Below are 144,179 nucleotides of genomic sequence, written 5' to 3' on the forward strand. Positions count from 1 at the left end.
ATGATCAATAAACAATCATTGAACTCCATAACCCCTTGAAGATGAGGATATGCTTGTTAGCCAGCCCGTGTTGTGGGATACATCTAAGGTGTACTGCTCTTGGGGCCCTTGGCACAGTGAGCAGCACGGACTCATAGCTCTTCCCAGAATAGAACTCCTCAGAAGTGTTCATTTTCATTTGAACAGTTGCCGCAAGCTGTGAGGCAGACGAGCCTTCCCCCTGCTGTGCATGTTTATGTATAAATGTAAATCTTTCTTAGCTTTCATCTGTGAAAACTGAAACTTCACCAAATGTCCTCATTTACTGAAAACCCACATGCTGGGGGATTTCAGAGAAGCAGCTTTCCATCCAGCATTATGTACATTCCTCTAGACCTGTGCTAAATTAATCCTGGGTTTTAATAAACAATTGCAGAATTATTTTTACATGAACCATGAAGGCGATCACAATATATTGTAGCTAATGTGTTCTATACACAGTGAAATGCAGGAATACTTTTGGGGACTCGAAGACATTTGAAAGATTAATCATCCCTTTTTAGGGCAGACCTAGCATGGGGCAAGTATATTTGGGTTAGGAAAGGATTTCTGAGCTGTTTTTTCACCTCTGCCTAAGATGTCACCCTTTCAAATCATGTTTTGCATAAGTAATTTTGACAAATTGCACGCAGAGCAATCAAGCCAGCAAATTCTGCAGTAGGACATACTGAAACATCAAACTGGAAGCGATTATGCCTCTCTAAGGTGTTAATCTTTTCACACCACCATTTTTAAATAGATGGTGAGATTTCACCCCAAAACAGCGTGCCCAAACAATAATAAATCTTCTGCTAACACAGAATCAACCCCACTTAGTGTCACTCTGCCTTAAGTTCAATAGCCTACAGTGCTCAAACAAATTCAGACCAACCACAGATAGAATAAACATCAAGTAAAAGCAATAATGGTAACTAAAATTATCCTGACATTTGACAAGAAAAAAAAAAAAAAAAGAGAACCAGGGTCAGGGCCTTTTCCACATCCTACCTCTCAAATGCTAAGTGGTGAGCCATGGTTTCAGTTTGCTTCTCATGGTGCTTCTAAAGAGAAAATGTCCTTTCACACAGCTGACCTACAGCACAGTGAACTCTAAATTTTGAGAAGTACTAGTGACATGCTTTGTAATTACTATTATATATTACTTGGAAGAAGTCAAAATCATGGAGATTGACTATAAAATTGCTCAATATTGATCCAAAGCTGTAGAGTTTACAGTATACAACCTTGTGTTTATGAGGTCTGTGCTACAAGTCCCAAAGAGCCTTCCCTCATCCCATTGTCCTCTGGGGAAGAAGCAAATGGCAAATGATTTTCCCACCTGAAGAAAATTTTCCGGAACTGAAAATAATTCTCCACCCCTAATCAGGATAAGAAATGTTTGTATCAATTAAAAAAAAAAAAAAAAAAGACCAGAATTTAAAAAGAGATTTCAGTTCAGTTTTGGTGATTTGGGCTTTTTTCATCACATAGTTTCAGTAGGAAAGTCACTTTCAAATGAGAAAAATGGAACTGTCTACATGTAAAGCTTGAAACCTCTCATGTCATATCTCCAAAACCAATGGGTGTTCAGATCACATGCCTCTCACTGCGGCACCATCTATCTTCTCTTGTTCTAAATTAGGTGTGCTATGAAGGGGACAGAAATCCTCTTTTCATTCTCCATACAACATCCAGAACAAGTCCTCAATGTACTACTACTAATAAGGGTAAAAATAATACAAACAATAAATAATAACTGGAAGAAACAGGTTGTCTTTTATGTCAGCAAGTCCTAAACAATGTAAAGCCTTATAAAGACAAAACCCGTACCCCAAACGCCAGGGAGAAACGTAGAAGCAGTTGTACATCACGATGAGTCAGCAGTGCCCTGGCAGCCAGGAGGGCCAACCCTGTCCTGGGGGCACCAGGCACAGCATCACCAGCCGGGCAAGGGAGGGGATTGTCCCACTCTGCTCTGCACTGGGGCGGCCTCACCTCGAGTGCTGGGGGCAGATTTGGGTGCCACAATATAAGACAGACATTAAACTATTGGAGAGTGTCCAAAGGAGGGCAACGAAGATGGGGAAGGGCCTTGAGGGGAAGCCATACAAGGAGTGGCTGAGGTCACTTGGTGTGTTCAGCCTGGAGAAGAGGAGGCTGAGGAGAGACCTCATTGCAGTTACAGCTTCCTTGTGAGGGGAAGAGGAGGGGCAGGCACTGATCTCTTGTCTGTGGTGCCCAGTGACAGGACCTGAGGGAATGGCCTGAAGCTGTGTCATGGGAGGTTTAGGTTGGGTATTAGTAAAAGGTTCTTCACCCAGAGGGTGGTTGGGCACTGGAACAGGCTCCCCAGGGAAGTGGTCACAGCACCAGCCTGACAGAGTTCAAGAAGCATATTTGGACAATGTTCTCAGGCACATGGTGTGACTGTTGGGGATGGTGCTGTGCAGGGCCAGGAGCTGGACTCAGTGATCCTTTTGGGTCCCTTCCAACTTAGAATATTTTGTGATTCTGTGATTCTATGAATAAACTGATTCTGATTTGACAATAACTTAATTTTAAAATTATATCAAGCAGCAGTAACAATAGTAAGAGAACACTACAAGAGAGATTTGTTAATGAATAGCAATATGAATTCAAAGCACTATGGTGCCAGTGGAAAATCTTAAATATTATTAGATAATACTATTAAGCAGAAGGTATTCTATCAAGATGTTGATTCATCTTGAATTTCAGAATCACAAAACCAAAGAATTCTCAGGTTTTTAACATAAGAGTGTTCAGTCCATCTGTCAGGTCACATAGCTGGGACCCATCCATGGTCTGCATCAAAACAACGGATCAGAAAAACTCATTCCAGTAGGCTCTGCCCAAGGGATCTGGAGGTGCAAGGACAGTTTACACTTGAAAAATTAATTCATCTCTGTCTTCACAAAGATAAGTATGTCCTATCTTTCCTCTCAGATGACTTTGGACCCAGAATATGAAAGTAGCAAGAGCTAAATATGATGTTTCTAGATGAATAAACACTGGCAACAGTGCATTAAATAAATTTTCTATCTTCAGTCTTAGTTTCTATCCTTGAAACTTTGATGATTTCTCTAAACCAATGATAATCACGTGAAATTCATAATCCCAGGTTACATATGCCTTATGGTCATTATTGGTAACATAATGTTATTAAAATTAGGGTATGATCAAAGTACCATGGATTTACCCCAAATGCTCTTTGTGGATACTAATGCATTCTCCCACAGTCCTAACATCAGTCTGGTCACTTGTATTGCATTTTCCTTTGTATTTCATTTGACCGCAGACAATTCACTCTACTTGAAGTTTGTTCTGTAATTCTCACAAAACTGTTCTGAGTTTCTTATAGATTGATTGACAGATGAACAAGTAGAAGATTCAGAAACAATTATCCTCCATCATAGGATGTACTATAGTAAAAAGGAATTTTTTTAAGGAACTATTATTTAATCTGTTTACAAAAATAGAACTGAAAAGAGTAATATTTCTGAACACTGAACTACAATGGATCATATTTTTAGATCAACTTGCTTTTCAGATATATGCAAAAAATCCTCTCAGTATTCCTCCCTCACATGTTAATTTGAAAATTTACTCCACAACTTCAAGAATGAAGGCGATACCTTCTTAAACCTGCAATAGAGACAATAAAATAACACTTCTGGCATCTTGCTTCTGCAAGCATCTTTTTTAAAGCATTGTAGATATAAAACATCAAGAAAGAGCCAGCACTCTTTTGCTGATGTGGTGGCTGCTGATTTTGATACTCTTCTACCAGGCCTTGTGGCTCACTGGTATGCAGTGCTCAGCTTCACAGCAATTACAGCCTGACGTGAGCAATGCAGAGCTGTATGTACTGCTTTTGCCTCAATGGTGATGTAATGGGAGAGGGCTTTTCCTCTGATCAAGTTCCCCACCCGCCCTCCTAAAAGATAGGCTGAGGTTCTCGCAGAGGACATTTAATGCCATGCAGTCTCTCATCCACCATGTGCGTAGTTTCAAGTTCCTTATTATGAGAATTGTGTGAACCAGCTGAAAGGATTAAAAGAGGAACAAAAAGGATGAGTTGAGAATAAACAGTGTTTAAAGAAATAGCAAGCGGTTTAGATGAAGATGAAAAGCAACATGTAAATTAAGGGTAAAGGGTACAACAAAGAGGAAAGGAATAAATTGCACTCCATCCTTGTCTTACATATGAGACAGAGAGAAATGTTTTTCAATATAAGTTAGATATTAGGGGTGTTCTTTCCATCTCAGACAGATCTAAAGACCCATCTGTAGACAAATGAAGAACAATCCATATCTCCACTTCTTCTAGCAGAAACTTAGAAGCCTACAGGACTTGTAGCTATATACCTGTAGACATGTACAATTAGAGAATTAATCCCATGATGATTATTTGAAAGGCATTTCCCAGGGAAACTATTAAAACAGTACAGACCAGTCAGCACTGGAGAATTTTGCCTACAGAATATATGGTGTCTCCATCAACACACAGAATCTAGAAGTAGGACAAACACCTTCAGCACTAATTTACATGGAGATGATCCTGCTGTGGAGTATAATGACGGGCCAAATAATGTCTCTTCTCATACTATTTTTTATGATTTCTATGATTCTTCTTATAACCATAAAATCATAGAATGGTTTGGGTGGGAAGGGACCTTAAACATCATCTACTTCAGACTCCTCTGCTGTGGGAGGGACGCCTTCCACCAGACCTGGTTCCATCAAACCTGGCCTTGCACACTTTCAGGGATGGGGCATCCACAACTTCTCTGGGCAACCGGTGACAGTGCCTCATCACCATCACAGTAAAGGACAAACAAAGGTAGCCAGGAATGGGGGAAATAGGCTCCAAGAGACTCAAAGAATGGGGCAGAGTGAAAGTAAGTGTCTAAAGTCAATATTGCCCCCCAGCTAAAATACAGACACTGGAAACTATTCTGTTGGTTCAAAAAATTGGTAAAGAAATCAAAGTGAAACAAAGTCTAACAACATGGATGCTCAGTCCCAACTATCATAGCATTTCTATATCAAATATAATGAATAAATAAATACTGAGACAATTCAATACTTGCTTGCTTTCAGGTCTTTGTTCAAAAGAAGAGGGCAGAAAATTATATAAATGGAAGGAATAAAGAAAGTAGAGATTCTCATCTCCAAGGAGATGAGGTATAAAGAACAGCAATCATTAGGAGAGAAGATATTACTGCTCTCTCATTAATGATATGCAAAACCACTAAGAAAATGGTAGCATGTTGTTAGCAGCTTTTGGGTAAATTGCACAGTTCCTGAAAAAAACCAATTTTCACTGCAACCAAAAGCCATTTTGTTCATTTGTGGTAATTGTTATGTTCATTTCTGAGCCATCATGAAACAACACTATAGGAAATAATACTAACCCCCCTCCAGGAAAAAACCAGCACAAGTATTAGTGTTTGGGGGGGGGGGGGGGGGAGGGGTTTGCATCAGTAAGAGCAGGTTTCACCAGAATGAAGGAAACAAAATGGTATCACTTCACCTTAAAAAAACACCAACTTCCCACAGTATTGAGGTATAAAACTTATAATAAAAATACTATCTGATGAAACCAGTGTTCTCCACAGCCCAGAGGGGATCACAGGTATGAAGAATCCCTCAGCACTGGCTTTCTTCCTCTGCCTGTACAGTCTCATGGTTTTCCAGTAAGCTGCTGCTCAAGGTGAATTATGCCCTTCCCAGTCTCCAGAAGCCAACACGTATGCATGCATCCTGCTAATTGAAAGCCTGTTTAATATTCCTGTCAGTCAGACTTTTTCAAGCATCAAATTCATACTTTCCTGTGTTCTGCGGTGAAGAAGATTCCCATGCTAGTTTTCAATCATACCTCTGTATATGTTGACAATGGATACGTCTCCTTGATGATGCTCTGGAAATTTTGATAACAGTGAGCACAACCCCTGCCCTGACCCACTTCAGGGATGCCCCAAGTGGTATCTCCCAGATGCAGAAAGTAGTTTTGCATCCACTTGATTCACTCTCTGGCAGGCACAGCAAGGGAATTTCTTCACTCTTTCCTCCACCCCCAGCATTATTGACCCTTTTTGTGGCCCTAAAGTCCTTAGGAATTTGCTTGGCTTTATCAGGATGCAGGAGACAATGATAATGGAGTCAGGCATCTGTCCATACTTGACTGTGTCCAAGGATGTGAGGGGCAATCTTTTTTTTCTTTTTTTCCTTTTTTTTTTAGTTAACTTAAAAAAAAAAAAAAATACATATCAAAGGCAGATTCCTGCCTCCTGCTTATTCGTCTGATCACTTCCCAGGCTGTGTCTCCTGCAGTGCTGTAGGGTTGCAGAAGCACAGACCCACACAAGTCAAAGGGTGTCAGAGCCTTCTCAGTCAGCAGGCAAATTAATAACAAAGTAAGAATACTCACACTGGGGCACATGCCTCAGTCCACCCCAGCATCTCCCTCTGAGAGTGGCCAGCTGAAGACGCCTTTTGCCAAACAAAAGAATTAAACAAACAGGTAAAGGCTCCAGCAAGGCTGAAAGTTGGGGCTGCCTTAGGGACATGCTGAAATAGAGATCTCTACACTTCAGCTTTTAACAGCTCCAGATGGATTTTTATTCTATGGGCATATCCACTTGCTTTCTGATAGCTTTGATAGTTAAAGGGAATTTCTCCTTTTGTGTCTCTGAAAACCGACATCTGACAATTTTATCTGACCAGATAACTCCCTAGCTCCAGTATAAAGACAGATACTCAATTCATGGGGTTTGTGCCATCCATGATTTACCGATCCCTCTCATACCCTCTCTGGGCTGTGTCCTTTTTGGGCTAAAGATTTTGTCTATTCAGCCACACCTCATGAAAAAGATGTCCCATATCCCTGATTATCCATATTATTTTTTTCTAGTTCTACTATATCTCATCTGAGATATGAAGGCAAGAGCTGCTTGTGGCGTTAAAAAACTGGAGCACCATAAACAGGGGCATAATGATACTTTATGTTTCCTATTCTTTTCTTAATATGTGTTTCTTTCAGCCACACTTTTCATTACATTTCAGGACATTTTCATTACAATTCCAATATCCTTGGCCTTACATGAAGTCAATGGTTCTTGATTGTTAGATTTTAGTTTTTATGACTCTGAGAAATCCAGTATTACAGAGAAATTTTGTCACTTTGTTCCCCACCTCCTCCTCTCCATCGCCTATGAATATGTGGATCAGCACAGGTACATGGGGCAATACTTGTTCTGTGTAGAAAAGCACAGTACTAATCTGTAACAAGAAATCATTACAGAAAGAAAATCCTCATTCTCTGACAGGATAAAATGACTGTACAGTTTGCCAAAGTTATCCTTAAGAGGAAAAAGAGTGGGTTTAAACTTCTGATGGGCATTCTCTTTAAAACCTCAGCAAAAGAAATATTCAGCATTGGCAATTATTGCAGTACCTTTTTTTATTCTAGGGTGCCCAAAATGTGCATGGGTCAGCTCTGACAGACATGCTGATTAAAGGCTATAAACACAAACATTTGTAGAAAGAAGTAACACCGACTTACAACAGCAAACATGATTGGAAAAAAACACAGCAAACCTATCAAGAATGTTGTCTGTTGATCATATCTGCCAAGTAAACAAATGCCAATTTTTCTTGGTATAACCTATTTATTTTAAACTGAAATGTAGACGTGAATGGGGTTTTTTTTAAATATACAAGACTTTTTGAAACCAAATCATGCCTAAAAAATAAGTAACATAGTACAGTTTACATTAAAAACTTTTGGGTTTATGGGTTCCTGTCAGTGAAGATCAGAGAATTTGCGATTATGTGCATTAGATTGGTCTGGAATACAGTAACATTTTATGAATTATTTTGTCTAGTATATGACTAGAGAATCTCAGATTTATGTTAACATTTTTATACAGTTTATGTAGAACATGTCTGAATAGACTGACAACAGTCATCTAAACAATCTTTACTGCATGTTTAATTCACATGTAATTATAATAGTTATCTCAGCTGTAAAATGCAATAAAACTCATCAGTTTGTGTCTGTAGTGGGCTACCAAAAAATGAGAAAAACTTTGGTCTTTAACTACACAGGAAGAAAAAAATGGGACAAAACCCTCTTTGTGCTTTAGAGAACAGAGAGATGACCAGGGATCTGACTTAAAAAGAAAACAGAATGTACAATGGGACTGGATAAAGAAATGATGATCAATGAGAAGCCTCAGATTATATGTAATCACAGAAAAATAGGTCTGTAACAGACCTTGATTAGTCACTTGGTCCATCCTCCAATTCTAATGCCAGATCAATAGTACTTAATATTTGTCCAGTACATACTTAAAGACATCCAGTAACAGAGACACCATTACACCCTGTGATACAAAGCTGTGCCTCACTAATGTTACCATTAGAAAAGCTTTTTCTCCTTGATGCAATTTAAGTCCATTACATCTTACCCTACCTACCAAGAATAGATGATTCCCCTTCTCTTTGCAATGGCCTTTTAAGTATATGAAGAGTCTTAGCATGTCTGTCTTCTGCCTTCTTTTCTCTAGCCTGAACAACAACTCCAGCTCCCTCAGTCTTCCCAGTCCTCTGTCCATCCTTGTTGCCACCTGCACTGACTCCTGTGGTTCACATAGTTCTTGATGCACAAAATAGTGCATAAAATTAGCCCTTCCACTCATGTCCTACCAATACCACACAGAGCCTACAGATTGTATCTTCCACATCTATATCTTCCTGGAATGTTTACTGGTTTTGCCAGGAAAACATATCGCTGACTCACACTCAGCTTGTGACTTACTGTAGACTCGATTCCTTTCTGGAAGATTACTTCTTCACCCATTGTTCATTTCCTGAATTTGTGCAATTTTTTATACTGGCCTAAGCTCATTGCTTTTGTCCCCCCAACATGTGTCTTATGTTTTCTAGACCAGTTTTCTATATGTCAGGATCCTAATCCCCTCTTCCAGCATGCTTGCAATTCCTCAAATAACCAAACAGAACTGTATTTAGATTCCTACAGGATCCTACCTGGTAAACCCATTTTGACAGCAGCTATTGATACCTACTCGATAGGCATGGTTATCTACCTAGTTAAGACCCAGCTCCACAGCAGCTGCACACAGACTATGTCCCCCTAGCTTTTTATCAGAATGCCAAAGTGCAATACCAAACAATGAAACACTACATTTTTGCATGACTCAGTTGCTGTGGCAACATAAATTAAAAAAATGTACATTGTTGTAGCAGCTTTGTCATCTAAGTACATAGGCTTTTCCACGCAAATAATGGCAGAAACAGCACAAGATTCTCAGATGGAAAAGTATCTGGACAAAATGTGATGGCTGAAAAGGTAAAATAATGCCAGGTGAAGGCTAAACAAAGAGCTGACAAACCATCTAGATATTTCAAGGATGTCAGTTTGGAATCAGGGACCATAACTGTGGTTAAGTGGAAGGAAAGGATAAATGTCTACCTGTCAAAGATACTCAAACAACCAAAACAGAAAGCCAGCAAGAAATGCACTTAATGTTCAGGATCTTCAAGTAAAGCAGCGGTTATTTAAGAAGACGAAAGAAACAGGCACTAATATTGATTACATTATGCTGAAATCAGTTATCTGCTCTGGCATATCTGATAATCTCAAGCACAAGGTGGATCAAGAGATTTTGGGGGGTTACCTCAGAAGCAGGTTGTTGAGGACAGAAGCATAAACCTCAGAGGTTTCCCAGGCTGAGAAGGTGAGGAGTAGGTTCAATTGCAGGGGCTGGCCAGTGCATTGGAAAACTGAAGGAATAAAAGAGCCATTCCCTGTCTGAGGCAGAAAATATTCAAGTAATGGAAAACAGCTGAAATGCACAACATAATTGAAAAGGTAAAGGAATTGTGAAAATATGAATGTGCACTTCTTACACTAAAAAGAGAGATAACTGATGTAGAGCTGTTAACAGAAGTTTGACTTGACAGAGATTGATAAAGAAGACAGAAGGGAAATCAGAGTTAACACATATAGGAGATCAGTTTTACAGAAAAAGTATTGTTTATAAACTTTTGGTATTCTATATTATGTTGTAGTTATGCCAATACAGATTCTGGAAACAAAGGAGGTTCTGGTTTCCAAAGAGGGCAGCTGGTCCAGTTTTCCCTGATTAATCCTGTGAGTGTGTTCTCATTTATCAAAAACTTTTTCTTTCATTAGCTGACCAGGAAAGTGTTGTGAAACATGTGAAAGTCCCAAAGAAGCCATGGAAATCCTGAGTTTCAACAAAACCTGAAGAACAGTGATGTAGGAATGACTGGGGACATACAATGGGGAAGGAAGAAAGAGATGTGGGAAGTTCTGAAGGCATGGCACATAAATCCCCAGCCTCTGACTGTCCTACCCTGAGAAAGTCTTTTAACACTTAAAATCCCTCCTTCAAAGGTACTATTACTATATTGTGGGTGTGTGGTCACAGAACAGAAAAATCCTGGTTTCTGACTCCCAAGTCAGAATCCTATTCCCATTTTAATTGAGAAGCAAGTTGTTTCCTAAGGCAATAAGGAGGACGTGAGGCTTTACCAACGAGCAGTGCAGTGACATCAAGCAGCTCACTTCATTTTGAGTAGCCCTCCCATTTGAGCAGACGTAACTCATGCCTATGAGTGGTATGTTTTAATCACTCATAGCGTACTGTAGGTTTACAGAATCACAAGATCAACAGGAGATGAGATCAAAAAGATCCATTTGACAAACTCAGGAGGAGCCATAGTATACTAAGAAAAAAAAGTTAATGTGAAACTCCTGTGATTTTAAGTAGTTTCAAAATCAATTCCATATTGCTCTGTTCTCTCTTATTCTGATAATTGAGAATAATTTTCTCCAGCACTGCAGTGCTTTTAACTGACTCATATGCTCCTCAATCACCGGAAAAGGCTTCCATAATAAGCAGCAAAGTAGCACTGCAAGTGTCTAATTCTTTCATCTTGCTTTCACCAATTTCCCCTATTAAATTAATATTCATAGTCACATTTGGACACCACTCTGGCTCTGAAACAGCATCAGCATATGGGACTGAGGGAACGAGCATTTTAATTTTTTAAGTAGAGGCCTCAAATTCCTTCTGTACAGCTAAGTAGCTAACCAGGGAAGAGAGGTGGCCTTTTACATCATGAACTGAACCCTCCAAACTCGTACCTAGAATGGGGATGAGAGCCACTGAAAAATTCATCAGACTTTGTAATGAATGAGTCAAACGAACAAAATCATGCCATCACTCTACAGGCTATGTCAGGTCTAAGAGGGAGGGTTTATGGAAACTTACATAGGAAAGCAATGTAGCCCTGTGCCACCACAATCTTTTGACCAGGCAAATCTATCATGTTTTATTAAAAAGATAACCCCTGCAAAGTGGCCCTTTAGGCTCATATTTCTGAGCAGAATTTGTGTAAATTGGATGCAAAAATTTTAAAATTTAGCCCATTTTCTGCTGGGTACTAGAAGAGGTTTTTATAAATTGCAATAGTAGAATAGGAGAGGGTAACAGTTATATACCTAGATACATATATATACACATTTGCAGTCTGTGAGTAGCAATAGCTGTATGTCTTATCTTTATATACGATATGCTCCATCAGCTACAAGCCGTAATCACAACACCAGACTTTCATTCATATCTTCTAAGCAGCTCCTGGCGCTCAGACGCCTCGGCAGAAGCACAGAAGGCTGGGTGGGATGGTGAGAGGTAGATTACTTCAACTGCATAAAAGTAACTGCGGGGTGGGAGGAAACACCTCGTAATTAGAACACGGGACGGAAATTAAGGTCTCTACCAATTCTGTCACAGAGGGAGTTCGTGATCCTTGGCGAAAAGCTTTCCGACCGCCCTCTCTCCACCTGCACAGCCGGGGCGGTGGGCACAAGGACACTTGCACAGCGAGCGCCCGCGAGCACCCGGAGCTGTTCTCCGATGGCGGCAGGACCTTTGCCGGGCCGGAGGAGCAGCTGCCCAGGCCGCGCCGCCCAGGCCCTCCCCGCTGGCCCCAGCCGGTAACGTAGCGGCGTTCTGGGAGGGGGGCACCGCGGCAACCTTCGGGAATTCACGGCGGGAGCCCACGGCGCGGGGGGCGATCCGTGTCCCTCGGCTGCCCACCACTCACGGCCGCTGCCGAGGCTGGGCCGGGCGGTTCCCCCGCCGGGTTTCGTGGCGCCCCGGCACCAGGTGCCCCCCATCCGCCCGCCCCGGCCGTGCCCGGCGGGAGGCGGCGAGGGGCGGCCCGGCGGCGGCCGGCGGGGCCCCGCGGAGCGCCTCCCGCAGCACGGAGGGGATGCGGGCGGCGGCGCCGCGACGGGCGAGGTGAAGGCGAGCTCGCGGCCGCCGGCGGGCTGCAGGTGGGTGGCTGCCTGCGAGGCCGCGGGGACTCGGCGGCCCCGGGCGGGCCCTGGCGATGGCGGCGGGGGAGAGCCGGGCCGCGGCCGCCGCGCTCCGCGCTCCCGCCCCGGCGCCGCCCATTGCCGGGGCTGGGCCGGCGTCGCGGCCCCGTGTTGACACACGCGCCGGCCCTGCCCCCGGCGCCTCCCCGAGGTCGCCGGGTGGAGGTCGCCCGGGCGGCGGAGGCGGCGGCGCTTCCCGGGGGGGGGAGGAGACAGCCCCGGCCCTCTGCTCCGAGGGGCTGGCAGGATCGCCCCGCGCCTCGGCAGGCCCTGTCCCTCCGGAAAGTTTTCCCCGACCTGTTCGCTGCCCACCCTGGCGGGAGCCGCGGGCCGAGACGGCCGTGCTCCCTTGCCCAGCGCCGGTCTGGCCCGCCCGCTGCGCCGCGCCCCGCCCGCGGCCGTGCCGGAGCTGCGGCTGTCCCGAGGGACACGCGTACCTGGCACATCGGGAGCCTGACAAGGAATTTAAAACTTGTTTCAGGTACTTTACCTACCCTGCCGTTCCCCTGTTTCTGACTTTCGGGGTTGTTTTTGTGGGTGTTTTGTTTTTAATAATTGTGTGAGAAACTGTAGCTTTATTCCCTCCGCTTTGTGTGAGAGAACCGGCTGCATAATTTGGCTTGCTCTATTTAACCGAACTGTAATAAGTGCTGGTTTCACCATTCTCAGATCTGGCTGTGGCTTCTAAATTGTAATTTCTCGTAAAAATTAATTTTCAATCACCTGTGTGTTTTGGACCTAATTCTGCAGGGATGTCTGAGTAGCGCCGGGCATGTACGGTTGTATTTGTGGAGCGGTGACGTTATTTTATAATGCCCCCGGGGGAGGAAACTCCGCCGGGCTGTGCTTGTGCAGCACATTGTGCAGCCGGACCTGGCCCTGTCTGACACTCCCGTGCCTGGCTCTGGTTTGGTGCCTCTGACAGGGCCAAACAGCCCTTAAGCGATGGTGTTGCTGAAAAAGTTGGGTTAAGTAAATCCATCCCACTGAACAGCAGACCACAATTTTTGAACAACAGATGTATTGAAATGTCTTGTTTACTGTGTCTTGTCCTCTTGATCTGTTCTTGCAAAGCGGAGACATAACTCATAATTGTGGCTCTAAGGGTTATGCAATTAACAACATACTTAAGATAGCAGTAGCACAGTCTTTTGATCTGGAAGGAAAATAAACCATTCGAGTATGTCTGGGTTTTCAAACTGGCAGGGTTCTTTCTCTTCCACTGTCTCCTTACCACATAACATTTGCCCATATAGCAAGCCAGTGAGCTGACAGTAAGACTTCTTCAAGGATTGTATTAGATATATCTTAGTGAACTGAATTTTCTAACTGGCAATGCTCCAGGGTGATACTACACTTCAACAGAGTGTAATCTGTCATGAATGAATCTGAACTCAAGAATGTAGGCATTTTAAAGAGAATGTGTTATGTCAGTATAAAACACGTTTACAGCTATTTCAGGAAACTAGGGGGAAAGTTTTGCGTTTTCTCTCTCCCTGCTCCCCTTTGTTTCTTTATTAATTAGCCTTTATTAATTACTCTTAAGAATTCAAAAAATTCCTTTTTGTTTTTTCCTAATGGAGGTAGTTGAACCAATTGGAAGTATTTCATCTCTCTACAAATCTTACCATGGTTATTACACCTTTATTAGTACACCAGACTTCTGGGCAGCAGTCACCCAGTGGAGCTACAATTACCACTACCATTCGCAGTCCTTTTAAAAAGGCAGTTATTATTTATGAGGTCCTGATAGATGGAATTCTTCTAACAGTATTTTTACACATCAGCAAATCAAAACATGCTTTAAAAAATATTGTCTTAAAATGTAAATGCAGAGAAGTGGAGTTTATTGAAGGCATGCAATTTAAAAACAAACCCCATACTCTCAACCTGACAGAGCATGAAGGGATTATCCAGACTTGACTCATCTGTGCAGATTGTGCATTTCATGCTGACTGCTGTGCTGAACAACGCTGCTGCAGTGATTTCACTGCCTGCTTCTCTGGGTTGTACCAACCTTTAAAAACATTACTGGTGTTCCAGAGCTGTTGGTATTTTTGAAGAAAACTGGACTTGCAGTTGGTGGGACTTGTAAAGATTGGAGATTCAGTTAGATATTTGATGAAACCTATTTACTATGTATTTACTGTTCAGTTTTACATAGGTAAGTCAAAAACCTTATGTGATTTTATTTTGTGATATCTTATACATCCTATGTGCAATTGAAAATATTCTTTAAGCAAGCTGGAGAAAAAGCAGTTCAAAGTCAGCGTGAAGTAAAATGAGGAACTTGTTTGACTCAGGTCAGTTTTGTTGTACTCAGAAATGGCTACAGCTAAGCAACTCCATTTGGTAGAAAAGAGATGTGTGACTTAGTTTGACTTCTTTCATTACAGGAGTCAAAAAATCTTGTTTGGTATTTTCTGCATCATCTCTCTAACTTCTGCCTTGAAACAGTTATTAAAAAAAAAAAACTGCCCTTGAGAACTAAAGAGTCAGTTTCATTTTTTTTCCCTTGATGCCCTCTGTTTTTTAATTAAAACAGATCTTAGCAAATCAATGGATTTTGCTAGTCTCAGCCTCCAATGATCAATCTCTTCATAATTTGTTTTTTAAATAATTCTTAAAAGCTGAAATGCTTCAGAGAGAGTAACAGTAGTGAAAAAGGGGGAGAGTGCTTTATAATAACTAGGAGGAAGGGTAGAAAATGTGTGATGTAGAACTCCCGCTTTTCCTCTTCTGTATTATTCTGCTGCTTTTGCTGTTCTGTGAAGCAGTGTACCACATGTAGCTAGGTAGTCGTAGATAAGAGTATTTCTAAGTTATTCAAGAGATATTTCATCGTTCAGTCATTTCCATAGTGTTTGTTGCCATGGGAGCTAGCCAGCGGCCTGATTAGTGATAGACGTGATTACACTTTGTTTTTTGACTTGGGGTAGTGAAAACTCTGTCTGAGCTACTGTAAGAAACAGATGATGTACAAAGACTACAGCGAGTTGTTTCTATGAAGAGACTGAAGCGTTTCTGTCCTCGGACTGAAGTTGTTGTATAGTGATGCTTTATATCTCTTATCATGTATAGTTATGTTTAAAATGCCTCATGTCTCCAAGCTTGCTCAATATTTACAGTAAATGTACTACTTCTACCATATGTTTGAATCAAGAAACCTATTAACTGAACAAGCCCGTATTTTTATGCTTGAGAGAATTGGCTCTTCATTTTAATTGGTAAATTATATGTTAAAAGTACAATATAAAAAAAGCAGAGGTGAAATGGTGTAATGAGAATCAGAGTAATTTTTCTTACTTCCTGGCCTCAAACTGTAGTTATTTTCAGTTAGAAAATAGATAGAAAATCAATTGTAATCTGCTCATAATTGCCTTCCTGGTAGAGTTATGAGGCATTCACTCCCTTTTCCATCCCCCACCCCACTCCTTTTTCTTCATCCCTTTTTTTTTTTTTTTTAATTTTTTTTCTCACTGTCTGTATTTTTTCCTCTTTGTGTTGTGGAATAGGCAGATCTCCAGAGCTAAAGGAGATTTTTCATTGAAAAGCCCTTCATCTTTAAATGTTTTTGTGTAACAGCTTGGGGCTCTGTCAAAAAGCATGTTCCTTACCAAGTTATTTAGTGGTGAGTAGAAATTGACGGAGGTTTTCATAACCTTGGGGCTTTCTGCTTAGATGAACCAGGCATTTCTCTTTTACCTATCAGGATTGATTACTTCAGGTTAGATCACATTTCTTATGTAAAAAGCTTAGCTTGCACTACCAAAAATCCAAATTGTGTTTTGCTTAGCGCAAAGTGCTGGGCTTGACATTTGGCACTGACTTTCGCACTCTGCTAGAACGTTGTACTAACCAGTTAAAGAATTATTTTAGCTCTTTGGAAAACTCAAGCTCCATTCATTCTTGAGTCATAGCTGCAGAATGAGAATGTTTTGAAAGCATACCTCAGTTTTAAGACTTGCACCTCTGCTCTCCTGACTCGAAAGGTCCAGATGAGACGTTTTCAAAGTTTGCCCTGGGGACTAACGTAGCTCACCCTCTGCAACTGTGAGATTCATCATTCTTCCAGGCTTATGTCACAGCGTGCACCAGACTACCTCTCCTGATGACTTGGCCATTTTAAGGTTGTATTTGCTTGATTTATGATACCAGTGTAACACTTTAAAATTTGACATACGTCATCCTCCTCCCTGGAAGGGTGGATGTCTATTTATATATTTATATGTAAGTGTGTGTGTATGGGTAGATGGATACAGAATAGAATACTAGACCATCCCAGGTTCTGCTGTCCTTTAAATGTTGAAACCACCTATGCGTTCATAAATGTAGCTCCCAGTACCTCTGTTTTAGACCAAAGTTATTTGATTCTAAATTCTTTCAGGATAAAGATGTTCTTCGCATAAAATTTCTGCATTACAAAGTATTTAAAATGTATTCTGTCTTAAAATTACAGTTTTCTTCAGGTGACAATGAGGAAACTAAAGCTTTATTCAGCAGGAGGGATTTTACTTTATGAGAAGTTGGTATTTTGAGAAAAGAGTGGGTAGAAAGGAGGGAGGGGCAAGACATTCAGTGATTGGGAGTGCAGAAAATTTAATGGATGTTATTAATCCTCCCAATGGAAGAAATAGAGTAATTTCTTCTGGTATGAAAGGAATGTCTTGGGAGGTGGTTGAAAGTTGCAGAGGAGTGCCAGAGATTGAAGAGTCAGTGAAGCTGGAGGTGTTCAGTTAATGTGACACAGGTTATTGCAAATACCTGAAAAGCATTTTGCTTGCTGTGAGTAGGTAAAGCTCAGAGTCTAGGGAGCATTTTAAAGAGTAGAATCCTTGAGCCATTTACTACTTGACAGAAATTCACATGATAATTCCTAAATGACTATTTGTGTGAGCCACACTCTCTTATGAACTGTTAAAAGTAATGTGCTAAGTTGTGAAATCAGTGAATCAGGCCCATGAAGCTTTGAAGTTTTGTGATGAACTGAAAATTTCAGTGTTGCTGTGACTTAGACCTTTTATCTTAGGTTTAATGAAATTTGGTGGTTTGGCAGAGATTGTCTGGAAAAGGGACAGATTGCATTTCCTTTAACAAAAGCTGCTTTCCTAGTCTACTTTTGTTCTTTAAACTGTTAGCGTAAGTAGCTGGTATCTCATTATTCATCTCTCTGCTCTCAGAGTTACCATTATAGTTGGTGCCTTGACTCTCAACAGGTCTCTTCAGTCCTTTGTCATCTGTAAAGCTAATATTTGAATTGCTGAGTTATCTGATCTTTCCAGATTTGAGGCATGGCCTCATTCTTGATGAGAGACAGTTCTCTTATAAGAAGTGCCATAAACACTCTCATGGAGATCTCAACTTTATCTTAGTGGAGAGCCTTAGAGCCTCATAGCTTGCAGCAACATCCCCTAAGGCTATTCCACCTTAAAACATTCAGCTAATTTGGAAACCTCAGATGATTTTTCCTTCAGCAATAATTCTAATACATACTATTTGTAATGCCAGATACACCTCTGGAAATGGTTTGTTCTGGCTAGGGAAGGACTGTGATGTACAAGTGCCCAGGGCTGTGTACCTGGGTTCACAAGTCTCTGTAGCAGCTGCTTCTGGGATTCTTGCTGGGCTGCCAACTAGGCTTTTGCTGTTCTTGCTGAGCTGTGAGTTGGATTAGAGTTTCTGGAACTGTCACTATTGGGATTACAGTCTGAGTTTCTTGAAGTTGTTGCTGAGCTACAGCTCATGCTTTCTGGTGCAAGATGGAAATCAGAGTTTTTTGCTTCAGCTGCTGTTTCCCCAGCCACTTGTTCACTTGTCTTTTCATAGCTTTTTACTGTAGCTGTTGTGTGGAAGAAAATAGCATCTGGTATCATGCATACATTGATGGGACTTTCATCTGATTCCAGCAAAAAGACTGTGTGGCTAAATGTGTTTAGATAGTGCCCAATTCCTGGAGCTTGATCTTACTGCCAGGACTCATTCAAAGTCACGACTTTAGTGTGAGCTCTTTGCTCTCTTCTCTGAATTGACCATTGCTTATAAGTGAAATTTGGTAAACCACCCGTGCCTGATAATTTAGGAGAAACTAAACTACAGATCTCACAGAGATTTAGTTTGTGTTTGCATTGTGAAATGATGCAGCCAGTTTTTTTCAGGACCGAGAATAATTGTTCTTTGGTAGGTTTTAATGGTGTTGGTACCGTGCATGGTCTGTTCCTAAGGTTTTGTTCAGTATTTGCTGATAGTCTGCAGTCTGATTTGTTCATAAAACTGGCAGCTCCAAAATTTTATAAGGCTGTGGTAGCACTCTATAATGGGACACCTTGATGAATTTTGGACATTAGTGTGTTACAAATCACTTTGCTTTTGATATATACATATGTTGCAAGAAAGACCTCAGGTATTTCATTAGTGTGAAATAAGCATCATCATCTGAAAGTTGATCTTTGTCGCTGCTTCTGTGAGCAGTTTGAATTGTTCATCTGCAGCTTGAATGCACTCTTCATTATGCCTGTGAGAGAGCTCTGACGAGAAAATGTTTGTAGCGGACAGACTGAAAACAGATGCCTCCAGTGGGTATTGTAAATAGGGTTTAGTTCATCTGCTGACATGGGATCCTATTGTGGAAAGTAAAGCGTCAGCCCTTGATAAATGTAAGATGATGTTGCAGAAATAGATAATAAGGCTAAATATTATTTATGAATTGGCCATATTATCAAGAGCATTGCCCTAGGGTCAAGTGGAGTGATCATTTACCTCTTTTTGGCCCTTATGAGATTGTATTTGGAGCACTGAGTCCAGTTTTGGTCTCTAAAGGACAGGACAAGACACTAGCTTACAGGGACAAGGTTAGTGGATGGCTACCAGGCTGATTAGGGGGCTGAAGTACATCATGTAACAAGGAGAGACACTGGGAGAGCTGAGTTTGTTCAGCCTTATTTAAGAGAAGACTAACAAGGATCTTATTGCTGTCTTCAGCTCTGTAATTTGAGGGTTTGGAGAAGACAAAGTATTCTATTTGGAGGCACGTAACAAAAGGACAAGAGACAGCAGTTGGCAAGGTATAGTGGAGAAATTCTGGCTGAAGATGAAGAAAAATGTCACCATGAGAATATTTACACACTGGGGTAGGTGTTTGGGGAAGTTGTGGAGTCTCCAGCCTTGGAAATGCTCAAAAGTTGACTTGGAAAAGACGCAGAGCAACCTACTCTAGCTGACCCTGTATTAAATGGGGGTTGTTGGACTAGTTGATCTCCAGAGATTCCTTCCAAACTGAAGTATTTAATACTAAATGTTAATAGCATCGCCAGTTCTGAATGAAGTATTCCCATTTGCATGTGTCGTTATCAGATCTATCTTCATGACAAGGACTCTGAAGAACAGGGGGCCCGAAAGGCTAGCCTTAATAAAGAAATATGTGCATGGACTCACAGGTCTAAAATCTAGCTGGCTTTTCAACTAAATGTAAGAAAATTTGGTCAGCAATATTAATTACTACTTTAAAAGTTGCAAACTTTGGAACTCAGAATGACTCTGAGACTGCAAATAGCCGGGAAAATTATGTGAAATCACTAACACAGTTTGTCTCTTTCTGATGTATTAGGTTATTAAACATGAGCAAGCTGTTTTATTAGCATGTAAAATACTAGAATTTCAAAGCCTGTATGTAGCTTGTTGTGGAGACTTTCTGATGGCCTTTCCTGAATTCAGGAATACAGTAAATCTGAAGAAAAGCTATACTTAGGTAGTAAGACTTCTGTGCAGCTATTTTCTTTCATTCCAAAAATCCAAGTTCATTTGGAACTTTGATTTGCAGCTACAGTAACCCACTTTGTGTAAGATCTGGCTGTTGTCAGGTCTATTAAAAGCTTCCCCAGAAGGTAAAAAACAGTTATGTACTAAGTGTGTCTTGACAAACCACATGATCATCTCTGCCTTCCCTGATTCTTACCTTACTAAATCCAGGTAAAAAATTGAACCGTAACATGTTCTCTGACTCTTTCATCCCAATAGAGAGTAAATGGCAAGGCTGAAAGTCGTGCAGAAAATCCACTGCTGGCAGCTCTCTCGCAGAAGGCTCCAGGCCAAAAGGACAACTGCAGCCGTGTGGTACAGGCATAGGAATTGTCTCTCAGATAAGCATAACGCTGTGAAGCCATTTAGGGCGACACAGAGTCCAACCAACACCTTGAACTCTGTCCAGGAACCCTGGAGATTATGGAGCTCTTTTGCCAGCAGCATGGCCTGAAACACAACCTGGCCATGTCTCTAGACAGTTTGAGAGGCCTATTTTCCTCTGACGAAACTTTCAAACTCTTAACAATAGTCTGTGGCACAGATAAAAGATATTAGGTTGACTAGCTAAGTGTATTTAAATGAAGAGCATACTTTTTTTTCACATAACCATGTTAGTTCTGTTAGAGGATTTTCTTCTGACAGAACAAATTTGAATAAAAGTACTTTGCTAAGCATGATGGTATACACTTTGTACAGTTGTAGGCATTGTCTGGCCTCCCAGTATTGTCACTGGGAAAGTTAATTAGACAGTTCAAATTTTCATGCTCAGAAAGCATGTAGGCAACGTGACTCTTTCTGGAAGTGAGAGGAGATCAAATTTAACATGTATGTATTGGTGGAAACTTTTTTTTTCCTGGAATGCTTTGTATTTCAGTGTCTGCTTCAATTCATAAATAATAAAATTTAAAAATAAATTAAACAGTTACAATCTTAAAGTAAGCACTGTTTCCCCATTTGTTGCAGAAATGGACAGTGCATTTCACAGTTGATGAGACAGTGTTGATGAGAGTGGTTGCCTGACAGCCACCTTAGCACATAGAAAGGGGTTTCAGTGCTTTCTGGCTTGCAAACCCCTGAATACTTTCTGGTAGAGCTTTGTGTCTATTCCCAAAAAAGCCCCCAAGAATTTCTAGACATGTGACTTACTGCTGTTGGAAACAAGACTTCTGTGATCATCCTTCTGTGTGCATGCCCTGGTGTGCTTGTGCAGATGTGGTTATAGTGGCTTGCATGTCTGTGCTGGGGTTTAACCACATTTGAGTTGGAGCATCCACTTAAAGATGGGGCAGTCCTTGAGCCTGCTGTATGTTGCCATGCTGGAGGCAGCCAGCAGCGGCCTGGTTGTGTTAGGAGGGGTGGTGCGGCAGGTCAAGGAAGGTGATCCTTTCCCTCTGCTTGGCACTGGTGAGGTAAATCTGGGCTCCCCAGTACAAGAGAGACATGGAGTTACTGGAGTGAGTCTAATAAAGGGCCAGAAAGATGATGAAGGAACTGGAGCATCTCCTCTAGGAGAAAAGGCTGAGAGACCTGGAATTGTTCGGCCTGGAGAAGGGAAGGCTTGTGCGTTTCTTACCAGTGTGTGTAAATATCAGTGTGTGCAAAGCAGACAGAGCCAGCCTCTTTTTAGTGGTGCCCAGGGACAGGACCGGAAGCAATGGGCACAGACTATTCCATCTGAACATCACAAAATGCATTTTTACTGTGAGGATGACCAAGTACTGGCACAGGCTGCCTAGGGAGGTTGTAGTGTGTCCATTCTTGGAGATGTTCAGGTGCTGTCTGGACAGGGTCCAGCAGCTGGCTCTTGGTGGCCCTGCTGGAGCAGGGGAGTTGAAGCTGATGTCCTACAGAGGTCTCTTCCAACTTCAGCGATTCTGTGATACTGTGAAAGGAGCATTGCTTAGGCATCCATGCCTGCAATGGATATCTGTAAGTTATGGTACTGAGGCAATGACTTTCTCATCATCCTCTTAGGTAAATAGTGGAGTTTTGCTACATGATCAAAACTATTGACTTTTAAAATTAAAATCTGCTTCAGAAAATACATTTCACTTCAGGTGCTACATCTCATTGTGGTAGTGAGGGGTGACACCAGTGTTTTTTGGTGTTGCAGAATGCTGCTTTATGCTTTCTGTGTAGTTGGCTGGTGGGGCTCAAGCCTGTTGGGCTCCTAATGTAGGCAAACTGCAGCTGCAGGCGGGTGCCTTGTCATGTTGTGATGAACAGCTCACAGTCACTGCCTTTGTCTACCGACAGACAAGCGAAGACTGGATCTGTTTACCTGTGGTTAGCAAAAAGGTAATCGCTACTTGTGATAAAGCTTGGGGTTTTCCGCTTCTCTTCAAAACCTCAGAGCACATCCTGATACATGTTGCAGTGGTTTGCTCAAGTCTTGCATGCAGCCAATGTACTGATGATCTAATGGGATTATTCCAGAAACTCTAGACATTCTGACCTTCTTTTAAATAATGCCATGCTGGAAAATGCATCTCTGCTTTTTTAAATTTTAAGTATAACTAGAGAGAGATAGTCTTTTTTCTAAGAGTGAAAGAACTCTTCCCTACTTTGTTTTAATGCATTTGAAAGTGCGTATTTTTCTACAGAGCAATTGCACTGCATTTGAAAATACAGTTGAACCTTATTTTAAAATATGGGGGTTTTTAAAGCTTAGTTATTCTCTAGGTCGTCTTTATCATAATATGAGTTCTTTTTCTGAATTCTAGGCACTCTTTATGGGTCATTTAATTCACTCCTTTGTATGGCTGTGGAGTGGTGGTGGGTTTTTGTCTGGTTTTGACTGTGTGTAGATCCAGTCTAGAGCACCACTTACCACTCCTCAAAACTAGGTGAACTTCTTTCAAGCATTCTACTTAAGATAGTTTACATCTCTTCACATAACTTGAAAGGAATATTCTTTTTGTATTGTCCCCTTGTAAGTTTAGAGATAAGCATTTCCTTTGCAGCTCCCAAGTACAACAGTAAATGTAAATTTTTTACATTTTTTTGGCTGAGTTTTGTCTGTAGCCTATAACCTTAATTTCTATTTCATAAATGCAGTGGTACATGGTTGATTTAACTTTTGCAGTGTGTTCTTACAAAGGCATCATTTATTAGAGGAGGCTTAGCATAAAGTTCTACAATAAAAGATAATTAAATACTTTAATGGGACAAATTGTCTTTCTAATTGCTGCAGTAATACCACTGGAGTTACAGAATGACAGAATGACCACTTCATATGCTTGCATAAAATAATTTCTTTTTAAATAAGGCTTTGTTTTCAATGTACTTGAAACAGCAAGATTTGGCTGGAACTAGCAGCTTTTTTTTTTTTTTTTAGTTTTTTTTTTTTTTTTTTAGTTTTTTGGAGTTTTGAGGTTTTTTAGGGTTTTTTTTCTGGCTTATAGCAGTGCTTCCCTAGTATCTTCAGCTTCTGCTGTCTGAATTTCCCAGCTGCTCCAGCTCTCCCCCCTTTGGTCTCTCTGATCCTTCCATGCATGCTTTTCACACCAAACTGGGCAGTGGGGGGGGGTTAAAGGGGATGCTCTCCTTCCCACCCCTCAGCCAAACCAAGAAACACTCTGCTCTGTGTCTCTCTGCAGCATCTCATCCCCTTCCTGTGTGCCATTCTGAAATCTCCTTCCACCATGGAGTCTCCGAGCCTATCACCTCCAGGCAATTCAGGATTTTGTGCTGGCCTGCCATTTATTCTGAAGTGGCACTAGGGACCTGACAAGCACTGTGCAAAATGCCCCATAGCTAGCAGCCACAAAAATAGGTTTTTATAGTTTACTCATCTTGCAAGACCAGAAATTTGAAGGAGCTATTACATTTGCTGTGTTTGGCTTTAATTTACTTCCTCTTTGTATTTTGTGTAATAGGAAGCTGTTGAACTAGTTTTTGGATTTGGAGGTTTTAGCTCAAGAAGTAGAACTTGCTTTGTCCTTTTGTGCTGTGTACCTTCTGGTTATGCTCTTACAGCCTTTCACGAATACGATGACAGAGCCACAGTGTTTCATACTAAAGTGTCTTTGGTGAGCTCATCATTCCCACAAGGAAGCCTCATGTACTGGTTAAACCTTGATATGAATGCTTTTCTGTCATCACAAGCATGATTTAATAGGAGCATCTGACACCTTGTAAACCTTTGACAACCCAACTTCTTTTAGGGAGGAGCTGAGAAGATGCTTCCAGAGGAGGCAGCTGGTTTAAGTAACCAATATTGCGCACAAGATAATTAGAAAATGTCTTCCTAATTCACACAGCTTTAGCTTGCTAGAATACTGTAAATTTGACAATATAATGTAAGTCTTCAGATTGCATCCATTCTCACTTTGCTCGTAGTGCTGCAGCATGGTGTTTGCATGAACATTAATCTGCAACTAAAGTTTATCCCTGGTTCCCTGAAGACATGTACTTGGTATGGGGAGAGTTGGAGTGGTACACAGAACAGGATGGTATTCTTGTTGTTACTGTAGAAGATATAGAGGGGGCAGATATTTGCAAGTGAACTTCTTACAACATTATTTTTAAGAAAGATTTCTAAGCCGGTTCATACACTTTTACTAGTTTTGCTTGTAGAGCCCTAAGTACAGCACTTCTCTGCCACAGAGTTCTCTGTTACAGATGTATATAAAGGGTATCATATGTGTCTCTGCAAAGCAATCATCTCTGGTATTGCAAAAGAAATGCCTGGCTCTAATCAGGGAGATAACAAATGACTAGCCAAGTGATCCTGCTTGCATTTAAGTGCGGTTCTTGGACATAGATGAACTGGACTGGCTTCCAATTTTGCCTACAGAAGTTTTAATATGCTTAACATTATCCAATACCGGCAACTGAGGTAGTCTAAATACCACAGCAGGGACTGATTAGCTTTTTCAGATCACTGCTTTTATTCGCTGTTTGCAAAGAGGCTTAATCCAGTGCTGGGGATCAGGCATCCCACTGTGCTCGTGGGTAGCTTTCTCTCAGTCTTTGTATTCACAGTGGCAGAAATTAGTGTGGAGTCTCCTCCTGCCTCTGACTTAAAAGATCCCAAATTGTGGTGTTAGTAGTTGTTTTTGGGAGTGTTTAATGGACAGTGCAGAGAAACTATAGTTGGGGTTTCTTCTTTGAAGTTTAATATCTGGGCACCTGATAAATGCATCAGTGTAATAGCATGATGGTATGTCATTTCATTTACTGTGTTGAATTGCTTTAATATCCACATAAAGCTTGAGAAGTTTCTAGAAACAGTTCTAACAAACCTATTCTCATTCTTCTGTTAAATCACAGTAGATATTTCCCAGCAGTTTGCCTGTCCTCACAAGCATGAGGACAGCTGCCTCTGTGGTTCTCATTATTGCTTTTAGTCATGTAATGATGCTGAAGTTCAGTAAATACGCTTTTCTAGTAGTCATTCAGATGAACATTTGCAAATGCAGAATCCCTTCCCTCTGTGTGTTGACCTATCTTCATTGAAGTTATCAGCAGTGGCAAATTCTTATTTGAAAGTCCACAGGACACCACCTTTTTTTATCAAGCATCAAACCTTGCTAGGGTTATGTTGCTAAATGTCCGTGTTGTGCACTGGAAATGTTGGGCAGTGAGGGGAGATGTGGACTGGAGTTTGTGTTTCTATGTGGATTATTTCAATTGAAAATAAAAACAATAAAGAGTTGGCTATAACCTAGCTCCAGACTTCTGTTCAAATATTCTGTCATTGAGAAGAGATGGAAAGATCTTGGCATCTAGAACAGATCTATGAAAAAAAAAAAGGAAAGAAGTTCTGTTGCAAAGAAATATAAGTGACTCCAGAACAAAAGTGTGGTTCTTAGTTCCTTTCTATCAAGTACTCTGATGTTTCAACCGCTTAAAAATATCCATTATTCCATATATTAATATTATGTCATTTTAGTTTAAACACTTTCACCCCCTCCTTTGAAATTACCCACAAGTACTCTTCAAGTTGTGTGTAAATGCAAGTTTGTTGCAGTTATTGACTAATGTAGAAAACTGTCAGAAAATTCAGAAAGTAGTTTCTGAATACATTTCAGTGTTTAGTGTGGGCTCCTTTCATACCTCCTTGTGCTTCATACCACTATGATTAATTTTGCTAACAAGAAAAGAGGACTACAATAGCTACTGATAGATTTCTCTTTAATATTTTTCCTGACAAAGAACTTTTTGTTTCCATAATAGAAGGGGTTATATTCCTTCAGACTGATACATTTTAATAGAAACTCAGAATTTTTACTACTTAAAAAATAATTCTTTTCTTTGTTTCATGAATTAGAAACAATGAGGAGAAGCTGAAGTCTGCCCAAGCCAGGTGTTTCTTGTTGGCAGCCTGCTCCCTAATGACTCTGGCTCTCATACAGCAGCTGCCTGCTAGTCTCTTTTGTATGGCCTATTGTTGCTGCACACCCCTCGTTAATACACATGCTGCCCGGGGCAGACCCTGAGAATGACATCAACTTGCTTATCTTAGAAACCTCCGAACCTGATGCAGGGTGGGGAGGTTGCCTTGCATCTGCCCAGCCAACTAATTGTGAGCTCTGCGGGCCGTGATTGGCTCCGCGGCCGCTCAGTAATAGGTTAAGCAAAGACATCGCGGGTCCATCTGTTCGTCCATTCATTGTTCTGCTTGCTTGCCTGAAGTCTGCAGCTGAAATCGTGTTAAGGAGTTGCTTCTGGAACAGCTACGAGAAACCAATGTCTGTGTGTTTTCCAGCCAACGTAAGTATAGGGGCTTCTCTCTGCACAAACGGGATGGTTCACCTTTCTGGTGTTGCAGCGTTATCAGCTTGCGTTTGGACAACGAGCTAGCCTGTGTGTCGGCTGAGATTTGCACACTTTGGGTGTCTCTTGGAAAAAGAGGGAAAGAAAAACAGTTATGTGCTATGACTAAGTGTATTAAAGAGCATTGATCTCACACAGTGCGTTCTACTAAGGAACTTTTGAAAGCATCAGTAATGGTGTATTTCCCAGAATTTGAAAATGGTAGGTAGTAGCCATCGAGAGAACAAATTCTCTCTAGCCCGCTGGCTAGAAGGAGAGGTTTCAACTTTTAAGTTACAGGTATTTACCCTTTTTTTGCAAATAAGCTATTATTGTGACTAGTAGAAAAAGCTTTCAAGGAAAAACAAAATTAGACACCTTTCCATTATACCATACAATGGGTGAAAATTCCCGTGTTTGTAGAAATAGGAAGAGCTCCATTATGGGCTATCTGAAGATACATCATAGTGTAAGATTGAGCATTAGGGTGCTCTCAAATAGGAATGTGTTACAGTCAAAGGTTTTGAGCTTTGAAAACCAGTTATCAGTGTGTCAGATCTAGCCCGTCTGTTTTTATAAAGTTTCTAATCTATTTTGTTTTATGTTTTGAGTTCGGATGTTAGGCTGAAGAACAAACACTGTGTACTCCATGAGCCTGTGTTCCAAGGATCCTGTAAAAAAAAAAAGTCCAAAACAAAGACCTTCATATATCAGTTGAGAGGGAAAGAGAGCATATAAAAGGGTTAAAAAGGGGTTTGCATTTCTACCACATGCCCTATTGTGTGAACATATGCATGAGTCTATTGAAAGTTTTCAGAAGATGGGCAGGCCACCAGTTGCTGGTCTCCTGCAGTTCCAGTAGACATCTGTTGCCCTAGAGCATTAACCAATCTGTTCAATGGGACATCCCTCCTTTGTTGGATAGAATGATGCAGACAACAGCACTCACTGAAATACAATGGTAATTAAATACATAGAAACTACAGCAGTAGGTATTTATTACATATTCATTATTTTATTTGCATTGTTGCAGTATCTTTATCATTTGGGTAACGGATACATTATCTTTTTTTGCTTTTCTGAGCAGCTCTGCACTTCTGTTTGTGACAAGTAATGAGTGTTTCAACGAACTGATTTAAATATTTTCCATTTTGTGTTTAGAAGACTTAAGAAAAAGTCTACCTGTGTGAAAACATGTTGAACTATTTCCTTGTAGAGTGTATCTTCAGAATCTTGTTGATGGTCTTTTGAGAATACACATTTTCTGTTACACTGTGCCACATGACACTACTTTACTATTTTCCTCTGTGAACTAAATTTGCATTAAATTACTTCTTTTATGCTCAACTGTAAGTTGAGCAAAAATATTCTGAATACACAGTAAAAGATTAGGTGATCTACTTGCCCACATCCCTTTGAGAAATATTTCTGTTTTGTGTGGAGGTGAATCGATGGGTTGATTGTTGTTAATGGTTAGTGCGAAATAGTGGCAACTTCTAAAAAATGGGAAAAGATTATACTTCTGCAATGAAGTGCTCATCTGGATTATTACATTTATATTTGATAAATGTACATACAGTATTTTAAGCCTTTAAGAGTGATCACAGTGTGAGATGCTGTAGTTTCAAACAGACTACAGTTTAAAACTTATCATAGGTATGTCTAAATTGGGAGTTACCCATTTTAGTAACTTTTTCATAAATACAAATTCTTTTACTGAGCTGTGGTGAGCATAACCAAAAGGTGAAGACTTTCTTGACTGGAATTTTTTGGATGATTTTTGTTTATCTCTCATTTGAGACAGAATTTGTAATAGATCCTTTTCTTAGCTGTATTGCATTGTATCAGTCAGCATACTTCTGAACCATATGTGTGTAATAAAAGCTCCTTGTAAATAAAGGAGTTCTTAGCTGATGTTACTCCTTAGACAAATGTGACCTTTTCTGGTTTTCATGAGCTTCATTGTCCTGTGTATAGGTACACTAGTGTTTATTTGGAATACAGATTCATTCAAATTGATTGCCTGGCATGTTGCTCTTCACTAACCAAACCAAGACAAAATAATCAGCAGCATTCAACAGTGACATCTGATTTTCATGGTTCTAGTCAATGAATCTCATAAAGGACATAATGATGGGAGCTCCAAAGTGTAATGTTTCTAAGACATGCTACTGACCACAAATACGATGTACAAAGTTCACAGGCACTGTAAAAAGTTGTCTGAAAATAAATGCAGTTTGCATGCAGGGTTTAGGCCAAATGCCAAGAATAGTGTACTGCTTATGCAAAACTATTTCAGAAATATTTAGCTTTGGATTTACAGTACAAATACAATTTTAACAATCCTTTTAAAGCAGTAGTATAATGACTGCATATTATCTGTGGGAGATGTTAAAGCTGCTGCTTTTATTATTCTGTTCTTCAAATAGTTTCTGAAAAACAGTAGAGTTCTTTGCAAAACAAGCAGTTATATATTGGAGCACGATGGAGATTGACAGGAGAATTAAAGCAGATAGATGTGAGGCTGATTATGTATATATTCCTAACAATGGACCAAGCTCAGACTATGGTCATTTTTCATAAGCAGTTGATGTGCAAATCATCTGAAGTACGTTTCATATAATGCCTGGTCTTCAGACACATTCATATGCTAGTGACTTCTTTGAATCCCAGTGGAGGGTGTTATGATTCTAGTTGCTGTAAATCACTTAAACTTCAAGAAAGAAGTGATTGGAGAATGACTTAAGTATTATTTTAACTAACACTAAAAAAAAAAAAAATTCTCTTTCTAATCTGTGCACTGCAGGCTTTTGGTATTTGATGCTGTTAATATGCAACCTCTTCTTCCCCCCCCCCCCCCCCCCCCCCCCGAATAAAACGCCTCCCTTCACTTTTAGTTCAGTACTAAAATGACATTTCACAGTACACGGATTTAGGCAGTGACCCATTATCTCCCTGTATTCTGCAGCAGCAGTACATGAGCCAGCTCAACTTTTCAGTCCAGCTTAAAAGTGTTGCCCATTAACTAGACTTCCTCGAGTCAGAGCAGATTGTGGGGTTGGTGGAACAATGATGTCGGGGCTTCCAGATTGGTTTGGCAGCTGCATTGTTCTCTGAGGGGAAACCAGACGCACTTAAGTCCCGCTCTCTTTCATGGGCTTTTGTTCATACCAAATTATTCTTTGGCTGTGCTAGTATTCATGATGGTATGTTAAAGGAGTGCATCCTAGCAACTAGAGGCTGGTTGCTAAGCAGCCTGGCTTCCAATAGGGGCTGCTTGTTTGCGATTTGTTTTAATGTGTGTGTGTGTGTGTGTGTGTGTGTGTGTGTGTGTGTGTGTGTGTGTGTGTGTGTGAGTTCTGTGAAGGCCGCAGTGTTGGGTTTTTAACTGTATCCTTTTATTGGAATACTGTGATTTGTTACTGGCTCTGTGCTATCGAGTGTATTATCTTAGTTAATAAATCACCGTGTGAAAAGGTCCATTTCCTAAATTCTTGTTGTGTTTAATCTGTGGGTTGCTTGAAATCCTAAAGCTTTGAGTTAAGAGAAGGTAACATTCATTAATACACTGCCTGAGAATTACAGCCCTACTGCCTTGTAACAATATAATATCTAAATAAAACTTTGTTTTCTTCCCTATCAGTATTGCCTGGATTAAGGTGTTGGAGATGAAAGCACCGATGATCGATAAGATTTATTTATTTTAACTAGACATGTTTAGGTAAATTAAGTTTATGTGCCCCATAACCAGGACGCTCCACCACAATGGTGATGTCTTGGCACTCCCTGCCTATAGAATCTACTTTTACTGAACCGTGGATTGGATTGTTTGTTTGATTCTCTCTAATCTTAAGCCTGGATGAATTTCTCTGGTGCACACTCTCAAATCTTTATCCCAAGAAGAGCAAAATACACTGTATTTTAAAGATACTGGGTCAATCTTAAATGCTCACCTGTAAGGGGATGGGAGAGTTAATGTATTTGCTGACAGCAATTTTAACTGTTCATGAAACATACCTGTAATTTCTATTAGTATAGATCAAGAGACTGTTTGACGCAGTGTTTTTTTTCTCAGTATATCCTCCTTGATGAAATTTATGTCTGTAGTGTATCTGTCAAGTTCAAGTGAAGTCCTTTGTCTCTATATCTTGCTTTATATTCTGCCTTACAAGATGGAAGTGTGAAAGAACTCTTTGTTTCATAGTCTTTCCTTAATTTAAATTCTTCTTTTTCATGGTAACCTTGCAGTACAATTGGTCCATATGGTCCATTTTTATTTATGAGAAATAATTTATGTTTTTATTTTCTTTATTGAATCAGTTAGCAAAGATTCCTGTTGAAAAGAACAAAGTAAGGGAAAGAGGTAGCAATCTGCCTATAAATGTAGGTTGTTGAAGTAATATTTGTGATGAAATGGGTAACTAACTTTTGTGTAACTACTGTTACGCAAAATTCCTCTGGGAAATCCAGTATGGCAGGTGTATGAAGTCCAGAAAACTGCAACTTTTTTTCTTCCATTCTTCCTAAGTGGCTCCTATCTATACATGTATAGTTTTGATTTATCAAAAGGCTTGCACAAGTCTAGTGCAGGAGCTGAAATCAGCTTTTAATTTTGTTGCCTTGTTGACTTGATGAATGGTCTGTTGGAATTAGTGCAAAGACTTCCATTGGCTTTATTGGCCATTAGATCAATCCATGTCCCTAAATGCTCTATGTGTTAGTAATACAACACTCTGTTGAGAGCAATTAGTCTTTCTTGACTTAATTATCACTTTATAAGGGAATTCAGAAATAGTTTGAGTGTATTCAGTTGAACTGATGGTGTCTTTCAGGGCCAATAAGTTTTTATTTAGTTGTGTTTTCTGTTACTAATGAGCCAGAGAATCTAGCACTACTCTTAATTTCTTTCTGTTCAACATAGTCTAAGGTATTTAGTTTGAAAACCTTTTCTAGTGTTTGTATTTTATAGTCACTTTTTTTTTCGTTGTTACAACACAATCTTATGCTAGAAGAAATATCTCATTGTTTTTAAATAATGACTCTACTCCTGCTTCTGCATTACAGTAGGTAAACTTGGAGTCTTTGGTTTCATATTCTTTCATAAATCCATTTCTAGAAATGTGTAAGTAAAAACATTTGATACATTCAAAAGACAGATGATTAGGTATTTATCCACTTAGCTATAGATGTTCCTTAGGAAGAGTTTTTCCCACAGAAAGCCCTCCATGTTTAAACAAAGAAAGAAGTCCTATTTCTCTGCTGCAAGAGAATAAATGCAGTTCTGAGGAAGCAGCAAGAAAACAGAAAACAAGTAATGCATGTAACCAGTTGCAACGTTTTTGTTTTCTCTTTAGGAATACGGAACACTTTATATTCAGGAATACAAGAAAAACAGCAAAGTGGAGTCAAGTACATGCAGCAGCTTCATGGGCTTGAAGGATCATCTGGGGCATGACTTAGGCCACCTTTATGTGGGGAGCACTGGCACACAAATAAATGCAATTGTACCTTGGTCGATGGCAGAGAAGCCAACGATGGATAAGGTTAATTCTAGGAAAGAAGACGTAGAAAAGGAGGCGTCTGAAGAAACTTCTGGAAGCTCCAGCTGTGACTCTGAAGAAAGCACAAATTCTGATAATGATTCAGAGAGACTGAATAATTCTGCATCGGAGTCACATTTATTGCCTAAGACTCACCGACAGCTGTGCCGATCTCCTTGCTTAGAGCCTCATATACTAAAAAGAAATGAAATCTTACAAGACTTTAGGATAGAAGAGGCTCAGATAGTACCTAAGGAAGTCAAAAAGCCTCCTGATGTGGTGAAAGAATATCAAACCAAACTGGAGTTTGCACTTAAGTTGGGTTACTCTGAAGAGCAGGTTCAACTTGTACTAAATAAACTTGGTACTGATGCTTTAATAAATGATATTTTGGGAGAACTTGTCAAACTTGGGAATAAAACTGAGACTGATCAGACTGTAAGTAATGCTAACACTAGTGTAATGCGTGAAGCATCTTCCATAGAGTCTCAGAGGTCAGAGTCTCCACTGCAGGAGGATGTGACAGAGGATGGAGACAACCTGAGGCCAATAGTTATTGATGGCAGCAATGTTGCAATGAGGTATGTGACTATGAAGGTTTTGCTTTTCTATTTAAATGGAAACTGAAGGGTCTTGCCCCTTTCAAGCACTATTGTTTGGTGTGCCTAAAAGTGTATGCAGGGTCTCTTGTAAGTGTCTTTGTTAACCACACAGTGTGCCCATCCTGTAACCAGGCTACAGGTCTGAAAGACTTCAGTGGTGTACTACTCACTGGTAGAAAAACCAGAGGTTAATGCCAATCTCTCATTGTAGGCAGATATCAAATCTCTCCTTCTCACTACCAGTGTAGTCCTTAATTTTTGGTAATCACCATTGCTACAGGCAATTGCTGGATAGAGTTACATACAGAAAGTTACCGCAAATGTAAGATTCCTTAAGACTATAAAATGGTGATGTAAAATTAAGCAGCTTAAGGGATACTTCTTGGTTGGCTAATCTGTGAGAACTGATCTGCCCATAACATTGGTCTTGGTTATCAGTTTTGGAGTTAGGTTTTATTGACATTAATTGTTGGGATTATTGTGTGAAAGATGACTTTCACTTATATGCCCACAGATAGCACACTTACCTTCAGCATTCACTGATCCTGACCCAGTCATCTGGTTGCATGACAACAAACTTGCCTGTGAAGGCGAGAGGCTCATGCTTCATCGATGATTAAAGAGAGAAGGAAATGGCAGAGAGACATGCTGAGAGATTAGGGTTTTATGGCAATATAAATCATTAAATGATAAATTGATTAGTAACTGTTTCAGTAAATCATAAGGATTATCTGATTACTAACAGCAAGGTTTAGGAGGCCAGTTTTAGTTTTGTGACAACGTAATATGGTTTTCATTATCTTAGGAATAAAAGTTAGTGCAAGACTTTCCTGGCCTGAAAAAATACCCTGGCAGGGGATTTTTTTTAGCTTGTAATCAAGTCAGCTCCCTTTAAATCAAGCTTTTAAAATTAAAATTTAAATATACCACTTATTTATGCCAGTATGATGGGTTTTGTTTTTCTAAGTAGAGGAGTTAGCCCATAAGGCAAGGATATTACTTTTTTAATATGGTGTATTCCTGTGAGTTCTTTCTGCTGGATGTATCATTCCTTATCTCTTGGGTTAACTTGAGCTGTAGAGAAGGCATGTCCAGTTGAATAAAAAAGATTGTGGCTCTCAACCAAGAAGTTATCCAGAGACTTCTAAAATGGGTTTTTACTGTACTTCACATAAAGCCAAAACAGTTGTGTGTTAGCTAGTTAGCATGGCTCAGACTTGGTGGGTGGACTTAGGTTCAACTTCTCCTACAAACTTAACTGAATGCGTTCCAGAATTAGCTCCAGATCTGTCAGTTTTCCTTAATGTTTATTCAGCTATTAGCGTAAATATTTAGGATCTGCCTTCCTATGTTCAATTTACTTTCTTGACCACCTGCATCAAATGAACCAAATATGAATGTATGTGATGCATGCGGCAGGGCCTTAGAACAGATTAAATCTATTAATAGAATGGTTGTTCTGTATCCCAGAATCAAATTAACAGGTCTTTACTTGTTTTCTACCAAATGTAACCATAGAATCATTCCATTTGGAAGGGGCCTTTGGAGATTCCTACACAGAGCCGTGTCAGTTCAAGGCCACATCAAGTTGGGTTTTAAATGTCTCTAAGGAGATGGAGACTCAACATATTCCCTTGGCCAGTGTTTGAATGCCCTCATTGTAAGAAAATTTCCTTATTTTATGTTTAAGCAACATTTCTTGTATTCTGTTTTGTGCCCATTGCCCCTTGTTCTGTCACTGAACACCAGTGAGAAGTCAGTTTCTGTTGCCTTTATTTCTTCCCATTGGGTATTTAGACACATGGATAAGATCTTCCCAAGCCTTGTCTTCTCTAGGCTACACAGTCCCAGATCTCTCAGCCTTTCCTCCTTGTTTGAAAGCACCAGTCTCTTGATTAATTTTGTTGTGCTTCACTGGCCTTTCTCCAGTATTGTCTATGTCTGTCTTACATGGGGGAGCCCAGAACTGAACCCAGCACTCCAGATGTGTGAGTAGAGAAGGATCCCCTCCCAAAACCTGCTGGCAGCACTTTTCCTAATGCAGCCCAGGAGGCTGTTGGTGTTCTCTGCTGCAAATGCAGATTGGTGCCTCTTGATCAGCTTGGTGTTCACCAGAACCCCAATGTTCCTCACTTCAGAGTTGCTTTCCAGATGGTCAGCCCCCAGCCTGTACTGATGATTAGCGTTAGTCCTCCCCAGCTGCAGGATTGGCATTTCCCTCTGTTGAACTTGCTGAGGTACCTGTTAGCCCCTTGCTCTACCCTGACCAGGATCCCTCAGAATGAGAGTACACCCATGTGGTGTTCTCCTCCCAGTTGAGCATCCGCCACAAACTTGCTGAGGGTGGATGGACTCTGTTCTGTTATCTGGGTCATTATGCAGATGTTAAGCAGTGCATTCCCCCATGTCAGTCCCTGGAGTACACAGATCCTGACTTACCTTCAACTGGACTTTATGCCACTAAGCATAACCCTTTGAGTGCAGCCGTTCAAGTCAGATTTCAGTCCAGCTCTCTATCCTCTTACCTTGCCCCAGCTTCCTTAGTTTGTCAGTGAGGTTGTGATAAGAGAAGGCTGTTACAAGAACAAAGCTGTCAGAAGCTTTGTTAAAGCCACAATAAAGTGTCCACTGCTCTCTTCATTCACTGAACAAGTCATCTCACCATAAAAGGCTATGAGGCTGGTCAAGTATATTTCTCCTTCATAAATCCATGCTGACTGTTCCCAGTCACCTTCATCCAATCTACATACAGAAAGGGTTTGCAGGATGATTTGCTCCATCACCTTTGTAGGGATCAAGGTGAGGCTGACCAGCTTTGTAGGTCCCTGAATTGCTTTCTTGCCCCCCTTAAAAATGGAAGGTATATTTGTGCTTTTCTAGACCTTAGGAATATCCCCCATCACCACAACCTTTCAAAAATTGCCAAGGGAGGCCTTACAATGTCATTAGCCAGCTCCCTCAATACCCATCAGGGCCCAGCAGCCTCACAGTATCCCATTTCAGAGTTCCCAAAAGTCAGCTGAGGGAAAGTCTTGTCTTGTTACCTTTGCCCAACTTCCCGCACATTGCTGTGGGCCAGTCTTGAGCTTGGCACGGGTGATCCTTTAAAAATCTGCCATCTGTCCTGTGCACTCTTCTCTGCATGGGATTCTCCTGGGTAGGCCAAAATCTGCTCTCCTGAATTCTGGTCTTGTAATCATGCTTTTTGCCTTGCTCTTTCTTCACAGGGTATGCCTCTCATGGTCACTGCAGCAAAGGTGGCCCATGACCTTCCCATCTCAAGTCTTGTTCTCCCTTGTTTCAAAGTATGAGGCCCAGCTGGTTCACTTGTTAGGTCCTCAGTCACGCATTTTAAGTAGTTACTGCAAAAGCACTCCAGAAGCTTCCTGAATTGGTGACACCTTGCTGTGTAGGTCAGAACAAAAGCATCTTTGCCAATTGGCTGGTTGGTCCAGTGCACTCACCTTTTTCCAGAAATCAGTCCTTGGTTAGGAAAGCCAGTCCCATGATGTAAAAGATGAGTCTCAGCTGCTGACACCAGTTGTGCAACCAGTTGTTTGCCCACAGGATCTGTCCTTTCCCCTTCAAGGAAATAGGTACTAGTAACTAAGCACTTCAAACACTGGAAAGATTTCAGCTTTTACATGCAGGAGGGACAGGAGTTCACTTGCAGTTAGTCTTCTTCAGACTTCTGTATCTAAATGTCCAGGATCCTCTTATGGGTAACTACAAATTGTCACAGTTTTGTCTTTCCTCCTTGCTATTCCAAGCTGTGGCCGATGTGTTCACTCTGGAGTTGCTAAAGGGAAATGGGCCTGTGCCCTAAGCAAGACTGTAGATAGTCTTTTGAGAGGTGTTCTTGGAAGCTTTCTCATATGCTATCACAGGAATGGTTGGACTGTGATCTGTATTCTTACTCCCATGTAGTTGTAATGAAATACTTGATGATACCATTTACTATAAGAATTATTCTATATAAGAGCTACTAATTTTCCTTGAAAGGATGTATTTGATGGGGGAGGGAAAGTCTTGTGGAGAAGGCTGAGGTGACTGATATCAAAGGATCAAAGACTGTGCTGCCCTGTGTCTCCATTCCATGACTAATTAAGGATGTAGTTTCACAAAACATCCAGTGAGTGACACAGAGTGATTTCCTTTAAGGCTTGCTTCTATCCCACTGCCAGGGATGCTTTCTTATCTGCATCTCATCTAGTGACTGGGTGGCTGCAAAATGAGTTGATTCAGCTTCCTAATTCAGAGTGGGGGTAATCAGAAAGGTTTACTTTTCCATTAGACATGTAAATATAACCTGATGTTTTTGTCATTGGGAGAACAACTCGGTCCAACACAGAGGAGGAAGGATATGTCTGATTATGTGACTGAATGTTCATATTTGTGGTACTGGTTGTATCTAATGAACTGGCGGATTCATGAATTCCTTAAGAGCAGTACAGAAAAAGGCTTGGGTCAGAACAACTTGCTCTGGCAAGCCAGAGCCACCATGTATGCCAGTCTGGTCTGGTGACTACTCCTGTTACAGACAAACTGCTTTAGCAAACTGTAGATTAAGAAAAACCCAACACTCAATTTTTCTGCATTTTGGTAACGCTTGGAAAGCTTTCCATAACCTTTCATATGGCATTGCTTGTCATTAGTGCCTTAAACTGAAAATGAGTGATCAAATGCATCTTACGAATATCAAGTTTAAAAATCCAATATGGTGTAAAGAATATGAATTGGTTGAAGTTTTAAAAACAAAGAGAACGCCCTCTTTCAGCTGAATAGCAGAAAGGAGGCTTTTGCAAGCTATGACTTGAAGAATTGCTATTTAGCTTCTATAGGATACATCAAATGTGCTCTTGTTTTGTTATTCTGCCTTTCTTGATGTTGACTGAATCCTTTTCCAGAAGAGGAAAGATGCCCAGCGTTTAGACCTTAAACACACACCATGTTTTTTGTTAGAATGCTCTTAGAGATGAGAATGATTTTTCTGTGTGTATAAATTCAAAATGAGAGCTGAACAGCAAATTAGATAATCCCCTGGAGCTATCGTGGACCTTCTGATAGACCCTTCGTACAGCAGGGAGTGAGGCTGAACTAAGGGATAGGACCCAGAATTCAGTTGTGCCATACCTGAGCAGTTACCTATGTCAATTTCCAGAGAGCTGTGTAGTTCTAACCCTGCTTCATAAGGTGAGTTGGGTGTTTTGCATGTAGATGATAATACTGTAATGCAAAATATTCATTTAGAACTTTGGTCCATGTGAGTGAGAAAGGCACTTTTCCTCCATGAAAATGCACTCAGGACCTTATTTAGTGTAAGCTGCACAGCATTGATACTAGCCAGGTAACACATTTCAGTCACTCGTAGTTCTGTATCCCTCCCTGTGTGGTAAGATTTTAGCTACCCTAAGTTTTCCTTTTACATAATTGAGGTAAGCAAAAGAAGGTGATCTCCATCCATCTAACAACAGCATATTGTCAGCTCTTTGTCATCACTGTCAGCCCTACATCTGTCTCTTCTCCAGTGAGTTCTTGATCCTGCTCTTTATGCATCCCCAGTTTCCTCAGCTGAGGCTCCCTAGTTTGAGATCAAGGGGGGCAAGGTCCTGTTTCTCCACGAGGCAACAGAGGCAAGGTTTTAAGGTTCTCTTTTGACCCTTTAAGACTTCCCTTTACTGCTAGGGTTGAGAACAAAGGAGTTCCTTCTGAAGAGAGAAGTATATGGCAGCAAATTTGCACAGTCCTTTGCCCTCGCTTGTAATTTCAAGGATAAGGTTGGGATGTTGAAAATGGACTAAAATTGGTTATTGCTGTGATACTTTCCTTTGCTGGAATCAAAGTAAGGGTTTTGCTACCAAGAAGTAAGGAGTAAAGAACAAAGTTGTTAGTTACAAAGACAGTGAGAAAATTATAACCATTTTATTCATTTGCTTCTGTTCCATGTAAGTTTTCCCTGGGTACTCTGGGTGCCTTCAGACTTTTCTTTACTGACTGTGGAAAGAATGTTTCAAATATGTATAAAACTTTATGCTGAAAACATATTGGCAGAAGTCTGCTGTGCCTACAGAGAGTGCCACATGAAGATAACACTGATTTAAAATCATGTTACTATTTTACTTGCTTTATTATTCTTAGACTACAACTTTAAGAAGTTTATGGGCAAAGGAATTGAAGTATTTTGATCATGTGCCACCTTGATTTGCAGATTAAAATCAATTGATCTTGTTTTGGGCAATTAGATTCCTATGAAAACTTTGCCCTTGGGTTTCCCAGGCCATGGAGGTGATGCATTTCAGCTTCCCTTTCTGGAAAACCTTGGGCTGTATATTTAAATGGTCCTTGATTGTACGTCACTGCACAGGGGAAAATACACCATGAGGTAAATAGTGTACTCAGTTTTTGTTTGGGAAGAGGAAGATACTGATTTGTGGAGTTGATTTTTAGATAAATACATTTCCAGTTTAAGACAGGTATTTTACCATTTTCTTCCAGCTTTCATGCCCAGCCATCCCACCCGCTGTGGATGTTGTAGGTGCTTGGTGGCACCAGAAACATACTCCCAGGCCTGACAAGTCATGGGCAGAGCCCCCAGTGCCATTCAGGAGTGGCATTCAGCTGGAGGAAGTGTCACTGAGGTGCCTAACCAGAGTTAAGACATCTCTGTTCAGGCAACTGAGCCTTGGTCCATGTGTTTACGCTGAGGCAGGTCATTTGGCTGTAGTAAAAGGTTCACTCATACCCTGCCTACACAGAAGTTTCTCCACAACTGCAAATTGTGTCAGCCAAAGGATGGCTCAGTTGTCTTATCCATGCCTTATGAAGTTTTTGTGTGGCAATTTATTTTAACAAACTAACAGTTTAGCTGCATTAGCTTCTCCTCAGATTGTGTTGCTGAGTGTAGTAGACATGGTTGTGTCTTGGTCCCTTGATTCAGACATTCGTCTTTCAGTAGCACTATCTGGTTTTTTAGGTTATTTTGAGAATTCACTTTAAAGAATAGATAAAAATATTTTTCCAGCAAGTAACAATCACATGGATAGGAGCTCATCACTGGCAGATTTGAGTGTAGCTTCTTTTTGCCTGTTTTGCCTGTTTCTTTTTGCCTGTTTTGACCTCTGAGTGCCGAGTGTGTGGCTCTTGCTTGGTCAGAGACCTGTGTGAAGTTCTGGCTGGAGACAGCACCTGCTGTACTCGCAGAGTGCTCCAGCATTGGAAGCCCTACAGGCAAAAGGTATTTTGAAATACGTGACAGCTTCCAAGGCTTTTTTTCCTTGAAACACCTCAAAGCATTGAAGTAATTTGGGCTGATGGAAAAAAAAAACATTTGGCAACTGTTCTATCTGCTTTGTGTTGGCACCAAAATATATGCAGGACTGATAGAAGGCTCAGGTTACTGAGAAATGCTTTGGGACAAATGATTTCTATGATCAGGGAATTAGCAGAGCTTAAATAAAAAAGTAATTAAAAAGGGATGGCTAGTTACAAAACCAGGCTGCCAGGGTTATGAATCACTGATACGATACAGAGTGGAAATTCATCTCTCTCTGTGCTATGGACTGAACCCTCTTCTCCTCCCATGATATGATAGAAGAAAATAGTTTGGTAACTTGGTAATAACTCGTACTGGGCAGGTATGTGTTTTGGTTTTGTTCTTGCTTTTAGTCAATATGCTTTTACATGCTAAGTGTGTGTTTGTGTCCAGATTTCAGTTGTATAAAAACCTGTATGCAACAGACATTGTTGTAGACCTCTTGTCATCAATGTGTGTGTTTTCTGTAGCTCTCAGAATATGAGTGTTGGTTTGAATATTGTGTTAGAGCACACTAGAAATCTTGCAGGTATTCTAAGTAGTCAGTCTTTTAAGAGTGTGTACCAGAAGTCTTTCCAAGACAATCACTAGAAAATCTAATTTGGGGTCTAGGAAGGTAACGGAGAAAATGAAAAGTGTTCTCATCAGAAGTTTTACACTTTCTACTAATTTTCCTAGCCTTGAAAATGCTTTATTGATTTTTTTCTTAGGAAACATTATACTACTTTATTTTCTTTCATTTAAAAATAAAACTACACCTATCAACAGACCAAATATAAAAGTGGTGGTAAAAAGAATCATTCACACATGTTATGAAAAAGAAATAGGTACTTCTGAAGGAATATACTTTATCTTGCTATTGAGAGTGGTAGATGAAACATAACAAGCAGAACCAGTGTACTGTACACCAGTATCTCACCCAGGGCTTACAGCTGTCAACTTGACTGCTCTGAGCTTTCTCATATTCCTAATAACTGGAAAGATATTTTTAAAAGTTTCTTGACAAAGAAGTACAAACATTTCTCATCTTTTTTGCAACTAAGAAGAGGGAAAAGAAGTCAGAAGCAGTAACATGATTTCAGTCTTTTTACCATATGATGTATCATAAAGCTGATGAAGCGCAAAGATCACAAAATGAAGACCATCAAATCTGCATAACAACAAAGTGAACAAATTTTAATTGCACATCTCTTTTACAGACTTTCTCACTAATGATTTAAATTCCTTGGAATTTGTAGCCGCTCAGATCCCAGCTTAGGCATGTACCTGAAAAGGAGTGGAAAAAAGTGAAGATTTATACATGTTATAAATTCACTTGCTCCACAGTGCAGAGTAGCTGGTATGCATTGTAATGCATTCCCCACTTCTGTTTCATGCAGTTTATTTAAAATTTCTGTTCTGGATGAAAGAATTTTAATAGTCTGTATTAGGCAAGAGAAAACTAAGGAGCTGAACTGCCTGGTCTTCCCTCTGCCTCTAAAAGTGTGGCCTGAACTACAACCTGATGGAAGGCAATAGGCAAGAATGTCCATTTTTTTTCCTGAAGTTATTTCTCAGACTTGCAGAAGGAAACATAGTGTTGCTAAAACGTAGTCTTAACACACCACTTGTTCACTGTAAGGAGTGAAAAGTGGGTTTATCCACTTGAAACCCTGGAGATTGTATAGAGCAGTCACAGTACAGTGATTCCACTGGAATTTAGTAGCTGGAACAAGCCCTTCCTGACTGTTTTAAAATGGCTTACAATATGTTTATGGTTGTACACAGCCTGCTGATAGCACGAGCAGTAACCTCTTTTCTCAGCGTTTGCAAAGGAGGCCTTATGGCTTCTCCCTGGGTGCTGAAAGTGCACCGGGTGTCCCAATCTTGTGTCATTGAGGGAAGATGGAGTTAGACCGTGGATGAAGTACTGTTGGCCATTTTTGCTCTGCACTGTGTGCATGTGCACTTTAAGTGTGTCACATCTGTGTGTGGTTTGCTTTCCCATTCCTGGTAAGTTTTGAAATACAGAAAGATACTACTCTTTCAGCCAAACAAGCACAAGAGTAGTTGTATAGTATAAAACAATGCCTAGAAAAAAATACTGGTCTGTGTTTTATAATTACGGTGTTATTATGATGTAATTCTATATCGTGTGATATGATCATAGAAAACAGGGAATGCGTTACTGCAGAGGCCTATAACCATAGCTAAAAAGGGTATTTAGGTAGAGATATTGTTCCTGACAGTGTTCCTAGTGTAGCCCTGTAGGCACAGAAGATGGGCTTAAACTATCCTTCGAGTACCCCATGCCAGCTGAAATTTACAAACTTTGATTGTTATGCTTGGCAACAGTTGCAGTATCAGAGTATATGCTTATGTCTGCAGGTACTGCCTCCAGTATCATTAGAAGAGGAAGTAGGACACTTCTTCACTTAAATCCTGTTAATGGTAGTGGGCTCTTCTTTGCCTTTTTCCTTTTCTTTTTTTTTTTTTTTTCCCTTTTGTTTGGGATGTGTGACCTTCAACACAGCCTCTGCTGAGAATGATGTTTTGTAAGAGGTGTTAGCCATGACTCATTCTCCCTTGACACAGGTGGAATTGTACACCACCTCCTTCACAGACTTCTGAAATCGGAACATTTTTGCAAATTTTTTCTCACTTTTACTTTGGCACCTTGTCCATTGCACAATTACTCAAGCTCCCTCAGTGTCAAGAAATAAACCAGCAGTGCTATGTTTTAGAAAGGTGGAAATAGTAGGTACTTAAAATTTCCCTGCTGAGGGGGACAAAAGTTTTTAGATAACTTTCTGGTGTTCTGTTTACCTCAAAACATGCAAGGAGAAGGAATTTTTAAAATTCCTGTGGCTATCTATCATGCTATTGTCCTCTTCACAAATCACGGACAAAGAATAGTCTTTTACCCTTCTGGAAAGCAGATTGTGGCATGCCTGCTATGACAAGCCAAGTGAAAGGTGATGGCTTGTTTCCATGCCCCTGAGTTTCTTCGTCTACACAGAGCTGCAGGTTTGGGACAGACCTCGCAAAAGTTGCTTGTCTCCTCTTGTGCATGGAGAGGCCAGACTGGCCTCAGAGGAGCTGTCTAACTTGTTCTGCAAAGCCTCCGGTGAGGAGATCCCAAAATCCATGGCCAGACTGTCCCACAGACTAGGGAGAAAGCTTTTACTAGCACAGTGCTTAACTGTTCCTTACGCTAGTTAAGGACTTTTCTGTCCTTACCCAGTGGGACTATCATGGGTTGGCTGTGGCTTGCCTCCTCCCAACAGAATGGGGGAGAAAACAGGAGGAACAGAAGCAAGAAAACCCATGGCTCAAAACAATGACAGGGAGATCACTCATCAAGTAATTTTTTATGTCAGGCAGACTCAGCTTGGGGAATTCAATTTCATTTATAGCCAGTTAATATAAATATTTAATTCCAAATTTAATATTGGGAAACAAAAAAGAAAAACATTAAAATATTTAGGGGGAAGACTGTCTCTCCTTTTCTAGGCTTGCTTCATTCCAAACATGTGTCCTCCCCACTACCTCCCCACAGCCTCACTCTTACACCTTGTCACAGCTGCAGGTGGCAGTCAGTCCTCCCAGAGCAGCTGTGAGCCGTGCAGGGGGCTGAGGTCAGAGTGTCACAGTTTTTCTCTGCTGCTCCTTCCTTCTTGCCCTTTTCCTGTTCTCAAGAGTGCAAGTCCCTCTGGGAGTGTACCTGCTCCTCATGAAGCACCTCCTCGTCCTCAAACCTTGGTGTTCCCTCGTTCCCTTCTCCGCTGTGGAGCTGGCTAGAGCTGGGTGTGCCCATCATGGGGCAATCCCAAACTCCTCTCAAGCAGCTCCCTGCTCCCAGAACCTCTCTGTGGACACCCATTGGTTGATTGCTGTCCTCCATTTCAGTTACTTCCTATACGTGGAAGATTGATTTGTTCTTTCACAAGCTGCTTTTTTTCCCCAGATTATCTAAATGTGCTTCCTTCAGCCTTTCCCCATAGGTCTCCTTTCACTTTCTTCTGGATTCCTTCTATTTCATCTATGTCTTTTATAATGTCATGCCTAAAACTGGATGTGGAAGTTGGGCAAAGGCTTGTCTGCCTTTAGAAAATGACATAATTGCGTCTCTTGCCTTACCCCAGACAGTTATTGCACAACAGACACACGTTTTGTTTTGCTTGTGTCTGATCAGTTTCTGCTTAATTGTCTCTTCACAGCTTTTTAAATAACATTAATTTCTCCTTCTGAAGTATGTACTAAGCACATTCTTAGTTTTGCCATGTTGATTTTGGACAGTCTCCCCAGTTTGCCTAATTTGTCCTGCTGAGTGCCTGCCATCCCCTTGGGCTTGGAGCCTTCTCCTCTCTCCCTGTTCACACAGGACCTCGCAGAGCTCTCTGCTGTCCCTTCTGCTGCTTCCATGCACACCTGTGCTCATCTGCTAACATTTCCTAAACACAGTTCACTCTCATGTTGGTATTTCGGGCCTTCTGCTTTCCCTCAAGTCTTTGAGCTGCCTGTTATACCCCATACAGTTGGTTGGGCTATGAGGATTTTTAAAAGCACACTTATATTTTTCTTTACTTGTCAAATCTTTGTACAGGTGATAAATGTGTTTGGCAGATTCAGTAGCCCTCTCCCACGCTGTTTTGGAAATGATGGCTGTGTTTGGGCTAGGCTCAGACAGACTCCCAGCTGCTTTTAGAGACCATGGAGCAAGTGAAGAGCATGGCTTTGACATCTGCATTTTACTGAGCTCCATTTGTGGTCATAGAAAAACAAAGTCATCTAATAAAGAATTTTAATATGTGTTTCAGCCACGGGAACAAAGAAGTATTTTCTTGTCGAGGAATCAAATTGGCAGTAGACTGGTTTTTGGAAAGAGGCCACAAGGATGTTACTGTGTTTGTGCCAGCGTGGAGGAAAGAACAGTCGAGACCAGATGCTCTTATAACAGGTAAGCTCCATCTTTGCTTGTTTGTTCAGTGCTTTGCACAGCATGAGTGCTACTGCTCAAATGAACAGTGCTACTGCTCAGATGAACAAACCTTTAGCAGTGAAAGGCTGTAACAAAAAGTATCTCTGCTGTAGTGACTTCCTTGCGACTTACAGGATGGAAAAAGACAAAGCAATGCCCTCTCCACATCCTCCTGTTCTGTTCTGCTCATCTGCTCAAGTTTCCCTTAACATTGCTACTTACTTCTTGAAGGATGTAATTGCCTTTGTTAAAATATGCTGTCTGTGCAGTATTAGTACCAAAGAGGTTTGAAGTTAGTCATTTGGTGGGTATTATTTCTTGTGGTGAGCAGATTCTGCCAGGATGGCCTGTCACTGCCCATGGTCTGGGTTATGAGAATTATCTGGACAGAAAGGGACTGGTTCCTCTCTTTGTCATTACTATTAGCAAATAGACAACTTTTGAAAATTTTAATTTTGAATGTGTTTATATAGAAAAAAATATGGTGTAGAGGTATTGATTCCTTCATCAAACTAACAGGTTCTGTGTGAAGGCTGGAGAGACATCCTCCAACTGCCCTAAAGTTGAAACAGAAAGGAATTAGGGGTTAAAAAAACCCTAGAACTTGGAGAGGAGGAAGGGGGTTTTCTGAGATGGGACCCAACATGATTGCCATTAAAGAAGGGGAGGCTTTTGAGACTAATAGCTGTAGCTTCTAGAAGAATACAGAAGCATGTTTCGATTGCCATGAGCATTTTCAAATATCTGGAAAGATCCTCTCAGCACTTCATCCCATTTGCTTGGTTGCAACTAGAATATAGCATGTTAACACATGGTAACATTTGGAAAGCCGCAGTTACCCTGTCAGCACTGGCAGTGTGGAGCCTTTCTCTTGAAGCCTTTCTTTCGCCGTACTGGTGTTTGGGGTATGAGAAGAGCATTGGCTAAGTAATAAAAATTTGGCCACTTAGAAATAAATAGTGACATCTGCTTGAAGTGTGCGTAGGGCTAAACACCGCAAAAGGCATTTCAAGAAAGCAGCAAGCTAGAATTGACCTTGCAATGGTCAATTGTCTAGCAATGAGAAATCAGTTTTCCGTCTGTGATCATGTACCCTGAAAATGGGAGGAACATCAGAGCAGGTTGTTGTATCTTCTGTGAAAATACTGCATCTTCTGTTTTCTTCTGAGGATGCAGAAAGCCTGTGTGCTAGCAGGCATGTAAAATACATGGTGCTGGCACTCTGTTGCCAGAGATACGCACCTGAAATACGCGGCCAGCTGGAGTTTGGAAAAAGCCCTAGATGAGTAACATGGGGATGGTTCTAGACTGTCAGCATTCATGAGAGTCTCTTGGACTAAACAGCTGCATCTTTCTTACCAGTACCCACCAGTCATCACGTGGCAGATCTTTTTATTCTTTCTTAGCAGGGAAAAAAAAATCACTTCCCATCACACTCTCACTCATCATTTACCACATTGTGGGGCATTGAATACAAAAAGGTTGTATTTCATTTAAAATCTTGTGCTTTTTCTACTAAGCAGATAAATGCTTGTATCAAATATATTGTTTATATGTAATATTAATGCTGTATTTCTTCCTGTCGGAATCTTTTTTTTCCCCAGATGGAATATGTCCCCTGTCAAGTTTCTTATGCTACAAAACAGTTGAGTTATTTGAGTTATTACTCATTACTAAGAGCCATGATTCATATTCACTATGCAAGCATCTTCTGCTGTTTTAGATGTTGCCTAGTTTTTTTGTGTATTTTTCTTTCACAGCTTATCTGTTCTGAGGAGAGTGATAGGTAGGAGAATCAACAGAAGGGGTAGGTGCCCCAGTACTAGGTACAACCTCCTTAGTAGCCTGAGGTCCATCTTTCAAACCTGCTTGGGATCTCTGGGTTCCGCACAGGAAAAGGGAAAATACTTTTGGGATATGTGAGTGACAGATTGTGTAGAACAAGAAGGAGCTACATAAAATGCTAAATATGATTATTTAGAAGGACTGAAGAGAAATCTGGCTTTGATAAGAACTTACATATAAACGTGTAAACCATTCAAGGAAAGATACAATCTAAACTATTACTGGTGTTAACAAAAAAAACAAACAAAACAAACCACCACCATTTTTGCTGTTGGTTACAAGATGACAGCAGAGGTCTTTCTGGGGAATGCTGCTAATATTTGTGGAGAACCTGAGTGCTTGTACCGAATGTGGGTTTTCTAGTCCTTTGGGTACCCCTTCTCTTGATGGGCAGGGATTCAATGAGACAGTCCCATTAATGTGAGCTACTGGAATTCTTTCAAAAGATGCTTCTTGCTGGCTTCCACAAAGAAATGAAGAAAGTCTGTCCTTACCGAGGAGCTCAGTTATGGGAAAGCCGTGGCTGTTCTTGGGTATAGTGCTCCTATTCAGTGGTGTTTAAAATGACCCCTTCAACCAGAGGAGTTCTGCACAGATGTTTTGATAAAATGGGGTTTTTTTGAACCACAGGAACATGAACAAGATCCCTTGTGTTAGTCTTAGAGAAATGGTGTGGAGCAGGAGGTTTTGATTTGTTTGTAGGGTTTTTTGAAAGTATTGCCAGCTGACTGCTGACTATAAGTTCAGATATCATATATGGGACACCTTCTGCTGGACTATAACCACCTAAGACATTTTTAGTCCTAAGTGCTTGGATTTTCTTCCTCAAGTCTAATGTTTTTAGAGATTAAACAAATTTTTTTCTTTTCTTTGTTGTTTGATTTTTGATTCTTATTCCTTGTAGATCAAGAAATCTTACGTAAATTAGAAAAGGAGAAGATTCTTGTGTTCACACCATCCCGGCGTGTGCAAGGGAGAAGGGTGGTGTGCTACGATGACCGATTCATAGTGAAGTTGGCCTTTGAGTCAGATGGCATCATTGTCTCTAATGATAACTACAGGGATCTAGCTAATGAAAAGCCAGAATGGAAGAAGTTCATAGATGAACGCTTGTTGATGTATTCATTTGTTAATGACAAGTAAGTCATTCTGTCTTTATATGTGCCACTAAAATAATTGAAGAAAGGACAGTTTGACGATTTGTACGAATTTTTTAGTTTGCACCCAAATCATTAGGTACATGTAGGAAAACAAGAGGAATAGTCAATCATAGATTTGGTCTTCTGATTAAAGATACTCAAAACTGTTTTTCTAGCAACATTTTTGTGTCTTTTTATGCTGTTTTTTCCTCTTTGGTGTATGCCAATGTATATTCAGTGTATGCTATGGTATAATATTCCAGCTCTGTTGATATCCTGAGCCAGCATGTTCCAGCTGTTGATATACTGTGCCTGTGGTTAGACTCCTAAGTCCTAGAGTCACAGAAAAACCCATGTTGGAATGAACCTCACAGGGTCTGTGATTCAACTGTCTGATTAGATCCATCTATAGTAACTCTGTACCCCAGCCTACAGATCAACTGCAGTTGCAGCTGGTGGCTTCTTGTAGTAGGAGGGACTCAGTACCCCACCAAGCAGGCTCTTGTACTGAGGTGCCTGAATGCTGATGCAAGAGTCCTAGGCAGTCAGTACAGTTTTGCAAAGCTAATAGGGGTGTTTTAAGAAATGGCTGCTTGTATTGCTGCCCTTACTTTTGATTTTGGGATGGGTTATTTGCAGCCCTGCTTTGCTACAAAGCATCAGCTGAGCTGGACCAAAGGTGTCTGTAGCAGCCTGGAGGTGTCCACACAGTCTGTTCCTGTGACTTACCTGTCAGGCAGTACCTGCAAATTGCAGTACCTGCAATTTGACCTTCCAAAACTGCTCTCGGGGTACCCGGATTTAAAAACGACTGGATGGCAGGTTATGGTGTAGCATAGTCATGAGGTTCTTGGTCATTGCGTGAGGAGTGCAAAAAGGCTTGTTTGTTTCCATAATACTTTTTTCTTTCTTTATAGATTTATGCCTCCTGATGATCCTCTTGGTCGCCATGGTCCAAGTCTGGACAATTTTCTTAGGAAGAAGCCTATTGTGCCAGAACATAAGAAGCAACCGTGTCCGTATGGTAATTTGATTTAACCCATCAATTTTTTTTGTACTGGGACTGGGGACCAAGCTCCTGCTTTATTTTAACATTGCCAGAACTGTTAAAAACTCTTTAACATTGGTTTTAACATTGTTGTTTTAGCCTGAGATGGGTTGAAATGCTGAACTGATGGTGGAAACCGTAAGAGGTTTTTTCATGTGCTACTTAGAAAACATTTCTGTCTACTAGTTGAACTAAAGGAACAATTTAACTAATCATTCATTGGAATAGATCCAAATCAACACCTACATTCTGCAGGTTCCAGAAGCCCTTTTCTAATATCATGGGATATTGAGCTTTTCTTCCAGAAAATTAATTGAGCTATCTGAAGGTTAGCTACTGAGCATTCCTACAGGCATCTTGACTGAGCTGAAACTTGCTGGCCTTATTGCTGTGGGACTTCCCTGTTAAGTTTTGTGCTTGTATATTGCCTTGGCCCGACACAGCAGGTGTGTAGACTCCCTGGCAGTGCCACATTCAGCTCAAATCGTGGCTGGTAGTGTTGGTCTGCATTCCCAGGGCATCAGCTGCAGAACGCTACCACTGCCTCTTTTTTCCCCACAAAACAGGAGAGGAGCTCTTAGAGCACACCCTGTGTTGCACCAAACCTATCTCGTTTGCAAGATCTTTCAAATCAACAGTAAAACTTTAAATGAGGGGCATTTCTGTTATTTGATGGCTAACAGATCTTGTTTGAAGTTTGTTAAATCTGCTTATGTCTGTATTAACAGGGAAGAAATGTACCTATGGACACAAATGCAAATACTACCATCCAGAAAGAGGAAATCAGCCTCAGCGATCTGTAGCTGATGAACTTCGTGCCATGTCTAGAAGCACAGCTGCCAAAACTACAAGTGAAGGAGGACTGGTAAAAAGCAATAGTGTTCCCTGTAGCACTAAAAGTGATGGCACTTCAGAGCTGAAGCGTGCTGCTCCAAAGAGGCAATCCGATCCTAGTATAAGGACCCAAGTCTATCAAGACTTGGAGGAAAAGCTTCCCACCAAAAACAAATTGGAAACCAGGTCTGTACCTTCTTTAGTTAGTATACCAAGTTCCTCTGCTGGAAAACCCCAAAGTACTGCACCTTTAACTAACGGCCTTCCATCCGGAGTTCACTTCCCACCTCAGGATCAAAGACCACAGGGACAGTATCCTACAGTGATGATGGCAACCAAAAATCATGGAACACCAATGCCTTATGACCAGTATCCAAAATGTGAGTCTCCGGTGGATATAGGCTATTACTCCATGCTGAGTGCATATTCAAATCTCAGCGTATCTGGTCCGCGTAGTCCAGAAAGGCGCTTCTCCTTGGACACAGATTATAGGATTAGCTCTGTAGCTTCTGACTGCAGCAGCGAGGGGAGCGTCAGCTGTGGCAGTAGCGATTCCTACGTGGGTTACAGCGATCGCTCGTACATGAGCTCGCCTGACCCACAGCTAGAGGAGAACTTGAAGTGCCAACATATGCACCCCCACGGCCGCCTTAACACCCAGCCCTTCCTGCAGAGCTACCACGAGCCTCTCACACGAGTGCAGAGCTACAGTCACGAAGAACCAAAGCATCACCACAAATCTCCCATTCCGTACATGGCTGTGCATCTGCAGCATCCAGCAGTCGGGGCTCGTTCCAGTTGTCCGAACGACTACTCCGCATCTCAGAGCTCGTCCCATTCAAAGGCGCTGCATCTGGGGAGAGCGCTGGTGTCCACGAGAATAGACAGCATTTCAGACTCCCGTTTGTATGAAAACTCTCCATTAAGACACAGAAAGCCTTACGCTGCCCAGGAAGGTCTGGGAGGTTGGGACAGGCAGAGTTACGGGATGGATGCCTACAGCTACCGCCAGACATACTCCTTGCCCAGCAACCCCACGCAGCCATGCTACGAGCAGTTTGCCTTCCAAAGCCTTCCCGAGCAGCAGGACCAGCCCTGGCGCGTACCTTACTGTGGAATCCCGCAAGACCCCCCAAGGCACCAAGACACCCGGGAGAAGGTTTACATTAACCTCTGCAACATCTTCCCCCCCGACCTCGTGAGGATGGTGATGAAGAAGAACCCTCACGTGACGGACGCTCAGCAGCTCGCTGCAGCCATCTTAGTGGAGAAATCTCAGCTAGGTTATTGAGACACGATGCATCTTTGTGGTGTCTCGTAGTTTTCAGCTCAGCGCTAACGCTGAGGGAGGTTTGCTACAATAGCATTTGGGATCTCCTTCTCAGCAAGGAGGTTATAGAGTACTCCGTTTATGTGAAATACTGTATCATGGAGTCTGTATGTATAGCCCCATGCATTGGAAGTACCAGATATGTTTTGTGTTCTAGTTTGAAAATTTTTAAATGGCTATTTTCACATCTGGAATATGTTCCAGTTTAAATTAATATATATATATATAAAAATAATCTGTGGTCTCTGGTTATAATCTTTGGTGCATCAGGGGTTTATATGCAGCACTTTCTTATCATTGTTACATTTTGTTGGGAATTTTTTGTTTCATTTTTTAACTTGCTGGATGCTTATCCTTGGGGCTGTGAGATATTAACCTGCAGAAAGAGGATTTTGCTACTTCTGGCAGGCAATTTTCAAGCCAAGTTTCTGAACTTTTTACACCACCATAAGTAAGTCTGATGTATGTTTGTTTGTTTTTGTGAGCTTTTTTGTGCTGTAATCACCTGTTTGTAGAAAACAAAGATTTACTACAGCACTGACTTCATTTTTTGAAACAAATAATTAAGTTACCAGTTAACAGTGAAATGGGTAACAATGTATTGGTAATTTATAGTATGGCACTTTTCGTTGCTTTCTTTGTTTTGCTTAAATAGTTACATGTTTTTGTTGATGCAGTCAATTAGTAAGATCAGATGCAAACAGAGGAGGAAAATTTTTTTTTTTTTTTACTAATCTATGGATATGGTAAAAGCCTTATTGCCTGATTTTCAAAGGTACTGAGAATTTGCAGCCCCCTTGGAAGCTAAGAGAAGCTGCAAATGCTCAGGATCTCCCCAAACCAGGCCACCCTGTTTCAGTTCCCGTGTGTTGTTACCCAGCTCTGTGTATTTCTGGTCAGTAGATGGGGACCTGAAATCGTAGGGCCCTGTTTAGTTGTTTTATATGTTTTTCCTTTGTATTGCTGCACAACTGTACTGGATAAAATATGCTTTTCATAAAATATTTACCTGTTTTTAAATGAATTTAATTATCTCAATGCAAGTTTTGTATTTAAGATACTGTTTGATTTTTCTTGCTATTTATCAAGGCTGGCCTGAAAAGGTTTTTGTGTGTTCAGGATATGCAACATTTATTAACTGCACTATGGTAATGATATTGTAGCTCAAAATAATAACTTAAACTTTTTTTTTTCTTTTTTGGCTGGGGAGGGGAGAGTTGTGGGGAGAGAAGATACCATATGTGGTCCTGGAGTTAGTTTTTCGCTTTTTGCATTGTGTAGGCCTGATTCTTGCCACAAATAGTGTAGTTTTAGAAACAGACAAACCAAGTCTGTTTTAGCATTAGTAAGGGATATTTCTGGTTTAAAGTCATGGGTTTTACTAGCACCTCATAAGCTTTTATATATATATATGAAAAATAGAAATAGTTTTTGCAATTGATGTCAGATGTACTTCCATGACGTGATCAGTTGCCGACAGTTTTAGGTTTCCATCCATTGTAACAATGTTCAGTGTTAAAAAAGTGTCACTAGTTTACACTATTACAGCTGATAATTTTGGTACACTTGCTGGAATTTTAAGTAAGGCCCTGAAGAACCAGAAAGTACCTTTTACTGTTGATACAAATTGTATCTTTTTAACTGAGAACTATTTTGATTTGTAGATTAGAAACACAAATGTATAATTATAACTAGTCTTTTGGGCAACATTTTATCCCTTATTTAAAAATTAGAGATTTCAGACATAGAATAGATTTAGGCAAGTGAAAGTAGGTATTTATTTAGGTGTCTGTCTCAATTTCACATACTAAAAGGAAAAAATAAACTATTGGCATCTTCTTCCTTCTAAAATCTTTGTAGTGGGAACTCACTAAAATAAAGGTAAAATGCTGCCTGAAAATGATGTCCAAGCACCTTTGAATACGAAGACGTTTTCACTACTTGTGTGACACCATGTGTTGCAGCAAGTAGGGTTTGGGTATACAGTAAATGCTTCTAAAGAGCATTGTGCTATAGACATATCCAATAATCTGAACCATGTTCAGCAAACCAACTCAGGACGTGGTGCTCCTGCAGCTTCCGCTGCTGGTGCGCTGCAGGTTCTGCCACTGCCTGTCCCCGTGGCAAGGCCGGAGGGGCTCTACACCATCTGTCCTGCGTTGTCTGTTTAGGGAGAAGACCTCTTCACCTGTGGCAACAGTTTTTCCCTGGATTTGGTTGGTGGCCATCTGTAGAGCATGTTTTAATGTAGAGATCAATGCAGCGCTGACGCTGAGGTTTGGACTGGGAAATGGGTCTCATCTTAGTTGTATGCTAAGATTTGGTTAAATTGAATTACACTGAAGTCCTACACCATAGTGTAGATGCAGCTGTTTTAATAATGCAATTATTATGTTGGTGTTTTTAATGGGTTTCTACGTTTATTTTTTATGTAGGTATTTACTTCTGCCAAAAGGTCAATTCCTTTAAGCATGAACTGAAATGTGCGTATGTAAAAGAAGTGTTTTGTGTTTTTCCCTGTGATGTGAGCACCAGGATGCTCCTGCCACGCACATGTCACAGTCTGGCCTAGAGCAGGGGCTCAGCAGGCTTAGCCATTGGGATATCGGTGCGAGGAGGTGTGTGGGACTGCGAGCTGCACTGCTCAGGCCTGAGATCCCACAGTCCATTGCCTCTGCACATATCCAGGGCAGTATTGAATCCCCAAAAGGGTGGTGATTCTTGTAATAGGTTCTGTGCTTTGCACCCCAGCACTGAAAATGCTTTAAAAATACAAGAGCAGGAGTAACTTGGTGGATTTTAATGTTGTGCAATGATGTGCTAGTTCCCCTTAGACTTGCTTATTTTGCGTAAAGGAAATTTACTGTGGACAAAACGTTTGCCTTGATACTTCCTTTTGTTTTGCTGTGTTAACAGATTGAGGAATTGTGTGTGAACTCCTCCATGGTGAGGAGACCAGTGTGTATATTTAACAACTTCTAAAGAGGACACCAGTAACAAACGTGGATGCAATGATACTGGTCAAATACTACCTTTGTCTGTGTAATTGCATTGATGCAAATAACTGAACTGTAACCTCCCGTGGTACTTAAATAGCAGAGGTAATTCAGTGATACTGTCTTGGCCCCAGCTGAGTGCCAGAGATGCAATGAACGATTTAGTACCTTTGAGTTAGAGCTGTCCCTCAGCTAAGAAGAGGGCAACACTTTTCCTTTGTCTTCAGTACTTGGGAGTTGTTTCGATACCTTGCAGAAACTCTGCATTTTTAGATAAAATCCCAAGCTGTTATAACTGCATCAGTAATAGTATATAGATACACAGTATTTTTAATGCACATACATTAGGCATCTGCCCACAACTGTTTTCAATACAACAACCATATTTAGAGTTTTTAAGTATGTCCTGTAGGTAACTAACTTCGAGTTAAATATGCCCAGGGTATGACAGTATTAATCACTTCGTTGTCTTTTATTTCTTAAAATATGTGTAAGATATATATATATATATTTGTGTATATATACACACATATGTTTGGCAAGTGGGTTTAAGATACTGCTAATGGTCTGAGGTAAGATCATACCTTTCCAGGTGTCCCATTTTCTTTGGTATGTCTGAATTGTGGCTTGGTCCTCCACTGCAGAATACCTCTGGGGAGAGCCAAAAGCCTGATGTGTTCATGTGATGCCCCGAAAAGAGAAGGTGTGCCGGGCTGGGGAAGCCTTCGAAGGAGACCCCTGCAGCCTTGGCAGATGCAGACTGGTGCTGAGCTGTTGAGAAACTTCTGCTGTGAAAGTTTTAGCTAACGGTGAACACCTTTCCAAAAATATCAAAGCTGTCGGTGTAAACCAGAGTACCTCACTTGGAAGGGGACGCTGCAGGCGTTTGCTCCAGCAGGGCCAGCGCCAGAGGACTAAATGCCTTGGGTGAGAGATACTGCAGCATCTTGACACAGTAAGAGACTACCAAAACATTTATCAGTTTCATCAGTCGATGGTTTGACCAAGGTATTTTCAGTGTGTAAAGCTTGAAAAATGAGACACAATGCTTTCCTGCTCTCTGGAGCATTTAGAAAAATACTCAACTGACTTTTCATTGCTACTGAAAATTTTAAATACTGTGCAATTAAAGAGACCATTTTTTAAAAAAATAAAAATAACTTAGAAATTATTTATTTTTATTTACAGTGTGACTTGCTAATTTATTCCTTGCATTATAAGGCCATGGTGGAGTGCCGTTTAAGTTTTTTTATCACAGGAACTAAAACTGCTGAGAAGAAAACCAATAGATTTAAACTTAAAACAAAATTCTATGGCCTTGTTTTGTTTTCTGTAAAAGGGCTGAGGTTTTATAAATGTCAAATCACATTTTATATACTTCATAAATTTTAGAGAGGCATAGTTTAAGAATCTTGTTCCAATTAAGTATGTTTGGGCACATTGTTTAGACTAATCATGTAACTAAACCTGGAATCATCTGTATTGAATGGTTTTTCCATCGAACCTTTTGCTCGGTAATGTGAGAGATGTTCAAATGTCACCTTTAGATGTTCTAGAATATATTTCTCAAGGTTTCATCAGAAGCTGGTGACTTAAGCACCCAATCACACGGGAGATGCACATTTGCGTGGGAAACACCCTACAGCATGCTGGGTTTTCCTTGCCATGCTGGTGCACATCAGGTCTGTCAGAGATGTTTATAAAGGCACTACCAAATAGCGTGTGCAGTTCGCAGTTATCAGTGTGCTTGAAATAATTTTCCAGCTTCCATTTTCAGGTCTTAAAGGGTTGTCATAACTTGTGCTTGGAGTGTTTATTACTCTGTCTACCCTTTAACCTAAATGATTGCAATAGTTCTCGTTCTGTCTCACACTCAATAGCCCTGGGAGGGCCCAGTCTCCCAAACACCACCACATACGCCTGACTTCAGCAGAAGTAGAGGCATGGGCCGGTGTTAGAGAAGCCCTGAGTCGGACTGGCATATATGTGAGTGCAGCAGGGCTGAAGCCTTGAGGAGCACAGCTGGAGAGCCACCTCCTCCCAAACAAAGGGGAGATCTCACTGGTGCTGACAGGTCATTCGGCCAGGATTGCCCTTTGCGGGTGTTGGGAACACCTACAGACCAAATTTTCTTAGATGCTTAAGCACAGCCGTTGTCTGTGTTTCGAAGTATAACAATCTACTCTTCACCTTTTAAAACAAAACCTCTCTGCTTTTGTTGTAGAACAATCCTTTTTATTCTGGTCTCAGATAAATTAACCATGTGAGATTGGCTAGTTGGTTACTTCTTATTTATCTAAATGACATTCTTAATGAAACTGAAATTTAAAAACTGATCTCCCAGCATCCAGTAGAGTATCCTCCAAGGAAGCAATGCAGATACAGCAGCAATAATTGTATTTTGTAGTTATTTTCCCAGTCATTATCTCTGTATTTGTGTTGAGTAGGTGAGATTTTAATATTGTCCTGAAGTCCGCTCTGGGAAAACCATTAGTTAAAAATAATGTTTGGGCTACTTGATAAAGCAGTTGTCAAGCTGGCTCTTCATTCCTTCACTGGTTGTTCTGTATTATTTCTGTGATGTGACTATTCACATCTTAAAACTACCTTTAAACCATACAAAAGAACATGTACATGGATTCTGCTTTTAGAGAAAAAAAATAAAGATTCATTTTCCTCATTGATGGGCTGGTTTTGTTTCATAAAAAAAAATCTCTAGAGCAGTTAGTGAGTTACAGACAGCTTTGTGTTCCTACCTGAATAACAAAACTGCTCGCTTTGAGTAAATCGGAACAGTTTCAAACATAGAAGCATAGAAAGGTTTGGTTTAGAAGAGACCTCAAAGATCATCTAGTCCCAACTCCCTTGGCATGGGCAGAGACACCTTTCACTGGACATGGTCAGCCTGGCCTTGGACACCTCCAGGGATGGAGCATCCACAGCTTCCCTGGGCAGCCTGTTCCAGTGCCTCACCACTGTCACAGTGAAGAATTTCTTCCTAACATCTAATCTAAACCTATTTTAGTTTAAAACCATTGCCCCTTGTCCTATCTGCCCGTAGAAAGAGTCCCTCTCTCGTTTTTCTAATCCCCCTTAAGGTACTGGAAGGTGCTGGAAGGCCTCCTGGGAGCCTTCTCCAGGCTGAACAGCCCCCACTCTCTCAGCCTGTCTTCATAGGGGAGGTGCTCCAGCCCCCTGATCATCTCTGTGACCCTCTGGACCTGCTCATACAGGTCAACATCTTCCTTGAGCTGAGGATCCCGGAGCTGGACGCAGCAGCATTCCAGGTAGGGTCTCACCAAGGGCAGGATCCTCTCCCTTGCCCTGCTGGCCACAAGCAGGATACAAGTGGCTTTATGGGCTGTGAGCACACACTGTTGACTCATGTCCAGCTTTTCATCCACTAGAATCCCCAGCTCTCCATAGGGCTTCTTTCAATAACTTCTGGTCTATACTCATGTCTAGGATTGCCCTGAGCCAGGTGCAGCACCCTGCACCTGGACTTGTTGAACTTCCCTCTGGCTGACATCCTATCCTCCAAGTATGGCACCTGCACCACCCAACGTGGTGCCACACACAAACTTTCTGAGGGTGCTGTCAGTCCCTTTGTCTGTGTCACTGATGAAGATGTTAAAGAGCACCAGTCCCAGGAGAGAGCCATGAGGGACACCACCGGCCTCCACCTGGACATTAAGGCATTGACCACAAACCTCTGTCTGCATCCAGCCAGCCAGTTCCTTATCTACTGAATAATCCAGCCATCAAATACACATCTCTCTAATTGAGAGAAAAGGGTGTCATGTGAGACCATACATAAGCATGTATGATTATAGATTATCAGTTCATTTTTAATGTAGTAATTTGTATTTAATAGGCTCTTTCCCTTCATTTTGCTTACCAAGAAAAAAGCCTCTGGGATTAAGAGGACACATCAGTCATTTATAGTAGCAAATTTTGGATTTAGACATTGTACCAGTGAACCTAGTGTCCTTTCTTTGAAGAAACTGGTGTGCTGGATCATTCAGTTATAAAGCCGTGATTTGCCATGTCCCTAAACATGCTGGTTTCTTCATAGGTGAGTTGCTGGCACAGGTCGGGTCTCAGTTTTTTGGCTTGCTTCAAGAATGCTAAATACAGCCATTCTTTTTTTCTCAAAACATCAAGCTGCTGGTGTTTGTAAATGTTTGTATAATCTGGTTTGGTCTCTTTGGATAGTGGTCTTACCACCACCTGAGGCTTCTCCTCCGTAGTTCTGCTTTCTCCCTTGGGCTGATCAAGCACCGTGAGTTTCCTCAATTCAGTCAATTCTCTAAATCCCATGAGATCTGCCTGCATCACCTGCAGGGCAGGCCTGGAGAGCCTGTCACCTGTTTACAAATTTCTCTTGCATAAGCCTTAACAAAATGCCTGTGAGCCTGACAGGCATCACAGCAGCCTCTGATGCAGGTTGAAGTGTTGTGACACTGGAGATGAAAGGGCTCTGTCACTCACCCTGGAGCTGAAACCTGAACTTGACAACCTGCATGACCTTGTTTGGAGAAGCGAAGGAGAGGCTGCTGTATGAACACACAGGGATGCTCCTTGTGAGACCATTTCCAAGCAGCACAAAATGTCACTTGGGCTGCTCTGGGCAGCACCCTCCAGCCTCACAGAATCTTTGAGATCATTCCATGCTGACAAAATGAAGGGACATTTAGAGATTTTGTGTCCTGGTGCATAAACTGCCCCTTTGCTGACTGTAGACAAATATCTGGCATGGAATTGGGCACACTGTGAGCACATGCATTGAATGCCACCATCATCCTGCTCTTCAGTGTCACAGCAGAGGACCTGCGTTCAGCAACCTCAGGACCTGCTCCTGAGACACCTGGCGTGGCAGAGCCAGCAGCAGAAGTGTTGAAAATGGTTTAAACTGCTTCCACCGACCGGCTTTGTCACGCACCTTGTTTCACTGAGCCTTCCCACCAGGCTCCCGGAGTCCCGCAACAAGCACCAGGAAGGAGCTGCTGCCCTGCATTTCCCTGCCCATCCCTGGGGGCGTATCCAACCCACAGAGCCTGGGAGAAGCTTCAGGCTGAGGAAGACCTGCGTAAATCCAGCTCGTAGGAGACCCAGGAGATCAGTCATCCCTGGAGTCACACAGGGCAGGATAGGGGTGGCTCAAGGAGCAGGGGTGTCCCAGTCCCACCGTGGCCACCAGCCGGGTGCTGGGACACGCGTGAGCACTCGGTGGCAGTGGTGCGGAAGATGTTCTGGTGCCACTCCATCTGATGGTCTCTATAGCAACAGTCGGGCTTTTTCTTTCCCAGCTGAACTGCCAAGAGCAGCAGGTAGGTATGACGGAAATTCAACGCTGATACTAATTTACATGAGCTGGGTGAAGTGTAAGCAAGAGGACTGTGGGGGATAAGGAGCTGGCAATGCTCTCCAGGCCCGTTCCTTATGGCAGCCAGGCTCACCTTACAGAGATCCCCAATTGCACCCTGGAACCAGAGCTGCAGTGCTGGTTTGGGTGACCCAACATTCCAACCCTTGGGAAGTGGCCTGAAAGGGGGAAAATTGAATTGGGGTCTGGCCAGGTTGCCTGTGAGAAGGAATTTTTGGGTTTCATCCACCTCTACAAAACTTTCAGGCATGCACAAACCTGGATTTTATGTTTTACCAATTTCAGGAATAGAAAGTCTATTTTCCCTGGTGGGGGAAAAAAAAAGTGAACTGAATTCAGTAGCAGAACTCCCTATCTCAGGCAATGTGTTTTCCTACCTGTCCTTCCACTGCAGCCACCTCCAGCAGTTGTTGGGGGCTCTGGCACGAGCCACATGTTTGCAGAGTGCCTATAAACACAGAGCTGCTGGGGCTCAAACCCCGTCAAACATTTTGGGTTTTCTGGGGGGTGCAGACCATGGTGACCCTCAGCACTAACCTGCCCCCAGTGTTCACAGGCTGAGACTCTGCCCTGGTCTGGTCACGGTCACCATGGCGAGGAGAGTCAGATGCTCCAGGAACTGCGGAGAGGGATGATGTGATGTTTGTTTGTTTATTTAATGCCTGATTAAATGAGCTTCCCTTGGTTCCTCTTCGACAAAGTGATTTAATTAATGCTGAAACTCCGCACACACAGGATGCAGCAAAGCTGCTCATGGTTGGCACGGGCTACATCTATAGAATTATTTCGGAAAAAGGAAAACGTCAGCATGATAAAAATGGAAAGTGTTAGCGTGCCACGTGCTGCCAGGAAATGGAGCTGCTACCCTATTCTAAACCTGGATCAGACTTTTAGTGAAAGTTAACTTGCTCACCCCACCTTTTGACATTTAAAGCTAATTTAATAGAATACCCACCCCCAGCTGAGGGCCAGCAAGTGCCGTAGGAGGCGTGCAGGCTTCCACTCACTAACTCATCAGTGCACATCAACTGCAGAAAGCCAAGCGGCAGCAGAACTTCTGTCAGACCATCACAGAAACTGGGAGGAAACCCCCCAATGGCTGCAGGTTTACAAATATTGCCCTCTGCAGTCAGGGCAATGAGGTGGCCGAGCTGCAAGACCGCAGGTGTCTGCATCCCAGTGACTGTGTGCCCACCTGCAGCTCGGCTGCTTCCAAATCCATACCCTGGTGCAGGCACAGATGCCAAGACCAGTTGTGAATTTAGAGAAAAGACCCAGGATGAACTGCAAGGAAAGAAGCTGCTGGCCAGCCATCAAGTGTGGAAATAGCATGGAGCAGAGAGGGACAAGGAAGGCACCACTCTTTGATGTCAGCCATTCACAGGCACGATTGAATTCACTCACCTTCCCTGCAGGAGAGCATTTTTCATCATACAACTCTGCTACAACAACACTTCAGACAGACCTTTACCTACAGGCAATTCCAACAACATCTTCACCAGGGCAAAATCCTGACTGCTGCAGAGGTGACTGAGAACCCTCCTGTGCCGACCAGAAGCAGGACCGCGCTCCCTCCCTTCCCCCTGCAGGGCAGACTGTGACCCTTTCCGGCCATTTAGGCTCGTCCAAAGTGGCTGCTGCAGCACAGGAAGCGCTGTTCCCAGGCCGGGTCCTCCAGCAGCTGCCAGGGGAGGGCTGCCACCCCTTCCCAGACCAGCTCCTGCCGGCTACTAGCAGCAGGTGTGAACCTGCCTGTTCCAGCTAATGAGCTGCCAATCCCGTCAGAGCCAGACCAGGCCAGCTTGAGCAACGCTACAATCAGTGAGAGGGACCCAAAGCTTTCATTATATCAGGATCTCTATTTTCATGTTTCTGTTTTTGAGCCTGGCTGCTAAGGTACGCTTCATCTTGCCCAATTCCCCCTCTGCAGGACACCCACCAGAGAACTTCAACACTGACAAGCTAAAAAGCATCCTAGGCAGCAAGGGTAGCAGTAGAAAGAAATCCCTGGGAACATTTTGTGGTGGTACTGAAGATATATTTGCATGAAAGGGTCTTACTACCTTTCACTCTTGGTACCTGAAGCAAACACAGTCCTAAAGAAGGCTACTCCAAGCAGCAGCTACTGCAGAGACTTTGCTAGACATAGAACTCCTGGAGGCCACTGTGCCTTGGTCCCCTGAGCACCAGGAACATCTCTAAGCCCCCACATGGGTCATGCAGGGAGAGGGAGGCTGCACAAACAATTTTAAATAATCACTCAAGTGCTGACCAGTCCCAAGACCCCAGTGCTGGCCTATGTGTGCAGATCAGACCCTGAAACTCCACAGCTTTGTATTTTATGTTCCTCTTGGCATCCTAAACCCAAACCTTGTCTTCCAAAGGCTGAGCCAGGGTCTTGCTTCAGCTGGTGGTGTCCTGGTGTGCCAATCAGAGGCAGGGCAGGCTTCCTTCTCAACAGCCCCCGTCTCTGCAAGGGTTTCAGCAGGAGGCTGGCCATGGTCCACTGCCCACCCTACCCACCTGCAGTCCTGAGGTGTGAGGGATGTGGCTCCAAACCCTGCCAGGATGGAGGGTCCAGGGCACACAGCCCCTCCTCCCTCAGCCAAGCCAGAGGGGCTGCTCCCAGATGTGGTGCCTACAGGAGGCACAGCAGCAGCACCAAGGCAGGTCCCAGGTCCATGGGATGCTTGCAGAGCACCGGAGCAGCTTCCTCCTCGGGCAGTTATCACCTAATGATTTTGGGCACATGCTGGAGGCTTTGACAGCTGCTGCTTCAGATGCAAGTCCTCTGACAGATCTACTGGCACAGTTCCCAGTGCAGGAGGCCATTGTGCAAGAAGGCACTGCAAGGAACACAAAGTTCACTCTGAGGCATATACCAAGGCTGGGTATATTCCCAGGGGGTGCTAGCTGGATTTGAGGATAATTCGGGTGTCTATCTACTCAATTAACTTCCTTAACTACCAGCTGTCTTTTCCTTCAAGAGTAATCCATTCTTTGGAAATAAAGCCTCTCATTGGCTTACCTGGTCATAGCACAAGATGTTTACCTGGAAACTCTGCTTTGGATTGGTGCTACAAAGTGAATTAAAACTTCTCAGAGAAGTGAAGGAAAACCCACTAGCATCACTGATCATCAAATGAATAGTGATTCTTTGGATGAAGGTTCAAACCCATTTATTCAGGCTTTTGTGCAGGGTGCACAGTCCAGCGCAGTTACGTACACACAGAATGCACATCCTGACAGCGTACAAAAAAGGCAAGGAGCAACGGGAGCTTACACTGGGAATGTATGTACAGACATATTAAACTGGGATTTTTACATTAGAAAATTGTCTGACACTGCTCAGGTATCATCAAGGCTCTTAGAAACTGTGTAGAAAACCAATAAAACTTGGAAAGTATCTACTGTTATTTCACTTTACCCAGGCTGGATATGTCAGGCTTCCCAAACTACATCATTTGTGGACAAAGCCTACAGGATGCACTACAGGAAGCACTTTGGAGGGTCACATTACTGTAGCACATCCCATTACAAGTTAAAGATTAACACATTAGTATTATCCTGTTTTCCTGGAAAGAACAACAGCTTAAATACTTCAAATAGCTGATTTTCTCCTGGGAAAAGACGACAAAGGAAAGATTTTAGAGACCATGAGAGAATCAAACACTAACAAAATGTTGTAACAGCACTTCCTGGTCCTTCCAAAAACTCTTCACAGACCAGGCAGCGCCTAATTTAAAGCACTGTACACTGTCCAGATTTACAGAAGTGCAATAGCAGGCCTTGGCAGACCCCAGGTCTTCTGCTGATCTTTACCTTGCTCCTATCCTAAGGGTTGCAAGAGATCGTACTTTTGTAACCTGCACAGAAAGACACAGAGAGATCAAATAGATTTAGCAAAAGTATACTAAACAATAGATAGAAATATGCAGCAACATCATATGAGCCATATTCACTCCCTGTAACTATTCCATATTTAATTTCTGACTGAACTTTTTTTCTAAGATGTCAGCAGAACGAGGGAGCATCAGAAACACAGTGATTAAAGAAACACACTGTTCTTGTGGCCAAGGCACCCAGGGACACCCAAAACCCATCTTCACAGCTTGAAGAGCAGCTCAAACTCTTTAAGTACTCTTCTATGCCAAATTTTTGTACATAGCAGTTCAATTTTGGTATCAAATTTTAGCATTACGAAGAACCCAACTGAAAATCCACCCAGGGGTAGTTTTAAAGGACCAATCTGTTATTGCAGGGAACACAAACCACATGGGAGTGCAACAGAGGTAAGATTGTGTTAAAACTGCTCCCAAAGATGGCTGAAATAAAATGCCTTTTGCACAAATACACCAAATATAGGACATATTTGTAGAACATTCAATCACAGCCAATATGATTTCAGACATATTTTCCTTTTAGCACAACACATGTGCTGTTTGCTGTGTAAGCTTTGGCGTTCAGTTCATTTCACTTGTTCCCTTGCATGAGCCTTTTGGAGAAAAAGGTGAGGACAGCATAAAGAATCTCTCTCAAATTTACTTCTCTCCTTAAGTTTAATGTCCTCTGCTGGAAATCTTTACAATGAGTCAAAACTTACTTGAGTGAAGATACATTTCAAAAATGTTTATTTTCCATGTTGATTTTTTACAAAAAAATCATTGTTGAAGTGGCTTGAAAATTGCTTTCCTTTTGGAAAATGACTTCCTTAAATATACTGACTAGGCGAAGAATAACCAGTATTTTACATTCAACCTTCCTATGTGAGCCTTCCTTTGTTGTGAACATCTCATTCTGATTGTTTTAGAGAAAGAAACACTTCAGCTGTAAGTAGTAATATATCATAATACTCTTCAAAATTAATCAAGAAAAAGAGTAAACAACCAGATTCTCTTTGTAATTAGTAAGCATGGGGAATGAGCAGCTATTCAAAAGTAAGAAGCCTTCAATAGCATTTTTTTTTAACACTTACGAGTGCAGACACAGCACATAATGTGCAGGAACATCAGAATTTTGTACTGCAGCCTGTTTCCCACACAGATTTTCTGGCACAGAAATTCAGCCAGAACTTCCAGGGCTTGACCATAAGCAAATAAGGCATGTGGTTAAGACTGGTGTTTTAAAAGTCTGACAGCAATTCCTGGACATGGGTGGGGAGAAGAAACAGGTTTCTGTCAGTGAGTGAAACTGTAGGCTGGGAAGGCATCACTGAAACCAGTGAACTGTTTCCTGGTACTGAGAGAACCCCAGAAACAACTGGCTTTCACAGGTGGCTAAAATCAAACATGAAGATAAGTAGATTTGAGATCAAGAACAAAACTGAACCATATTCACTCTGCCTGCTGTGATTTTTTTAAAATCGTATTTTAAACACAGTTTTTATAAGCCTCATTTCTAAAACTATTCATGATCAAAGTTCCTCTAAGTAGCAACTTGTATATTTCACTTTAATACAGACATTACAAGGCCTAATGCCACATGCTGTATTAGAAATCTCCAGTTTAACCAGCTATCTATATATTTTTAATATATATGTGCATATATATACATACATATAAATTACCAAGCTCAGTTAAACAAACAAACCATGATACCTTTCCCTCAGAAAATAGTTTCATCCATTAAGCTCCAGATTGCAAAGCTAATTTCAGTGTCATAGGCAAAACATAACTTTACAAAATCGCTGGGGAGGAAAAAAAAAAAGCACTTTTAAATTTGTGGAATAAGCCACAACAGCAGCAATTAAAGGAAATACGACTAAAAAAAAAATCATTCCATATTTTCTTCTCCAGTGCTCTCAAAATAACCCAGCAAATGCAAATACATAAAAGGCCTAGTGATTTTTACCAAAGTACTTTCCTATCATGAATTTAGTTTGAGAAGTCCACCTTGCCATACCTAGCTGTCTGCCTCCACTTTTCACCTTAAGTCTAAGCAGTCAGCTAAGTGCAACATATTTTTTAGCTAGGACTTAAGGCTTAAACTTACCCTCACAATGGTTTTAAACTAATAATTATGCAACATCTTCCTTCCTTGTCTTAATTTGCATTCTCATCTTGAAACAAATAATTGCATTAAAGCTCTCAATGACGTAAACTAAAATCTGTTCTTCAGATCAAATAAAAGGCAGGACACATTAGCGAGAAGAAAAAAAAAGAAAACAACAGAACAAAGACAAGCCCAAACCAAGCAGTAAAGCAGCAGCAAAGAGAAGTGAGATGTAAGAACCAGTTCAAAGAAGACTGGGAGAAGCACATATGAAAGGGCCATCCCAAAGCATAGAGAAGCCACTGCTGGAAAGCCAGCAGAATTCCAGAATTTATTTTCATGGCCCTCTATTAAAACAAACAGAGACAGGTATTTTTTCCCCCACACCTGCCACTGTTTTTTACAGGCAGGGCAGGCTGAAGAGCCATGGGACACCTGACTCCTGCTCTCAGGTATCTGTGCTTATGCTATAGAGCAGTTCAGCTTTTACAGGAGTGACCTGCAGAGAAAGTTCAAGCCAGACAGAAATATAGCAATAAATAAGACTTACTTAAGACTCCACAGGAAAAGCCAATTATTTCAGGGCTGCTTTTTTTTCCTTTTTATTTTTACATCCAGGACACCTGTTGTGCATAAAAGCAAAGCTGCAGCACCATGTGGTTGTGCCTGACAACTCTGCTGTTTGAGCAGGAACAACCATCCTGCTCCAGTGCTTTCTCCTGCCTAGTCCAGCCAGCCAGATGAGCTACACAATGAAAGCACAGAATTTCTCTCCCCCACATGCTCCCTTGTGTGTGTGAGCAGGGCTAGGTTCAAAGCTGAACCTCACGGATATGAACACTGTGGTTCGGATTCTGCATTAACATATTTGTTTTCTGACATTTCTCCAGAAAGCTACCAGCAACTATTAACTGTCAATACAATCACTTACGCTATAAGGTGGCATATGCCATGGCTGGCTGGTAAGCGAACATGCACCCAAAATTAATCCGAAGACTATTTTGAGAAGCAGCAGTAATAGTTCTAAATTTGAAGATGATGAGTTCACTGGCTTCGCTGAAAACAACACTAAGATCCCAAATGCAAAAGAAGAAAGAGCTGTGTTTCCAAATGGTATGGAAAAGTACAACTGGCACTGAGCAGCGAGACAGATGCCCAAAACGCTGTTCACAAGAGAAGAGATCCAAGAATTCAAAAGGTGAATCAAACTGAAGAAACACTATCAAGGAAAGGAAACAAACAGTGGAGTGCTGATTAATGGTGGGAAGATTTGTTCTAATTTTTAGAATTTTTTCTGATGTGTGGACAAGTTTGCCCAAGTCTCAAACACTGAATCTGCTCACTCAGATGTAAATTAATTTGTTCCCAACAATAAAGGAAAGCAGCATGATCGGTTCATCTGTCTATTCTGGATATTATTTATCAACTTTGCTGAAGACTGAAATGCACGTAGCAGAAAAGTTTTGAGCCTCAGTCCCAATGCAAATGAAGCTCTTTCTGGCAACACAACTGCAATTACCATATTCATAGAGATTATTAATTAATCAGAAGTGCTATTTGAATAAAAGTGTGGCTCATTGATATATTTTAAGAACGCGTTTGACACTGTAGTCAACCATTCACTGTAAGCTCAGTTTAGTAGAATGTTATTGAAGCCATAGATTAAGTTAAATACTGTATCAAGTTCAAAGAAGAAATCAAGGGTGAGTAAGAGGTGTGAAAGCTGAGGCTGTAGGGAGCTGTGGATACAAGATCCCGCAGAGCTGTGTAGGCAGCCGCAGGGCCGTGGAGCGATTACTGTTTCACAGGGGCACACACGGGTTTCATGTTGCTGGAACAAGCAAGTGGAGCAGCAGAACCCTGAATGTACACGGCTCTTGGCACTGCAGAAATGTGCTAGGGCAAAATTACCACGCTGCAGAGGAAGTTTATAACACAGAGGCCAGGCTGGGAGCACGTGGCCTTAAGAACTCCAAGACCTTTTAGTGCTGGGCAGCAGGCTTTCTAAAAGCCTTCAGATAATGGCAGTTCCTCCTCTGTAAATAAGGTAGCTTAAAAGCAAACAAAGAAACAAAAAAACCCAAAAACAAAAATGCAGAAAAAGCAATGCAATTGTCCTACCTCTGAGCTTGATCTGTTTTCACCTGATCCACTTATCCAGAGCACAGGAAACATTAACTCTTATGCACACGTGCATTAGGAATACTTGCACCAACCAGGCCGTGTCCTTTGATGTGCATTTCCATCTCCCCTTGTTTCTTCTGCTGCCTAAAGCCTACTGCTGTGAACAGAAACACTCTTGACATATTATTTACAAAAGCCAATATAAACACCTCATGGAATACCAGCAATTCAAAATGCTCCATTTCCTCCTGCTAACTTTTGTCTTTCCCTAAACTATGAGCTATGTGGGCATAATCTGTCTCTTCCTGAGGCACTGCTGCAAGTATTGTGGTCCCTTCTGAAGAAATTTGATAGCTTGGTGAGAAAGCCTTTTGGGCTTGGTGAGCCCACTTCATTCACATTGAACAAAACATATACATTTGATACGGAAGCAATCTCTTGTGTGGAATGAAGGAAAAAAAAAGCAAAGCAAAGCAAAGCTTCTCTAACTGCACTGCAAAGCATCAGTTTATTAACTCAGACAGTAAAGCAAACACAAGCGACAAACTCCATCAATCCAAACAAACTCAGGTAACTGGCTTTGGCCTATGGATCTAGGCTCAGCTCGGTGAAATGGAAAGTGCAACTTGCTCCAGAAAACTGGCTGCTAAATTTGCTAAACAGATTATTGGTCACGCAGCTCCCACATGACTACACTGAAAAGGAGTCCTCCATGCAAGTAAATAAAGGAGCCAGTAGGGGATTCTAGCGGACATCTGCATTTGGGGTTGTCTCCCCTCTTACAGCCCTCTACCATTACATCAGCCCTTCAGCCCTAAGTTGTCCCTTGCTGCTGACCCTTGAACTGGGTCCCCCAACTGGGAAAAGGAACAGTCAGGCAGAACTCCCCTGCCTGCAGACCAGCTGTGTGGGGAGGAAAGGCACTGCACTGTGCTGCTTGGAAATGGAGCAGTGGGACACGGCACATGGCAGGTGCCCACAGCCACCAGCCAGAACCATCTCCCTCAGCCACCCAGCCAGCCGAGCAGCCAGCACAGCATTCCTGCTGGGAGGCAGGTACTCTCCACCTACAAGCACAAACAGCAGAATGTGCTCCACGGGGGTCAAAGAAATCACCACAGTTTGTATGCTGAGACATTGACACTTCTTATATTCTCCAGGAAAATCTTATCACCCAGCCAAGATAAATCAAACTATGTGTATGAGACAACTTCTATTAAAAATTGAACTTTTCTCTTTTGTAAGAAAGTTTTCAATTTTATGTTGCTATTTTTACTCAAAGTACATTTACAAACACCAGGATCAACTACCTCAGCCCACTTGGATACATCATCTTTTTTAAAAATCCCTGACTCCTGAAATTACCCTGAAGTCTTGGGCAGAACAACATATCCATATGTAAACAGACATGGAAAACGCTTGCATAAAAGTTCCTCTTCAAAAACAAAAGGTTTTAACTAATTATTTTAATCTCTATATTTTCTTTTAAAATTTAGAAAAAGTATTTGTGGTACCTTTTCTTCAGAAGTTTGAAATACTTCGTTTAGAACAAACCTCCTTTTTCCTCAGAGGTGCTCAAAGCAGGTAAGTTGAAAAACCCTAGAGAACATGTTTTAAGAAAAAAGCAAAACCACAATAATGCTTTCCGAAGTGGTACAAGTGGTGGAAAATGTAGGTTTTGATGTGCAGAAGGGACTGCTTCAAGAAGATAAAATATCTTCTTGCACAACGAGACATTCTGTTTGATTGTAATAGTCTGGCCTGTAAATAGTGGCACTATTTTTCATCCTTTTCTCTCCACCTCAAGAGCATATTTTAGAAAAAAATAAATCTTTCAAAGCACTTACCTCCCCTTTCATGCACAATATTGTGAAGCTACATACCTATGCTATGCAGAAGCTCTCTAACAAGTGAGAAACCTCAGATCTAAGGCTTCAGCAGGAGGGACTACAACAAAAAGGAACTATAAAACTAGAAATATGCACGTTTACAAGTACCAAGTTTTAATTCCTCATGGCAATTCTTCCCTACGGAGCAACAGAAAAGGTCGTGTGCTTGTACTGAGTGCAAGGCCAAACAACTACAAGAGAGAATGGAATGCCACCTGAGAGGAGGTCTAATTTATGTGAGAATATTTTAGCAGATTATTTGTACACCTATTTACATGGGACTGTTCCTGTCTTTTTCAAGTGTACTAGAGATGAAAAAGCCCAATAACTTGCTGTTGTTTAAAACACATGGCCATGCATGTATTTGACAGCACTGTCCACTATAAGGTGCAGTATCAAAAAAAAAAAAAAAAAAAAATCACATCACGGTTTCTCAGTAATTAAGATACTAACCCATTAAACTAAATTTCACTTAACCTGGGGCTAAGCAGTATGTAGGCAGTGATTGAAAGTTCTTACATTACCCACAGAGCTCTTATATGGCCAAATTATCCTCTGCTCTCAAAAGAGAAAATTTGCTGTGATGATTCACATCCTGTTTTGAATCGACAAACACCAGTGCATCCTCTTAACTGTATGTGGTAATTTCTTAAGCAAAATACCATTCTCTAGGGTAGAGAATAAATTTGATTTTTTTATTTAATTCTGAGCAGAGTATGAAACAAAAAGATGATCAAAATTTCTACACTGCTCTGGAAAGAGAGGCTATCGGAGTGTGCTGAGTAAAACTGTTAGAAAAAAAGGGCATTAAATAACAACAATGGACCTCAGAGAAATTAACTGTATCTCTTTATTGTTAACCAATGAATGTTATCCAAAATAGTAGATGTAATTGTAGCTTAATTGTACAACACAAAACATGATGCTAAAGGAAAAAGCATGTGGAAAACTACTTCACCAAGTAATCATTAAATGTATTCTTAGTATTTCTGCACCAGTAAGTGTTCCTAGCTGCTTGTGACAGCAGCTATTACCACTTTGTTCATTGTGAAAATCTGTATTACAAATGGTTGTCCCTGGTTGTTTAGATTAAAAAAAAAAAAAAAAAAAAATCACACAGCTTTATAAATGGATCTAATCCATTTAGCCCTACTCTACATGTTGTAGATTTATGAACAACAATCTTTACTGGTGTTTTTTCCCAACACTGAAACTGATGGATCAGCGTTAGTGCACACTTTTCAGGGAAAAATGAAAACTCACTGGAAGCACAGTATTTCACCTGCTATGGCAAACTGTTCAAATACTTCAGAAATTTGCTTAAGCTTCGGTGTATGAAGCCTGTGAAACAAAAACTGTTCTTAAAATGCACTGCAAGTTGAAACACCAACTTCCACCAAGCAGCATTTTGAAGCATGTGCACAGCATCTGCACACCAGTCTTCAAGGTCAAGCAGATATGTTTAGCCCCACAAACCAAAAATATATTAATGTATCTTTATTTAATTTTCATGATGTCACCCCACATAGCCAAACTTTTACTCCGCAAAATAAAAAAAACAAACTTAGTCGGACTGTTCATAAGAAATTTAAACCTATTGTGCATGAAAAAAATGTTTAATAAAATGGCAAATTTTAATAGATAAGTGTAAATTTATGAGTGCATAATATCAAACAGAAAAAAAGCTGAACCATCCTCAGAGAAACCTAGATTCTTCCACTGTTGACATTTACTAGGGTACTCTAACACAGGGAGTAACTGATGTCCACATTAACTGTAAAGTTATTACTAAAGTTCAATATCTAAGGAAATTTCTCAAAAAAGCAGGTTTCCTTTTCAAGAGGGAAAGGACTTAATCATCTGACATCAGATATGACAATTACAATACTAGCTTCTCTGAAAACTGAAGCTACAAACACTTTTACTCCAATTCTGGGAAGTTTCATTTTGTATTTGAAACCCAAACTGACTGACATGCACATGCTACACCCCTCCCAGAATATAGTATACCAGTGACAGGTTACAGCTTTAAAACACACCAGATGCTTTTACAATTTAAACTCAACAGAAGGCAGTTAGACAGTATTTAGCACTATAAATCCATCATAAAGTAAAATAAAATCCTAGGAGTAAGGACTCCTAGCAATCTATGATATCACTGTGTAGTGACAGTCAATTTAAACAGTTTTTTTCATGGTGTTTGAAGGACCAGTCATCATGTACATAGTAGTGAGGTAGGATACTGTCCCCTCCCTGGGACTGATGTTTTCATATGCTCCCTTGCCAGAAAGGTCCAGGTCTCCCTACTGCAAATAAAATAATTACAAGCAAATAGCACATTAAGCTTTATTTTTTTCCCTCTTTGCTGCATTGGAACATTCTGCACATCTAAAAGAATCAGCTACGAAAAGCAATACTTGCTCAAGCCTATCAGCAGCCACGTGCTGCCCACAGGTAGTGTTCCATTAAAAAACATTTCCTGGAACTACCACCTGCCATCCAGACCTTTGTGAACAGGTAGGCAAAGAAAACCATCAATGATGACAGGACATGAAACACCAAAGAATTTCACTTGGGAGAAAAAAACCACAAACACAAAAACCCCCAAAACAAAACAAGAAAAAAACAACCAAAACTGAAAGTGAGCAATATCAAACTCTTAATGGAGTAGCTACATTGAAAACTAATTTCAAACTTCATACTGAAATAGTACCTATCCAGTTTAGGTACAGTCCATTCTTCTTTCTATTTCTTAATGTTTAAGCAATATATACACTTGTCAGTCATTATATACTTCACATCTGTTTCCAAAGGGAAAAAAACAACAAACAAACAAGGAAACTGAAAAGACAATGGGGAAAAACCTGCTATTAACCTCCGCACCCTCCCCCCACCCAAAACCTAGGGTTCACAGACTGCCTTACTGTTTTATAGCTTCCCCTAAATTTGTCTTCTAGTCACTGTAGTCAACCTGGTATTAAGTGCTTTGGCAAAGTGGGGTGCAATCCATCAAATCTGCAAAGGCCTGCTTTTTTTCTCTGTTGGTGGTTCAGCTTTACGAGGAACACATATGCAAAATACCAGCTCTCACATTGCTTCAAATTCATCAATACGCTGCTTTGTATTGCCTTGTCGGATTTGCCGGAGAGTCTTGTACTTATCGCGGCCTGCTTTAACATTCTCAGCATGAAGGACATCATTTTGTGTTTTCTTGGTTTCATCTCTGGCTTGAGCCAACTCTGAACTTAAAGCCTGTTGAATAAAATATTCGAATTTAAGTGCTTTGACTAATCCTTTAATGACTCTGGAGTTTCTGATAACAACTATTCTGCAATCTGGATAAATATTTCTTGAATGCCAACCTATGAAATGCTTGTTGTGCTGCTCAGTAACTCAAGTTGTGATGCCTATCAGAAGGAATGCAGAAGGAAAGATAAGGAGAGCATAGGATTCTTTCCTTAAATAAGTGTAAGCATGAAACTATATTAAAAAAAAAGTCTCATACACCATAAAATCCAAGGAGAAAGGGACCAGCAGGATAAAGCAGGAAAACCACCTTATTTTTCAATTTTTCTTTAGCTAAAAGACTTATCTCCCTGATCTGTTCAGTGACTCCAAGCAAGAATACTACACACACGCGCTACTAAAATAATGCTGCCAAACAGAGTAGCAGCTTTCCTTTTCTTCTGTTTTCTTCCCAAATAAACATTTCATAATGAGGAAAAGGGCTGCCACTAATACAGATTATTATGCTTCGAGAGGTAAGATGCAGCCTGGGAGGAATTGCTCAGTTTCAGGCAAATACAAGTAATCCAAAATGGGCACAATTGAGTTTTTGCATTTATAACACCTGAGAGTGACTGCAAACAAACACCAATACTACTAAGAAAGCATCTGTTCATACCATTTAATGAGTTTTAGTATTGAAAAAGGAAAGCATTATGTTTTAACACGCAGAGTTCTGGAAGTTATATAATTAGTAGAAATGTTTACTGGCCAATGCAGCAGCATACTTACACCTTTAAGCTATAAAGCACAACCTTACATCCAATCTTTCTATGTATTTCACTTCTAGAACACTATGAATGATATTGGTTGGTAAATCAGTAATAAATGTAATAAATGATAAAAAGGCTGTTTCCTTGGCAGACCATAACGTCAGTGAAATTTTTAACAAAAGAAGAATGAAAACCCAAAGCCTGAATTGTGTTGATACAACTACGAATCTTCATTACCTGGAGTTGTTTCTTAACACGTTCATTTTTCTGTGTTTCTGTTACCCGTTCTTCCTCACTCCTGTGATTCATGACACCATCAGAAGACAGTTCTGCACTGGCTTCAGCATTGTTCTCATCATGTTCATCATGTTCATTCTCTGTTGGAGGAATAACTGGTGGGGGTGGAGGTGGAGGAGGAGCAGACATCACAGATTTCAGTTCTTCTTTGGTCTTTTCCAAGTCCTCTTGGGCTGCAAAAGCCTAAATACAGTAAACAGTACTTAGCACCTTTTAAAATGATTTATCAAGAGTCAAAAAAAAAAATATTTGAGATGTTCTCAGACACATGAAACTATCCTTTATAACTGACGTGACTAGCTCACACACTGAAAATTGTCAAATAGAGACACACAGTAAAAACCAGATATGGCTCAAAATAAGCTGTACCAGCTATTTCCAGCAGTAGACAAGAGAAAAGTGGAAGAATAGGGCAATCATACTGACTGTTTTCCAACTCTCCTAGCCTCCTGAAATTTAAGGCTCAGGGACTTCCTAGATCAAAGGTGATGCCTTCAAATTTCATACTTAAACACAACTTATGACAATTTGTTCAAACCCTTTTGGAACCCACACACAGAGTAATTATTCCCATTCTATAGCTAATTATAGATTTTATGAAGAAATTTGCTTTAAATTTTTGTCCATTTGCATTTCATATGCCTTTGTTAACTGTTTTGGTTCATCTTTCCACCAAAACTCATGATTTCATACACCTCCCTCCTGAGATGTTTTCTTCTCTAACATAAAGCTCCAATCTATTTCATCATCATACAAAAAGAAGCCATTTCTAATCTTTGACCATATTGTCATGATGAGAACTTCCCCCCCCTTCATGACTATGTAATACCAAGAAATGAGTTAAACAGAAGCATAGGCTGGCTTCAGTAGACTGCAGGACAAAAACCTTTAAGAAAGACTTTCTGAGCCTAAGGGGAAAGGGAGAGATTTGACCCCATGGACTTCCAGTAAGATTTCTGCACTCATTTCCCTTAGTTTCTTTGAAGTTCTGACTTCACACAGCATGGGCTCATTACTTTGTGCTGCCATTCTGAAGCTTCCTCTTCTTTCTTTTTCTTGGCCTCCTCTAGAAGTGCAATCTTGGCTGTGAATTCAGCAATTTCTGCTGCCTGAAACAAACAAAAGAACAAAGTAGAAGTTTTAATTTGGTATCATTCTGGCTTTGCAGTGGAAGAAAGCAGAGCCTTTGCTATGATCCAGCTTGAAAAGAGTTAGTTACCATCCGTCACTTCTCTGTGAAAAATAGAAATTTTAAGCATACATGGCAGAGGGAATCAGAGTACTCTCGCCTAATGGAAATAATATTTAAAAAATATTTATCTTCTGCACTTCCAAAGCTTGCTGAGAAACAGCAAGATGATGTTACCAACTAGCATTTCATGCTGTTTCAGTCTAATACAACTTTAATAGTCCCACCATTAAGATTATGATTCTGGATCATAATCTCAGTACTATTAAGCTAAATCTTGCCATCGGATTTGTGTGCTAAGTTTATAGATGATCAAAAGCTAATTTATAGTTGAGAAATCATTTCTTCTACTATTTTCATGCCTTCCTTGATTATTATGCACAAATCTTGAATTAGAAGTAGTCTAGCACAGTATGTGAGAAGACACCGCAAATACTGGAAACAGGAGGGGAACAGCAACAAAAAAAACCCCCAACCCCAACAAACCAGTGTCACCAACTCCCCACCACCACCACGCAGCTTCAGAACAGACCTGCCTTAGAGAACAGGTTTCCCAGAGGACTGCAGAAGGAAGCTACTGTTGTTCTCAGCTGGATAAGCCTGATACTATTAGAAAGAGAATGTAGTGAGTGTTGTCAGTCTGAAAGGTGGTGGTCTTCTTTTAATTTCCTACAGATCCCGAGTTTTATTTTTGTCTTGCAAAGTAGTGGAAAGTCTAATGCAGTTTTCTAAAACAGTTCCCAAAACAATCTGTTACAGTATCTCACGTACTTTTGTGTTTCAGTGTACTTCTTCATTTGACATAAACAAGAGAAAATAAATTTTCAACTGTCTTTTTCAATTTTAATCCTATTTTGAAGAAAAGAAATGAAGTTTCTTACTAGCTGCTCCTGGTTCTTCATTTGATCAGCTGCCTGCTTGGCTAGAGCAGCTTTGGCTACTTCAGCTGCTCGACGCTCTTTTTCTAGGCGTTCTGCTTCCTCTTTTGCACGCTTCCGTTCTTGATCCAGTTCTAAAGCTCTTCGAGTCTGTTCCTCTAGCTCTGCCAAGAGGAAAGTTTACAGACAAGGTATCGCTACCTAGCTCTTCCTCATATGTATCACAGATACCAGCATATGCTCAAAATAAAGTAACTTAGAACACTAACCGAGATTTCCAAGACCACCTCAAGCTAAGACAAACTGTAGAGCATGTTACCCAGAGCTCTGTTCCATGTCTGATTTCCCCCCCACTTTAAGACATTCTTTGGATATACTTCATCTCACCTGACAGTTCTGACAGCCCAGTGTTTCAGAAAACTGTCACCTCACTGAAAAACTAAACACCAAAATACATGTACATATACATGAACATGCTTCTACTATGAGGGTATTTTATGTACATTAAATTACTCTCTTGCAGAAAGAAAAAAAAAAATTGTCTTCTTTATTAAAATGCCTGGCACATTCTTTAATCACAGCCAAAAATTTAGGCACATGCCTCCAGCAAAATTACTTAAGACCAACTGGAAGGGTCAGAAAAATTCTTTGTACATCAGAGGAGGAAAATTTTAAATCAAGGGAGAGATAAAAGCTGTCTAGCTGCCTGCATAGCAAAATATTGGAATCTAAAGGGCAGAACAACCCTTAGTGAAATAGGAAGTAGTAATAATCAATCAGTACTGCAAGGTAAGGTTTACACAGACAAAATATAGTCCTCCCCTGATGTGAAAAATTAAGTGACTATGAAAAAAGTCTCTCTAAAGCTCTTTGCCAGTTCTAACAATAAAATTTCCTCTATGTACTTGGCTAGGCACAGCTGTCATAGACTCCTTCACAAGAATACCTAAAGAATTACTCATTTTTTCCAACAATCCATTTGCCTTCACCATAAGCTTTAATACTATAAAAGCACCTCCCCAGGTATGCTGACACATGCTTCATCTTTGCACTTCTAGTTTTAAGCAGTACTGTAACCATTACTCTTCATTTGGTTTCCCAGGCCTACTACTACTTCAGGTATAAAATTAAATGAACAGCATCACAAGTATGTGGGGTTCTACAAATGCAGTACCTAAAGTTAAATAAAACACAAAATTATTTATAAACACTACTGAAACAAACCTTTCCATGAAAATGCAGAGCACGAAACTACAACAGACACCCTTTACATAAAGACTTTTCCATGTGTGAATGAATAGAAGGCTAAAAAGACCAGCAACACATGAACATTATGTACTGCATCAGAAATTAGGCTATACTGGTCACAAAGTTGAGAAAATGTGTATTGTCAAACCTCCAGAATCACCCTGACACTGTGTTGTCCCGGGCCAAATAGCTCTTGCTAAACAGTTTCATGGCACAGTTAGTGTGTTACCTGTCTGGATGTGTCCAACCTGTTCTGCATTGAAAGACTGAAAAATGCAGGGATAGAGCTGGAGAGCAGTGCCAGGCATATGTAATTTATTTGCATAGTGTTAATCAGTGATTCTCTCTATGATGCTTGATGCCAAGAGTTAGGAAAAGAAAGGAGCAACAAAACTTTTATGAATGTGAACCAAACCTGAAGTAGGGAAAAAAAAAAAAAAAAAAAGAACATGGAGGAAGGACTGGGAAGTCATGGAGGCAGGGACTCTGTAGAGTGATTAAACACAAAGAATTGTTATTGGTGAAACTACATGTTTTGTCACTAATGTCTGACAAGACTTCAATTTTCAACTTCTCAAATCTTTCAAAGGAATAGGAAAGGAGGAAGGAACACAATTTCCAAATTAAAAGCTGAATTCAACAAAATCCTAGAGAAAGTACTTTGAGTCTTCCCCTCTAATTTCCCTGCTCCCTCCAACTCCAAGTGTTCAGCACTTTAAGCATTTCATAATTTTGAGTTGAACTGTGTATGCATTTTCTTTTTACTAAATCAAAACTTTTGCTATATTAGAAATTGGTTTTATATTAAAAAGATACAGACAAACACATGCACACCATCGTTTAAGCACTGAAAGAGTATCTCTTATATCAAATAAAACACCACTAAATTCTTGCCGCTATTAGTAAAATAATATCCCCACACAGTAACGAAACACACCAACATACAGAGAACTGCGGAACTGAACTACCCAACTAAACTAAACACTGTCACCAGATCTAAGAAATCTATGACCTCACCTTTCTGAGCTTTCATTGTCTGCTCCTCAATTTGTCTTAAGCGTTCCATTAATTCCTCCTTTTCACGCTCTATTCTTTCCTTTTCCTTTTCTGCTATCTCCCTTTTCTTCTTTTCATTTTCTAGTTGTGCCCTGAAAAAAAATAGTAAAAAGGTTTTTTTACCCTCCAACATATTAAATGCTACTCTTTGGATGCTGGTAGCCAATTTTTCAGTTTACTCAGCCATCAGGGAAGCACAGTTTTAAATGCTTCTAATTCAGTTTCTGCTTCAAAATACGGTAGAGAAAAACAATTTATTAACAGAACTGATAATCAACCTTGGTTATGGTTCACCAGGTAAATCTGCCACTATATCTGCATTTTAGACATGATGTTTCATCTGGGCTAGAAATGGCAACAGTATTTTTTAAATACACAAAAGGGAAGCCAAGACATTCTTCAATGAACTTGCTTTAAGGGTTCACCCATAGAGTATAAAATTCCCTAAGAATCAAGCAACAGAGAGGTAAGATTTTAACAAAACACAGGATGGGGAACAACAGTACAGCTACTATTACTGTGCTGAAAGCTCAAAAAAGATACGTTTTTCTATTAAGACAGGTGAGCCCTGCCAATTCACAAACCTGCTTAAACGGTGCAGAAAGAAAAGCAGCTCTCTTTTTTCTAGAGTTCTAAGATATATAGTATTCTACGACTTCTTAAAAAGGTAGCATTTTTTTTCTTTTTCATGTAAGTTTGTTAATTACCTTTCCAATTGTTTCTGATGTTTCTCTTCTCTAGCTTGGGCCTTCATCTGTTGCACTTCAATTGTATCAGGTTTCCTCCGCCTCATGTACAATTCATGATTTCCCATACACAGTGCCAAAATTCGCTTGTTAATTCTCAGACGGGGTGCATAAAAAACAAAATCCTAGGAAAACAATAATTCCAGTATACCCATTAACCTAAAAAAATACACTTATGACAAGATTCAAAGCATTACTGCATTCTTGCATTGGTTAAATGAAAACTTACAAGTATTTTCACATTTTGACCAAGTGAACACCATAATCTGTAAATCTAGTTACTGTCAGAAACTTGTAAGATAAATTCAAAATTGCACCTGGAATAGTCCAGAAATTAGCTGGTTTACACAAAATTATTTATTTAAAATTCTAAAAAAGTAAGACTGTTCTCTATTCTGATGACACTTGACCTAGAAAGTCTCATGAAATGTGCTGTTGTAACCAAAAAAAAAAAAAAAAAGAAAGAAAGAAAAAGAAAAACAGGAGGGAAGAGGCAGAGAATTTAGCATCTTACGCTGTCTTGTCAACACATCACAAAGTATTAGTTGACTTAAAAACCCCCAACAATTTAGAAGTACCAAACAGAATGAAAAGAGAGAAAATAAACATACCATATTTCAAAATGAACATTTTCTTTTGATTAGTGACTATTCTATCATTAAAAGTAATAAATGTCACCAATATTTATTCATGCCTTAATGCCACAAAGTCCCTGAAGGCTTAAATCTCTTCATATAGCAAGTGATACTGTTTTACACCCTACTTACAGGGGCCTTTTTGTCAATTGGCTTTATGACAAATTTTTTGTCATTAAAAGAGATGTTTCTTATTTCGCTCCAAGGAAAACCAATCTTGGGTGTCAGCCTTCAAAGAGAAAAAATTCTTGTTAGAAAGCAGCAAGGATGTGCACTTTATATATATACATATATTAATTCAATACGGCTTATGTCTGTACCATTTTCACTATTACACGTAGCTACATTTAGAATATTACATCTACAACATTATGTTTTAATGTAAACATTAACAACAGTTCAAGCATATTTTGGTAGATTTTTCTTTTTACAAGTATTCCATCAAATCAATTACATTTTAATAAATTACATGGCACTGTAACAAAAGGAATTTTGATTTTTGACTTATTCTACTACTATGACCTAGATGCTAAACATCACGATCATGTACTCATTCTTTATATGGTATTGGTAACTGCATTTTCACTTTAAAGAGTAACTATTGAAATTTGAGATACTGACAATTCAAATACTGAAATTAAAGTAACTTTCAGCCATGTTGTACTTCTCTTTAGCTCAGATTTGTGTTCTTACATTTTCAGAATTCAAGGTTAATTTGTTTCCCTCGCATCTTAAGCAAAATAAATTCAGAAACTCTTATCATGTTATGCATCAACTGTGTAACAGTAAATATTTTTCTCCGCCAGCACAGAAAGTTTTTTCAATTCATATTACCATAATTATAAATATCAGAAAATATTTAATATTTGATTGCTAACTATCAGGAGATAGGAAATACCAAAAATTGCCTCATAAGTCAATCTGAGCTGAACATTTTGAATATTTCCTTCTTTCAGGAGTTATATTGCCATCTAATGGCAATTAAGGCTTACAGAATTTTGTTACAGAGTATATACAGCTAAAGTTGACTGCTCCCATCTGGAAGTTTGACACATCATGTTCAACTTCGAATCACTGTGAATGGTCTGTTGACATCAGATACTACTAATGAGTGCTTGTAAAGAAAGAAAGAAGTCTGTTGTTCTATTTACAAATTCTTCATATTTCCGACATTTCAGCTTTTCCAAGTAGAACAGATTATTTGATCCTTTATCAGGACACAAGACTGATCTATTTTCTTTGGTGTCTAACAAGTTTCACTTTTAAATATCCAAGTTTTTCATGCTCCAACATCTATAATCCTTGTCACAGCTCTTACAAATGTTTCTCATTAAATATGTTGCTCAGCTTTAAAATGTCCTTTTCATCCTGACTGAAGGGAGTGTCTTGAGAGAAAGGTACAGGAAGAAACCATATAAAGACAGTCTAGCTGTAGTAATCCTTATGAAGCAATGTAAATTTAAACTTCCATAGAACTGCTCTTCCTTTCCCTTCTTTTGCATCCATAATCTTTAAAATTCAAACATTCTAGCAGTTCACATCTCTCTCTCTCTTTTTCTATCTCTTATATAGATTAGAAGGAGAATCTGTTTTGCTACATCTTACTGAACGCTCTGTAAGGTGGGGGGTGTACAGTCTCAGACAGCATCTCCTAGGACAGAACTGCAAAATGAGTATTACCCACTTACTTATCATCGTGCTCATAAATATTCAGACCCAAAGCATCAACTCCTAGCCACAATTCAGTTCCTTTTTTATTCTTTATTTCAAAATAGTTGACTCCATACATTTCCAAGTCTTGTGCTATCTTAAGGTATTCCATCATAGAATCTTCCCTGATGAAGAAGAAAAATTGGTATAGTTTAGACAACAAATCATAAATACATTGTAAGAATAAGGGAACTATTGCAGAATGAACACTTGGGGTAAAATCTAGTTATGAATTAAATCTCTCTTTGAAATCAGTTTGACTCAGATACTTTTAAAGAGCTCTACACCCTAATATCCAAGCAGAGTCCAATCATTGCATTTTGTCTTTCTGCCCCATGAGCTAAGGAAATACTAAATGTATTTTACAGGCAGGCAAGCGTGGACAAAGGCAGTTGAGAGCCTTACCAGAAATCATGCAGGTGAACCAGTAACCTAACTGGAAACTCAACTCTCATGGAAGTCTTTCATAACCACCTACCCTGGTCAGAATAAAAGAAAGCCACTTTCTAAACAAACACCTCCCAAAATACACCCTAATAATAAAGAAAGATGTCTTGAACATTTTTTACGTGATTACCTTAACATTCCCCTGTGCTCTTCATGCCAGTTCTGTATTCTTTCTTCCCACTGTTCTTTTGTCAGTTTGTGCTGTTCTAACACACTGTGAATAAAAATTGTTGCTATTAAATGACTCTGACAACAAATTTAACCCCTTTTGTTGCACAGCATATCCTATGCTTTAATTGAATAAACTTAAAGATGACTTCCTGTGCACTGCTCATACTTTCAGCACAGAAACAGAATCTTTGTTTTTCAACAAATTCACTTCCAAAATAGTGTGAAAGTCAATTCTTTTTTCCTGGTATTCTATATTCTTTGTAACATAAAAGTCACACCATTGCATACCTCAACTTTCAGCTAAGTCATAAAATGTAATGTTTGCAACAGCTGACAATGCACACCTATACAATCTACTGGCAACAATGCTTGCAAATTAATCTCTAGGTATGCAAAGATACACTCAAGCTTTCATTCTGTTGTCATTTGAAAGAAAAAGTAAGACATTACAACAGGTTAGCAGACAACCTTGTTGGGGGTTTTTCGTGAGTGGTTTTTTGTTTATTTTTCCTTTTAAAATAAAATCAGTAGGAAAGCAGCTTCAGAAAGCTATCTGATGTTTAATCTACAAGAGGCTGCAATGATGGAATTATATTTTTGGCATACCAGAACGTTCAGTGTAGTACTGCAGTAAGAAATCAAATGCATATGGTAACTTTATTATGCTTTTATTCCATGCAGCCAGCACTTCAGGCATTCCTGAAGAAACTGTTTTAAAGGACAATTAAAACATCATCTTAGCATTTGTCTACTGAAAAGGAACACCTTAAATATATGAGTTTTTGTTGTACCCAAGCATGTCAGTGTTCACAGACTGTCATCATAACTGAGCAAAAACCAAGATTTCTGAACATACTCAGTAATGGCAGTTTTACTGGTTCTACATCTCCCTGACTTTCTAAGAAAGGGTATTTTTCTAGGAAGCCTATACAAAAAGTATAAACTTCACTGTCACAAGCTGGAAGCAAAGAGCCAAACTCAAGCTTTTCACCAGGATTTTTAAAAATCGGAAATGTTTCTGGAAGTATTTCTTTCAATATTTCCTCACAGTCTTTGAAATGCCTGTTTGCTAGAAAATTCTCAAGCTTAGTTACACTAAAAAGTGAGCTTGCACTTTTAGTTTTCAAACCAAAGAGACAAAGCATATGACTTAAAGAATCTCAAAATACAGCATGGCTCTCATTTCTTTGACAGTGTCCTAGTGTTACATATTTAGTTAGTACCTGTTTCTCCACAATACAACACTATGTAGTCATCTACACTAACAAAATTGTCTAACTTTGTACATTTGTGTTACAATGCTTCTCTTCATGCCAAATACATCAGGAGCATCATTTCAGTTATGTAAAGGAACAGAACAATAATCTTGGTGCTTACTTTCCCTAACCAACTAGATGACTGACAGGTACAAAAGAGCTTTATTCTCAACAGCAATGACAACAATTTAATTTCTAAAGTTTCTGTTCAGGCTAGCACTCTCCTGCAATATATTTTATTTGCAGTACACTTTTACTTTCAGGAAATTATTATCATTTAAGTGTACCAACACATGGAAATAGAAGAAAAGGAGAGAGTATCAAACAGATTTCAGTTACTTCTATATTGGAGTATTTTGATTTTAATTTAGCAGAAGCCAGGCACCAGGAACATTACATTATTTTGGAGCACTTTGGAAATGTGCTCAACTAAATCTGCGCAGGTGTTTGTGGACAGGACAGGAGATATGTCTCAAGAAACCTGTGGCTTCTTTGTTATTTTAAGTCTAAATTAGGATCTCTAAATTTTACTACCAAAAAGAGAAACTCGAAGAAAGTCACCATTAAATGCATGTTGTCGCTTAATGTTTTATTTCTAAAAAATGTGCTATAGTTAAGTTTATATGCAGCAGTTGGTGCAAAACCCGTCTCACTCACCGCTGGGGAAGAAGCCTGTCATTGGCTAGGTAGCCCAGCTTATGGATCTCCTTGCTGTAATCTCCATACTTGGACTGGACAGCGTAAGAAGCCAGAAGAACTGCAGTTTCTGGTGGGCAATATATTTCATCATTTAAGATCGACTCTTTGACTTGCAGGAAGAAAAGTCTTTGAGTTATTTCCTGAATTAATTCTTCAGATACATCCTCTGGAAAAAATTTAGCCCTGAACTTAAACTGCAAAGGATTTTCTTTCCGTACATCCTGCTGTGTTACCTGAGGGAAAGGAATAAGGAGAAAAACAAGAGCACTAAATGGTAAATCAAATGTGATTAAGTAGTACTTAACTCTTTAGCTCCTCTACACTGAAACCCAGAGCTTCCTGACAAGCCCACTGTGGACCTCACTAAAAGGTTCACATGGCACAAACAAGTACATCAATTTGAATAAACCAGACAATTTTGAAATACTACTTAAAGGCTGATTAAGAGATTTTTTTTGTAGGCTTGTGTGAATTTGTATTTATCACAACAAAGATCTGGAAACTAAGAAGTTGTAACAGACACGAAAAAGGTCAAAACTATATCCCCCAAGGATGATTTGCAGGAAGTAATAAATTAGGGTCTAGCAATGGCTCTTTAGCAAGAACTACAGCACATTTCTTCAGTGTGAGTGTAAAATTGGATTCTTTTAAAAGTCTTTCAATTATTGAACTAAATACATGTAGTTTTTTCCTGTGCAAAAACCTTAATTCCTTTAATCACATTATTTTTCTAGAATGGATAAGCTTTAAAACTGTGATTTCTGCAAAGAGATCAGATGTGGTCTTAAGACTTACTCTACTTCAAATTTCAACAAAAACTCATTTTTATGTAGAATTCCATTTCATTTGTGCTCAGCTTGCTACCAAATATGACCAAAGCAAAAACATTCAAAATTAAACTAATTTTAACATAAAGAAGTAATTGTTAAAATGGACATTCATAGTAAAATAATTCTCATACATCCCAATTCAAGCACTTTATTACACATTTAATTTCATGTGCACTACTAGTCCCACTAAAACCTCTTTGCTACGCATGAAATGATGTATCTGTTTGCTCGACTTGTAGGAAGTCTCAAACTGTGAATATAATAAATAGAACCTTTTAAACACCTAAGACAGCATAAGTACACATATATTCAACATTAGCCAGTTTTTAAAGTTTTGCTCAATTTTCGTTGTTGTCATGCATTATTTACAGACTCAGCATTTCATGTAAATCTCACCAGTGAAAAATTAGTTGTGCTCACCATAATAAAATCTTACTTGCACATCTATTCTTTATAAGATTTTATCTGTATTTACTGAAAATACGTAAATAGTAAATTAAAGTGAGAGCCAGTTAATGCAATGCATTTCAGAGTCAAATGTTACAAGTTTTTCTAAAGAAAAGATAAATAACTGCCTTAGTTGAAGTTTAAAAAAATGAGCACACCCGCAACTGCTTCTGAACTGTACCAGCAACTTAAATTGCTAAAGGTTTTCATAGACCAATGTCTTCTGTATTTTTCACAACTGATGCAATAAATCCCATGGTCTCCCATTACAGCTAACAAAGTATCTGTAGCACTACCATGTTTATTGTGTATGAAACAAGACACATATGAACTTCTAGGAGACAGATTTGGTGGTTAGCAGGCTTAACTCACGGGATTTACTACAGAGGAGAAGCAAATATTATGTAAGTGCAGACAGTGGGACTTGCTCCTAACCCCCTCCCAATTTGCCTCCTAATACTAAAGATAAAAAAGGTATTCTTGATTATGTTGAACTAAAAAACAAGTATCTCCATTCTGAACAGTGACATTAACAAACAATCTGACAGCCAGTACTAAAATAAGAAGTGACCATTCGAATTCATAAATACAAATTATAGTAAAATGACCTGGTTCCCAGTAGCTGTGAGATACAAAGTACCCAAAGCCGTTTGGAAAAAAAAGATAAATTATCCTACAACCTGCCTATTAGATACCTAAAGTTTAGAAGCCTATTATTTTGCCTTGTTTAAAATCTATAGCTGTATGCATACAAATTCCTGAAGCTCAAATACTCCCCATACACACACCCAAACTGTAAAATGTTCATTCTGTTATGTTTTGCTACATGAAAATGGGATAATTATATGAATTCAAATTTTCCTAATGCATGCATGCATGCATTCCACAGTACTGGAAACTGTCTCCTCAAATTAAATATTGATGCAGCTTTGCATATTCTTTTATAAGTAATCTAACTTAAGACTGTATTTTGTCATTTAAAGCAAATGAAAAGCTTTTTTTCAACTAAATTTGAAAATTATACCTCACTTAAAATATTAGATCAGCAAACCTTATAAAGTATACTCAAACTGTACACTTGGCTAAATATGAGGGAATTGTTACCTTTTTATTTAGCTTCAGCCAAGTTGAGTAGCCTTTGCTGTCCACATACTGCAGCCCAAAAAACCAGACTTCACGAAGACCCACAGTTTTCACCACCTAAAGATAAATGAGCCATAATCATCAGTAATCACCACAATACATTTTTCTTCACTGGTATTCTGTAGCTTAATAAAGGTACATAAACAATTTCAAACTGAAATGTAATCAAGCCTTACAAGAACAAAAAAAGATAAAATAGTACAAAATGTCAGGTTCAGGGAACCCCAGAGTACTAAATAAACTCAAACGCTCCAAGCTACCAACTGGAGCGTGCAGCTGTGTACATCAGCACCTGAGGAACAGAAGGAAGTAACAGGACCCTGAGGTTATAAAGCACATCTGGGAAGTGATCTGCAGACCTATGGAGAAGTGAGTACACTTCAACAGAAGACAACTGGTGAAATGATAATAAAGAGTAGTACTTGTGGGCAAGTATGATGTAATGAGGATGAACTGCCTCCTTCAAATATTTCTGCCATCTTCTAAGAGTTAATGACAAAAGGGGTAAGGATGATCTACCTAATTAAACATACATGACTTTCCTGTAAGATTTCTGATCAGGTCTATCACCAAAAGCTACTAAAGAAGTAAAATTGTCATTTAATACAGGCACGGTCGTTTTATGGACACACTACTTAAAAAGACAGACAAAACTACCAGGCTGTTTTCATAATAGAATTGTAGGGTAACCACTACGGAAGTCCCCCAAGACTTTAAAAAAGGATGAAACTGATGTTGACAAAATCTGCTGTAAAAAACCTTCCATAAAGATCTGTGAATAACAGTAAAAAGATGAACCTCAATAAAGATCGTATTTAATAAAAGCAAAACACTGTACATAAAAGACAACAATTTAAATTATGTGAGCAAAGTTATAGTTGTAAAGCAAAAAGGCAAGAAAGCTATTACATTACTATACACATGTAAGGGATTCACAAATCTCTAATTCTACATAAGGAACGGTCACATCAACTAATAAAAAAGGATGCTGCAGCACTGGAAATGTTTAAGAAATGTTGAAAAGTGATCAGTGACTTGGAACATTTTCTGCATAGCTAAGATAAGAACTAGGGCTACTGACCGAAATACGGAAAGATATGATACAGGTCTATAAAACTTGCATGGCATGTAGAAGGAATATAGGGAATGATCATTCATAATTTCTCATAGTGTAAGAAGAGAATCAACAGAAATCATGACATAGCAGGCTCGAAGCAAGCAAACAAAAAGAATCATTATACTCAGTAAAAGTGTAACTGTGGAACTATTTTACAAGTCTTTTGCACAGCAAAAGCACATGTGGATTCAATAAGCAATTAATCAGAAAGGTCCAGCAAAGATTATTAAATGACTGCAAACTCTGGCTCCAAAGGTCATGTATGGTAGTACTTACATATGTCCTCAGGTTGGACCATGGTGCCAAGCTGCTTTACTGAAGGCTGTTTTATGGAAGCATTCAGATGCATGTGAAGTAAATAGAATTTTACACATAGATCCTCCTCCATTTTAAAGTAGTACTATTGGGTTGCAAAATTAAGATTTTGAAAATTAGAAAACGTCATAAGATAACTACGCAAACTTACTTCTGCTGCCTTGCATATTTGCATAATCATTAACAACCATTCGCACCTTTTTTCTTCCTCTATCCATTCACCTTCAAGGTCCAAAGCACAAAATGGACAATGTTTGTGGATCCAACCTGATTGATGTTTTTAGTGAACATGATTATTTCCTCTAGAATTCCCACATCATGTACTTTAGAACGTAAGAGATGGTAAGAACAGGTATATGTTACTAGTATGGTACCAAGTAACATTAAATTTGGTGTCCCAAATAAAAAAATTTCAGACCTGCTGTTTCTTTTGGCACAGACCTCCTATATAATGCTGATCAAACTACTTATGGCTTTATCAGATGAGTGAGAATGCTCTTTACTTAGCAGCTGTCCAGGTTGAGCCCTTGTACCTTATCAGCTCTCTGAGCTGCAAAGAACTGCAGATGCTCAACAGCCCTGCCTGCAAGGCATAAGGAGACAAGCGCTTATGCTCATGTCAACTTTTTGCTCTCGACCCACTAACTATGGCCCCTGAGATGCACATGATTTAAATACAGATACAGCAAAGCAGAGCTACACAAGTTTGCAAAATCAACACTCAAACCAGCAGAATCCATAAATAAGGAACAAGCATTGCCTACACTGCCTCGCATCTCAAAGGAAAGAGAAAAAACCTTTCTGAAACTTTGTACCAAGATAATGCATGCACCTATGCACTGCAGTAGCATGATATGAAAAGTAAATAGAGAATGAAAAACTTAGGAGTTTGATTCTGGCTAAAAGCTTCCATTAAGTAGCTTCAAGCAAGTGTTCATCACATCTGTAAAACAGATTTATCCACCATCACATCCTACAACTTGACTATTTATAGGCAATAAAAACTTCTTGGAGAAGAAAAGCAATCTGAACAATATATGTTTGGGCAAATCACAACATACACAAAGACAACCTAACAAGGATTTCAAAACAGTCACCTTCCGAAAGACTGTAAAGAAGGCTTTGGAGGCATCTGGAAGGGACAGTGGGGTACAACACAAAATAAAGGAGACAAACCTCACATTCTTTAATGGCAACTACAGTGAACCAAAAGCTACTAATGCACAGTGCTAACACAACAGAACAACCCCCCATGATTACCACCAGTGTGTGGAAACATATCCCCCACAGGGTTCTTCCTCTCCTAGGAAAGCTATAGATGCTTAACTGGTTGACTACAGGAAGAGAGATCCCCTCTTGCCTCTTCTGACCACTGACAGGATAGACAGAGGGACCAATGACAGGTATGTTAGAACACCTTCTGAAATGCAAGTAATAATAAAAAAAAAAGCTTGTGCAATAAATAAGAAGTTTACTGAGTTTGACAACAGAAAAGAGAAAACCACATTATTTCAAATGCTGAATTCTTGTCTGCTAGCAGACAAAGATGAGAACACACATATGGAATGGGAAACAAATCAACAACTCTAGAAAACACCAATTAAAAGCTTAAAAGAACACCAGCTGATAAAAGGTTGAAAGGTTGTTCACCAAAAATGTAGAGCAGCACTAGATAACAGCTGAATTCATGGAGAGGTTATTTTCTGCAAGCAATAACCAACGTGCTTGCCATGTCCACCACTTCTGCATAAACCTTGAAGGCCAATCCTTTCAATAACAGTACTATTCAACTCTCTTTCTATAGAGAAACAGGATAACTTTTTGTCTGAAAATTTCATGCTGGTTTCACAATACAGTTCAGCTTTTGATGTTACACTGTGGAACTCACACATGAATTTAAGATCAGGCTGAAAATGTTTCTCATACACAACTATTCGGGTTGATTTTTCTTGACCTAAATTTTTTTCAATTTAAAACTCCAGAAGTAAGAGCTGGTGAGATGTCAAAACACCACACAGAGAACTGAGGAACAAAGGAGAGAGCATGACAACAAATTCAGAACTGTATCTTTGTTCCGTGTTTGCAAATGCCCCAACTTGGATGAACGTGATTACCTGGGCACAAGACATTACACAGCAGAATGTCACCCCACCCAACAGTGCATGGCAGAAGATAGCAAAGGCTGGCAAAAGACAAGTAACAGCTTGAACCTTCTATGCCACAGAATACCGTAGTTTTATTTGATGGTGATGTTGGTTAGACAAAAAGCAAGACAGCCCCTTCTTAGAAGAAGTCTTTTTAAGAGTCATGAAGTTTATTCCTTTGTAGGGGCTGAAGAAACACTGCTACTGAAGTTAGAGAAAAGGGCAGGCAGTAAGTGTTAAGAGTCAGTCATTTCAAAAGAAAAATTGCATGGGCAATTTCATTTATCTAAGAAAAGAAGTTCAGTGTTAAAACAATAAACATTCTCTTCTTTTCAATTTATATAATAAGACATTTAATTGACTCTAAAAGGTCAACTAAAAGTTTAAAGAACTCTTTCAATGTGTTACTTTCTCTTAGTACTTTTCATTACATACTTCAAGCATCTATAGTGGAATGGACAGAAACAACTACTAGACATAACTGTTGATCTACTTAAACTATTTTGAAGAGTAATTTCAAATACTTCCACATTTCCTAAATAAACACATACATCTTGAATCTAGATAATAAAACACATTTATTGGTATATTGTTGGAAAATGACACAACACATTGACAAGATTCTATTCTTAGCGTTTTCCTGTAACACTCCACAACACAGATCAAAAACTTATTTCAAGATTCTGATGACTAACACCACATGAGTGCAAGAACAACCCTTTTTAAGAAATTGTTCACTTTGTCCATTTGACTGATGTACAGCAGGCACACCATCAAGTGAGAGTATGCAGCTCTGATAGGTCTGCAATCCATAAGCACATTAAGGTCATCATTTTCAACTATTCTTTGGCTTTTTTCCTTTCCTTTTTTTTAATGTAAATTCCAAACTGGTTCACAGAACAACATTATTTAGTTCTAACACTTAGGAAGTGAAAAACCGTCTTACAGCATCCATTGCTGGAAAACAATTGTGTTAGCTTTCATTAATGAACTTACTGTTACATACATATTTCTAATACATGCAATTCTAACAACTATACTGCAGTAGCAACTATAGTATTATTAGACAAACACAATATCAAAGCAGTTCTATACACGATTTCTCTGAAGCCTCACTGGTAACGTATTTACAGAGTTGTCTATGAATTCAATACATTCCATGAGAAGTAATGAGGAAATTCACACTAACTCAGAGCATAGCTTAGATAATGTAAGGAAAAACAATCTGTACATGAGAACACTACCACTTTTTCAGACTATGCCTTAATAACCACAATACTCTTATGTCTTTGTACTCATATATACATAGAGATATATAAGTTACCTGATCAAAGAGCTGCTTGCCTGTTGTATTGGGCTGGATGGCAAATTCCAACTCTGCATCCATTGTGGTTACTCTGACATTGATCTACAGAACATAAGGAAATATTTAAATCATACTGTAACAGTGTAATGCTTCTACATCCTGTGACCAGCCTGTAAGAAACAATAAGTAAGTTCAACAATTTTAACGGTCTTGTTTACACACAGAACATAGCAGTAAGAAAATCAGAAAATTTGAATCTGAAAAAATTCTCATCTTCTATTTAGTACAAAGGCATAATCAGGATAGTATTTACCAGTAGGTTGGAAGGTTAAAATAGAGAACAAAGTTCAGAATTAATTTACTGGGATAGCTGACATCACTACTGAACAGCTGAAGAACACTGGGATACTCAGCTACTGGGCACTATCTTTCAGAGGCCTTCCCAAATGCATGCAAAAGAAAAAGTTGTTGGTCACGCATATATCATTTTAAGGTATTTATGCCTAGCAATATAAGAAGACAAGCAGCCTCCTGCTTGCCATTTCTAAAATCAAATGGTTTGGTGGTCAAAGTATTTAGGACTAGAGCTTGTACATCTCAGGACAGACTAGTAGCAGGTTTTCATCAATGGTAGGAAAAACTACAGAAGTCAGCTCTCCTTACTACCAACCCCCTTCAACTCCCTTACTACAAGACTAAAGAATCGCCACCATTCAATGAACTTCCTTCTTCTGAAAGGGAAGACCATTTCCCAGATGACTGTTGACAATCACTGGGTTTACTTCTTATAAAACAAGAAGTCAAATATTGCAGGAGATATCTGGAAGCCCTACTTGGAAGTACAACAGTCTTCTCCAATTTCTCTTTAGCTGGTACATACAGAAGTGAGAATTTCCATGAGACAGAACAAAGTATTAAATGCACAGCACTGTCTTCTCAGTGTTAGAACGGTCCTACAGTCCTACTGCCAGGGTATCACATTTTATTTATCTTTAGTGCATAGGAATATAAAAGTCAAATATACTTTTCTATAAATGCAAAACAAACAAACTCACACAGATCTATTCCAATTTCTCTCTACTATAAAAAAGGGAACAGGAATTAGGACTTGTATTACAGATTCTTACACTACTTGACCTATGAATGTGCAAACCATTTCCATTGGCTATTTTCCTAATTTTGCCACAAGGTGGAATACTCTGAGAAGTGAGTGTCTGGAAAAGACAAGACAAAACACAGAAGGGAGACCTAAGGTGGGGAAAAGAAAACTGCAGAGCAGTCTGTCCTCATGCAACAGGTGAAGCTTGATCACTGCTCCCTGTAGTGTTAAGGTAAACAACTTTGGGCACAAAGGGCATATACAAGACAAGAGTAGCTGTAGCCCGAGGACCTCTAGGTTATAGACTTGCAAACAAGAATGATAGAAGGGGCTTAGCCAACTTTACTGTGTGTGCAAACACTGATAAAGAACAAGAGCTGAAGACTTTGGAGTAAAAGACAGTTTCATTGTATTGCAAAAAAAAAAAAAAGAAATAGAGGGTTAGAGGGTGTGTGTCAGGAAGAGGGAAAAAGATGTTTTCTGTAGATTCTCTCAGACTGTCCATTTCAAGAGAAGAAAAATAAACCCTTATAGAACAGAATTCCTCTAGCAAAAGAACGAATTTTAAATGGCAGGTCTAACTCACTGTCAGTTGCACTAGTTTAAGGGGATTGCCCCCTAATTACAAAAATTTAATTTTTTAAAGCAGTTTTTCTATTTAATAAAATGAAGCCTTCTTTAGGGCAGTTACAAGTAAGCAAGTTACAAAGAATAAGGCTAAAAAATAATTTTATTAAATGCCAAAGTGCTCTGTTATATAACAGCACCATCACCAAAACAAGAAGCATCACAGAAGATCTACAAAGCACAGCAAGTTCAACTAACTGCAGCAGCATGCAGCAGAAACTTCTTATATAAATATCCTTACAACAAATGTCATCTTGTACAAACGCAACAATTACTACCTGAGAGTTTATCTTTCACAAGAACTAGAATATCCAAACAGTAAAATAATAGCTGTAATACAGAGGCAAACTCAATTCTCTGAATTCTGTTTGCTTCTGGATGTTACTGTCCCCCAAAAAAATCTGTGCTTTAAGAGTACACAGCTTCTACACCTGCAATAGGTACAAATAGACATTAAGAGCACCTGGCCACTTACACACATTACAGTAACTGCCTAAGCCTGTAGCATTCCTGTTTATCTTTGAACTTCAAATTAACAGATCACTCAACTGCTAATTAATACTTACATTCAGTTCTAATAATAAAGTTGCAAATTAAATGATGACAACATTAAAACATTACCTTTGTGATATGAACTATTTAAGAAGAGACTTACAAAGTTAACACTACACTTCATTTTCTGTCTGAAGGCACTCGGACAGACTTAATTTTTTTTGCATACAAATACCATACTTCTGCAAACTTGTAACATTGTTTCACAACTTCAATTATATCTGGGCATGGAAAATAAGAAAGTTATTTTTGTCAAAACCTGCAGAGCCCCAAAGGTCTACTTATCTAATTTAAACCTTGATCACACAGCACTCTCTCAACAAAAATCAAACCTCTGGTACCAGGTGAATTGTCTGTAAAATAAAGCTAGCAAACTGCATTAACAAGACTCATGGGGGAAGTTTCCACTTCATAAATAAGGCAGGGAACTGAGAAAACACAGGCAGAGAAAGAAGGCTCAGGAACTTCAGCAATGGTCACTCTTGTAACCTGCTGTTGAGTATCCAGCTACTTTGAAGCAATTCTCTTTACATGACATTGGTGACAGGGGAAATTATCTGTACCACAAATTACAAGGACAGGCACTAATCTGAACCAACTTTACCACACAAATACAGAAACAGGAAGGAGCTCTTGCAGTGGTGACAAGAGAAATGCATAAAGGTTTCCTGTAGCAAGGGTTGGAAGGCTACCACTACACATATCACATGATCCATTCAATGCCTGCTTTTCAAACTTGCTCTCACCAGGATCCCACATCTTTGTAATGTCCACACAGCTCTCTTCTTCACACCAGTTCAACCAATTACTATCTCAAGTCTGTATATTAAATAGAATCACAGAGTAGTTTGGCTTGGAAGGGACCTTTAAAGATCTAGTTCAATCCCCCTGCAATGAGCAGGAACAGCTTCCACTACATCAGGTTGCCCAGAGACCCATTTAACCTGACCTTGAATGTTCCCAAGGATGGTGCATCCACCACCTCCCTGGGCAACTGTTAGTGTTTCACCTTCATCATAAAAATTTTCTTACTTATATCTGGTTTGAATCTATATCCTTTTAGTTTGAAACCATTACCCTTGTCCTATTGCAACAGGCCCTGATAAAAAGTTTATCCCCACCTTTCTTATATGCCCCCTTTAAGTACTGAAAGGTCACAATAAGGTCTCCCTGCACCTTTCTCTTCCCCTGGCTGAACAACCCCAACTCTCTCAGCCTTTCTTCACAGGAGAGGATGCTCCATTCTGAGAACCATTTTTGTGATTCTCCTCTGGACCTGTTTCAACACCACCATTTCCTTCATTTCCTGCACCTCCTGTGCTGGGACCCCAGAGCTGGATGCAGCACTGCAGGTGGGGTCTCACCAGAGCAGAGCAGAGGGGCAGAATCCCCTCCCTGGCCCTGCTGCCCCACGCTGCTTTGGATGCAGCCCAGGACACCTCTGGCTCTCTGGGCTGTGAGGGCACATTGACACCTCATGTCCAGCCTCTCATCCACCCGCACCACCAAGTCCTTCTCACAGGGCTGCTCTCAATCTGTTCATCCCCCAGCCCGTGTTGACACTGTGGGATGCCACAACCAAGGTGCAGCAACTTGTACTTGGGTCTTGTTGAACCTCACAAGGTTCACACTGGCCCACTTCTTGAGCTTATCCAGGTCCTTGGCATCAGCAGCAGTCTGAGTTTATCTGTATTTTACCAGACTGGCTTCAGAATGATTAAACACAGCCAAAGGAAAGGGAAGAACACACACTGAAGAATTACGTGTTGATTATTCTTTGCCAAGGGAGCAACTGATGTTTTGATAACAAATGTTGCTAATGGGTTATGAGGATATTTGCCACAGCTCACAAAATAGTATTTATAAAAAAAGTTCTACCACAAATTATCTATTAAATAACTTACCAAAACCAATAAAGAGTACAGTCAATGAACGTATCCGGAACAACAAACATCAATGTGCACTTAATCAAAGCATGTACTTCAGAAGGGAATTATATTTGTATTGCATTCTTTCACCTTTAGGTGAAATTCTACATTTTCCTGTAGTACCCATCTTCAACCCTCCACAATTTAAGGGAATATTACAACATCACCACATTAACCTTTGAACCTCTCCTCAAACAGATACAGTCCACGGAACATGCACAAAGCCTGGCTGTAATCTTAATAATCTAACACTTTCTATTACTGTACTTCAGCCATCCTTTGCAGATACTAGTTATGGCACTTCAGCTTTCATCATGAACTCCAAAACTGCGTAGGTACCAAAACTTAAAACGCCATTTAAAAAAACATGGAAGTGGTTTCCAGAGGTTTTGCTTTGGTTCAATAAATGCAATACAAATTAGTAATTTGTAAAAGCCACAAAAACCAGTCTGATTCATAAAAAAATTACATATGGCAAAAAAAAGTTTGTTCAAAGAGCTTCCTCACACTGGTTCAGCCATTTACTATCTCAAGTTTGCATATTAAACTGTGTTAAGAGCAGCAGTGTATTAGTCCCACTGCTTTACAGACTGCATAAACACACAGCACTCCCTGCGTACCAACATCAAAGTAGATATAGGAAGAGATGAAAGAAAAAACTTTATGAAGACGATAAGGTAAAAAGGTAAGGATTAAACAGCATTAGGAACAGAAGGCTACAGAATAATGTCAGACAGATTTTACTAATAGATAAATCAAAAGAAAGCAGTCCTCCAAACTGACATCAGTTGTCTGTCTATACTACAGAAATAAATCATGAATTCAAGCCATAATTCAAATACTGCATTACACAGACTCAAAGATTTTCCTGTGTAACACCACTGTAGTAAAAAAAATTTATACGCTATTTCAATTCAGCCACCTTACAGAAATTAGATTGATCTTCCAAATATTAGAGCTTTAAACCACCATATTATTCCAGAATCTGTTATTTACTCCTTCTGAATACACAACACCATAAAATGTGGAATAAATCTAAAAAAAATTATCCTTTTTAGTCTTAGTAACTTTGATATCTATCTCTGTTATTCCCCAGTGTAATGCTTTCTTTCTCTCATGCCTTGCAGTCTTGTACAAAAGTGCTGCAAATTACCACCAAAAGCAGATGATAATTTAACTCCTTCTACACCCTATAAGTGTAAATATAAATGCAATATTTCAGTCAATTAAATTTAATCTTCTTAGCCTATGAAATGATTAACAGTTACATAACCCACGATGTCTAATTTTAGCTTCTATGTTTCTATTTTCGGTGCAGATCTGTGAGAATGCCATACAGCTGAGAAACATTTTGTATATATTCTTTTAGGAAGAAAGCACAGAAAATAAGAGTCAACAAATATTCTGTTCTTCAGGAAGACGAGAACTAAGCACACTGAGAACAGCCCTATTAAGAGCTCAAATTTTGATTAGAGCAGGAAAGATGTAATTAAACAAAGAAATCATCAGTTTTATTCAGATAAAATCAGACCACAACATGTTAAATGGAACTAAAATTCACAGTGCTAGGTAGAACTGAGAATAGTAAGTCTCTTTTAAAAACAAACTATTTGGTTTTAAAAGTAGAGTAGATGCCGAGTAACAGCTTGAAAAACTGGAAAGCCACTTTGTCACAAACCCAGCCAAAGTGAAGGAACAGACTTTCTACTGAAGCAATCAAACAAGAAAATGTTTCAATTATGTATATTTTTCAGACACATATTGCCTTACTATCTCAGGACAATATACTAAAGTTGCTTTTACCCTTTCAAAACAGCCTCTTCACCCAAGCTATTTAACCTACTGGCCTCTAAGAGAGAAAATCCCAAACACATGACCTTGTACTACCGTGTATAAGAATCACTCACAGTGGCATGAAATTTACTTTAGACTGAGACTTCCAGGAAAAATGGAAGTTCTTTGCTCAAGAATTCCAATACGCCAAGACCTTCTACCGGTTTTCATTTACTTAATTTTGTCTGGAATACTACATAACTTTTCAACATGAAACCAAAAAAAAGTGAAACCAAATCTATTTAATTGCCTTTTCCGCAGTTCAGTATGTACTGATTCCATTTAAACTGATCTATTTATTTATTTATTTTCTCAACAAAAAAATTCATCCCAAAAAACACATGAAGAATTTACTTATACTGCACAAGTTTACATATTTACAAGACTACCAGACCTTCTGAAAACTATCAATTGGATCATTATGGCAGAGTCTGGAAAAAAAAAAAAACCTAAATAGGTCACAGTAATACAGAAGAGAAATAAAATAACACTGTCAAAAATCTCACCAGTTATGTTAACTGGGTTTTCTTAGCTCTTACCCATGATTATTTCATTCATTTCCAGGTTTAATGATTTCCAGCAATAAAGCTACAGAACACTGACTCTCTTATTGCAACAGCTGTCAAAAATAAGCAACAAGGAGTTAAAGCATAATTAGTTTCTGGACTAGAAGTACATTTGGTTATTGCAGATTGCCCATAAAGACAACTCCCAAGAGCTACAGTAAATATCCATAGCAAGAGACCTCCTACTGTCCAGTACTATCAAATCTGAGCAGAACAGCAAGACTCTTCAAAGAACAATGTCGGATTTATCAAACATAACTGTGGCTAGGCTCTTAAGCCTCAAAGAAGAAAGAAGGAAAAAAAAAAGAGGGGAAGGGGAAGGAGAGCTCCAAAGCCATCTATCATTTAAGAAGCAACCAGAACAAAATCTAAGGTTTGATTTTTATAGGTAATACTACTTAACCTTTGGCAAGTGTGCTACTTCTTCATTCCCTGATTACCAACTATAATTATAGCAACCCGCAGTTTACAGGAAGACATTGAGAAATGTAATCAATTTAATATCATTTATAATGGCTCCTTTGACTTCGCTTCCTTCTAAGATCTCACATGCACCTACATCATCAAGAGATACATGAACTCTTTAAAAAAAGACCCTTAGAAAAAAATTATCTTTGCCACAAGGCCAGCTTCTGCCACAAGACCTGGTAGCTAATATCCATTATTAGGGTGGACTGTGCGCTCTTTCAACACCACTGCAATCTCAGTTCTACAGATATTGCTTTCCTTGTGAACAACCCTAAAATTCTTATTTCCTTCAATTTTCTCTGGTCCTTAAAATAGAGAGAACCCTGCCTGCCTAAATTTCATGGTTCCAATCCCAGAATTTAAAAAGAAGTTACCTCACCCAGGCCTTTTTTTTCTAGTCACCACCTCTGTGGCTTCATGGCTCTCCAGCTGCATGGAGCTGAAGGCCTCAGAAACCTCATGAGCTCACAATGATTTTTTGCCTCATTCTTGTATCAGTTTTCCAGTTGAGAAGCTCTATCAAAGGCAGTACTCAATTCTCATAGCCAGAACTCAAACAGGTCAGAAAACAGTATGCTGCCAATTCATTTTCCTGCCCTTTATAGTGCAGCTTTCTGTTACAAGTGAGCAGGATACAGATAGCTACTTCCAGCTGCAGAAAGTACCAAGATACTGCCCCTAATCCACTGGCAGGTAAAGAAGAAATTACAGAAACAATAAGGTATGGCCAGTCGGTCATCAGACCAACTGCAAAGCTCAGAACAGAACTTCAAACCCTTAGTCCCATGCTCAAAATATTCATCAAGCTGTACCAGTTCCAAATACTGGCACACAACACACATGATTTACACAGGTAATTTCTGATTAATAGCAAAAACCTTTTATAAATCTATGTATAGGGATGTATGTGTGTATACACATGCACATAGACACATTTATTCTTAGCAATAGATCTGCCCCACTCCTAATCTGCCACCAAAATGAAACATCAGTAAACAAAGAAAGCCTGAAGGCTATTACATAAACCAACTGAGTTGAGTAGAAATAATCTGACAATTCAGTTCCCTTTCTTGAATGGTTTGCTCACTGGATACAAGTGAAAGAGACAAGCAAAAGTCATTTAACACATGGCAGATGAAATCCTAATCCAAAAATATTACATCAACAGAAAAAGAATTAACCTACTGAATAATTATCTCCTCAAAGACTTCTAGAATTATTATCAAAACAAAAGTTGGAGATTTTTTTCCCCCCCAGATAGAAAGTAGATGAACCCTTATCTTAGCTGAAGTGAGAGGAACAGGAGACCATAAACACTGCTTATTTCCTCCCTTCAAAACTTACTTTCTATGAGATACCCTCTACCACGGTAAAACTACTATCTAACTTGGAGCAGACACTTTACACATGTTCTGTCCTCCCCTGCCAAATCCTACAGCAAACCCTTCCACTGATTCTCACAGACACTGACTGAGTCAGGCTCAAATTATGCCTCCATTAATCACTGTAAATCAGCTCATCTCAAAGTCAACAATTCCTGAAAAGTCATTCCTCCTGCCAGCCAAATGGGCCCAAGTACTGCTCCCATTTCCAACCTCCATGCAACTTGCAGTACCAAGCTTTCTTGATCTTATTTTCCACATGTTGGTACTAAACTGTCTCAACTTCAAACATACACAATCAAATCTTACGAAATCTAGAAAGGGCAGAGTCAAAACAACTGGAACAGTTCCAAGATTATCCCTCTAAAATGTAAAAACTTTCCTAGATTTTAGATGAATATAAACCTGCTACTTACTGGTTTCGGCATTTTTCTTGTTTTCTGTAGTCTCCTGTCCACTTAAATCTTCCAAAAACTCTTTGCCCCGTTCTGCCAAAAACAAAATTAAAAGGGTTGTTTTTAAATTAACCAAAACTGAGTTCATGTACATCATAGCAAATGGTACAAATTCCAAAACAAGTAAGGAAGTGCTCTACATGTACAAAATACACTTTTCAGCAGATGACATATAGAAAGAGCAACTAATTTAGCCAGTGCCAGCATCTACAGGTCTCGAAGCAGTAACATCCTTCCTAGTTTTTGTAGAACATTTAAGCAGTAATGTTACAATAAAGAGACAACAGTTCCCCAAGTGCTACAAATTTTTTAAAGGTTCTGATATCATATATCATCTACTATTAAAAACCTCTAACATTATTTATGAGAAACATCATGAAGACAAAAAAACAACCCTCTAACATAATCTTAAAGCATCAAAACTCTATTTCCTGGCTATAAAATCATTTGTTTCTCTCAGCAAAGGAATGATAGTCATTTTTTCCAAATGAAAAGAAATGCAAGTACACCAAAACAGTAAAAAAAGGAAGAAAATCTGCTGTGCTTAAAATAACAGAGCTTTGTTCTTTTTAAGCAGAAGGCTATAAGTTATGTCTACATGGTAATGAAAGTATTCACTATTGTGTTCAGTTCCAAGAAAGTTTTTATGCCCTAAAAAAATATGCTTGCAATGTTATTGGTAGATATCATCCTACCTCCTTTTTTATTCCTTCTAACTCAGAAAGAGCAAGCAGCTAGTCACCCTCTTGCACATATTTACAGTAATGACTTCCACAAATTAGACCTGTTGCTGGTTTGCAAGGAGCATCAAAGACTGCACTGCCCTCAAAAATAATAATAACCGGAATTACACTTAAACTAAGAAAAATGAGTGTGACATGCTAGTCAGAATAATCTGAGATTTCAGTATTATAACTCCACAGCTGCAACAGATGAATAAAATCTTCAGAAGTGCTTAAAAGAAAGAGAAAAACAGAATACTTGAGAGCAATCCAGTTATCAAAACCAAGCTTTTGTGTAACTGATTTTTCATTCATAAAGAAAAATGGAAAAAATAAAGTATTTTTATATAAAAAATACAAAAGAAGTCAATTTTCCTTGCTTATTGGCAATAAAAATACATTAAATATTAGAAACATTTGCACAGCAATTTAAGGTGCACTAGCACTTTCTTTTTTCTTCTAATCTGTAGAGATATGTTTGAAAAGAGGGACTGAAAAAACAGATAAAGGATGAAAACAGAATTTAAGAAGCATAAATGTTGCTAGCTGGTAAAGAAAACAAATGTTAAGACTAAAGATGACAGAAAAAGAGATCTAATGACCTAATTCTGATATGGAACAAAACTGCGTTTAACAAAAAATCAGCCTGAAAACATTAAAACACTATCTTGAAGTTACATTCATTATGATATAACTAATCTAGCCCAGCTCTAAAGGTATAATAATACTGTTTGCCTAGCCTAAAGACAATTACATTCCAGTAGATCTTTTAATTACAGAAGATACTCTAGAGAACTGGACAGTATCAGTCGTGTCCCATATGCAGGCTCACTGCCTGATGTGCAGTGCCAATTTACACACTGAGCTGAGGCACTTCCATTTATCCGTACTGCTCTGCACAGAGCAGGGAGCTGGGTGGGAGCCCACCAAAGGTTGGCACCCCAATCATCAAAACTTTACACCTTTCATACATTTCAGCAAACGAAATCATGCTTTTTTTTGCTACAGGTTACATAGCTCTCTTCTTGATTAACATTCTACCTTCTACTGGTTCAATGATTCTCTTGCTTCTCCTGCCAACCAGTGAACATGCTCAGCCATTCCCCTCTTGAGTCATGGACTTCAGGAGTCGATGGGCCCCAAGCTGTGGTCACAGTCTCCCCCTGCCACAATTACCTTTTCTCTGCTTGGAACTGATTCAGCACAGTTGCTGAGTTGGCTTTGTTTGTTTCTTCCTTATCTAGGGAGTTCTGCGAAACGTCCTTGTGGCTCACGAATTCTGCATTCCCTGTGCCCACTATCAATGGAACATCCTTCTTCCCAAACTTTGCTAATTTCCCCCTGGGTCTGAGACGGCTGAAGTGTCAAGCCCTAAACCTTAATAAGGCAATTCTACTGACAAGTCATTTATCTTTCTAACACCTGGACATCAGCAGTAAGACTACTATTCTAAGATACTGTTAAATATATTTTTGAACATTATGAATACACTTTTCCTCTATTCCTCTCCCCCCCTTTTTTTTAACCACAAATGCCTCCAGGGGAGGAAAAAAGAAATTGGCTTTTGATAAACTCTGGCTTTTGATAAAAATTCAACAGCACGTTTCCCTTTCAGAGAAGAGACTGCCTCCTCTTTTCCCTTCTTACCCTAATGCACTCCTTGGAAAAATTCAAGGGAATAACGGAAACCAAAACAAGCTTGGCTCTAATATCTGCTAACAGATTCCGAGCTGTAGTAATCCCTGTGCTCACCTCTGACAGCAGAGGCTCAGTGATTGAAAAACTGAAGGCAGATTGAAGCCCTAGAGTTACACTCAGTTAATTAACGATGCAAAAACTAAATTAGATTCTCATCCACCATTTTGTAAGCATGCCAACTCAACAGTACCAAAAGGAACAGAAAGTAGCACAGCTACTTTCCTGTGCCTTTAGTTACAAAGCACTGAAGAGAAGGGGTATGGTAAGATTACTGATAAGGGAGCCCAGTCTCCAGGAGAGCAATGACAGCATATGGCACAGGACCAAGATCTGTGTTATCAAACGATTACTTTCTGAGGTCCCTCTAAGAGACAACATGTCTAGCAATTTCTACAATGACTGTCATACCCTCATATATTTTATCACTACAAATTCATTCACAAACATGTCCCAGATTTTTGCTTTGGGATTTACTCACTTTGTTATAATACAATCAACAAACCATAAACAATTTATTTGAAAACGTACTTTAAAACCTTAAGGTAACTTTTAAAATCAGAAATGTGACTACACAGTTTTACAGGTTAATCCCATGTCATCAAAACACAATTGGGAGACATGTTTTTGCATGCAAGAGAACAAAGTTATCAGCAAAAAGCAAGAATCCTCTTATGCAAAACTCAATAAAAATGAAGTCTCACTGTTAGTCCCACAGATCTCATGGGTCCGAGAAACTATCACAGTATATGAGCAATAGAAAATACGTGCAAACAGCAACCCACATATCTTTTTGTTCAAGTGTTTGCTTGTAGTATTTTTCACTAAAGTAAAAAAAAAAAAAAAAAATCTATATCTCTTTAAAAAAAGAAATTTTTTAACATTTTTAGCCAAAAACAAATTTATAGCAAACTATGCTGAATTTATTTCCATTGTTTTCATTTTATATATAATACAAAAAACAGCCTGGCTTTTTTATGCTTTCATATCCAAAATGTTGTGCAAATTTGAAACAGTTCATTCACACGAACACATTGTAACTATTATATGTATATACAAATCAAGAAGTTCACAGATCTTAAAACTCCAAATATTGACATCAAATAAACACTGAAGAAAAAATGAAAATCACCGTATCTTTCTCAATTATTGGCACCAGCTAACATTAAAAAGAAAACAAATATGAGGAAAACATTAGGCCAAAAGAAACCAAAAATTGCAGCCAGGCAAAATATTGTGTATCTCCACTATTATTACTGGATTCAGTTCACTTTTGCTACTTACGCCTTTCCAGATAAACTTATATTTAGCAGACGCAAAATTTTTAACTTTGAAGCAACTAATTACTTAGACTTACTTTTATCTTAACACCCATGGGAAATGGCATTGCAAATAGTGGGGGGGGAAAAAACCAACAGCAAAAAAGACCCCAATCAGCTGGGATTGCGAATGATATTCCGTTTGCTTCCTGCATTCTGAAACCAGCTTGTGACCTACTAGGCATAAAGGCTCATCACTTGGGCATTTAAAATCCTAAAGGTCCCTCTTCCAAGTCAGGATTAGCAGGATTGTGACTTTGCAGGCTTCCTACTGCTACAACACTCAGGACCTTCAGGAACATATGCAGTAATCTGGACTCTGGGCCAAAAAAACCCAAAAGTATCAGCAGGCTCCATCACAAACAGATAAAAAAAGTCATCCAGAACATCAAGAACTCGCTTGAAATGAAAAGCTGTGATTTCAATTTATTTCACTACAAGGCAGTTAAGGTTTTTAAATCAGTATCATCCATGTTTCTAGTTATGCCACAGAAAGCAACAAATAAAGCAATTGTTGAAAGATGACAATGAAAGCTTTCTTCAGAAAATGATGGTGCATAAAATGCCTGATGCCAAAATTCTGCCAAATAATTTATGCAGCAGCTGTTTTCAAAAGAAACATTCATAAACACAGCCATGGGTCTGAGGTCAGGTGAGGACGGGATAGCAGGCAGAAGGCTCGAGCAGGACACTTGGCTGGTAGAGATGCAACACTCAAAAGCAGGATCCCTATCCTAAGCCCTAAGAAAGCTCAGGGCCTTCTCTCAGAAGCAGCCTCTCCAGCAGCAGCGCTCCTAATCTTGAGCAAGAGGTTTACCATCTATTTCCCTAAATACAGACAGATGTCAGGGACCACAGAGCTTTACCCACAACAATATAACTCACTCATTTATTAACAGGAACTTATTTAAAAATAGTATACTTTTTCTTTTCAAAGTCTTATCCCATTCCATTTTTTGTGGTACATGAAAGTTTTAGATCTTTGCAGGGGAAGCAACAGGCAACTCACAGGCCATTGGACCTGACTAACTGGTCTCAGATTTCTACAAAAATGGCTCTCTACTCCAAAGCAGTCTGTGAATGTCTGCAGGGCAATCATCTTTCACACTAACAGCTCCCTAATGACACACTTGCTGCAATCCAATAAAGAAGTTCATTTGCCACAGACTTTACTTCTGCATACATTTTTTTCAGACGGACAGAAAGACCGCCCACACAGCTGTCTGCAATATAAGCAAACCAGGGGGGAACTAAAACAAGCCATTTATCTCACAGGAAAAAAAAAAAAGAAAGAAAGAAAGAGCTGAATTCTATACCTAACATGCAAAAATTGAGATTTGACCAGTGCTAGATATCACATGCAGAGTTTTACATGCCAACTTTTTTTTTTATGCACTGTATCTTTCCCTTCTTAAAACCACCATTTCCCCCAACCCTCCCTTCTCTGAAACCCCCAAAACAGGCTTGCTATCTCTGAAAAATAACTGCAATATAACTCGTACAACTTAGGTATTCAATGTATCTATAGGAAAATACATTTTGAAGAGTGAAGTACATCTAAACTGGAGCTCTTGAACTTCAGAAGTAAAATGAAAACCTGGCAGTTGCCAACATAGTATTCAACTAAAAGCAACACATACCAGTCAAAGAATTTGCACACTACTTGCAGTTTTGGCAGTTAATAAACTGGAATGTTTCAGACATGCTACACAATTTACATACAGTTAATATTTATGGAGTTTAGTAATCTTAACTTCAAGTACCCACAACTGCACTACGGGAAATAATTCTAAGATTCTGAGGAGTCCTACAATGATAGGATGGCCAATCTTACCATGTACATTGGATGCACCATCAAAAATGATGGAAGTACTGTTGCTTCCAAGTGCAATAATCCTTTCTCTAAGCATACAGTTAGCAAAGAAATAGGACATATACCCAGAATTTTGGGTATACCTCATCTCAAAGTCAAGTATTCTATTTTCTGAAGGATGCTGTTAAGGCTCTTACAACTAATTCCATAAAATAAAGGAAACTTATGAACGTGAACTGGCCACTCATATCATTCTCCATATGCACTAGCTAGAGTTCTTAAATTATAATGGTATAGTGTAAAGATTATTAACTGCCTTTTTGGGCCAATGTCATATTTCTTTTTCTTTGTACAACATGACTTGAACGTTTCATTCCACAGAGTGATTAATAAATACCTAAAGCAGAAAGGAAAACAAATACTTTTTAAATCCAAAGTACAGCTAAGTATTTAGCCTATTGGTAAAGTTAGCCAACAAATGCAGTTCATCAGTGTTGAAAGGGAAGAGTTTACCCAGGCTCCTTCAGCTCTGGAGTAAACTCGCTGAGCATGCAGGATACACTGGGTGCTACTTTAATGGATCAGTATCTTTCCACAATCAGTTCTTTCTTCAGAAGTTTGTATAAAGCTTTGTTTACATTTACAAACTTGAAAATCCTCCCTTTCCTCTACTCCCACAGACTTGTAATGCAATACAAAGCGATAGGACAGCTTTGATGTATTTAACACATCCAACAGAAAAACGTAATGCCTTCAACAACTTTCCTCTTCACCTCTGCCAACAGAGGCACCCCTTCTCAAAAAGCAGAGCAAGGCTGCTGAAGAAGAAAGGCCGTTTACCTAGCCTGGCAAAGGAGAAAGGAACTTTGCCAGGAACTGCCTTCTCACATCATAACATCTATGCATCTTACCCTCCTAGATTTGCAGCTCGTAGGTGGATCCAAATCCTTACTCTCTTTATGTCTTTGCCCAATTTTCTGTGAAACAACCTTTTTCTGGCAGTACTGTTACCATCAAGCCCTGAAACGCTCTCTACTGCAATGGCAGAAACAGTCCAAGCAGAACTCTTTTCGTCATTTCTACACCTTTCCCTTGAGTCAGCACTCAATGAAAACTCTCTGGACAGCTCCAGACATGTCCCACCATGTCATTTTTTCATGCGTTTTCTAAAGATGTTTCACTTTTGCTCTCCAGTTTCCCAACCTAAGAGAACAACTGTGTCGCTTCAGTACAAAGCTTGGAAATATGCCACTGCCTTGCAATTGCCATTTGCTGGGAGGCTGCTTATCTGGGAACATTGCACTGACTTGCAGTTTATTTTTCTCACAGTCCCTCTTATGCTAAATCAATAGATCAATAGAGGTAAGTCCTATAATCCAATAAACAGTTACTACTTGTCCCATCTTTAATGATTAAAAAACAACTTCATCAGAGTAGCCATAATGTTACTGTACACCAACTCCACATCTTCCCTGGAAGCACACGTTGCCCAGCAGCGCTGTGCCAACGCACCCGGAGCTGACAGCGACAACCGCATTTCCACAATCTTCTCAATGTGCGAGGCGCTGTGCAGGCACACGCATCCCCAAAACGCTCCCGCGGCACAGACACGGCGACAGGCATCTCCGGTGGAAACAAACCAGAGTGACATACAGGGATACATCTGAAGCCTGACACGAACCGGTCACAAAGACAGAATTACTTAAAAGTCAGAAACGCCACTCCTGTAACTCAGTTTAAAAAATGTAATATTTTTTAAAGCCTGTACCAGAAAGAGGAACACGAAATACTTGTCTAGGGTGTTACACAGACTGGAAAAGACAGCTTAATAGCACCTTACAACTGAAGTGATTAGTTGTGTTGGCATAGAGTCCAGAGAAGTTGGGTTTTTTTCGCGTTCAGATTAAGAAAATGACAGAAGACAAGTGAACTCCACAAAGTTGAAACTAAAACCCCTTATCTGCGCTAAACTTTAAGCGACAAGGTTAATTACAAATGCCCACGACTTGTACAAAACATTAATCCATTCAAAAAACAATGCACAAAGGCTCATTCAGGGCCGCTGCGCCCATTACGTCGGTCAGTACTTAAGGACTCTTAAAAACGCGCATTTGTCGAAAACAATAGACAGCAACAGATGCTCCACAGCACTTGTTTATGAAGTAATTCCTTATTATTCTCCCACACCGCCGCACTCCGCTGGCCCGACCCGACTGCCACATGTCTACTACGGTATAACCTCCCGAGCCGCGCTGCTCGGGGACATGAATAATGCAGCGGAGGCTGAGCGGGCACGCCAGGGGCGCGCTCCCGGGGCTCCCCGACAGAGCCAGGCGAACCGGGAGTCGGTGAGCCGGGTCCCGGTCCCGGGCGGTGCCCCGCACAAGAGCGGCACGGTGCCGCGCTCCCTCGGCCGCAACAAGTCGCCTGGTGCCCCCCGCCCACCGAGGGCTGCGGGCGGGCTCATGCCTCGAGGTGCCGCCCCCGTGCTGCCCCCCCGGGGCCCCGCCAGCAGCCGCCCGCACGCCCCTCGCCTCAGCGCCCTGCGCCCCCGCCTCACCTGGGACTCCGCTCCCTCCGCGGCGCTGAGCGGAGGGGGGGGGGGGGGGGACGAGCCCCCGGGGCAGGGTGCTTGGGGCGCGGCGCTCTCTGCTCCTGGCGGGGCGGTGTGTCCCCCCCGCCGCCCCCTCGCAGCGGGGCAGGAGGCGCAGCGGGGCCGCCCCGCGCTGCTCGCCGGGGACGCGGCGCGGAGCGCGGCGAGCGCTGTGACAGCTCCGCAATATGGCGGCCGCCGCCGCCGTTCGGATTTTCCCCCCTATCAGATGCGGCTCCTGCGCAGGCAGTGCGCGCGCACGCGCGGCGCGGGCGGACGGGCATGCGCGGCGCGAGGCCGCTGCCCGGAGGGGCGCGGGGGCGGTGGCCGCGAGGGGCTCCCGTGAGGGGCGGGAACGGCTCGGGGACCGCGGCTCCCGGCGGGGGCGGGAGACGGAGTTCTCGTGAAGGGACGGCGGCGGGCGCTCACTTTCTGAAGCGGCGGCCTCTCCTCACGGGGCTCTGCGCCTCTCTGCGCGCTCGGGCGGAGCCGGTGCTCCGGGACCCCGCGCAGCCCACCCGAGCGCAGCCCTGCTCGTGTTATGTGAGCCTGTGGCAACTGCTGAGCGGCAGAGCTGCCCTCCAGGAACTCCCTGCTCGCTTGAGTGAGGAGAGGATGAGGAGAAGGAGCGCTCCCGTTCGCGCGGCCGGGTGGGCGGGAAAGGAAAACCACTGTAAAGGCTCGAGCCAGAGAGGGGGAGTTGGCGGCGTGGGGTTTTTTTCTGTCCAAAGCCCCGCCAGGCATAGTGCATTTTTGGCAGCCTTGAGCTCCGGGGCGCGGTGGGAGGCCGGGTGTCTAGCCAGATAGGGTGGCTGGGAGCTGGCGATGCCACCAGCCCCGGGGTGCGGCGGGCAGGAGCGGGGTGAGTGGTGAGCCGGGGGTTGGGAAGGGTCGAGCTGTGAAGGCTCATGAGAACAGGGATGCCTTCAGGGAAAGAGCATGGAATACAGTCTGAATGGAGAGCACCGACCCTCTTCCTCTGCTCCGTATCATCGCAGCGATGGGCGTTCTCTCTTTTCATCACTCAGTCGTGTGAAATAGTCACGCTGGTGGATTTATGGATGGGATCACACCTTTTTTTGTTAATTTTCTTTTATATATATGTATATACATACCATCCCAATGGGAATGTAGAAGAAAACAGCCGTAAGGAGAATCCTTCTGAAGGACAGAGAGGTTGAGGCAATCCCAGCCCCCACTGTGCTTTCTCAGTTTATTTTTGTTTGCAAGGAAGTGAAGGTGCTCCCTGAGCTCAGCGGCAACCCAAGCGGGGAGGCCAAACAGCAAAGCTCAGTGCAAAGGGATCCACTCGAGCTACCAACTCTTGAGTCATGCAGCTGCTATTAATACACCTTGCCCTCTGGCTGTCTGATAAAGAGAGGTTGGGGGAAGAACTATGAGGAATTTTCAATTAAAAGCTGCCTCAAAAAGAATAAAATGAACACTCTAGGGTGAATTGGAGGTGGGGAGAAGGGGAACAGGAGGAAAGCAGCCTAGCAAACAAGGAATAATCTACCAGAGAGTTTGTGGGAGCCTCACTGACTAAATTTTTAAAATTTTTTGGACAAAATTTAAACAACATTCTGATAAGGGAAATGACCAGCTAATACAAGCTATTATGAAATTAAATTGAATTAGTGATATAAGCTTGAATGTAATTACTTTTTCTGGAGACATTTAGTGAGTTTAATTTGTGATAGTCTTATGCATTTTGTTGTGTATTTTAAACAGGCACTCATCTAAACACTCATCACCACAGAATCTGAACATCTCAGTCTATTAAAGGTATGTTCAGTTTCCTCACGTGGGCTAAAATTTCACTTCCAGCTTTGTTTGTGCCATTTTGCTCCAAGGAAGAAGCAATGGTGGCTAATTCCTCTTTGTCTCTGTTGTTCTTCATTGTGAAGAACATGCTTGTGTGAAACAGTATTTTGCAGTACATTAAACTTCTAAGGCATCTTGCAGCGTCTGCAGATACAGTGTTTCCCGGAGCAGCCACCATTCCTATGCATTGTACTGTTCCCTGTTCAGATGGCCTTTACCTGCAGGTCCGAGTTAGGGAAGTGAAACAAACAAACAAAAGGCAGAAAAACAAACCCTGTTTCATTCGGCCACTTAAATAAATTGACTATGATTCACTGCAGTGCACAGTTAAAATGTGTTTACTTGAGTTGACCGAATTAAAGGCTTGCTTTCTTCCCAAATTCTGAACTGGCTCAAATATGGGATTATTGCACTAGGGCTCAGTTTCATTACTGATGTTGATAGCATGTGGAAGCAAGTTCCTTTCAGTTTGTGCATTATCACTGCAGGATATGCTTTATCTCTTATCCTGTTACATGAAGAATATTATTGCTCAGAAATGTCAAGGTAAATAATAGTCTTATCTCCCTTGTCAACAGTATAATGTGGTTTTCTTCTCACCTTGCTTCCTTAACAAGGTGTAAAATTGCAGTTTGTCTGATAAAACAGGGCAGTAAAAACAGAAGTGTAGTTAGAGATCATATTCTTTGTAGCCATGGAACTGAAACTACAGAAAGAACTACAGGTAATAAAGAGAGCTTTCAGATACCCCTATAAACTTAAATTACACAGTTCTCTAAGAGGTAGGTTATAAAGATAAAGCTAATGATAAGAATGCTGTAACTGCAAGGCATAGAAGTTTATCTTCCAGCAGTAATGCCAAAACCCATCTCTTCATTAAAAAACAGATTTTAAACTTCCATTGCCTGATCTGAGAAATCAATCCTAGAATCCTTTTAGAAAGTAAAGATTTTTGGGCCAAGGTTTTTTTTGCAGTGCACCTGCAAAAGCATAAAGCATTAGTCAGTGAATACCTGGTTGTGTGTTAGAATCTACTTTTTTTAAAGCCAAATGTACAGTTCAAGGGGCATTTACTAGACAAAGCATTTTGAAAGGGAGAACTACAAAAAAAAAAAAAAAAAAAAAACCATGAGAAATTTCTGATTTTTTTTTTTAAATTTTTTTTTTTAAATTTTCCAATGGTGTGCAAAACACCTTGACGTTGCCTAATTCAATTATGATTTATGCCATCAGCCTGGATAGAAGTGTAGTGCTGCCCGTACCATTCCCCTGACGTGAAGAGTTATACGTGGACTCAGCCTACACGCCTGGAAGGCAGCCATTCTGGGAATAATTATACTTATGACTCAACACACATACTCAGCTATTAATATGTTTACAGAAGCAGACCTGACATTGTCTAGAATTATTGTAGGATAATTTTACTGTTACTGGTTGTATGGTCTAAAACCAAATTGCTTTTTCTTTTGTTGGTTTCTGAATAACAATAAAAGGATACATTGCCTTAGTGGGCGTTAATAGTAATTATTTTTCCAACAAGTATGTTAGGTTGCCCTTTAGAGTCTTTGCTAGAAACAAACGGAATTTAAAGAAGTCTCTTGTCATTAGATGAAAACAATTCACAGATATTTTAAATATTTGGTGAAATGACAATAAACGTCTGAAGTAATAGTTTTCATGTCTCTTGTTAAATTTTTCTGTCACTTAAAATTAAATGTATCTAATTCCAAAAATTATTTTTCATGCATGGTATTAACATACCAGATTTCAATAAAAATAAAAGGGTTCCAGTAGCAACGCTGAGTATTCCAAGTCGCCTTTATTGCATGCATATGTACAGTCTCAGCTTTGATCAAGTTCAAAAGGCAAAATACGGTATGATCCTGGGGAATTAGTCTTTTCTCTCTCTGAAATACCATAGGTATGTGAACTTTACTTAGGTGTCCTCCAGGGACTGCACTGGGGCAGCACCTCCAGAATCCTCAGCTCCAGTGAAGAAGTCCAGGAGTCCATGTCCAGGATAATCCCCTGCATGAGTGTTGTAATGAGGGAGGGTGGACAGAGTGTGCAAAAAGTTATATGGAAGGGGTATCCTCCCTCTTCAGAGACACACAGTAAACAGAAAGGATAAATCAGCACCTGAAAGCCTGGTTGGAACACCTGAAAAACAGTGGGCAGGGTAATCTACTGCTGAGCTGCAGTGTTGGCAGCTGGCTCCATGTCAGGCTGTCCTTCCACCTATTGATTTAATCCCCCTGCTGAGGAGGCTTTGCCTCTAACATTGACTGTGAAGCCTGGCTGGCCAGCACACACCTTTCCCATTGAAAATCCGAATGGTTTTGCAAAAGCTCTGTCCTGCAGCCCAATCAATTCCTGCCAGTGTAAGATTTAAGAACATTGTTGCTCTTGCTGACTGTGCCTATCAGAAGTTCCAGGTGAATAAGAAGCCCAAAGGCTTTATTTATCACTGATTGTCTGTCACACATGGTGACTTCTTCCAATGACAGATTTTTGGCTTTTTCCTGTTATTTAGTCTCTGGTACTACAGCAAAGATACCACAGTGGTGTCCACCTATCTCAGAGTCAAACTTTAATACCTTTTCTATTCAAGACAGGGAGTAGTAGAATCACTTGTAGAGGAGTGTGTATTTAAGTGCCAAATGTGGATCTCAGCAATTCATTCTAAGTGAATCGGTATTCACATCTCTTTGTAATAATTTACTAATTTAATTTTTGTACACAAAATGTATATTATGCAGCACTTACATTCCATCTATTATTTCAATCACCTTATAATGTTATGATTTTTTTTTCTTGCAGACTGGTAATTGCACAAGAGACAGCTTAACAAAGCTGCTTGCAGTTAAGGTTGGGGCAAGCTGTCTGATTTCTTGTATGTCACTGCTCTTGTGTCATATCACCCAAACATGCCTTCACTGACACATAAGGCTGTCATCTAACAGCTGACACTTAGCTGCAGTTCCTGCTTGTGTCCACTTACTTGTTTCTATCTCATTCACAGTTATAATTATTATGACAAGTACAAGTTGTTCTGCAGTGACAGCACTGTTTTTTTAGTGACACTGTTTATTTAGTTAGAATGTGGCAGTAGCTGTGCCATGTCCATAGCATTGGAAATCAAAGTCATTGATAACCATATTCACTTCAGTGAAATAATGTTATAACAAATTAAAATAGTACGTAAGGTACTAAGCAGTTAAAGGCACCAATCCAGACAACGTTTTTGAAGAAACTATTTCTGTGGGCAAAAAAACTGAGTATGATTACCAGGGAACTGGATGCAAGTGTTTGAAAACTTGAAAAATGTATATACCTGTTAGAGCCAAAGCAAATGGTTTAGGAGGTTGTGTTATTGTTGGGTTTGTGTTTTGTGGGGTTTTTTGTTTGTTTGTTTGTTTGTTTCTCCTAAGGTGGATGTACACTGTTCTGAGACAGCCATACACTTTGTGAATAAATAAAATCATAATAGAAGGTAGAGCTTTTTACTAGGAATGCATCACTGAAGTATTTTTAGGTCCTGATCCCTTCTAATTTTACTGCATGTACTTGCTTCTTTATTAACAAGCAGAAATAAGCAAAACCACAGAAGGAGTGTTACAATTTTTCAGGCAAAATATGTTCTCAAGATTTTGTCATCTCCCAGATTTACAAAAACGTAGATGTCAAAACCTCAAAATAGAAGCACATATTTCTTCACAAATCCAGCCTTTTTTGTTTTTGGGAATTTTCTGGAATACTTATATATCTTGAGGGGGGAAAAAAAGAAGAGTGAAAATTGAAGTACACTGTTCAGGTTTGTGTTTTCCAGATATGGGACATTTTTGATGGCATGCCAGTAGTATCACAAAAGATGAAAAAATGCCTAAAGGAAACACTTCATCACCTCTTTAAAGGGGATGTTCCACGACAGTCTCCTCAACCCACTTTTGCCAAAGTTGTTTCCAGCTAAACATTAATCATGAAGCTCTGATCAAAAAAACAGCAAAAAACCCCAAAAAAGTCTCAGCATTAACATTACGTAAAAAGGTAGTGAGAGACTGACTATAATTCCTCTCTTATTTTAAATGTTCTATGCCTCCACTGAAATCACTGGCTTATTTCAGCATTAATCTGCCAGTACTGAGTACAAGGTCTTAAGTCCACAGACATTCTAAATTTCTGAAGGAATTTAGGAACAAGAAGGGTGAGCTGATATTAGCAAAAGCATGTGTCATTAAAACCAGTTACAGCTCTTTTTCTGAAGCGGATATCCCCAGAGATTAATTTTTTCCATCCCACAAGCATAACAAGTGTGGAATATATCAAGGCACTTCATTTGCTGAACCAGAATACTATCAAAGCTTTATCATCAGCACACCTACAAAGATGTAATTTGGAGGCAAGAAGATAATTTAGCCTTAAGAGGGCACATGCTTTTGCAGCAGCTATGTTGCAATTGAAACTTACCAGATCAAATCACCCTTCATTGAAGTTCATCAAAGAGAAAAAAGGTAGGAAAAGGAGAAAGGTAAGATAATTCTAGGGTGCTAAGATCTTCAATGTGCTGTGTCTCCAAGTATATTTTTAAAGGCTGCTTCTTTTGCATTTCACTGTGTATGAAGAAGGTCTGAAAGATTTAAGAGTATTTATTTGCCTTAGAAAAAAAATATTAAAAGATGCAGTCTTTGACTACCCTTAAGGATACCTCAAAGGCAGTTGAAGAACCAGATGGGCTACAATATTACAAGTACCAAAACAATGACAAATGATTAAACTGAAATGGGAAATTAGTCCCCTTAAGGATTTAAATTCTGCTAATGGTTTTCTGTTACCTGGTGAACAGAGATTGAAAGGATGGTACATAAAGGCAGATTTGACACTTCAGATGCTGCTAAAGTTGAAATTAAAAAATAGTTAAGTTTCTCCATGAAACTAGATTGACTTAGGTTGTGCATGCTTGGAAACAGAGCCCCGTGACTGACTGACTTGAGGTAGCTGTAATTCCTTCCTCTGGCTAAGACAAGCTTGTCAGCTCTGCCTGGTGTGGATTCCCTATGGACCAAGAAGTTAGTAGATTCCTCAGTCAATCCTTCCCAGCTGGCAATACCTCAGTTATCTTTTTCTTCTTTCCTGATGGATGTTTAAATGAAATTTCTAGGATATTAATTTCTTCCAAGGCTCCTACCTTTGTTGCATTTGGTTGTATTTGGCTAACAGGTTCTAAAGTTATCAAGTAAACTTGCAGAGGAACCTACTTTGATGACAAAAGCTGGGCTGAAAATAAAGTTATAAAACTGAGATCCCCTATGAAGGCAGAAGAAATACCAATCCCAGGTATTTACCTTATTAAACAGTGAACAGGTTTTTTTCCTATATCCTGGACTAAGGTTCAGATTAGACTGTAGATAACACATTATTAAATTTTATATTAGGCATTAAATGCTACTTGCAGCCTACATTGAAACCAGCAGGTGTGATTACAACCTTTTCCATCTGAAAATTCAAAATTTCATTATATCCCAAACCTGAATTCTAGGAATAGGCTGAACATCTGTCTGCTGCATCTCTATCATCCAACTGTTCATCTTCTGAGTGTAATTAGATGAGCATTCCTCCTGCAAAGATGTCAGATTTGCTCACTTTTTGTTTCTTTTAAAACAAAGTATGTTCCTTGCACCCACTTAACAGGTCAAGAGGAGAGTTAGTCTGGTTGCCCTGCTGATTGCTCATCATCTTCTATATGGAGTTTCTTCTACCTGGAGCCAGCCAAAATCATTGAGGCTTTGCATGAAAATAAAGGTTCAGTACCTTGAAGATCTGCCCTTTCTTGTTTCTTTACATAATTTCCTATAATTTAAGTACAGTTGAGATTTTTTTTTCCTTCATTGCATCAGCGGTGCCTGCAAACTTCATTTCTGTTGTCAATCTACACAAAAATGGGGAAATTTCGTCAGTGTTTGTGTAGAGGGAGTACAATGTCAAGTTGTTTGCACAAGGTAAAGAAGACAAAACACTAATTGTGCACATTATATGTTAAAAATAGTTTCCAGAAAAAGACTGAGCTATCAATGTAGATAGTACAGTAATTATGATCAACAAAATGTTTACAATTCATATATGTACAAATGATAGAATCTCAGCTGAAATCTGTACAGCTCTGGTTGTTGCAGTCCAGAAGGCTAACGAATTAGAAGACATTTGGATACAGAATTGGCATGGAAAAAAGGCACGTAACTGAATTAGAACATTTTGCCTAAGAAATTAAATAAATAAGAGATTCAAATATGCGGGCCTGAGGCTTAGGAGAGGACAAAACAAAACAAAAAAGCCCTTGAAAAAACAAAGACAGCCCTTCTCTGAGCACTGTAGAGGAATGGAAAACCAAGAGGGGGTGAGTGCTCCATTTGCATCCTGTGAGTACAAAAGGAGCTGAGCAGAAAGAAGCAGGCTCGAAACCTTCTTTTGGAAGGTCATGCTTTGTTGTATTTCTGTTAACAATTCAGACACTGAGAAAAAACATGGTATAAATTCGAAATTGTGATGCAATTGCAGTAATGTGTGAAAAGCCTGGGCAAACTAACTCAGTGTAAATGTGCTCAGGGCTAGCAGTCATCCAAATCTAAAACCTCCCTTTAAGCCTCGGGTTGCAGCAGCTTCTAGAAGGGAAAACTGTAAAAAGCAATCTTCCTGGCACAACAAGGATTATTTGTGTCTTTTTATGTTATCTCCTATGAAAAAGCACAAAATCACTAACAAGTGACTGACAAAAAGCAACAGCTGTCAGCATGGTGAGTAGGAAAGGACAGCAGAGGACTGCGATCAATCAACCCAAATTACATGGTGCTGTTCCAACACACAGTAGCCTGGACTGAGGCTTATGATCAATACACTGGACTTGAGGTATTGTGCCAGTGAACAAAGTATTATCTAAGAGGGTAAGTAGCTGTGACCTGCCCTAAGAAATCAGGGGACCACTCTAAGTTATGACCACTGTCTTCTAGGAAAAGTGTAATTGCTATCCCATTTCCCTTCCTTTACTTTCCTCCTTTCTAAGTTCTGTTTTATTAAGCTGTTTGTGAATACGAAATACAGTATTTTTAGGTCACTTTTTAGTAAATATTCCCTTATAGATTCTACTTCAAGGTCTAGCAAAAGGATTGCAAACATAAAAATAGCATCGAGAACGTGGTTTGAGAGCTTTCATTTTCTTAGTCTTGTAGTAGAAGAGGAGGCAGGCTGTGTAGCTGACAGTTCTGAGTGTTGTCTTTTCATCAAATAACAAAATAGACTGTGAAACTCACTGCTCCAGGATGTTATTAAAGTCAAAACACACAGCAGGAGTCTAAGAGGGAGGACAATATTCTCTTGTCCTGGATTACTGTATTTTTGGATATTCTTGTTATTTACGTAAGAGGTACTAAAAGAAAAGAGCAGCTTGAAACACAAAATTTAAACAAGTTTGTAATTAGGATGAAACCTCCATCACCCCAATTCTGTCGAAAATATGTTCGAGTTTGCTTTGATTTTGCATCTTCTCAGAAGCACTGGGAATTGACAACAGTTACAGATACACAGCTGGGCTAAATGAACATAATGCTGTATGGCAAGTTATATGCTTCAGTGAGCTCAACATTTTCTTAGAAATAAAACTAGGTTTAGCCCACAGAGAGAGCATGTCAGTGATCAAACTATACATGCCTCAAGGAAAAACAGAGGAAGGAATCTCTAAGGTTTAATTCTGTAAAGCAAAGTTTCAAAGAGACTGCTGAAGAGCAAGTAATTGCTCCAAATTCTCTTTTTCTGAAAGGTCATTTTTTAGTCCCCTTTAGGAGCATGTACCCTGTAGGGGAATGTAAGAAATACATGTTACACAACTGTTCAGAAAATCCTTCATTACTGAAGGAAGTCAGTTCTTTTAGGCAACTTAGGCTTTTGGGAAATTCATTTATGCAGGGATCCATTTCAGATGTTACTATACAACTATTGGGGCTTGGAAAACCTTGTTCACAAATGCAACAGACCATGAAAAGGGTGAGATGGATTTCTGTTTATAGCTCTTCCTAGAAATTTAAATTTTTATGTTGAACTGCAATAGCCAACTATTAAGATCCTCGAAAGCACTACCTTTCCCTGTGGAAGGATCTGTCATGGTTCCACTCAGGATTCTTTACAGTTCACTGTATTTGCAAAGGCTCATTTTGATATTCATTCTCCCACATATCCAAAATCTGATGGCAGTAGTCCTCCTTTACAACTGTATGGAGGAAGAGTCCAGCTCTCACTGTAACCTGCTTATCTTTCAACTTGTGGCATAGTCACAATATTACTGCCAATGGTAGCCGAGCAGAATATAACATTTTTGCTTACATGTCTTTTTCATTAGTAGTTGTATGATGAAACTGAAACACCACATCCTGCAAAATACAGCAAGGAAGGCTGTATTGTTAAGGTGGTTTTACAAGCAAAACCAAGATATGCCTGAAGTCTGCATAATGGCTTTTAATCCAGATACTGTGAGTAAAACCAGCAGCAGTACTGTCACATGCACATGTAGGCACATTCTCTGCCCACTTCTTCACTTCTGCTGAACTGCAGCTGAAATTTCTTCATCAAAACTAAAGACTTCAGAGCAATGCTTTAGAGAAGGTTCAGGCCTTCTTCAAGATGTTAGTATAATGAGATGTCATTTGCTTCTCATTACATTTTCAAAATCCCTGGAAGAGATTTTTAATTGCTAACACTTTTTTTCATCAGTTTAAGATACTCTATCTGCTCATCTGCATCTTAATATATTCAGATATATCAGTTACAAAAATATTTGTGTAGTACCTAATGTTGTATTACTCAAAAGCTCACTACCTTCTATTGCAGTAAGATAAAACACAGAGTAAAGTTAGTCTCAAAAGAGATATGAGTCTCATTAGTAGTACTGATCATTTTAGTCAAAGAACTGCTCATATGCATTTTGGTTTGCAGAACCAGTGATGTAAATTTTTCCAGATTCAGTGAAATCAAAACCACTGGACTGGTATTTTTCCTGCAAGATAGGCAAAGCCAGAAAGAAAGCTGTTGGAAAAAAAGATAATTCAGCAAATCAAGCAAAGATGGCTTAAAAGATACTGTTTATCCTAAATTTAGCTGTGACTGTTACATTTCTTTACACAAGATGTCAGAGCTATAGCAAAAATCTGGGAAAAGGATTTTCCCCAGATTTTTTTCCTTTTGAAGTGGAGGAAGATAAACTTGAGACATCAGTCCTGCAGGGAAGGATGTGGATAATTCTGGTTTCATGTTTGGTCTGGGTGGCTGTATCTCAGCTGCCTTTTGAGGGATGCGCCACACTCATGTGCTCTGTCAGGCATAAACCCGGCCATGCAGCGTGGGCATCTGAGAGCCTCAGAGAACCTCAGAGGCTGGTTCTCAGTAAGTACAGCTCAGTCTTGGCCACCACTCTGCATCGGTATAGAGACAGGATGCCCATGGGCTGCCTGTGAGCATTTCTGCAGGTGTCACATGGGCTGACATCTCCACAAGGGACAGGTGCATCTTGACACAGGTTGTGTTCCAGAGTGGTGCTGGAGGGTGAGTTCTGTTCTAACTTCTGTTTACTTCTATTAAAATATAATACTCTCAAATAAAAGCATGGAACTCTGTGGCCTTGTGTTTGAAGTATTTTAGCTTCAGTAAAATTTGTGTGTTTGTAATAAAACAGATGTAAAAATACAAGTATTTTTCCTGTAGCTGTTGTGTGACAACCTGGTCTTTCATGCAGTGAGACTAGTCTTTTGAATGCAACTGTTCACGTGTTCACAGTGCCAGGAACTTCCATCTTTCATACCTCAAAACTATTAACCTAGAATGGGTAGATATGAAAGGAAACAAATTCAGTCCAATTAATTGGATGTCCCAGCTAGCAAATGGCAGAGAAACAAGCAGGCCTGCAATGACTGCAATGATGGTGACCCAGGAAACAGCCCACACACTCCTAACCTCCCTCAATAAACAAACAGTAGTTTCTGGAAAAGCATTTGCTTCTACATTGTATAATGGCATAGTTCAAATTTCTCCCACCTTAGCAAGACAGTGGCTACAGATAAAAGCTGTCAAGTGCCACCAACAGCAGTCCTGAAATCACAACTGCAAGCAAGTCAGTGAGACCAAGATATTACAAGGAAACTTTGACAGACATTTGCTTTCAAGGTTACTAAAAAAAGTATCACAATTAATTCCAGAGGGCATAAAAGCTGAAGCTAGACATTCGTTTACTTGTCTTTGTGCAGGCCTCTGCATCAGGACTGTGAGCCTAGCTCTGAGCTGGTGCAGCACAGCGGGACTCTGCTAACTTCACAGCTGTGCCAGTTTAAATCACAGATTTTGGCCTGGTTTAAGACTTGAGAGCTGTGTGATTCTGTTACCCTTGTTTCTACGTAAAAGAGTAACAGGGTAGGGCACTACCTCAGCAGTTTGGAACGACAGTGGTACCACTATGGGCTGCTAACTCCAACCTTGTGCCCGCACTTTGGCTAAGAGCCCTCGGAGCGGCGCGGGAGAAACCTACTGCACGATATTTATACGCCAGCACAGCGCTCTGCCTTGAAATAAGAGCCGACAGGCAAAGCCAGTGGAGTACACTGGAAGCATTGTTTTATTGCTGCTTTACTGCTGAGATTGCTGAACGGTCACGAAAATGCCTGGTGCTGCTGCTGCACTGTTCCAGCAGGACGTGACCTCCTGCAGGAGATGGCCGCACACTGCGTCTCTTTGCTGTGCAGCAGCAGCTCATGTGAATGCTGAAGAACTGGAAATATCAGCAGAGTTCTCTCTATGCAACTGAGTTCCCAGCAGCTGGACTATTGCCAGCTAAGCTAGCAAAATTTAGAAGTCAAACAGAATTTCTGCTGGAGTGTGTCAGCTGGACTAAACCCACATAGAAGCTGGTCCCAGGGAGGCAGAGTGGGCCCTTGGCTCCCCATCCCAGCCCTGCTGGCCCACAGCACCAGCCGGTGCTTTGGATCAGCCCCACGGCTTTGGATCACTTTATTCATTTCCCATGCCTAAAGGTCCTTGACTGCACACAGCAATCTTGGATTACAAAGGAGCATAGGCTACATCTCAACTGTTTTAAGTGCTGCCAAGAAAAAAGGGACTTGGGTCAAGCCCAAGCTAGCCAAGCACAGAATTGTCAAACCAAGGCTTTCAATAAATCGCTTCCCAGAAAGTCATGAGGCTGGCATTAAAAAACAAAACTCATGAGGACTTAATAATACTTTGGGGTTCTCTTTATTTCTTTTCCATGTTCTTATAGTCAGGTTTCTCTTCAAGCCTGGGAAGAGAACTTCTTACTTGCTTGGGTTTAGATTTTCAATTCTTAGCTAATTACCAGATTTTGAAATGACATAAAAGAAGAATTTGACTACAGTATTTTAAAAAGTACAAAATTTAGCAACTTTGAAAACACTACTGTTCACATTCCTAATGTGCTATATATGCTTCTAGGATCAGAGAGAAGGATCCTTGTTTGTAACTCCAGTTACACTGTCAGAGGAGGAGCATAACTGATAAGCTTATTACAGCCTGGATTCCCATGAAGTCCCAAACATGCAAGTACTTACTGGTAAGCTTCCAGCTGGTTTTGCAACCTCTTTTGTATTGTTAAGATATAACAGATATGACCATTCACATCCATAAATGTTTGCAGCATCACCTGGTGTGATTCTTGGGGCAGTCCTGTGGAGGGCCAGGATCAGTGATCCTTTGGGTCCCTTCTAACTCAGGATATTCTATGGTTCTATAATTCTAACCTTGTCCTTCTCCACATGTACATGGAGGTGTCTAATTTGGCCTCTCACACAACTGCTGGTATGTACTTTAAGAAGCTGAGCCCCAGTGTTGCTTTATACACCGATTAGCATTTGTATTTTGTAGTCATATGACTTATGACTTCCAATGACTGTGAACAACAGCAGCAAAATTTAGTTGAAATTATAACCTTTGTCCAGAGAATATTTTGACATATATGCATTTCATTCAGCCCCTTGCCAGCTCTCCACATTTTCTACCTCCGGCTGTAAAAATCTGATGAACACCTTTGCTCCCCTTCACTGCCGGTACGTGCCGCATGTTCAGGGTTGTGAGCGAGACAGAGCCCGAGCTCGCTGTGCCTCCTGGTGGACACACAACCCGCTGCCTCGGTGCACTACCTGTGAGCATCACTCTGCCTCGAAGAATCTTACACTAAAGCCTTTCTCATGTGTAACTCAGCTGCTTCCCACTATAAACCAATAGACTACCACAAAAAGGAAATGTATTCCTTCACAGAGGTTTATATGAAGAGGTATTTTTCAAAGGTAGAAAAGATCGGCATGCCGGACCTCATACATCACTCATTCACTTGCTACCAACAGCACAGCAGGACTTGCAGCATCTACAGCAATCAACATCCTTGCTTGATTGAGAGATTTTACTTACACTTTTTGCACATGTTCTTACAAAACAACTGCATGGACTTCTGGGAAAGAGTGAAAATGTGTTACTGAGAATTCATAACAGCATTATCCAGAGAAATGGGTACCAGCAGACAAGAGGAGTGCATGTCAGGCTGTAATTCATTGCCAACACCAATCTTGGGCAGTTGGAAATGCTTTTTTCTTTAATTGAAGACTCTAATTACTGTCCTGATCAGTATTTGTGACACTGGTAGTAGTGAAAAAGATTGGCCCAGCCCAAATTTACTAGGGAAGTTGTTGCGGATTTTGGTCCTCAACTCCTGTCCTCCAGTAGGAAAAAGGTGAATTTCAGGGTGTTATTATACATATGAAAATTAGGAAAGCATCACACAAAAAGAAGAGTCTGTTTTATGTTAGACCAAACGTCCCTCAAGACCCATATTTTGTCTCCAGCAACTGTAAAATTTGACACCTGGGAAAGAATCTAAGAACAGAGCAAACATTGGTTTCCCCAGAATACATTCCCATCTTCCAACAACATGCAGGTGAAGGAATTCAGACGTGAGCTGGATATGGTGCTTCTGTATTTCATAGTGGTTTTCCCTTCCACGACGCTGTATGGTTGCATTTTGAACACACTTCAAGGTCCCCTATTGATGGACATAAATACTGACAATGGAAATCTGGCTCTAATTCAGTGCTGACAAATTCCGCTTTTTTTCGAATATTTCACATTACGCTGTCCATGTACTTTTTCATCTTATCATAGGAAGGACCTGTTGCTATGAAATGTTATGCATAACATTAAGTTGAAGAATTTCAGAAAATCAAAAGAGTAACAAAAGTTTTTCTGTGTAAAAACTCACATATCTTTCTATTCAAGAGTATCAAGACCTTCAGACAACTAACTTTAAAATCCCCTACTCAGAGATGCAAATTCTCACACAGATTTCACAGTCTATTATGTATGACAGAACCATGGCTTTGAAGCAATGGATTATTTACAGTTTAGCAGAATTTCTTGGCAGTAATTCAGCTTTCTGTCATAAGACAGACCCACCTCCTCAGCTCTCCTCTCTGAGTGGATAAAAAACACCAGGCTCTCTGGCTTATTCCTAGGGAGCCACCTCTTTGAATGACAAAACACCAAACATTTCTATCTGTTTCCAGCTGTATTTCAGGTGGAAAGTAATTTTCCAAAACCAGCAAAGAAAAAGTAATTGCAAATAAAACACGCTCCTGCCATCCTGCACCACAGTTACCAGATCCTCACCAACAAGTGCCAAAATTCCCAGATCTCCCTTTAGCTATAGAATCACTTGGCAGCTACAGACACTTTCATGATATTTGGATCACCTGCCCTTTACATAAAGGCTTACAAACCAAAATAATTCCCAAAATAAAAACAACCATCCCGTGAGCATTTTGCTTGTCCATTAACCTCTCATTGGTTGATGACCTCTCCTTCACATTCCTGCCTTTTCTCAAGCATGGGTTACCTCTTAAGTCCTGTGCTCTGAGCTGAGGGTAACAGAGTCTGTGTCCTACTCACTCAGCTACAGATGGAAACTCCACTTCTGGCTGGATGGATTCTTTCCTTTCTCTGGCTCACCCTGAATATTTTAACTGAAAGGGATAATTTGACACAATTTTACTTCCAAGAAAATCCTGGTTAAAATACGTGTTCACAGAGAACTTGATAGTGACCAGAAAAGCTAATGGTATATGGAAGTCTGATTACTTGGCGGATATTTTTGTTTCCAAAATATCTCTAAAAAAAAAAAGCTGGATTTCTATTTTGTAAATATGCATTCATGCCATGTTTCTTTTAGATAGAAAATCAGGATACAGAGAGACTATCTAGTAATTTATAGAAATTACCTGCTGCTGATGATACACATATTTAATGTTTGTATCATCCTGAATCTTGGAATTCTGTGTCAAATAAAACAATATGTGCTACCTTTTCTCAGCAGCATAGAACAATCCAAGCTGGGACTGCTTTTCTCCCAGGACACATCTTGTTCTGCACAGTGGGTCTCCAGGCTGGTTGATGGAAGTGAAATGCCTGGAAACTGCTTGCTTTCTTCTTTTTCCTTTCTTTTTTTTTTTTTCCTGTTAGTTTTTGCAAAAATCACCCATATGAATCCACCCCACACCTGACTCCTGAACCCTAAAAGAGCAAAAGAGACAGACAGGCAGGGAGAAGAACGACCATATCAGCTTCAACCCAGATTTCCCAGGTCCAACTCATGAAGATGGACAGAAGAGGAATGATAAAGCAGAGGACAGAAGGTTGTATCAATACCCATGCGTTAACTCTCTTGCTGAAACTGTTTGCCACCTAGTGGTTTGCTGGCCTCCTAAAAGTACAATCTTAAAAATAGTAAAGAATTGGAGGATATAATTACAAAAAAAAAAAAAGTTCCCCAATGTGCAAGAACCTATACAAAAAAAACCCCCACCATACAAGAAAAGATGAAGCACCTCTTCCAGAGAATGAATATCCCGCAGAAACAAGCAACAAAAATTTGTACATAACCAAGGTGAGATTCTGAGAGAAAATAGGTAAACACCTATTGTAGTTTGTAGTTTTTCTCTTTTATTTCACTGTGCTGCTCTTATTTCATAGAGAAATCCTGACCTAATTTGCTCCACCATTTTCTTCAAGCTTGCCCACCCAAAATTGTACATTATATAGAAATTATGAGGGAATTAGAGGGATTCTGTGTTTAGGGGTGGGGGATGTCACGGAGCAGCAAGATTTAGCTGCTTTGCAACAGAAGGTGTGCTAGAAACTAAGCACAATACCGAGGCAGGTGAAAGTAGTCACTTCATCAACAAGAAGCCAGGATGTGGAGCAGCAACCCAGGGCCAAGATTAGATCGAGAGACAGTGGTCAGGATCAGACATGGCCCATATGGTCACCCAGCAGGGCTGCAATGGCAAGGCACGTCTGAGGCCAAGCCAGGATGCCAAGTCAGCAAGTCTGGATGAGGGCCAGACGCGTGGAGATGCGAGGCGGCGTGAAGAGAGCTGCTGCACAGCTGCACTGCAGCACAGGTAAGGGCCAGTGCAAAGCCACGGCTTAAAGGTGGCTCTCAGGGAGAGACAGGCCCTTGCTGCTGTCTCTCTTTTGTCACAGCTGCTCTTATCAGTGAAGAAACTGACCTTGGACTCTGCCAGCTAAACTTCTGCAAAGGGGTAACGTGCTCAGGGCCACGGCAGTCAGAGGTCTGGAACAGAGCTATGGAACACATCCAACACAGGGGAAGCAGGAATTGGCCTTTTTTGTTAAAATGGCACATGACTGAAAACCACACATGAAAGTAGATGGAAGCAAAGTTCAAAGACCTTACTCTGTTCAGCTTGGGCAAACCAAGGACTCTTGCTGTTAATGATGGCTTCATTAATGAGAAGCAACAAAGGACATCTAGGTAATTAACTGACCACACTGATTTAAAGCTCACTGATTTGAGGCTACTGATTTAATTTGTACATGAAAAAAAGATCAAACACAATCATAGGATGTATCAGGGTCATACTGATACAGGGACACTCAGACTCATCCTCTATCAGGGACACACTATGAGACTTGAAGTTAATGTACTAACTAGTCACCTGTGTTTAAGAACAGGCAATTCAAACTAACATATACACAAATGGCTCAGTGGGATAACCAGGAGGACAGTGAGAGTTTCCTGTATTATGGAAGGAGACTAGTAACAGCAGAGGCTAAAATAAAAGGGCTGGAGGAGGTACAACAAATGATGGGTGAACATCACAAAGAACAAAATCTGTTTTAATTTGTGAGCAGCCCTGGCTGTGGAAAATTGGCATAAATATTTCTATACTCAGAATTAAATTAATAAAATAGATTAATTGAAATTTGATAAATAATTAGGCTTTCTCCACTTCCAAAAAATGAAATTTTTGGACTGTTTTTCAGTGCAGTTAATACCAGCAAGAAAACTTTAAGAAATGGATAAATTATTCTTTATTTAGTTACTTGAGTTGAATGTGACAGCAAAGGTTTACATTAGAAGGTCCAGAGGGTCCCTTTCAGGCTTATTTCCAGCATTAACCATTAATTTACAACAGGCAGCCTTCTGGTTGAAGTCAAACTAGATTATGTGATCTTTTGTAAAGCTCTTTTGGCTTTACAATATTAGATGTCCAGCTGGAACTGTATGTATTTAGCTGTATAGTGCCTTAAGATTATGCATATATAACCCCATGCTGTAGTGACAGCACTGAAATAAACTGCGTTATTCATGGCCACATTCTCTTGTGTTGCAAAAGAGTGAAACCCAAAGAAAATGAGATCAGCGTGGTATTTGGATCACTTGGTTTATGGACAGACAGTTTGGAGACTCTTGACAATTCCACCAGGACATTTCCACCAGAACCTACTCTTCTCCTTAAAGAAAATACAGAAGTTCAAGTTTATATTAACTCCCTCTTCAATCTTATTCTGATGCAAGAAAATTATAAGGCATCAAGAATAATCTTAGCAACCTCAAGTGTATCAGAAGTATCATTTCCTCCTCTTTTTCTCCATTCATTTCCATTCCCATTTGAAAGAATTATTTCAAAGTAATTGTTCATTTCTTCCTTATTCACTTAGAACTCTCCAGTCAGGGTGTGCTGGAATGAAGGGTATCTAGATAACCATCTGATCAAAACTAGCAGAGGCAAGTTAAGCCTGCATGTGCAGTCTGTGATTGCTCAGGAAATTTCAAAATTTCCTGTGGCACATGCTGGTACTTAAGCCATTCACCATGAATGTTTACTGCCTGCTAGACCCTCTGACAGCAGCACTTCTGTCCATTTGCTGATGCCCGTGTTGTAGAGGTTGGATCTTCTGTTGTAAGAAATAATAATGAGGAACTGGGAATTTCTCTATGGTCCTGCTTGGACAGCATAGGTGGACGGCTCAGACTCCCCAGCTGCCAGCTCCACTTCCCTGGGAGTTCCACATTATTATAAGCTGTTTCAAGGGGGTCCCAGGTAGCATCGACCACCTGCCCAGCCTGGAGCTGGAGCCCACTCCCCCACGGGCCAGGCCTCTGAAAGGAACGAGACAGATTTGTCTTTATAAACAAACCATGGGTCTGCTGCTAGGTAAAAGCTGGATACTGAGAGGTCAAAGAAACAATGGGAGGAATTCCACTGACTGAGGGAAGGAGTGAGAGGGATTTGTCTTTACAAACAAACTGTGGGTTTGCTGATAGGTAAAGATGGATGCTGAGAGATGAAAGAAGCAATGGAAGGAGCCATAAATTCCATAGGAAAAGAAAAATGGGGGGATATACATTAGAAGGGAGTCTGTATTAAGCAAATCGGGAAGCCTGTACCTCTCAAGTACCTCAGCCAATGGGGAAAGAGAGAGGGAAATGCAGTCGGGAAATTAGGATAAATAGGAGGCTGCGCCCTCCAAAAATTTGAGACACCCCAGGGGAATGCCCCATGGCGTCTCCCTTTATTCGAATTAAGTAACAGGACTCCTCTGTCTCCTTTTTGGACATAAACCTCTGGTGTTTGTGCATTAATTTTCCTGACACCTCCCAAAAGGGCATTTGGGATGTAGTGACGACCCTCTGGGTGACGCCTCCACTGCGTGTCAGCGCCGAATCCTTGCTGTGACACGAAGCTGCTCGTGGGCCCAGCCGGGCAGGCGGTCAGCGCACGGCGGGCTCCACGCCGCCGCTCTCCCGGAAGACGAGAGCCAGCGCCGGGCCCCGGGGGCGGGGCGGGTCAGCACGAGGGCAGCAGCGGGGGGGGACGGCCCTCGCGCGGGCCCCGCCCCTCCGCACTTTGCGTAACCCCGCGGTCACGCCGGCGGGGGCGGGCCGCGCACTGCGTAAACGGCTGCGAGAATCGCCGCCGCGCGCGCCGCGGGCGTAAGCGGCGGGACTTTGCCCCCGCCCCGAGCCCCAGCGCTCCCGTCCCGCCGCCATGGCCACCCCGGGGCCGGCGCGGCTCCTCCGGGCCGCCGCCGCCGCTTCCTCCCGCCGCTGGCTTTTCTCCTCCACCTCGCCGGCAGCGGGGCCGAGGCCGGGCTCCGCTAGCGCCGCCGCTGCCGGGAGGACAGCGCGGCCGTTCAGCCTCTCTGCCCGGGCGGTGCTCAGGTAAGGGGGTCGCAGCCCGGAGGCGCCGGGCGGGCTCCCCGGGGCGGCGGTCCGGAGGAACCGGACCGTCGGGCCTCGGCGCTGAGGGCAGCCAGCGGCTGCCTGTGGCACGGGCCGCCCGAGCCGGGCTAGCGCGGGGTGACCTTCCCGCGGAGCCCCTGGCTGGTCCCGGCCCCCTCCGCCCCTCACCGCGCCTGCTCTCGCTGTCCCGCCGGCGGCTGCTTGGCGGTGGCGCTCTGGGGGGCCCTTCCCCCGAGCTGTGCCCCGTAGGGCTGTGCTGGGCGAGGCCCCGCACCGGGCGCGGGTGAGGCTCAGGGTCGGTGTGACCTGGAACTCCGTTGAAATGGCTTGTAACGTTACGGACGCTAAACCAGGGCTCCTGATGCTCAGACTGGTTTTCTAAGATATTATGACCTTATTAAACTTGCACTTTTTCTTTTTTCCTGGTTTTTTATTTGTTTGTTTTTTTGTTTTTTTTTTTCCCCCCCGTGAAAGTCTGGCTGGGCTTGTGGTAAAAGTACAGCACATATCAGAGAGATCCTCATACTTAAAGTCTCTTCTGCCTTTGGTATAGTTCTTCTGTACTGAAGAGCACTTTTACATCTTTCTTTATGGAACGACTGGGCGTGACACTTAGTGCCATGGTCTAGCTGACATGATCATGTTTGGTAATAGCTTGGACTTGATGATTTCAGAGGTCTTTTCCAACCTAATTGATTCTGTGGTCAGATCTAAATGTGCAGAGCTCCTCCTCTCCTCACCAGTATGTCTGAGTAGGTGTTTCAGAATGCTTTACATCTGTGGGCATTAAATATTCTACAGTCCACAGCTGTAGTTTTGATGCTTATTACATGTTGTCACAGACTATATATGCACAGCCTCCTGGCATGTAGTTTGTATATTCAAAGATAGGTCAGAGTCTACAGCTAACTTTAAGTATTTAAAATGCAGAAGTTTTAAAAGCTTGATGTACTTGGTTGCCACAGAAGTTTTCTTGACTTGGAACAGGACCTGCAGTCAGCAGCCCAGCATCAGGGGTCTAGCCTGGCCTGTTTCCACAAGGTTGGGATAATGCCCTCGACATCAAAACTGTCTCAATACTTTGCTTTTAAACTCTGCTGTAGGTGATCTTTGACTTTCTTCCAGCAGATAATTTAATATGGAGAGAGAGACTTTTCTAGCCTAGGACTCCCATATGAGATGAATTTGCTAGTCAGATTTCTTCTCTGAGGGATCCTGCTGGTAATCAGTTGATTTTGAGATCCCTGGTTTGCAGTTTTTAATTAAAAATATAAAGATGTCTTTGTGAAGTATTGACAGGGGTTTTTTTAAAGTTATTAAAATCATTGAAAAAAGAATCCTATACAGGGAAAGCATTTCCTTATGTAATACTAATGTAAGACCTGTAATCCCCTCGTGTCTTTTACAAACAGGCTGAATACAGAATAGAATCTACTTACATTTGTTTTGCAAGCACACCTGCAAAAAAGCTTATGCAAACAAGTATTTCCAATGTTGTTTATATACTCAGTGTCATAACCTGGCTGAGTTGGAAGAAAAGGAAAATTCTTGTATATTATTGTTTTCTCCATTTATGCATAACTTACTTTCTCTGGGCATCATATTTGAGACACAGTTCCTGACCTTTATAGAATCAGCCAGTGTTATTCCAGTAAAAAGATACATCATTGTTTATGTGCGTAAAATTAGCTGTATTTGTGTCTAGAGGATGATGACCTCACTGTACTAAACATTACCTGCGGTGATTCCTGTGAGCAGAGGTTTTCAAGGGTTTCAGTGGAGCATCAGGCATTATGTTTTCATTTCCATTTCCTCCTTTCTCTTGCTCCTTTTTTATCCCATATCCTTCCTTTTAATTTCATCGTGAAATGTAGTCATTTCAGATTTCTTTTATACCAGTCTGGTTAGCTGTACAATGTTTTTGGTGCACAGCATAATAATTGCATGCTTTAAAGCTTAGTTCAGATTTATAACCTCTGTTAATTGAGGCCAGTATAATAGTTTAATTCATGGAACTCCTCAGGCAATTAGGGCTGTTGGATTTGCTAGTTATTAAAAGATCTGAGAATAAGAGCTGGTCTCACCATGTGCAATACCAGGCTAAAGTTGTTATGTTTTGTTTGGAGGAATGTAAAAGGTGATTCTTAACTTGGAAGAAATAGCTGAAGATTCAAAGGATAATTTTTTTAAGGGGGAAGAAGTAGCTGTCGAGATTTTTGCAGTATTTGCTATTATTTGCATGGAAGGGACAACAAACAGCATTTACAGTTTTCTGGTGCTCCTCTGTGCCTTTGCAGTGTGCTCAATTTAGAGTATCCTTGTGAAGCTTGATAAAAAATGCTGATAGTGCTGTGGCAACCATATGAAGATATTGGTTGTATTTTACATCTGGTGAAAAGCATTTTTCTGAGCATGAATTGGGATATTTATGCTTCATGCAGATAACACAGTATAAATTGTGTTCTTCCTGATAATCCTGAGGTTATTCATACTTGCACGGACCTGGCACATGTTTTGTGTTAATTGCCTGTGACTAGTTCGCAGCGTGATGGTATTTGGATAGTTGTTTTTCTTGATGCAGACAATGTCTGGGTGGACAAAAACCATGTTATTTGAAATTTATAAAGCCTAAATACTGTTTCATGCAGATGTGATTTTATTTTTTTTAATGGTATCCCCCAGCCATTGAAAAGATTGGCTCAGTGTGTGTTTTGAATGTCTGACTAATCTGATTATTACATACACACACTTCTGAAAGTATTTTCACCACCAAGTAAAGCACTAGTGATTTTTTAAAAAAATATTTTGGCTATGTGAAGAGTGATAGATGGTGGCAATAGCAAAAAAATGGATCTACTGAAAGACTTAAGGAGGCTAGATCTAACTTTACACAAATAAATTTTAGTTTCAATTATAAATCAGGGTGGATTAGGTCCTTTTGAAAGATTAATTACTGTGTCAGTTTTTAACAAAAGTCAGTGACCTGGTGGTAATACTTCAGTCTGTCCCCTTGCTAAATGCCACACCATGAAACATGCACAGCCACAGTGCAGGTCCACAACTGGCTGAAGCAAATACCAGATTGTCCCTACTGACAAGGGCATCTCACTGCTCTTTTCTTGTTTTTGTTGTGGGCAGTGGCACTTTAGCAATTTTGCTTTCTGGTCCAGTTATGTCTACTTTGGTTTTATGGCTGATTTGCAGCCGGATTAGCAAAAGGAGTTGACTTGTGGTAAAACTGGTGTAAGGATGATGGCAGGGTGATTCGGAGTGGGGATCACTCGAACCCACATTTTTACACTGTAAAGAGATTAAATCAATCTGACCATGAAACCTAGATTGTGTTGTTGCAGTAACGCAGCAATTCTAAATTGGTGTAGATTTCATCTAAGGGTCAAATCTGACCCTGCTGGTTCTAACATCTGGGGGTTATTGACCTGTGAAGTTTGGCTTTCAGCCAGTGCATTCCCACACCGAGTTTATTGCAGGGCATTGTGAGCGCTGGAGAGACAAGGAACAAAGGAGCGGGGGTGGGGCTGTTCTTCTTGTGACACTGTGGTGTTTTATCAGATTCAAGTGTAACCACGGGTGAAGACAGCTTCAAGTGTGTTTTGAAAACTGGGAGGGAGTTGACTTGTCATTTACAAAAGTTCCAGGGACCTAATGGGTGCCCAGACATGTTGCTGTTTGGTTCATGGTACTTGTGATTGCCTAATCCTATAATAAAGAGTATGTTTAGGATATTGGAATAAATATTTAGTACTTGCCATGTCTATACCTTGGGCAGAGCATGCCCAGAAATGCAAGTACACGTTGCCTTGTGTCTCCTGTCAGGGTTGTGTTTGTCATGTTGACAGAAACATTTCAGCAAAGGAGAGTGTACTTTGAGCTCTGGAGGGGCTTTTTGAAACAGTTTAAAATTACACCATCAGACGTTTACTTAGACTCTCAGAATGTGAATCTGTACCTTTCCAGATGCAGTCTGAACCCATCAGTTGTAAACTCCCAGAGGAGGTGGTGAATTTTGTACTAGTTTATCTAAGTGGGTTCTTGTTTCCTTGGTTCTGTTGTGGGAGGTGTTAACATAGCAGAGGAGCAAAATGAAAAGCAGAGTGGTTTCTTCAACCCCCAGAGAACGGTTTGCTGGTGGTCCTCAGATATCACAGGTGACTGTGCAACATAAATCACATTCTGTAAAGATACATCTTTAAGATTTCTGAATTTTTTTATAGTACACACTTCAGTTGCATTCTGCAGGTTAGCAAGGTCAACTCTTCACTATCAGTTACAGTTTTAGAATGAATTTATAGTTAATAGTAGCTTGTGGCTGCCTTCTGGAGGGTGGACTGAGGGATGATAGGAAAAGAATTGATCATGACATCATAATGAATCATCATGAAGCACACTGCTGCCAGTGGAACTTAAAAGTTGTGGCAAGGTATGAAGTCTACAGCAACAAACATTTATTGTTCTTGTATAACAAGCTAGGACTCAGATTGCTAAAAACACATATTCTTTTATAAAAGTTATAAAAGTAATTTGTTCACTGATGTTTCAGCATGGCCACTTTCAAATTTTGCCTTTAATATTCAGATATGCAGGTTAGAGTTTTCCAGGGGGTGACTTGATTTTCAAGTTTGCATATTTTTCTTATGATATTAATCACTCAAGGCCCACAGTTACTAAGAAGAGTATGGGTAGTATGGAGCATGCAGTTCTTAAACATGGATTTCACATGGAAACATAAATTTTTGATTTAGCTTTTTGGTTGTTCAGTTTGTATCTGTCATCTCTTGGCAGATTTCTTCACTGTCCATCCAACAAGTTTTTGTTTTGCTCACTTACTGTAGGAAAGAAAATTGTCTGTTTAAAATTGAATGTGCTGTATTTTATTAGTATATTTAAAGCTTTCCTTTAATTTGGGTGTGAAAATAATATGGAATGCAAAAACATAAGTTTTTTGCATGTTAAAAGCTTTAGTCTTAAGATATTTTTGTGCAGACTTTGAGATGTATTTCTCGTTTGAAAAAAATTGTTTGAAAAGCAAAGAAATATAAAACCTTCTTTCTTTGAAACCCGTGTAAAAACTTTATACTTCACTAGAATTAATATTTACAAGATGAGCTCCTAAGAGAATCTGTGCGTAAAACCAGGAGAATGCTTTTGGAGTATTTCCATTTGTGGGAGGAGAGAAGAACTAAATTTTGGAATTAATAAAGTAAAATGTCTAAAACTGTAAGCAGAAATAGGAAAGTTTAGAATTTATCCTAAATAATAATGATGAGAACAACAAAAAGTTTGTAAATCCAAAGCCAGAGTTCACAGAAAGGTGGGGAGAGAAACATTTAAAATAAGCTCTTTTATTTGTTAAAAATACAAATATTGTGCCTAAAATAATTTGATTGTGTTTGGTGAAAGGCAAAACATCTGGATCCCTTATAGCTTGTAGTGACAAAACACCCTCTAAGGGTTTTTTTTTTTCTTACTTTTCATGGTTTTTGTTCAATGTACAGCAGTAAATACCTGTATAATACAGCTTTTAAAAGCCAGTAACTTAGGTTTCTCTTTCCTTGGAGTTGATAGTAGCAGTATCAACTATTATTTTAGTGGTATGCAATCAATTCTGAAGCACTAAAAATTCTAAAATTCTTTAATTCTATTATGTAATTTTCTTTTTCAGCTCAGAAGATAAAATAACTGTTCATTTCATAAACCGTGATGGTGAGAAATTAACAGCCAAGGGAAAACCTGGGGATTCACTGCTGGATGTTGTTGTTGACAATAATCTAGACATAGATGGTTTTGGTAAGTAGATGCACTGAACATTTTATTCAGTATCTAGAAACTACATTCCTCATTCATTTAGATTGGAAAAGACCCTTAAGGTCATTGAGTCCAACTGTAAATGAATATTTATACATAAAACCTAGCTGTACTTCATTTGGATTTTCTCCCCTTCTTTTCCTCCTTCAGGTGCATAGAATATTTTGGTTCAAGTTTAAAAAAAATACTTGGGGTATATCCTAGATCTTGGCTTGAGTATTAAAGAGGGGAATGTGAACAGAGGGCTGTCAAAGTGGAGTCTGAAACATGCCACCTGCAGACCTCTTCTGAGCAGAAAGGTTCTGTTCTGGAGGCAACACAAAACTGGTGTATTCCTAACAGTGTCTGGTTACTTCTGTAGTGCCATACTGTCTCAATTTATTGCCAGGCTTTTTGTAGCATTATATATGTGCTAGAGGAGTGCACAGTGAAAGTAGCAACCAAATCTGTGTCAGTTAGCAGGGAAGAGCAAGAAGTTTAATTCTTATTAAAGAACTGGGGTAAAGGAGACCTTGTGAAATTCTAACTTGGCACGAATTCTGTTTAAAATCAAAATAGGAGGAAATTACAACATCTCCCTATTTCTTCAAACTTTTGCACTTTCCATAGTTAGAACCATAGGACGGTTTGGGTTGGAAGGGACCTTAAAGATTGTTCAGTTTCAAACGCCCCTGCCCATGGGCATCTTCCACTAGCCCTCATTGCTCAAACTGCCAGACCACGTTGCTCAAAGGTATTAGGTAATGGCAATTAAATACCTTGGGAAGGTATTTATGTGAACATAAGCTGAAAACTTAATAGAAATAATGCAGGAAGTGGTAGTACAATTTTCAGAACTGAATGCATAACATGAAGCAATTGGTGAGAGAAAAAAGCATCAGAGTATTGTAGCACAGTTTGAAATTTGATGTGTGTTCTAGTTAAGTGCAAATAAATTTTACTGCTAGTGATAAAATCTTTGATAATATTTAAAATCTTATACTTAATATCTGAGACAGCTCTTAGGTCTCTAGAGTTGGGTATATCTGGGGAAGAAGAATTTTCTCTTAAATTTGCAATGCAACTAGCTTTATGTATCACTTATTAAATGACTCATTTAGGCTTATGTTTGGTCTGCTTGTATGCTACAGTAAATGTTCTCTGTGTCAATATCCGTTGTGTTAAAGCATTGTGGTAAAGTGGGAAAAAGCAATGCTGTCAATAAAAAAGCCAAACTGAAAACTTGGAATAACGTAGCAGTCTTTAATTGTAACATATGCTAGTCCCATTTTAATAACCACTTGATAATGAAACATTGTACTAGGGCAGAGAAATAATGTAGTAAAAATGTATGTTCTGTGTTCAGGAAAAAAGTAATGAGGGAAAAGTAAAATGTAAATCCTGCTATTTGCTTCTATCACCAGGGGGCATCCCGTGTGCATTAGTGATAATAGAAATATCTTTGTATAAAGAGTTACATATCTATTGAATGATTTAGCTGCACTTAGTTTGTTTGTTATTGCCAGTTTTACAGTTGTGGAAAGACCTACTACTGTTCAAAGAGCCTGGTCAGTGTTCTTTCCTTTTCCCCCCCTCATCCCTTCCCTTGCTTCCCAAACATTAAGGATGCTTAAACTGCTGATATGACAAATTCTATGTTTGGCACTTCAGTTAAACTGCTTTTTCATGTGTATTTGAAGATGTGATATAATTTAGAAATTAAATGTTCTAGTACAGTGTCATGCTCACTTTGAATACATGCTTTTGATACTGTAGCAGCATGGTGCTTTCTGTGTGGTTCTTGTGGTCTAATGATGAGTTCCACTATTTCTTTTCATAGTAGTGGTTATACATACAACTTTGCTTTCCTTATTTCCATATGATTACAAAGGTGATGTGGTCACAGTATTTTTGCTTCTGCTCTCCCTGGAAATAAGTAAGTAAGTGAAGATTGGCTAATGTGTTGTCTGCTTCTCTTCTATCAATTTAAATCGGAGCCTGAGGTTTGTAATCTCCTTGGTATTTCGCTTTCCCCCCTCTTCTTGAAGTTGTGTATTTCTTTTTCAACACTGTGGAGAACTTGGTGCCAGCCCAATACAGTGTCAGGGACAAATTTGTTAGATTTCTAACTTTTACTGTGCTGTGATGACCTAATTGCCGTAGCAGGTAGGTGGAGTTGGTGCTTGTGCTGCTCAACCCCAGCACTTGTTAGAGCCTTGACTCGTACTGTAACACCTCATAATCTATGTAGGCCATCTCTCTCTAGGCTGACTACCTTTGTTCCTGTGAATTAGTGTTCTGTTGAGTGAGAAGAAATAAGTATAAAATCCCTCCTCTCTCTACTTCTAAGGAATTTTTTGTGCGTAGCAGGTTTCTGCTGTTGAACTTCTAGAGGAAACCTCAAAACCATGGGAAAGAGAGATAAGAAGGATCAGCATAGGAAATAAATGAAGTAGTGTTGATGGACAGCATTGTCGGCTTTTGCATTCTTATAGTAGGAAGCTTTTCTTCCTTTAAATGGTGGAAAGGGGATTAGTTAAGTATTTTAACTAATCGCTTAGCATTTTTTAACTAATTACTTAGCATTTAAGTAAATTTTAATGCTACAGGAACTGTAGAAATACTATTAACAGTTGAATGCAGAGTAGGTATATGAATGCGGGAATATATGGAACATTAATTTTGCTATTCAACCAAGACTTCTTGTATGAGACAAACACATGTAGGATTTCTTCTGAAATTCAGCTGCAGTTTGAAACTTGGATTTTCTGTTATCTTGATTTATTTTTCTTTAGGTGCATGTGAAGGAACGCTAGCCTGTTCAACTTGTCATTTAATATTTGAAGACCACATATTTGAGAAACTAGATGCAATTACTGATGAAGAGATGGACATGCTGGACCTGGCATATGGCCTCACAGAAACGTAAGGCAACATAACACTTGCCTACATTACTTCCCCAAAGAATGGGAAGAAAGGTTTGCAGATGGGGCAGTCCAATATTCTTGGAGCACCTTAATCAGCTTTTGATAAATAGCTGAATTTTGTTATACAAATGGGACTGCCAAGTTTAAATGTTGTTTATCTGAATTCATGTTAAAAAGATGTTACTATTGTTTTTGTAACAGAAAAGTGTCAGTTGCCCGTACTTTGTCTTCAGAGAGGTCTGTTGCAGAAATGTTAGAACTAAAGAACGACTGTAAACCTAGTTCCTGCCATGAAAGCTCTGCCACTGCTGTCCTGTGTGTGAATTTTCTTGTTCTTGTTTCTCTTCCCTTCTGTTTTCTGTCCCTTGTTAGTCTGTAGCTAGTTAATTTATTTTATGAATGTGTTTACATTAGTATTTTAGGTTTTGGTCAGATCTTCTTTTCACAGAATCACAGAAGGGTTGAGGTTGGAGGGGACCTCTTGAGGTCAACTGTTCCAACCCCTTGCTCAAGCAGGACCACCTAGATCCGATGCCCAGCACCATGTCCAGGCAGCTTTTGAGTATCTCCAAGGATGGAGAGTCCACCTTCTCCAGCCTCTCTGGTATTTATGTACATTGCTAAAATCCTTCCTTCAAGCCTTCTCTAGGACAAACAGTGTAGAGATATGCCAGTGTACATACTTGTTATGCTTTGACTCATTTCAGAGGGCTCCTTGTGCACACAAACCAGATTCCCTTTTGGGAGAAAGTGATCCTGAAGTGTGCTCTGACTGCTGATAGAAATTAGGATTACACTAGTGGTACTCTAAAGTAAACCTCTGTTCTGCATCACCCCCACCATCACACATCTTGTAATTAGGGTGTCACATCCTCATCACAGACGCATTGCAGGTGGGCTGTTGCACTTGCTGGTGCACAAGTAGCCTTTATCACAGAACATGCCCTCAGGAACAGTAGGCAGCTGTGCCTTGTGAGGTTTCATAAGCCTCATGTTTCAATGGAACTGCTTGTTGAAGTTTTTGAGAATCTTTCCGATGATGTCAGAGGCTTTATACGTGGTCTGTATAGCATAGAGTTTTTTATGACTCTGCAAAGAAGTACTCTGAATTAACTTGTCTGTCTCCTTATATCAGTAAAGGGAATCCTGTACTCATAATTTCTACATAACAATACACTTTCTCACTTCAGGCAAATCTGAACATTTATGGGAGGTTGTAAAGGCAAAGAAGTCAAGCTATGAGAAACTTGTTGTAGCTTCTTTTGTTTTATCCTTTTTCCTGTCACACAAAAACCCATTTTCACTTTTGAAAAAAACTATATGCCTATTAAGCCTGCCACCTACCACACTAAAGAGTAACTTTTAGGTTCAGGGCCAAAATAATTCCTAAATAGCTCTGGAGGGATATGATATAATAAAAACCTTTTTTCTTTGGCTACCTTTGAAGTAAAGGTTTAAAGCAAGGAGAGTTTGCTGAAGAACTGGGAAACAAGCAAGCCAGAGCTCTCTGTTTAAATGTGTCTATTTTCCTTCTAAGTTCTTCATACCAAATTAAGCTTTAGACCCTCTGAAGGTATTTGGTACTTCTGTTAGGTTTTCCTAGCATCACACATTTTCCCTATGGCCAGGGACCTTCCATATATGTGAGAGGATGACTCTTCTGAAAGACAGAGCTTCAAGTGGCTGGTATTTGCTGCAGGTTACCTGGACTCCTGTGCTGATGTAAATTTGTGTAATGGAGATGCACTTCTATGTTCTGTCATAGGTATAAGCATAACAGCTTATTCTTGTCAGTGACTCTGTATCTGGGAAAATTTCAGCCAGCAACTGCCATGAAAGCTCATGTTTTTTAAAATGAATGATTAATTAGGTTAAAATAAAATTGTTTTGATTAACTGCAGAACAGTAGAAAGTAGTAAGATGGGGGAGTGCAAACCCTGGCAAGTTAAAATAATACTAAAGTAGAAAATAAGCTGAGAAACAGCTTGCAAAAGTAGACAAATATTTTTGTTTCTAACCTATCAGAAACAGGAAACTTTGTCTACAGAGCCAGTGGGTGATGTACAAGGTGCACGTAAAATAGAGCAACATAACATAAAAGTGAAGTTTCTTTTGCATTGTTATTTCTACAAATTTTATGGGCTGCCCATGTACTGGAAGGTTTCTTTACAGAGGGTGTCCTGGTGTATTTTGTGATCTTCTTTCAAACTGATGTATCCATAGAAGTAGTATCACTGCAGGTAAATAAACTGAGTGGTAACAAATAGTAATGGCTATGTAGCGTTCACCCAGGAGCTCTATTGGCATTCAATATGGCATTTTTGACCTGCTGTCTGTAAGGCTTAATTAGTTGCTTTGAAACTGTTTCCACATCAAAGGAATAGGAAGGTGGCAACCCAACTTTTTAAATGAGAGTCAACGTTTTAAAATGAGATTTGGAGCTGAAGAACACTGTTCTGATCCTGTGGGCTGTTGCTTTTCTATACTATCTACTATGGGCAAGGAAAGAATTCAACAGAGCTTTTGTAGAGGGATGAAGCAGATATGGAAATTCTTCATGTAAGTCACTGAGATGAAGAAAGATCTTGTAGTTCATGCAGTTTACTTAGGTCTAGAAATCATTTACTAAATTTTGAGTTGCAACAGCATAAGAGCAAAGGCCCTGTAAAGGATAAGTAATTGGTTAAAAAAAACCCCCATATCTTTTAACAAGAAGTATTAAGCTGCCTGGTAAGAGTATGTGGTCATCAGCATGATGTAAAGGTGATGGTGCTAGGTTTTAATTAGTGTGATGAGCATCCTCGTGAAAGACTCAGGAAAACACAGTGAGGAGTAAGGTTTATTTACAGTGATGTGGCAGTATCATCACCTGCCTGTGAAAACACGCACGAGGATTTTGTGCTCTTGAGCAATAGGAAATGACATTTGGAATTAAAAGGCAAATGCAGATAAATGCGTATGGAGAGGTGGATAAAAGAGTGGGAACTTCACATTCTTGAAACAGGCTGTCAGCTAGCTAGTGTCTTGCCAGAGACTGGTGCTACAGAACATTGCCCATCCTTGCTGATGTCTTTAGTATTCTATACTTAAATACTGAGGCATGGACATTGAATTAAAAGTTATCCCAGCAATAAAAGCAGCTTGTGATGTCTGCAGAGTTTTGTTGTGGTACTAAATCTTCTGATTTTAATTGCTCATGTTCAACATCTGGTTTTCTCATGCTGAATGATAGGTCTAAAAATGGAGGATGACATCTGCTCCAGTGCCTTGATTACGTTATCCTTCTCCTTCCTATGTTTCTTGTCTTTTCACTCTTACTTTTCTGGTTTAAACCCAATTTTGAGTTTTTTAGTGTGAGAACATTGAACCCTGGATGGGGGTGGTTAGGCTTTGCTTTTTCTGAGGCAATGAAACTGAATGAAAGCCTTTATCTCTTCAGAGATGCCAAATGTCCCTTGTGAGATCAAGCATCACTCCCTGCACTGGACTGACCTGTTAGTGACCCACTGAAAAGGGAAGGGTCACCCGTATTCTGCATTCGCAGTGAGCAGGAAGTACTCAGTGTGGAACTTTCCAGTGTGCTGAGCTCTGGTCTGGCTGTAAATCCTGACTATTGCCACACAGATCCTTGTGCTGATGCACATGGTTTGCTCCTGTGCTTGATTAAGGCCCTGCACAAGAGTGGTTGTTCCTGGTTCGTGGTGTTTGGGATGGCTGAGTGTTGGACACATAAGGGGGTAAATGCTGTTAGATTGCTGGTGGGCTAGAACTAACAACAATGTCCTGTTTCCCCACAGATCACGTTTAGGCTGCCAAATCTGCTTGAAGAAATCAATGAATGATATGACTGTTCGAGTACCAGAAGCTGTGGCTGATGCTAGACAATCAGTAGATATGAGTAAAAACTCCTAAAAGAAAATATCCTAGGGGTTTTAAAGAAGCTTAATTATTTTTATAACTTATTTTTAAATGTGTAATTAAATATGGAAACTTACATAATTGTGAGTTATTTTATATGACTATCAATATTAGATTAATGCTATTTTAATTTTCTTTATAGAACCTCTTATATTTTTACGCTTAAAATGCAATAATACTTCTTATAAGTAATCATTGGATTATAAACATTAGTAAGTGTATTACAGATTTCATATAACATTATTCTGCCAAAACATTTAATGACATTTAAAAACTGGATCACCTGTACAGGACTTCTCCTAAAACAAACCCTGAGTATTTCTAGGTGTCACACATGGATGTGTAAGAGAAAAGAACTTGTAGGACTGCACGGGGTCTTTTTGAAGTGTTGCCATTAAAGATGGTGTGCTCAGAGCTAGTTTGGATTCTCAGTAAATATGATACTTCCTTAGCAAATAGTGGATTTTCAGGATAGGAATTTTCCGAACTTTGGAATCTTAATGAGATATGTGGCAAATGTTGTCTTACAAAAATACTGCTAAACCCATGAGTTCTAAGGGCCATGTTACGGTTTAACCCAGCAGGCAGCTAAATGCCACACGGCCGTTCACTTGCACCCACCACTGCCCAACCCCCTTCCAAATGGGAGGTGGGGTAGTCTTGGGGGAAAAAAAAAAAAAGAAATATTCATGTGTTGAGATAAAGACAATTTAATAGGACAGAAACAGAAAGGAAAACAACAGTAATAATGATAAATAAAATACATAAAACAAGTGAGGCACAACGCAGTTGCCCACCACATGATGACTAATGGCCAGCCAGTTTTGGAGCAGTGAACCCCAGCCAACTTTGGCCTCAGTTGGTATTTTGAGCATGACACCATACAGTCTGGGACCTCCCTTTGGTCACTTGGAGTCTGCTGTCCTGGCTCTGTCTCCTCCCAATTCCTTGTGCACCACCAGCTTCCCTCATTGGTGGGGTAGGGTGAGAAGCTGAAAAGGCTTTGACTTAGTTGTTGCTAAGCTGTGTTTACACTATAACACCAGTGTGTTATCAACATTATTCTGATTCTAAATCCAAAACAGCACTGCACCAGCTGCTGGGAAGAAAATTAGCTCTCTCCCAGGTGAAACCAGGACAGGCTGATGCAGGATCTTGGCACCTGCAGCTTAACAATGGCCCAAATCGGGTATTGGTAAACCTCAACAGTATGTACATTTAACTACACCACAAATACTGGAATAGACAGGGCTTAGAAGAGTGAATCCTTGGAGCTGTGTAATGGGAAAACATAGCAACTGGATTTACAATTTACCCATCACAAACTCTTACTGTACTCTGGAGATGGCTGAGTTGGGATTGAACAGGGCCGTGTTTGCCAAAATCAGGTTTGTTCTGAAATCTTTATCCTTTTTTAGTTGTGAGCTTGTGCAGGAGACAGTCTGATGTTAGGTAGGGTGTTCAGCTTGAAGAGATTGCTAGATTCTGGGCTTTGCTCTCAGGATCATTTTAGTAATGGTTGATGTGAAATGACCAAGTATATTTGTTTCATAAAAATGGCCTAGGTTCCTCAGAAGGTATAGGGAAACCCCTGCGGTGAGATGGTGTCTGGATTGATGATGAAGAGCTTTCAGTTCAATATTGTTTTAGTCTTCCTAAAGTAGCCCAAATAAAATAATGTTTCTAAGACTATTACTCTCTCCAACTTTACATAAATACTTATATGAACTGGTTATCACCAGTAGTTGTTACCTTCTGATTTTTTGGGCATTTTTATATATATATATATATATATATATAAACTATGTTTGTTTACATTTGAATGATCTAATGAATTCATTAATGCTTTGTTTGAACTGGCAACAATGACATCTGGACATCTTTTCTTGCATTATTATATGTATGGGATGGGAGAAAAATTATTTTTCCAGTGTCAAATATTGGGATTATTTTGAGCTTTATAAAGAGGGAAAAAAAAAGTCCTTCTTTGTTGTAAGAATTAGTATATTCTAGAACTGTATTGAAAATAGATGTGGGTCAGATTCTTTTATTTCCTGAGTTACCTCATTTCCTTCTGAGTTACCCTTCAGCTTTGCCCTAATGCAAGATATACTAATTGTGGTCTGCTCAAAACTTAATCGTGAAGGGGTTTCAGAATACACTTCTGATGTCATCTGATTCAAACTAAGACTTCAGAATTAAAGTTTTCAGGCTTTATGAAGGGCATAGAGTAGAAGGTCAGGGAGAAGGGTGGACATAAATTGACGAAATGTTCTGAAGATGCTGCTGTCTTCCTCTTCTGCTGCTGTGACTCTAACCATGACTTAGAGGTTGCCTTCACACAGATATTAAGGTAAATCTCACTTTGTATTGCCTTTGTCCTGAGCTCATTTATATACAGT

The 144,179-nt window shown here is 40.2% G+C and overlaps 3 protein-coding genes and 1 long non-coding RNA gene across 7 annotated transcripts in view; 3 read left to right on the forward strand and 1 right to left on the reverse strand.

Annotated features, from left to right (window-relative positions):
* The first annotated feature begins 11,918 nt into the window (after positions 1-11,918).
* Positions 11,919-57,314, forward strand: ZC3H12C (zinc finger CCCH-type containing 12C). 3 transcript variants are annotated; one of them, XM_048294755.1, is made up of 6 exons: positions 12,624-12,953; positions 32,383-33,149; positions 45,282-45,421; positions 48,192-48,426; positions 49,344-49,450; positions 50,203-57,314. In XM_048294755.1, exons 2-6 carry the CDS (start codon positions 32,455-32,457, stop codon positions 51,597-51,599), a joined length of 2,574 nt encoding a protein of 857 aa, XP_048150712.1. In that variant the 5' UTR covers positions 12,624-12,953; positions 32,383-32,454; the 3' UTR covers positions 51,600-57,314. The 3 variants fall into 3 exon arrangements, with proteins under 3 accessions (XP_048150713.1, XP_048150712.1, XP_048150714.1); XM_048294756.1 differs by lacking the exons at positions 12,624-12,953; positions 32,383-33,149 and adding an exon at positions 11,919-12,088; XM_048294757.1 differs by lacking the exon at positions 32,383-33,149.
* Positions 57,315-63,182: 5,868 nt separating this feature from the next.
* On the reverse strand, positions 63,183-108,893 carry RDX (radixin). 2 transcript variants are annotated; one of them, XM_048294763.1, is made up of 15 exons: positions 108,676-108,893; positions 100,528-100,599; positions 91,675-91,758; positions 86,736-86,831; positions 84,313-84,587; positions 82,359-82,442; positions 81,760-81,906; positions 80,204-80,300; positions 79,398-79,561; positions 78,652-78,782; positions 76,390-76,550; positions 75,336-75,428; positions 74,260-74,502; positions 73,116-73,276; positions 63,183-63,886 (listed from the first exon to the last, which is right to left on the reverse strand). In XM_048294763.1, exons 2-15 carry the CDS (start codon positions 100,537-100,539, stop codon positions 63,850-63,852), a joined length of 1,785 nt encoding a protein of 594 aa, XP_048150720.1. In that variant the 5' UTR covers positions 100,540-100,599; positions 108,676-108,893; the 3' UTR covers positions 63,183-63,849. The 2 variants fall into 2 exon arrangements, with proteins under 2 accessions (XP_048150720.1, XP_048150721.1); XM_048294764.1 differs by lacking the exons at positions 63,183-63,886; positions 84,313-84,587; positions 86,736-86,831; positions 100,528-100,599; positions 108,676-108,893 and having other exon boundaries at positions 70,861-73,276; positions 91,675-91,733.
* A 176-nt stretch (positions 108,894-109,069) lies between these two features.
* Positions 109,070-112,207, forward strand: LOC125321638. The gene is made up of 3 exons (XR_007201615.1): positions 109,070-109,358; positions 110,440-110,493; positions 111,766-112,207. It is a non-coding gene; the product is annotated as an uncharacterized LOC125321638 (long non-coding RNA).
* Positions 112,208-128,849: 16,642 nt separating this feature from the next.
* FDX1 (ferredoxin 1) overlaps positions 128,850-144,179 on the forward strand; it is a 15,946-nt gene continuing 616 nt past the window's right edge. The window contains exons 1-4 of the mRNA XM_048294766.1: positions 128,850-129,109; positions 134,811-134,935; positions 137,728-137,857; positions 141,657-144,179. The exon at positions 141,657-144,179 is cut by the window's right edge and continues 616 nt beyond it. Coding sequence (XP_048150723.1) covers positions 128,937-129,109; positions 134,811-134,935; positions 137,728-137,857; positions 141,657-141,771 — 543 coding nt within the window. The 5' untranslated portion in view covers positions 128,850-128,936 and the 3' untranslated portion in view covers positions 141,772-144,179. The remainder of the gene's footprint in view (positions 129,110-134,810; positions 134,936-137,727; positions 137,858-141,656) is intronic.

This window comes from Corvus hawaiiensis, chromosome 2 (genome assembly GCF_020740725.1).
Source record: "Corvus hawaiiensis isolate bCorHaw1 chromosome 2, bCorHaw1.pri.cur, whole genome shotgun sequence".
NCBI classification, from domain to species: Eukaryota; Metazoa; Chordata; class Aves; order Passeriformes; family Corvidae; genus Corvus; species Corvus hawaiiensis.

Excerpts from the sequence above, each read along its gene's own strand:
- ZC3H12C (XM_048294755.1), top strand. The coding sequence starts at position 32,455 with ATGGGCTTGAAGGATCATCTGGGGCATGACTTAGGCCACCTTTATGTG. Across the intron at positions 33,150-45,281 it reads GGCAGCAATGTTGCAATGAG|CCACGGGAACAAAGAAGTAT; the intron begins GTATGTGACTAT and ends TATGTGTTTCAG. Across the intron at positions 49,451-50,202 it reads GAAGCAACCGTGTCCGTATG|GGAAGAAATGTACCTATGGA; the intron begins GTAATTTGATTT and ends CTGTATTAACAG.
- RDX (XM_048294763.1), bottom strand. Across the intron at positions 79,562-80,203 it reads CAATTGACAAAAAGGCCCCT|GATTTTGTTTTTTATGCACC; the intron begins GTAAGTAGGGTG and ends TTGTTTTCCTAG. Across the intron at positions 78,783-79,397 it reads CATCAGAAACAATTGGAAAG|GGCACAACTAGAAAATGAAA; the intron begins GTAATTAACAAA and ends ATTTTTTTTCAG.